This window comes from Oncorhynchus kisutch, linkage group LG11, assembly GCF_002021735.2.
Source record: "Oncorhynchus kisutch isolate 150728-3 linkage group LG11, Okis_V2, whole genome shotgun sequence".
Taxonomy (NCBI): Eukaryota; Metazoa; Chordata; class Actinopteri; order Salmoniformes; family Salmonidae; genus Oncorhynchus; species Oncorhynchus kisutch.
This window is the reverse complement of record NC_034184.2, coordinates 43,431,686-43,575,864: the sequence shown is the minus strand read 5'-3', so window position 1 is coordinate 43,575,864 and position 144,179 is coordinate 43,431,686. Positions and strand designations below refer to the sequence as shown.

Here is a 144,179-nt window from a genome sequence, read left to right as displayed (position 1 = left end):
ACATTGAAAATCGCGGGGACTATTCAATGCTAGTGCAGTACGCCACAGGGTGTTTTTGTGCTGGGCAAGGGCAGTCAAGTCTGGAGTGAACCAAGGGCTATATCTGTTCTTAGTTCATTTTTTTAAAGGGGCATGCTTATTTAAGATGGTGAGGAAAGCAGTTTAAAAGAACAACCAGGCATCCCCCTTCCTGTCACGATCCTCTTCCTGGAAATGACTGGACCAAAGTGCAGCGTGATGAGCGTACATTTCTTTTTATTTTAAATGAATGTCGCCAACAAAACAAGGACACGACCGTGAAGCTTAACTTGGGCAATAGTGGCACTAACAAAGATAACTACCTACAAATGCGAAAGGAAAAAAGGCTGCCTAAGTATGATTCCCAATCAGAGACAACGATAGACAGCTGCCTCTGATTGAGAACCACACCCGGGCCAAACACAAAGAAATAGAAATAAAGGAACTAGAATGCCCACCCTAGTCACACCCTGGCCTAACCAATATAGATAATAAAAGCCTCTCTATGGCCAGGGCGTGACACTTCCAGGATACCCGGGCCAGGTCGATTAGAAAGGCCTGCTTGCAGAAGTGTTTTGAGTGCTTGACAGTGATGAGGGGTGGTGGTTTTACCGCAGACCCATAACGGACGCAGGCAATGAGGCAGTGATCGCTGAGATCCTGGTTGAAAACAGCAGAGGTGTATTTAGAGGGCAAGTTGGTCAGGATGATATCTACAAGGGTGCCCATGTTTGCGGATTTTGGGTTGTACCTGGTTGGTTCCTTGATAATTTGTGTGAGATTAAGGGCATCTAGTTTAGATTGTAGGACGGCCGGGGTGTTAAGCATATCCCAATTTAGGTCACCTAGCAGTTAGAACTCTGACGATAGATGGGGGCCAATCAATTTACATATGGTGTCCAGGGCACAGCTGGGAGCTGAGGGGGGTCTATATAACAAACGGCCATAGTGAGGGACTTATTTCTGGAGAGATGGATCTTTAAAAGTAGAAGCTCTAGCTGTTTGGGCATAGACCTGGATAGTATGACAGATTGCAATTCGGCCCCCTTTAGCAGTTCTGTCTTGACGGAAGATGTTGTAATTGGGGATGGAAATCTCTGAATTTTTGGTGGCATTCCTAAGCCAGGATTCAGACACAGCTAGGACATCAGAGCTGGTAGATTGTGCTAAAGCAGTGAATAAAGCAAACTTATGGAGGAGGCTTCTGATGTTAACATGCATGAACCCAAGGCTTTTACTGTTGCATAAGTCAACAAATGAGAGCGCCTGGGTAATGGGAGTGATGCTGGGGTCTGCAGGGCCTGGGTTATCCTCTACATCACCAGAGGAACAGAGGAGGAGTAGGATGAGGGTACGGCTAAAGGCTATAAGAACTGGTACTCTAGTGCTTTGGGAACAGAGATTAAAAGGAGCAGATTTCTGGGCGTGGTAGGATAGATTCAGGGCATAGAGTACAGACAAGGGTATGGTCGGGTGCGAGTACAGTGGGGGTAAACCTAGGCATTGAGTGACAATGAGAGAGGTCGCATCTCTGGAGGTGCCAGTTAAGCTAGGTGCAGTCTCCGCATGTGTGGGGGTGGGACAAGGGGGCAATCTGAGGCATGTTGAGCAGGACTAGGGGCTCCGCAGTAAAATAAAACAATGAGAGCTGCCCTAACCAACAGTATACAAAGCATATTGACATTAGAGAGAGTTATGAAGCAATCACAGGTGTTGATTGGGAGAGCTAAGACAACAACAGGTGAGACAACAACGGGTAAACAGCTAAGACAACAACAATGGGTAAATGGCAATGAATGGGCAGAGAGGGTAAGTTAGCTACACACAGGGCCTGATAAACAAAATGTAGTACCGTGGTAATGAACAGTCCAGTAGGCATCATCTGTGTGGCCGAGTGATCATTGGGTCCAATGAGCAGCAATAGATGAAACAAGGATGCCGTTCGGTAGCCGACTATTACGCTAGGAGAGCGGGAGACACATCGTTCAGGAAGCTAGCGGGCCGGAGCTAACAGATGGTTCAGGACCACATCCATGACGCAGAGACTGGTTGAGAGCACATCGGCCGAATTACGCCAGCAGATCAGCAGAGCAGTCGTGATGGATCGGCGGGGGCTCCGTGTCGACAAAGGGTCCAGGCCAATTGGCAAGAGATGTATTGTAGAGAGGTATATGTTCAATTGGTCGCATTACCAGAATATAGTTCATTTCCAACCCACCTTCTGATATTCCCAGAATCTCTATGTTAACCAAGGGTTTTGCAAATGTAACTTCAGTAGGGTAGAGGGAGGAAAAAGGGGGGAAGAAGTATTTATGACTGTCATAAACCTACCCCCCAGGCCAACGTCATGACACCCCTGAGGTGCCGTATTGCTATTATAAACTGGTTATCAACGTAAGTTTTGTCATACCTGTGCTATACAGTCTGATATACCATGGCTGTCAGCCAATCAGCATTCAGGGCTCAAACCACCCAGTTTATAATACCTGTTACGGTCTGAAAAAACAAACAAACACATTTTAAAAAACAAACGTTTTTCACAGAGGGTGAGGCAGCAGAGTTTGAACAAGGACAACCATAGAAAGTAATGATGCAGTTCTCCCCATCTCCCATGTACACACAGATCGATTATTCATTGCTTATCAATGGTGAACATAAAGCCTTGGCTGTTGAGAGGATACCTGATGTTTGTGACAAAGCAATTGATCAAACACATCATGGGTCACAAAATCAATTTGATACCCTCCTGTTCGTAGTCACATTATTCAAACTGAGTGGATAACATAGCGGCATGGACAAACACACAAAGAAAACCTCACCCTGTCAATTGAGTCTTATCTTGCTAGTTGTTTTTGCATAAAACATAAACAGCTTAAGAATTCACTGAGGTTGATGTAGATGTGAGTGTAACATAAGGAGGCTCAGGTAATTGATTGATGGTGCTCGCTGTCCATTGTCTGTCATGCATTGCAACTCCCAATAGATTACTCTCCTGCTCTACCTCTCCCTCCCCCTTGTTTCTGTTTGCATCTCTGTATTTCTCTCTACTTCATTTGTTTGAGAGATGAGGTGTATCCAGTGTTGCATTATCGGGTGTTAATTAATGATCCTCTTTGTCGTATCCTCTGCTCCGTCCACAACCACCCACATGTGTGGGCCGCATTAAGTCTCAATGGTGGGCAGCTCACCGTTCCCCCGTGGGGCACCATGGGTACTGGGAGGTGGGGGAGACACACTAAAAGGTTCAGGGAGAATCAAATCAAATACATTTTTAATTGTCACACGTGCCGTGTAGACCTTACCGTGAAATGCTTACTTACAAGCCCTTAACCAACAACACAATTTCAGAAATAGAGCTAAGAAAATAACATACTTACGAAATAAACTAAAGTCAACGTGTGGGGGTACAGGTTAGTCGAGGTAATTTGTTCATGTAGGTAGGGGTAAAATGACTCTGCATAGATGATAAACAGCGTGAAGCAGCAGTGTAAAAATAAAGGGGGGTGTCAATGTAAATAGTCCGGGTGGCAACTTGATTAATTGTTCAGCAGTCTTATGGCTTGGGGTAGAAGCTGTTAAGGAGCCTTTTGGACCTAGACTTGGCGCTCCAGTACCGCTTGCCGTACCTTCTGTAGCGACTTACGGTCGGATGCCGAGCAGTTGCCATACCAGGCGGTGATGCAACCGGTCAGGATGCTCTCGGTGGTGCAGCTGTAGAACTTTGTGAGGATCTCGGGACCCATGTCAAATCTTTACAGTCTCCTGAGGGGGAAAAGGAGTTGTTGTGCCCTCTTCACAACTATCTTGGTGTGTTTGGACCATGTTGGTGATGTGGAGACCAAGGAACTTGAAACTAATGACCCGCTCCACTACAGCCCCGTTGATGTGAATGAGGGCGTGTTTGGCCTTCCGTTTCTTATCGTCCATGATCAGCTCCTTTGTCTTGCTCACATTGAGAGAGAGGTTGTTGTCCTGGCACGACACTGCCAGGTCTCTGACCTCCTAACTATAGGCTGTCTCGTTGTTGTTGGTGATCAGGCCTACCACTGTTGTGTCGTCAGCAAACTTAATGATGGTGTTGGAGTTGTGCTGGCCATGCAGTTGTGGGTGAACAGGGAGTACAAGAGGGGACTAAGCACGCACCCCTGAGAGTCAGTGTGGCAGATGTGTTGCTGCCCACCCTTACCACCTGGGGGCGACCAGTCAGGAAGTCCAGGATCCAGTTGCAGAGGGAGGTGTTTAGTCCCAGGGTCCTTAGCTTAGTGAGGAGCTTTGTGGGCACAATGGTGTTGAACACTGAGCTGTAGTCAAGTAACAGCATTCTCACATAGGTGTTCCTTCTTTCCAGGTGGGAAAGGGCAGTGTGGAGTGCGATTGAGATTGCGTCATCTGTTGGAGCGGTATGCAAATTGGAGTCGGTCTAGGGTTTCTGGGATGATGGTGTTGATGTGAGCCATGGCCAGCCTTTCAAAGCACTTCATGGCTACCGACGTGAGTGCTACGGGGCCGTAGTCATTTAGGCAGGTTAACTTCGCTTTTTTGGGCACAGGTGGTGGTTTGCTTGAAACATGTAGGTATTACAGAGAGAGGTTAAGGTTGAAAAGGTCAGTGAAGACACTTGCCAGTTAGTCTGAGCATGCTCTGAGTACACATCCTGGTAATCCCTCTGGCCATGCGGGATTGTGAATGTTGACCTGTTTAAAGGTCTTGCTCACATCGGCTATGGAGAGCATGATCACACAGTCGTCCGGCACAACTGGTGCTCTCATGTATGCTTCTGTGTAGCTTGCCTCGAAGCGAACTTTAAAAGTATTTAGTTAGTCTGGTAGGCTTCTACCAAGAAAGATTGTCATCTGGAGGTGGCACTCCTAGTGGCCAGGGACTTTAATGCAGGGAAACTTAAATTTGTTTAACCTCATTTCTATCAGCATGGCACATGCAGGAAAAAAAACCTCAAATCTGACCATAATTCTGTTTTTCTTGTTTGCTGATGGCCTTATACAGCTCGTTGAGTACAATCTTTATGCCAGCATCGGTTTGTGGTGGTAAATAGACAGCTACAAAAAATTTACAATCTCTCTTGGTAGATAGTGTGGTCTACAGCTTATCATGTCTTACTCTACCTCAGGCAAGCAATACCTCAAGACTTAGTCTTTGAGCACCAGCTGTTATTGACAAATAGACACCCACCACCACCCCTCATCTAATCAGACGTAGCTGTTCTGTACAGCCGATGCACAGAAAACCCAGCCAACTGTATATTATCCGTGTCGTTGTTCAGCCACGACTGGGTGAAACACAAGATATTCCATTAGTTGGGTTTAGTCTCGAATGGAGATCATCCAGTTTATTCTCCTGTGATTGCACGTTGGTCAATAGAATGGATGGTAGAGGCAGGTTTCCCACTCACTGATGAATTCTCACAAGTCACCCCGATCTCCGCCCCCTGCATTTCCGTCTTTTCTTCACGTGAATGACAGGGATTTGGGCCTGGTCTTGGAGAAGCAGTATATCCTTGGCGTCGGACAAATTAAAGAAAAAATCTTTATCCAGTTCGAGGTGAGTAATTGCTGTTCTGTTATCCAAAAGCTAATTTCGAGATGGAAGCAGCAGCATTATGCACAAAATAACTTGTTAGGGCTAGGGGTTCTGCTGAAAAGGGCGCGAAATTCAAAAATATTTTTTTGAAATATTTAATGTTCATACATTCACAAGTGCAATACACCAAATTAGAGCTTAACTTCTTGGATATAGGGGGCGCTATTTAAATATTTGGATGAAAAACGTTCCCGTTTTAAACAAGATATTTTGTCACGAAAAGATGCTCGACTACGCATATAATTGACAGCTTTGGAAAGAAAACACTCTGACGTTTCCAAAACTGCAAAGATATTGTCTGTGAGTTCCACAGAACTGATGTTACAGAAAAAACCCAGATAAAAATACAATCAGGAAGTGCCGCATTTTTTAAAAACTGCCTCATGGCAATGACTCCTTATATGGCTGTGGAGGAGCTAGGAGTCAGCTTACCTTTTCCACGTTTTCCCCAAGGTGTCTGCAGCATTGTGATGTATTTGTAGGCATATCCTTGAAAGATTGACCATAAGACACTACATCTACCAGGTGGTCGCTTGGTGTCCTCCGTCGCAATTACTGCAGTATTTTTCCGTTTGCCTCGGATGAGAAACCGACTGCCAGGAATGATTTTTCATCGAATAGAATTGTGAAAAACACCTTGAGGATTGATTCTAAACAACGTTTGCCATGTTTCTGTCGATATTATGGAGCTAATTTGGAAAAAAGTTTGGCGTTGTGTTGACTGCATTTTCAGGTTTTTTTCTTAGCCAAACGTGATGAACAAAACGGAGCTATAACTCTCACACAAATAATCTTTTTGGAAAAAATGAACATTTGCTATCTAACTGAGAGTCTCGTCATTGAAAACATCCGAAGTTCTTCAAAGGTCAATTATTTTATTTGAATGCTTTTCTTGTTTTTGTGAAAATGTTGCCTGCTGAATGCTAGGCTTAATGCTATGCTAGGCTATCAATACTCTTACACAAATGCTTGTGTAGCTTTGGTTAAAGCATATTTTGAAAATCTGAGATGACAGTGTTGTTAACAAAAGGCTAAGCTTGTGTTTCAATATATTTATTTCATTTCATTTGCGATTTTCATGAATAGGGAACGTTTCGTTATGGTAATGAGCTTGAGGCTATGATTACGCTCCCGGATATGGGATTGCTCGACGCTAGAGGTTAATCTACCCATCGTGTCCGATTTCAAAAAGACTTTACAGTGAAAGCACACCATATAATTATGTTAGGTCAGAGCCTAGTCACAAAACACATATACAGCCATTTTCCAGCCAAAGAGAGGAGTCACAAAAATCAGAAATAAAATTAATCACTAACCTTTGATGATCTTCATCAGATGACACTCATAGGACTTCATGTTACACAATACATGTATGTTTTGTCGGATAAAGTTCATATTGTTTTCCAAAAATCTCTGTTTAAATTGGCGCTTTATGGTCAGTAATGTTGTGCCTCAAAAACATCCGCCGAATTTTCAGAGAGCCACATCAATATACTTATATAAGGAGAAGTATATCTATAATTCTGTGCATAATAGTTGCATCTTTTATCAAAGTTTATTATGAGTATTTCTGTAACCTTTGATGATCTTCATCAGATGACACTCATAGGACCTCATGTTACACAATACATGTATGATTTGGAGAAGTATATCTATAATTCTGTGCATAATACTTGTATCTTTTATCTAAGTTTATTATGAGTATTTCTGTAACCTTTGATGATCTTCATCAGATGACACTCATAGGACTTCATGTTACACAATACATGTATGTTTTGTCGGATAAAGTTCATATTTATTTCCAAAAATCTCAGTTTACATTGGCGCTTTATGGTCAGTAATGTTGTGCCTCGAAAACATCCGGCAAATGTTCAGAGAGCCACATCAATTTACAGAAATACTCATAATAAACTTTGATAAAAGATACAAGTATTATGCACAGAATTATAGATATACTTCTCCTTAATGCAACCACTGTGTCAGATTTCAAAAAAGCTTTACGGAAAAAGCAAACCATGCAATAATCTGAGTACGGCGCTCAGACACAAAAACAAGCCATGTAGATACCCACCATGTTGTGGAGTCAGTAAAAGTCAGAAATAGTGTTATAAATATTCACTTACCTTTGATGATCTTCATCAGAATGCACTCCCAGGAATCCCAGTTCCACAATAAATGTTTGTTTTGTTCGATAAAGTCTATAATTTATGTCCAAATACCTCCTTTTGTTAGCGTGTTTAGTAAACAAAACCAAACTCACAAGTCCAGGCGGAAGTTCAGACGAAAAGTTCCAAAAGTTATATTACAGTTCGCAGAAACATGTCAAACGATGTATAGAATCAATCTTTAGGATGTTTTTAATATAAATCTTCAATAATGTTCTAACCGAAGAATTCCTTTGTCTTTAGAAATGCAATGGAACGCAGCTACCTCTCTCGTGAGCACGCGTGATCAGCTCATGCCACTCTGGCAGACCCCTTCCTCAATCAGTTCTCATTCTCCCCCACTTCACAGTAGAAGCCTCAAACAAGGTTCTAAAGACTGTTGACATCTAGTGGAAGCCTTAGGAAGTGCAATATGACGCTGTATATTCGATAGGCATTGAGTTGAAAAACTACAAACCTCAGATTTCCCACTTCCTGGTTGGATTTTTCTCAGGTTTTCGCCTGCCATATGAGTTCTGTTATTCTCACAGACATCATTCAAACAGTTTTAGAAACTTCAGAGTTTTTTCTATCCAATAGTAATAATGTGCATGTATTAGCATTTGGGCCTGAGTAGCAGGAAGTTTACTCTGGACACGCTTTTCATCCGAACATGAAAATGCTGCCCCCTATCCCAAACAGGATAACTTGAGTTTGAGTTTGAGTTTATTTTTATTTTTACAGGGACAGTGCACATTAATCAACATTTCAGTAAAAGTGCCGGTTTTAGCCAACCGGCTAATTTTCAACCGCAGTCCCTGGGCAGGTTATTAAAAACAATTACAATATAGACAATAGCAACATAGAACAAGCAAGACATAGCATACAGACAGAGCAACATAGGACAAGCAAGACGTAGCATACAGACAGAGCAGCATAAAACAAAAAGCAGCAAGACAAAATTCATAAAAGCAACAAAGTGTTTCCACACCTCACAAGCTACAGACAACAGACAACATGGAGTGGCAACACACAGCTAGGGACCATGTTCACAAATCTGATTGACCTTTAGCCATGTCTTCAAGCATTTTGTGAAAGTGTGATATGTGGTGCAGTTATGTGTGTCTGATGGCAGTGTATTCCAGACATGGGAAGCTCTCACAGAGAATGCAGATTTACTAAAGGTGCTTTTCCTTAGGGGAACTATACAGTCACCTCTCATGGCAGACCTTGTGGATCTGCTGCCATATGTCTGGGTTTTCTGTTTAACAAAAATATTGAGTGGAGGGGGAGCCAGGCCATTGAGGATCTTGAATACAAGACATGCGTCGGTGTATTGCACAAGATTTTCCCAACTCAAGAGCTCATGCTTTCTAAGGATGTGACAATGATGATGGCTATTGGGCTTCCTATCAAGCACTTTGAGAGCATGTTTGTAGACAGACTGAATAGGTTTTAATGTTGTACAGCAAGCTTGGGCCCAACTAGTCAAGCAGTATGTTAAGTGGGGGAGTATCATAGATTTGAAGTACAGTTTTGCTACCTCTGTAGTCAAACAATTTCGTATAAATCGGAAATTAGCTAGGTTGAATTTGGTTATTTGAATTACCTTTTTCACATGCTTTTTAAAAGAGAGGTTGGAATCAAGTATGATGCCAAGGTACTTAAAATCAGATACCACCTGGAGCTTCTCCCCTGACACATAGACATCTGGCTCAGTAGCATCTGTTGCCCTCTTTGTGAAGAACATGCAAACAGTTTTTTTCACATTGAGATGCAAACACGAGTCACTGAGCCACTTTGTAACCTGGACCATTACAGTAGTGAGTTCTTGTGCAGCTTGTTGTTTGCTTTTTGCATGCACATATATCACTGTATCATCTGCATACATTTGTGGTAGCCATGTTGGTTAAGTGTGCCTTGATTTGTAAATAAATCACAGACAGTATCACAAGCAAAGCACCCCCACACCATCACACCTCCTCCTCCATGATTCATGGTGGGAACCACACATGCGGAGATCATCCGTTCACCTACTCTGCGTCTCACAAAGACACGGCGGTTGGAACCAAAAATATCAAATTTGGACTCATCAGACCAAAGGATAGATTTCCACCGGTCTAATGTCCATTGCTCATGTTGGCTCAAGCAAGCCTCTTCTTATTATTGGTGTCCTTTAGTAAGGGTTTCTTTGCAGCCATTCGACCATGAAGGCCTGATTCACGCAGTCTCCTCTGAACAGTTGATGTTGAGATGTTACTTGAACTATGTGAAGCATTTATTTGGGCTGCAATTTCTGAGGCTGGTAACTCTAATGAACTTATCCTCTGCAGCAAAGGTAACTCTGGGTCTTCCTGTCCTGTGGCGTTCCTTATGAGATCCAGTTTCATCATAGCGCTTGATGGTTTTTGCAACTACACTTGAAGAAACATTCAAAGTTCTTGAAATTTTCCAATTGACTGACCTTCATGTCTTAAAGTAATGAATGACTGTCATTTCTCTTTGCTTATTTGAGCTGTTTTTGCCATAATATGGGCTTGGTCTTTTACCAAATAGGGCTATCTTCTGTATACCACCCCTACCTTGTCACAACACAACTGATTGGCTCAAACACATTAAGAAGGAAAGAAATTCCACAGCTTTTATCAAGGTACACCTGTTAATTGACATGCATTACAGATGACTACCTTATGAAGCGTGTTGACAGAGTGCCAAGAGTGTGCAAAGCGGTCATCAAAGCAAAGGGTGGCTACTTTGAAAAATATAAAATATAAAGTATAGTTTTATTTGTTTAAGACTTTTTTGGTTAGAACATGATTCCACATGTGTTATTTCATATTTTTGATGTCTCCAAAGTTGTGGCAAAATGGCATAAGGACAACAAAGTCAAGGTATTGGAGTGGCCATCACAAAGCCCTGACCTCAATCCTATAGAACAGAATCCTATAGAACTGAAAAAGCATGTGCGAGAAAGGAGGCCTACAAACCTGACTCAGTTACACCAGCTCTGTCAGGAGGAATGGGCCAACATTCACCCAACTTATTGTGGGAACCTTGTGGAAGGCTACCCAAAACATTTGACCCAAGTTAAACAATTTTAAGGCAATGCTACCAAATACTCATTGAGTGTATGTAAACATCTGACCCACTGTGAATGTAATGAAAGAAATAAAAGCTTAAATAAATACATTTCTCTACAATTATTCTGACATTTCACATTCTTAAAGTGAAGTGGTGATCCTAACTGACCTAAAACAGGGAATTTTTACCTGGATTAAATGTCAGGATTTGTGAAAAACTGAGTTTAAATGTATTTGGCTAAGGTGTATGTAAACTTCCGACTTCAACTGTAGGTATTCCTTTTGTCCAGATGGTATAGGGCAGTGTGAAGGCATTACATCATCTGTGGACCTGTTGGGGCAGTATGCAAACTGAAGTGGGTCTAGGGTGGCAGGTAAGGTGGAGGTGATATGATCATTGACTTGCCTCTCAAAGCACATACTGTAAGTGAGTGCTACGGGGCGGTAGTCATTTAGTTCAGTTATCTTTGTCATCTTGGGTACAGGAACAATAGTGGCCATCTTGAAGCATGTGATCCACCTCTTTTTAATAGAGGCCATCAAAACTTTGCTTTCTCACGTAATTGCAAAACATAGCCCATATAGGAACACCTATTTAATTCCATGCATTAACCAGCTATGAGGAGCTGGCTCTCGCTGAGCAACAAGTGATACTATTTCGCTCAAACTCAAAAGCCAGGGCTCTCATGAAGTGTTTGATTTGATTTTGCATTTGCATTGATGTCAGAGTGATTAGAGGGAAAATAGAGCACTGAGTACCAAGCCATTAGCAAGTTTGGCCGGTAACTAATGACAAATCAGCAGCATCATAGTGCAGTTTTGGAGAAGCCTAGTTACTGTGACTAAATGGTCACGTGGAACCAGTTCCTGGTTTGTCCCAGGGATGTTTTTAGGACTTTCTTGGGATGTTGTGTCATGGTCCCCTTAATGTTCTTGGGAAGTTGTACCATTGTCCTCCAGAAGTTTTATTTCATTTTTCATTTTTTTGTTATTAAGGTCATTAATAGCAGCAATCTATCTCACCAAGCAAAGTGAGAACAATAAGAGCACCACATTGAAGCTGCCCAGCAACACCCGGTGTGTAATCATGTTAGACAGTCTCCTGGAGGGGAAGGAGTCTCTCCAAGAAATGGCCACAGTCTGCCGATATGGACAGCCCCATCAAGAGGATCCTCCTGGATTATGTATTTTTGGGAGAGAGTGGTAAGCAAACTTCTGAAACCTATAGCAGGAGCCATTGCGCGGATTGAGGGGGACAATGCCATCCTGTCTGATGTTCAAACTCCGCTTGCAGATGTAAGAGAAGAAATCCATACTGCCCTGCCCACTTCACTGTTGCTCCAAGCAGAGGAAACTGCAGTTCTGAAATACATCAAAAAATGTGAAGACTTTTGCCTGAAGCCCAAGTACGCTGGCAAGAGCATCCTGTCTGGTGCAGAGATCAACAAGGCCTATGGTGTCATCACAACTGTCTCGCCACCTTGGCCTGGATGAGGGCAAGGTTCTTGGCATTCTGACGAAGTACACTTCCAAGCAAGGGCTTTGGGATGGAGATGCAATATGGCAGTCGTGCCAACATATCTCATCAGAGACCTGGTGGAAGGGACTTTGTGGATCTGAGGCTATTTCCCCTGTTGCCTACATCATCTTCCAAATCCCACCAACATCAGCCGCCTCAGAGTGCAACTGGTCCTTGTTTGAGAACACACACACCAAAGCGCGCAACAGGCTGACCAATACAAGTATTGAAAGATTGGTGGCCATCCGGGCAAATTTGAGGCTTTTTGAGCCTGACAACGAGCCATCCCCAACAAGGTTGGAAAGTGACAGTGAAGATGAGGCCTCAGAGTCTGATGTTCAAGAGGTGGACTTTGAGGAGGTCCAGGGAGAAGACATGGAGGCATGAGAGGAAGACAACTAAAGCTTTAGTTTCTAGACTATCATCTTACAGATGTATGTAGAAAATTTTTTGGGGAGATGCGATGGATCATTCAATATTCCCTTTCCTTTGTTGTTCAGTGAAATCATCCCATGTGAAGAGTCAACTCATTTAATTAAAGTTCAATTCGTAACTAAATAGTTTTTTTCTTTTGGAAGCATTTAATCATTTGCAATTATGTCTACTTATGATAAGGTAAAATGTATATGTTTCTGTCTCCATATGATATGGTAAATATATCCAGTGAAGAAAACATCTACATTTAAATGGTGTTAATATTCATTTGCATATATTTCCGTTATATCCCACAGAACGTTTCCCCCTCTGAATATTCCCGAAAATGTGCAACCCTACCCATAACACCACCATATTTTACAGTAGGTATGGGGTTCTTATCTACTTATGCATTCTCAGTTCAACACCAAATTCACCATTTGTGTTCATGGTGAAAGAGCTCTATGTTCATGTAATCGGACCATAGCACTGGTTTCGATCCAAGTGCCAATGCCGTTTACATTTGTTGGATGACATGAAAATTAGGTCTTTAGCCATGCACACAAGTGGTGGGTTTGGGTGTTGAAATGAGAATGCATAAGCAGACAAGAATCCCATACCTACTGTAAAATATGGTGGTGGATCTTTATTTGGAGGGAGGGAGGTAGGGAGGGAATAGAAACAGTAAATACCTGGTTTAAATGGTTTGCTGTAGGATTTATTCACTGCCAATCAGATTGAGTGTGTTGAAACTGTTCACACAATCTGCCTTCAGGCCCTAGGATAACTGAACCCATTTCCGTACGCTCAAAGCAGAATGTTCTGTGCAAAGCCCAGATTTTCAAACATCTGACAGAGAGGGGTGGCAAAAGCAGCTAAGAGACATTAAAACCCTCTCTGGGATAGGCGTCCCACTGGCGGGACAACTTCCGGTGAAACTGGAAACTGGATATTATGGATATTAAACATTTAGGAACATACAAGTGTCTTATATCAGTTAAAAGCTTAAATACTTGTTAATCTAACTGCAGTGTCTGATTTACAATAGGCTTTACAGCGAAAGCATGCCATGCGATTGTTTGAGGATTGGGCCCCACATCTAAATATTTTTCCACCAGCACAGGTTTCATAAATTCACAAATAGCAATTAAATATTCACTTACTTTTTGAAACTCTTCCTCTGATTTGTCATCCAAAGGGTCCCAGCTACAACATGTAGAGTCGTTATGTTAGATAAATTCCTTCTTTTTATCCCAAAAAGTCAATTTAGTTGGCGTCATCGATTTGAGTAATCCACTCGTTCAACAGGAATAGAAAGGAATCCAAAAAGCTACCGCTAAACTTTGTTAAAACAATTCAAAATATGTTTCTATCTAATCCTCAGAATCGCTAAAATGTAATTAAACCATAATATTTCATACGGAAAGAAGTATGTTCAATTGGAAAACAATATTAGCAGGTACACATCGTCTTTGTCGCGCTTGCACAGACTAATTTCCAAGTCTGTGTCCTAGTACTAAAACTCATAATTCTTCCTCGTTTGGGAAGAAACAAGCCTGAAACCTTGAACAAAGACTACTGATATCCAGTGGAAGCCATCGAAATTGCATACTGGGAGCTGGATTTTATTTTGTCCCTATACGTTCTAATGGAAGAGCATGGGCTCTCTCAAAAATAAAATTATGGTTGGTTTTTCTTTCGATTTTCTCCTACCATATCTATTGTGTTATAGTCTCCTAAATTATTTTAACATTTCTACCAACATCAGAGTGTTATCTATCAAATGGTACCAATTATAATCATATCCTGGTTTCAGGGCCTGAGCAACAGGCAGTTCACTTCAGTCAGGTCGGAAATGGAGAGAAATAGACCCTAGCCTGAATGGGATTCTCTGCCTCTAACCCTATTACAGAGCCTGAGTCACTGGCTTACTGGTGCTCTTCCATGCCGTCCCTAGGAGGGGTGCGTCACTTGAGTGGGTTGAGTCACTGACGTGATCTTCCTGTCTGGGTTGGCGCTCCCCCTTGGGTTGTGCCGTGGCGGAGGTCTTTGTGGGCTATACTCGGCCTTGTCTCAGGATGGTAAGTTGGTGGTTGAAGATATCCCTCTAGTGGTGTGGGGCTGTGCTTTGGCAAAGTGGGTGGGTTTATATCCTTCCTGTTTGGCCCTGTCTGGGTGTATCATCGGATGGAGCCACAGTGTCTCCTGACCCCTCCTGTCTCAGCCTCCATTATTTATGCTGCAGTAGTTTATGTGTCTGGGGGCTAGGGTCAGTCTGTTATATCTGGAGTACTTCTCCTGTCTTATCCGGTGTCCTGTGTGAATTTAAGTATGCTCTCTCTAATTCTCTCTTTCTCTCTTTCTTTCTCTCTCTCAGAGGACCTGAGCCCTAGGATCATGACTCAGGACTACCTGGCATGATGACTCCTTGCTGTCCCCAGTCCACCTGGCCGTGCTGCTGCTCCAGTTTCAACTGTTCTGCCTGCGGCTGTGGAACACTGACCTGTTCACCAGACATGCTTACCTGTCCCAGACCTGCTGTTTTCAACTCTCTAGAGACAGCAGGAGTGGTAGAGATACTCTTAATGATCGGCTATGAAAAGCCAACTGACATTTACTCCTGAGGTGCTGACTTGCTGCACCCTCGACAACTACTGTGATTATTATTATTTGACCATGCTGGTCATTTATGAACATTTGAACATCTTGGCCATGTTCTGTTATAATCTCCACCCGGCACAGCCAGAAGAGGACTGGCCACCCCTCATAGCCTGGTTCCTCTCTATGTTTCTTCCTAGGTTTTTGCCTTTTTCTAGGGAGTTTTTCCTAGCCACCGTGCTTCTACACCTGCATTGCTTTCTGTTTGGGGTTTTAGGCTTGGTTTCTGTACAGCACTTTGAGATTTCAGCTGATGTAAGAAGGGCTATATAAATACATTTGATTTAAATACAATTTATAACATCTCTCTTTACTTATTCCCTCCCGCTCCCTCTCTCTTTTTCTGTCTCTATTTATCTCTCTCACATCCACGCTCTCCTCCTCTTCCTCACTCTTTCTCCATCTTACTTTTCTCCTGACAGATTCTGAAGGTCCCCGTACAAGTGTACAAATGATAAATGGATGGCATAGTCTCATGTTTTCAGGCACATTCATTAATGCATGTGCATGTGCTAAAGATCCCATGACACCTGTTGCTAGAAAAGGAGTGTACGGAAGCCCTGAAGCCCAAGGCAGACCACAGTCCTACATACCTACAGGTTATGGGAAATTTGCTCTGTGTATTTCTCAAGGAGAAAGTCTCCACTTCTATGTCAATGATAATATAAACAAAAACACTATAGTAAATACTACGGTAATGTCTGAAATACCACAACAGTAAATACTACAGTATATTACAATAAACAAATACACTACATTAATTACTATAGTATATGCTACAGTTTTCTTTTACTACAGTATTTATACTATAGTTAACTGTAAATAATACAGTATACTACAGTAAATACTACAATATTGTCGGCAAAACACAAAAATGAATACTGTGGTTGTCATACCATAGTATACTACACTATTTTTTCATGTGGGAGAGAATGGGATTCTGTACTATGCATATCAACTCATGCAGTCCAGAGTAAGTGTAAATCCCCTGAACTTTATTCTACCTCATCTTCCAAATGGACAACTACAGTATTCCTGCTGTTAGACAGCAGCTGTTTACCGCCAGTTCAATACAGAAGTTCAATAAGTACCCGTCTCAACCATTCTGAAACACTTCAAGGCCAAAATCAATCAATATAAAAAATAACAGAACTCAAGTTTCTTATCCATGAATGTATTTACTTTAACCTAGGTTATACTCCCACAGAAGTCCTGAAGCAGTGTTTTTGCAGACTGTAATTTAATAGTGGTTTTATTTGAGGGTTTCTCCTTGAGTAAACCTACTAGAGAAATACTAAAAGAGCAAATTTCCCATAACATGTAGGACTGGAGTCCGAACAGATACTGTAATTCAGCACTCAACTATTTTCTATAACATGAACTGAAAATAATGTGGTATATACTTGGCATGTAGGTTTCTAACTTATGGGTGGCACAAATTGGGATATGGGGGAGGGGAATGGGCAGAATATATGCAAATTAATTAGTGTAGTATTTACTATAGAGTTTTTTTGCAGATAATAATTAAGTATTTATTATAGTATTCTACAGCATTCTATAGTAGGTATTATTTTATTTTTTATTTAAACTTTACTTCACTAAGCAAGTCCTTTAAGAACAAATTCTTATTTACAATGACAGCCTACCCCGGCCAAACCCGGACGACGCTGGGCCAATTGTGCGCCGCCCTATGGGACTCCCAAACAAAGCCAGATGTGATACAGCCTGGAATAAACCAGGGACTATAGTGACGGCTCTTGCACTGAGATGCAGTGCCTTAGACCACTGCGCCACTCGGGAGTCCACACGTGATCTAGGGATAGTGTGTAGAATAATATTCTATAGTATACTACAGTTTACTACAGCATTCTATAATCAGTGCTATAGTATTCTATGGAAACTAAAGTATTTTCTTCTGTGGGATATTTATTCTCTCTCTCTCTCTGTGTTTCTATCCTTATGTAGTCGGGTGGTAAAAGCACCTAGCTGTATTTGTTTATTTCCACAAGATGGCACTATCCCTTTTAAGAGATCAATAATTAAAGCGGGGTTTCTGGGATACAGTAGCACATGCACAATGAGATCCTCGTTGGTAGTAGCCGGGCTGCCTGAGAGTGTTTAGTGTCCATCATGGCTTCTCGTGAAATGTATTATTACATATTTACTCTTGATGCAGCTTTATACAATTATGTAAACATGCCTCCTTCGCAATGTTCGCTTTGTAATATTTGTTCAGGATGATCAACTTAGACTGTTGGTGTTTGCAGATTTGTAATTGGGTGGCTAACTACTGCTAGTTACATCCAGTTGCTCCCGGACCACGTTGTGGAGTTTTACAAGATATCATAAAGTGAGAATTACAATTCAAGTTGAATGTTTATTAATAGTGATCTTCCATTTTGAGGGAAACTATTATCGTTGCTGTGATAATGACATTCATAGTGTTTATTGTTTTCCTAATGCTAGGACACGTGATGTTGACCTGTCCGACGTGTGCATCTGTAGTAGCACATGGGCAGTGTTGTAATAATTTATTTGTTTAAAGATTAGATGTACTCTTTCATTTCATGCAAGACTGTAATTTTGACAAGGTTATTGTGAACTATTAACAAGGCTAACTTAGTTTGTGTTATGTTGTGTTTTCTTGTTTTACAGAAATAGGCCTCTGCCATTTTTGTTGTGCACTTTGGCTAGATACACTTTGTTTCGTGATTGGATTCACTGATAAAGTAGTAGGTCTAGAGTTTAGTTGACTCATTGCACTTTTGCTTCTGGTAATTCAAGCGTATTCAGTAAGCAGGTTAGCTGAGACAGTAAAGTAATTCCTTATTATTGTAGTCTATTTAAAATGGATTAAAATAACTTTCCAATGGAATTCTGTTTCCAATACCAGGGACAGTTTTCAGAATAAACAACCCCAAAGATATTTCTGTGTCCTGTGCTGGGTTACGCTTATCACCGTCACTCTGAGGGCTCTATTTTTGGCTAGCATTAAGCAGGGGCTCAGCCTTGGAAACGGCATATGAAAGGTGACAGTCTAGCGAATCCAACAGGTGTGGTTTCATCTTGCTGTGATATTCTCAGACGGATTTCGAGATCTCAACATGAAAAAATACAAAAATGATTTCATAGGATTGAAACGAGACCATTTCCTTTTGGTCACAGATGGATGAAATCCCGGTGTGCTTAAAGCTGAAGTTGCAACGAGTCTGCAGATATTTGAATGGTGTCTTTGCGCCGCTCAGTGGATGTTTAGGTGAAAGGTATCTGTCGTCAGTTATATGAAATGGTGCCAATATTGTACTGTCGCTAAGTATGATCATATGTATTATACAGTCAAGAGAAAGGTGAAATTCTCATAGTTATAATTCGATTTGTACTACATTTAGAAATCATTTGTAATTTCAAGCTCTTTTGCCCACTTCTTGAAATGTTCATAATATTTGTACAATGTACTTGAGCTTGTGTCCTCAAAAGTGAGTACACCCCAGCAATTTATAACTATTTTTTTACCAGAAAGGCCTTTCGAGAATTATACCGAAGTATGTTTATGGCCATGTCATGAAAAATAATAACATTTTGGTTATGTCTATTTAGGCAGCAATATCAATCAATCAAGTGTTTTTTTTTATGTGTGCTAAAGCGGCAAAATAGAAAGGATTCCTCTTTACACGCCAGGAGCGCATTCAGCAGGACAAAACATTTTGGAATGTTCAGACAGTGGAACAAACTTGCCTCTCCGACATGTGGAACAAGGAATCATGTCGGCCTCTATTCACGGCATTTCTATCGGCGATGTTCAACAACGGAACGGAACTGAACCTCTAGACCACCCCAGGCCATGGAGACGTACGTCTTATCATGTCAAACACCTGTTTCTTACTGCCATAGACACATATTACTTATCTGAAGCTATGTGACTGTGTAATGTGGGAACCTATCCTTCTATGAACTGTACTGTATGTACTGTATCAAAACCAACAACTGGTAGAGCAACAGCCATGCATCAAAGCTTTATTACACTTTGTTCCCAGCGGCCAGTTCTGCTCCACTTCATGGCTCTCAACCCTGGCAACTGTGGATGATACATAGCCCAGTCTTGGCTAAACTTAACGCTTTTCAATAAAATATGACCTAATAATTCACTGTGAATTATTCATGGACACTGTTCATAAGATCCCGGGGTTTTCGGTTCGGGCGTGAGCTGCTATTGAAATTCTCTCCATTGTTTTTCTCTCCTTTCCCCCAGACATTGGAAATGTCCATCTATTAGTCAGCGCCCTGCCCGTCCTCTCACCCATGGCCACAATTCATTTCAACATGTTTATAACCTTCTAGCTAGATTCACAGGCCGAGAGAGAAAACAACCTTTCACTTAATGCCAGTTCTATTACTGGGCTGCTGAGAGTATTAAACATTACGTATTGGGCTAATATTCTATCGAAATGCTGGCTGCGCATGTCCACAGAAAAGTGGCAAAGGGCCAGGTATTTGGGTCTGGATCCAATTGGATTCAGATGTATTAATATTATCAAATTCTTCTTTACTGCTTTGAAAATCTTTTTTTTCCCGTGTGTGTGTGTGGGGGAGGGTTCAGTACGATGGGGAAAGCACAGTGTACACAGCATTTGGTTGGTGGGGTTGCTTAGTGATGAATCGTTAGTGGGGATATCTGACAGAGAGGTTGTGTATAATTTGGCCTTCAGAGATAAGTGTGTTCTACTAGTTGGTTGGCTGCAGTCCTTCAAAGAACAGGGTCAGGAACTGAGATTGGTAGCAGTTTAATTGTGCAGTCACACCCCAAACCCAGTGTCTCAGTGGAATATTTTACAGTAATGTAGCCTGCATCCCATGAGTCCAAAAAGCACCAGATTTACAATGTATTTACAATGTATTGATCCAGTCATTCATGTAGCCTCTCCCATCACCTAACATAAAGTGCAAAGCCTTCCAGAAGAACATATCAGACTCAGATTCTCATTATTGCTCCAGCAGTGAAAACTTATGAACAATAAGTTAAACTCTGAAACCGAGGGGATTCAAAGCATCAACACAAAAGTAATAGATGTAATTGAAATGAATTGCTTTGAAGACAGCTGGATGTGCCAATACATAACTGCAAATGAACTCAACTAAGCAGTTATGGCTTCAAAAGTGAGTGGGGGACATGACATGAGCAGCTCAGTAGATACCCCCAAACAGCATGTGTTAGCTTGTCAAGGGCAGACATGCGTCAATGATTCAGAGGAGAAACGGAGCAAACATTTGAAAGCCCACATACAGTAGCAGTTCTCCCCCTAAAACTCTCCACTAGTCCTCCCTCTTGATGGTTCAGTACTGAGACTGCCCAGTGTGGCCAGGAGACCTATTCACTGTTCCCCATCTCTCCCACATGAGCAATGTTTCTGTCTCCTGCCTACTGTATGGAAGAAAGCTCCACTCCATCATTCTCCACTCCATTTTTCATCATTTTCCCCCAGACCCACACGTCAGCTAAAACACAACTGCACACACACACACACACACACACACACACACACGCGCACACTCAGCGGTTGCTGATTGTAGCTTAACTTTGTAGCAGTGCTGCTAACAGTGCATTTCAGATTGATTGTTTCTATGTTGACAGGTGTTGATTAAGGAGTTGGAGCTTATGGTGTGACGATATCGGGTGCTGGGACTACTGAGGTGGAGGCCATCCCACAGTACACAAGTATTAGGCTGTACCAGGTTGGGCTTTACATCACTCTTCAGTTAGTACTGCTGGCATCATGATATCAGAGAGAGCGAGCGAGAGAGATACACTCCCCGGCGGATTGTTAGGTTCTAAACAAACAGAGTAAAAACTCAAACGGATGACTAGGAAAAAGTATGTTTATTCACCCACTGGGTCAAACAGGTGCAAAGACAAAGACATGTTTACACAAGCACATATATTTATACCCTCCTACTAGGCGGAGTCAAGTCCTTGCCCATCTAGACAGCCAATACGTCTCTGTTGCTAAGTCAGGAACTTAATTGGTTTCCTCTTACTGGTGTAGTCATGGCCCTGCCTCAGGCTAGAACCTTCGTGGGTGTGGAAATGTGTGTGGGATAGGACTGTTCCTTCTCACTTCATCTGACCTGACCTCGGGCTGAATTCCTCGCTCCTCCCTAATCCACGGCTGTCCTACTTTATCAGTGACTGAAACCAGACTGTTGCCCTTTGCCTCCCTCCATAGGATCCATGAGATTTAACAGTAACAAATACTCCCTGCCTCCCCCCATTGTCTCACTCAGTTACTTTCTATACACATAGCTATTATCCACCCTCCATTGACCCCAACATATACCTTCATTATACATGCAAAGTAACCAATAAGTTCTAGTATGGCAACATGAATAAGTATATTTCAAGCTAGAATCCAACAGTATGTACGTGTACACATGCTGTTGCATGTATATATTTTATATAAGGTGACAGAACAGAATGTCACTTTATTTGAGGGTATTATCATACAGTACATATCTGATTTGCCATTTAGAAATGAAAACACTTTATAGATCTAGTCCCCCCCCATTTGAAGATGTCATAAGTATTTGGACAAATGTCACTTATAGTGTACGAATAAAGTAGTCAAAGTAGTATTTGGTCCCATTTTCCTAGTCTGCAATGACTACATGCGTGTGACTCTACAAACTGGTTGAATGCATTTGCAATTTGTTTTGGTTGTGTGTTGGGATCCAATAGGAACTGAATGGTGAATGATGACTGGATTTATTTATAAATGTTCAGAAACATCTGATCTACTCACGTTAATCATAATGCAATGATTAAGAAAAATCACGAACGATTCATGAATAAGGTTGAGTGAGAATGTTACAGAGGCTACAAAATGGCCTGCCAACCTCTCACCACAACCAATAAAGCCAGCAGCATACCACCCTGCATACCACACTGCTGGCTTGCTTCTGAAGCTAAGCAGGGTTGGTCCTGGTCAGTCCCTGGATGGGGGACCAGATGCTGCTGGAAGTGGTGTTGGAGGGCCAGTAGGAGGCACTCTTTACTCTTGTCTAAAATAAATATCCCAATGCCCCAGGGCAGTGATTGGGACACTGCCCTGTGTAGGGGGAAGTTAAATGGGTGTCCTTGACTGTCTGAGGTCATTAAAGATCCTATGGCACTTATTGTAAGAGTAGGATTGTTAACCCCGGAGTCATGGCTAAATTCCCAATCTGGCCCTCAAACCATCACAGTCACCTAATAATCCCCAGTTTACAATTGGCTCTTTCATCCCCTGTAACTATTCCCCAGGTTGTTGCTGTAAATGAGAATGTGTTCTCAGTAAAATAACCGATAAATAACGGGGGGTCTTTGTCCGTCTCTAACGTTCTCATTCATGATTATCATGGTCACATTCATGTAAAGGTGTTCACAACCATCTTCTATTCTTACAATAAAAATAACAGAATACCTTCTCCCCCACGCACTTATTATTGGACAAAACATCATCTGAAACACAACCAAATCAAGCTGCAAATGCATCCAACAAGTATGTAGTCATTGTGTGCAAGGAATATGGGACTTTCGACTACTTTAATACACTATGAGTGAAATGTGTCCAAAAACCTATGACATCTACAAAAGGGCGGGGGGCCTAGATATATAAAGTGCTAATTTCTAAACGGTAAATCATATATGTATGAAAATACCCTCAAATAAAAGTTCTATACTGTCACCTCATATGAACATTTTTATCTCAAATCCCAACACCTAGTCAGTCATTTCGTGTTTCACAGGTCCTCGCTCAGTCTCTCACTCAACAGGGTGTGGGATTTATATAAGACCTTAGTCCTATCACAGCCACCTCCATCCATTATGATGAACCACAGGCTTCACTATTTCAGGCCCCTTACAGAAGTGCAGCCTTATTCACTACTGAGGGCTGGTATTAGGGAACAGGACTCCTGTGATGGGGAACGCAGGGAAAGAAAAGAGAACAAAGGAAAGAGAGGGAGAGTAGATGAGAGCAGGCGGGTATGGGGGGAATAATTAGGCCTTGATCTGTGTTACATTGCAGAATTCACACTTAGTTGAGAGAGTTGCGGGATCTTTTTTTAGACTTTAAAACGAGGCCAGAACATACCCTGTGGTCTCCAATAGGAGTCCTCTCAGGCCTAGACTCATCAATGTGTCTGTCTGCTCGTCCACTGTATCAAGATATTGTCAGCGTAATGCCTACTCCATTCTCCTGTGTCCCAAAACAGGATTCTATAAGTATCTCAGTTGGAACGATTTATGCCAAATGATCTGAAGAGAAATGATGAACCTCACCCTAATAGATCCCTAATACTACCAAAGAGAAATTAAATTACCATTCCAGTGGTAGTGGAATCAACAGACACAAAGTTTGACAAAAGCCTTTGTATCTGGAGCAGTTGGGGACAGAGAAATGACTCAGTGGCAGAGAAGGGAAAATGAGAATTGTGGGTGAGAGATAAAGAAAAAGAGTAGTTGGAAGACAGACAGAGGAAGAAAGAGCTGATAGATTGCATCAGAAACGTTTAGGTATCCTATTTAAAAGAAGTATGTGACTAGTTTATTTGATTAGATGCTCTCTTGTCTGCCTAGAGCTGTGCCCGAAAAAGTAGCATGGGATTTCATCTGCCAAATAATCAATATTAACTTAATAGCCTCTTAAATACAGGTAACTGCCAAAATAATGGAAACTTAAATGAGGGATAAAAGAATATTGAAAGCAGGTGCTTCCACACAAGTGTGCCATTATTTTGGCTACCATGACAATGCCCCCCATCCACAAGGCACGAGTGGTCACTGAGTAGTTTGATGAGCATGAAAATGATGTAAAACATATGCAATGGACGTCACAGTCACCGGATCTCGACCCAATTGAACACTTATGGGAGAGTCTAGAGCGGTGCCTGAGACAGCGTTTTTCACCACCGTCAACAAAACACCAAATGATTGAATTTCTCATGAAAGAAAGGTGCCGCATCCCTCTGATAGAGTTCAAGAAACTTGCAGAATCAACGCCAAGGTGCGTTGAAGCTGTTCTGGCTCATGGTGCCCCCAACGTCCGATTAAGACACTTTCTATTGGTGTTTCCTTTATTTTGGCAGTTACCTGTATGAGCCCCAGTCATCATCCCTTGTGATTGACTACAATACAGCAACCATATAGCAGTCCTTTACCACCCCCGTTTGATAGCTTTCACAACTGAATGTCAGCGACACCAAGTTATATTCAGATCTATTTATACTTTTTTGAAGTAATGCTATGGCACCTTGGTATTGCTGATACACTATGGACAATGTCAGTGACAGTTGGTATCTCTGTGAGCCAACTCGTATGCAAAGAGTATGCAAGCATGACTGAAGTCGCTTTGGATAAAAGCGTCTGCTAAATGGCATACAATTTATTACAGCGGAAGAATATTGTAAACTCAACACGTAAAGTGGTGGTCCCATGTTTCATGAGCTGAAATAAAAGGCCCCAGAAATGTTCCATACGCACAAAACGGTTATTTCACTCAAATTTTGTGCAGAAATGTGTTTACATCCCTGTAAATGAGTATTTCTTCTTTGACAAGATAATCCATCCACCTGATGGATTAAACAGCGTGATCATTACACAGGTGCACCATGTGCTGGGGGACAATAAGAGGCCACTTTAAAATGTGCAGTTTTGTCACACAACACCACTGATGTCTCATGTTTTTGTAGGGAGTGTGCAATTGGCATGCTGACTGCAGGAATGCCCACCAGAGCTGTTGCCGGAGAACATCCATTTCTCTACGATAAGCTGCCATCCCAGGCCCACCCATGACTGCACCCCTGTCCAGTCATGGGAAATCCATAGATTAGGGCCTAATGAATTTATTTCAATTGACTGATTTCCTTATATGAACTGTAACTCAGTAAACATTTTGAAATTGTTGCATATTGTGTTTATATTTTTGATCAGTATATGCAGTATATGTAATAGTCACCAGCTGAGAGTCTGCTAACATGTGAAGCTACCTGTTATGTCGGGTTGCAGTTCAGATGGAGCTGGGTTGACAAAATTATTTAACTGGTTCTACTCTAAAAATTCATGGAATTTATAGCCAATCACAACAGACCAGAATCACCTCTTAAGAGTATGAGCTTTTTGAAGTTAATTTGACAATGTGTCAGACTGGCAATTATGGCTGAGGCTGTTAGCACATCAATGTCAAATCAGTTATTATTTTGACATAATAAGTCCTAAAACTGTATTTTCATCTAACGTTCCTTCAAGACTGCATCTAAACTGCGGTGTACTTTGTATCTTTTATATATGACAGCTTGGCTGTTTCTGTTGGGTTTTTGTTGTTGAAAGACTGAGATAGTAACAGTACTTGAGATACAACAGCGTGTGCCAAAGGAATTACTTAATTGCTATCTGTCCTGGAATGAACCGGATAAGCTGGATAAACTTTGATCACAGGTAGGGCCTAAATTGTATTAGATAGCAATTTAAACCTAACTTCCCTGTCGTGGGTTGGAGAACAGGAATAGAAAGGGAAAAAGGACACGGTTGTAATGACACATGTACACATGTACAGTCGCTATTTCATACTGTACGCTGAAGAGATTGGCCTTTACCTAACTTCATCTGAGGAAGAGGATGACCCAGCAGGGACCTACAGCAGCTATGGAGGAAAGACTCAGCTGTCCCATCTGCTTTGAGTTCTTCCAGGACCCAGTGAGTCTGAAATGTCAACACAGCTTCTGCCGCAGCTGCCTGGAAACACCAACAAGGATTCAACAAAAGCAGCGCGAGTGCCCAGTCTGCAGGGGAAGGAATTCCATAGACAATATCCAGCCCGCAATGTCTAATATGAAACTGAGGAACATAGTGGAGGCCTACCTGCAGGGAGAAGAGAAGAAGGGGAGTGGGGGGAGAGCAGTGGGTCTTGTGGTGTGCGCCAGACATAATAAGAAGCTCAGGTTTTTCTGTGAGGAATGTGAGGAACTTGTTTGTGCAGTGTGTGTGGAGACCGAGCGGCATGCCAAGCATAAACACCAGCCAGTGAAGGAGGAAGCGCAATGGCGTAAGGTACTGTGCTATACCTGGAAGACAGATCTACTTGCAGTTTTTGCTCTTGCTAACCGAGTTGCATTTGGTATTAGATAAAAGTACCAGTACAGAATAGCTGAGAAACCAAATCTACCAACCAAAAGTATTTTTGACTTCGATCCATCATTTTTCTACTGTTACCCCTCCCTACTTCTCCACCACTATCCCCACTCTCTTCCATTATCTACCCAGAGGGAAATCACTTCATTGATCTACAACCTTCCTGAAAAACTGGAACTGGACATAAAGCAAGCGAGAGTCACAAGAAAGTGTGCAGCACAATACATCAAGGTATGTCGCTAGCTAAATTCCACAATATTACAAAGATAGGCCTATTACAAAGATGTTACATAGATATTGCATAGGTACATGTCTATCTTACTGTACTGTTCCATTTTCCAGACCCAGGCCCAAACCACAGCAGAACAGATCAAGAGTGAGTTTGCGAACCTCCACCAGTTCCTGAGAGTTGAGGAGGAGGCCAGACTGGCAGCTTTGAAACAGGAGGAAGGGGTGAAGACAGGGTTACTGACCGAGAGGATCGCCCGTCTTGCCAGCAACATGACCTCACTCCCAGGGAGGATCTCAGACATACAGGCCAAGATGAAGACAGATGACATCTCGTTTCTACAGGTCACACTTTATTTTGCATGTCACAACTGTTCAATGTACTGAGGCTGTCTCAATCAAAGATATTATTCTGTACTGAGGCTTTCCCAAACAAATATATTATTCTGTACAGAGGTCCACATGTGTTCTTGTTTCAGATGTACAAGGACTTGAAAGACAGGTATGCAACATTACAATGATCCTCAATAGTCAAGTATCTGATCAGTCACCAACACTATTATCATGCAATGTCTGTACTGTCTGTCATTTCAGGGCCAAGTATACAATGCAGGATCTAGAGCCTGTATCGGGGGCACTGATAGACGTGGCCCAACACTTGGGAAACCTGAGGTTCAAGGTCTGGAAGAAAATGCAAGAGATGGTGCAATACAGTGAGTACAAAGTTTTATAAGCAACTGTCCACGCATTTGAGGTCATTGACTTGCTTCAATGACGCAGAGAAATGATCAGTTACTAAACATTATAGTACAATATCCAGGCTCCAGTGTCAGTCATTCATGCCATGAATCACGACTGAAGTAACAATAAAATGTCACCGTTCTGAGCTAGTCTGATTACTGACAATAAAACTGATGAATGTTCTGATTCCTGAATGACAAACTGCTGACTCATGTTCTGTTCATACAGCCATAACATCCATGTATCTGACCTGGTGTCCAACTAACCTGTCCACTCCCTCTGTCTCAGCCCCTGTGACCCTGGATGTGAATTCAGCCCACCCTGATCTACTGATCTCTGGGGTCCTCCTGGAGGTGAGTGACAGACGATCGTCCCAGCCTGTGCCTGATAACGCGGAGCGATTCGACAGCTCAGTGAGCGTGCTGGGCTCTGAAGGCTTCTACTCAGGCATTCACAGTTGGGAGGTGGAGGTGGGGCCTAAGAAGGCCTGGACCCTGGGAGTGGCCAAAGAGGGTGTGGCCAGGAAGGGCAATGTGATGGTCAGCCCAGAGGGTGGGATCTGGGCGATGGGGCTGTGGAACGGGGAGGAGTATAGCGCTGGAACCTCCCCCCTGGGTACCCCTTTGGTCCTGAGTAGGAAACCCCAGAACGTCAGGGTCAAGTTGGACTATGAGAAAGGAGAGCTGTCCTTCTATGACTCCAGTGACATGTCACTCATCTATATGTTCGAACAGAGGTTCACAGAGAGACTGTTCCCCTACTTCTCTCCCTGCCTTAACTCCGATGGCACTAACCCTGGAGTACTGAGTGTCTGCCCTGAAAAGGTGTTTGTGACTGTGACACCTGCTCACTAAGGATATTTTCTGGTGATACTCACCGAAGTGTCTGTCTTGGTAAAGTCTGTCACAGTGACTCTAGTGGTGACAGTGATGTCTGTGACACCAATGTGTATTCCGAAACTTTGTCTGGGGCACTTTCGTGTAAATGAATTTATTGAGAGAATGTGTCATGAATTCCCTACTTTTTGGTGGTATGTTCAATAAAATTACAGTTTTAGAGTTCCAAAATTAGAGTTCCAAAAGGGTTCCCTTTTTGGTTCCAGGTAAAACTATTTCGGGTTCCATGTAGAACCTTTTGTGGAAAGGGGTTCTTCAAAGGGCTTTCCTATAGGGACAGCTGAAGAACCTTTTTGGTTCTAGATAACACCTTTTTTTGAAGAATGTACAGTTGTGGCCAAAAGTTGAGAATGACACAAATATTAATTTCCACAAAGTTTGCTGCTTCAGTGTCTTTAGATATTTTTGTCAGATGTTACTATGGAATACTGAAGTATAATTACAAGCATTTCATAAGTGTCGAGGTCTTTTATTGTTGATGCAAAGAGTCAATATTTTTTGTGTTGACCCTTCTTTTTCAAGACCTCTGTAATCCGCCCTGGCATGCTGTCAATTAACTTCTGGGCCACATCTTGACTGATGGCAGCCCATTCTTGCATAATCAATGCTTGGAGTTTGTCAGAATTTGTGGGTTTTTGTTTGTCCACCCGTCTCTTGAGGATTGACCACAAGTTCTCAATGGGATTAAGGCCTGGGGAGTTTTCTGGCCATGGCCCCAAAATGTCAATGTTTTGTTCCCAGAGCCACTTAGTTATCACTTTTGCATCATGGCAAGGTGCTCCATCATGCTGGAAAGGGCATTGCTCGTCACCAAACTGTTCCTGGATGGTTGGGAGAAGTTGCTCTCGGAAGATGTGTTGGTACCATTCTTTATTCATGGCTGTGTTCTTAGGCAAAATTGTGAGTGAGCCCACTCCCTTGGCTGAGAAGCAACCCAACACATGAATGGTCTCAGGATGCTTTACTGTTGGCATGACACAGGACTAATGGTAGCGCTCACCTTGTCTTCTCCGGACAAGCTTTTTTCCGGATACCCCAAACAATTGGAACGGGGATTCATCAAAGCAAATGACTACCCCAGTCCTCAGCAGTTCAATCCCTGTACCTTTTGCAGAATATCAGGCTGTCCCTGATGTTTTTCCTGGAGAGAAGTGGCTTTTTTGCTGCCCTTCTTGACACCAGGCCATCCTCCAAAAGTATTCGCCTCACTGTGCATACAGAATGCACTCACACCTGCCTGCTGCCATTCCTGAGCAAGCTCTGTACTAGTGGTGCCCCGATCCCGCAGCTGAATCAACTTTAGGAGATGGTCCTGGCGCTTGCTGGACTTTCTTGGGTGCCCAGAAGCCTTCTTCACAACAATTGAACCGCTCTCCTTGAAGTTCTTGATGATCTGATAAATGGTTGATTTAGGTGCAATCTTACTGGCAGCAATATCCTTGCCTGTGAAGCCCTTTTTGTGCAAAGCAATGATGACGGCACATGTTTCCTTGCAGGTAACCATGTTTGACAGAGGAAGAACAATTGATTCCAAGCACCACCCTCCTTTTGAAGGTTCCAGTCTGTTATTTGAACTCAATCAGCATGACAGAATGATCTCCAGCCTTGTCCTCATCTACACTCACACCTGTGTTAACGAGAGAATCACTGACATGATGTCAGCTGGTCCTTTTGTGGCAGGGCTGAAATGCAGTAGAAATGTTTTTGGGGGATTCAGTTCATTTGCATGTCAAAGAGGGACTTTGCAATTCGTCTGATCACTCTTCGTAACATAACATGGAGTATATGCAAATTGCCATCATACAAACTGAGGCAGCAGACTTCGTGAAATTAATATTTGCGTCATTCTCAAAACTTTTGGCCACGACTGTAGTGTATGATACAGTACATTCAGCAAATGTTCAAACCCCTTGACTTTTTCTACATTTTGCTACGTTACGTCTTTATTCTAAAATGTATGAAAAAAATGTCCTCATCAATCTACACACATACCCCACAATGACAAACAGGTTTTTAGAAAAATCTGAAATACCTTTTTACATAAGTATTCAGACCCTTTGCTATGAGACTCGAAATTGAGCTAAGGTGCATCCTGCTTCCATTGATCATCCTTGAGATGTTTCAACAATTTGATTGGAGCAGCTGTGGTAAATTCTATTGATTGGAAATTATTCTGCAGCACTCCACCAATCAGGCCTTCATGGTACAGTGACCAGACGGAAGGCAGTTCTCAGTAAAATGTACATGATAGCCCACTTGGAGTTTGCCGAAAGGCACCTAAAAGACTCTCAGACCATGAGAAACAAGGTTCTCTGGTCTGATGAAACCAAGATTGAACTCTTTGGCCTGAATACCAAGCGTCATGTCTGGATGAAACCTGGCACCACAGCTACGGTGAAGCATGGTGGTGGCAGCATCAAGCTGTGGGGATGTTTTTCAGCGGCAGTGACTGGGAGACAAGTCAGGATTGAGGGAGAGATGAACGAAGCAGAAGTACACATAGATCCTTGATGAAAACCTTCTCCAGAGCACTCAGGACCTCAGACTGGGGCGAAGGTTCAGGACAACGGCCCTTAGCACACAGCCATGACAACTCAGGAGTGGCTTCGGGACAAGTCTCTGAATGGCCTTGAGTGGCCGAACCACAGCCTGTACTTGAACCCGATTGAACATCTCTGGAGAGACCTGAAAATAGCTGTTTTTCCATTTTAGAATAAGGCTGTAAAGTAGCAAAATGTGGAAAAATCAGGGGGTCTGAAGACTACTTTTATCCAATGTAAAAAACACAATTTCAAATGTTGCTACATAAGACTGAATCGACCAATCGGTCACATATTACAATAAATACTATGGTTAAAATTGGCATGAATAAAAACATGTACCAGTTCCAAATACGCTGACAGCTGCGCCACACAGGTTACAAAAAAGTTGGGAAGACATCTTCGATTGTCCAATCCCATGGCACTTGTCTTATGAACTGATATACAAAACAACGATTGATTCAACAATCCATTTGAAATTATTATACAAAATGTTCTATATTGTAAATCAATGGTCAGTTTATTAGGTACACCACCCAGTTCATGAAATAGGTTCACTCCTACAGACAGTGAGTCACATGGCTATATAAAGCAGGCAGACAGGCGTTGAGGTATTCCGTTACTGTTCGATTGAATGTTAGAATAGGCAAAACGAGTGACCTAAGCTACTTTGAGTGTGATATGATCGTCTGTGCCAGGCACGCCAGTTCCAGTATCTCAGAAACGGCCGGCCTCCTGGGCCTTTCATGCACAACAGTGTCTACGGTTTAACAAGAATGGTGCGACAAACAAAAAAAACATCCAACAGACGACCACACTAGGTTCCACTCCTATCAGCTAAAAACAAGAAGAAGCAGCTCCAGTGGGCACATGATCACCAACTCTGGACAGTTTACTAGGGGAAAAACATTGCCTGGTCTGACTTTCTTGTTGATGGTCAAGATTTGGCGTAAGCAGCATGAGTCGATGGCCCCATCCTGCCTTGGTGTCAACGGTACAGGCTGGTGGTGGTGGTGTACTGGTGTGGGGAATGTTTTCCTGGTACACGTTAGGTCTCTTGATACCAATTGAGGAACGTTTGAATGCCACACCTTGAAGAATCCATTCCCCGAAGAACTCTGTTCAGGAGGCAAAGGGGGGTCCGACCCGGTAATAGATGGGTGTACCTAGTAAACTGACCCCTAACCACTTTACCATGGCGTTCCAAATTAAACATGTTACTTTTAAAACGTTATAAGCATGATGTCTTATTCAGTAATTCACAGTTCAACATGCTCTTCTGTTACTTGCTAGAGAGTACAGCTACAAAAGACAATATACGGAGAATAAACAAAGGGGGTGGATCGGCTGGATCATCTAAATTGAAAAGTTATTGGGAACAGCAGGAATGTGGATGATCCAATAAAATCGGTCTGTTCTGATTAAACAGAACGTTCTGGAATAGGGTGCTGGTATGCAGCTTTTTGATACTGCATTACATGCTGGTCAAACATCTCATTTAAAAATCATGGGCATTAATATGGAGTTGGTCCCCCCTTTGCTGCTAAAACAGCCTCCACTCTTCTTGGAAGGCTTTCCACTAGATGTTGGAATATGAGCTTTAGTGAGGTCAGAAATTCATCCAAAGGTGCCTGAACAATGAAAAACAGCCCCAGACCATTTTTCCTCCACCAAATTAGGGATATTAAGTTTGTGTGCGGCTGCTCGGCCATGGAAACCCATTTCATGAAGCTCCCAACGAACAGTTATTGTGCTGACGTTTCTTCCAGGGGCAGTTTGGAACTCGGTTATGAGTGTTGCAACCAAGGACAGACCATTTTTACGCATTACGCGCTTCAGCACGCTGCAGTCTCATTCTGTGAGCTTGTGTGGCCTACCACTTTGCGGCTGAGCCGTTCTTGCTCCTAGACATTTCCACTTCACAATAACAGCACTTACAGTTGCCCGGGGCTGCTCTAGCAGGGCAGAGATTTGACGAACTGAGTTGTTGAAAAGGTGGCATCCTATGACGGTGCCACATTGAAAGTCACTGAGATCTTCAGTAAGGCCATTCTACTGCCAATGTTTGTCTGTGGAGATTGCTAGGCTGTATGCTCGATTTTATACAGCTGTCAGTAACGGGTGTGGCTAAAATAGCCAAATCCCCGAAGTTGAATGGGGTGTCCACATACTTTTGTGTATATACAGTGCCTTGCGAAAGTATTCGGCCCCCTTGAACTTTGCGACCTTTTGCCACATTTCAGGCTTCAAACATAAAGATATAAAACTGTATTTTTTGTGAAGAATCAACAACAAGTGGGACACAATCATGAAGTGGAACGACATTTACTGGATATTTCAAACTTTTTTAACAAATCAAAAACGGAAAAATTGGGCGTGCAAAATTATTCAGCCCCTTTACTTTCAGTGCAGCAAACTCTCTCCAGAAGTTCAGTGAGGATCTCTGAATGATCCAATGTTGACCTAAATGACTAATGATGATAAATACAATCCACCTGTGTGTAATCAAGTCTCTGTATAAATGCACCTGCACTGTGATAGTCTCAGAGGTCCGTTAAAAGCGCAGAGAGCATCATGAAGAACAAGGAACACACCAGGCAGGTCCGAGATACTGTTGTGAAGAAGTTTAAAGCCGGATTTGGATACAAAAAGATTTCCCAAGCTTTAAACATCCCAAGGAGCACTGTGCAAGCGATAATATTGAAATGGAAGGAGTATCAGACCACTGCAAATCTACCAAGACCTGGCCGTCCCTCTAAACTTTCAGCTCATACAAGGAGAAGACTGATCAGAGATGCAGCCAAGAGGCCCATGATCACTCTGGATGAACTGCAGAGATCTACAGCTGAGGTGGGAGACTCTGTCCATAGGACAACAATCAGTCGTATATTGCACAAATCTGGCCTTTATGGAAGAGTGGCAAGAAGAAAGCCATTTCTTAAAGATATCCATAAAAAGTGTTGTTTAAAGTTTGCCACAAGCCACCTGGGAGACACACCAAATATGTGGAAGAAGGTGCTCTGGTCAGATGAAACCAAAATTGAACTTTTTGGCAACAATGCAAAACGTTATGTTTGGCGTAAAAGCAACACAGCTCATCACCCTGAACACACCATCCCCACTGTCAAACATGGTGGTGGCAGCATCATGGTTTGGGCCTGCTTTTCTTCAGCAGGGACAGGGAAGATGGTTAAAATTGATGGGAAGATGGATGGAGCCAAATACAGGACCATTCTGGAAGAAAACCTGATGGAGTCTGCAAAAGACCTGAGACTGGGACGGAGATTTGTCTTCCAACAAGACAATGATCCAAAACATAAAGCAAAATCTACAATGGAATGGTTCAAAAATAAACATATCCAGGTGTTAGAATGGCCAAGTCAAAGTCCAGACCTCAATCCAATCGAGAATCTGTGGAAAGAACTGAAAACTGCTGTTCACAAATGCTCTCCATCCAACCTCACTGAGCTCGAGCTGTTTTGCAAGGAGGAATGGGAAAAAATGTCAGTCTCTCGATGTGCAAAACTGATAGAGACATACCCCAAGCGACTTACAGCTGTAATCACAGCAAAAGGTGGCGCTACAAAGTATTAACTTAAGGGGGCTGAATAATTTTGCACGCCCAATTTTTCAGTTTTTGATTTGTTAAAAAAGTTTGAAATATCCAATAAATGTCGTTCCACTTCATGATTGTGTCCCACTTGTTGTTGATTCTTCACAAAAAATACAGTTTTATATCTTTATGTTTGAAGCCTGAAATGTGGCAAAAGGACGCAAAGTTCAAGGGGGCCGAATACTTTCGCAAGGCACTGTATATATATATATATATATATATATACACATATATATAGTTTTTGAACTGAAACTGTTTTTAAGTTAGCATAAAAACAAAAAATAGAAAAACTATAAATACATTTCCACAAAAGTTAAATTTCAATCGGAGTTATTTGGATATGCCAATGCTCTTGGACCATTACAGCTACAAACACCAAACCAATATTGACACACAAACTGACTCAACTTAGCTTGTAAAAAGATTGTTGATAGCGTTTGTACTTTTGGAGCTCTAACCATTTTCAAAATAAGGAGTATGAACAAGAACGCGCTCAGTTTAAACGTGCAGTGAAGTTCTCTATAGCAACAGCAGATGTCCATAATGCTGTGGATGGTCAAAAAATGATTAGTCTTATTTTAGGATCCATCCAACTACATCAATATCTGTCAGGTGTGTGTAACTATACAGTCTTTCTGTTCAATCAGGAGTCCTTAAACAGTACACTGGCACAACTTGTTCCACAGGCCATGAACCCTTGCAGAGCAGCTGTCTATACCGAGGCTCATGATGGCATCTGAAGATATACTTTATGGTATAGGGCATAGAGAAGACCCATCATAACGGCAAAGGCGTTGGGGACGTACCGCAGCTCTGGGAGGACGATGTGCTAAGATCACTACATCGTAGATGATTTCCTTGAAGAATGCATTGTCTCCACCATTTTCAGTCACGATTAGTATTCTGATGTTATTCTGATGATGATGATGACCCCCTTTGTGGTCTGCTCTTCTGGATCAGTGGTCTACAGGATAACACAAAATAACCAATTACTAATGTACACATAGCCCTGAGTATATTAGTCACAACACTTATCGTGTTAGAATATGCTAAATGAATTACCAATGTGGAGATGAAATGTATTCACTTATGAATTACCTTACGTATTGGACAGCAAGCAAAGAGTGTGAGATTGCAAAATCAGGCCTGTGTGTGCCCAAAGAGAAAACCAAGGACTTATAGAAGTTACACAAAAACCTGACAGATCTTGATGAAGTTGGATGGATCCTCCCCCAGGAAGTGTGGAAGGCCAAGTTAAACAGCAGCTCTTCTATTCTGGTTGGAGCTCTGAAATGATGAAAGAGAGGGTGTTGTGAGAGAGAGGGTGTTAGTGAGGGAGACAGCATGAGAGAGAGAAAAAGTGTGTGTGTATTAGCGAGAGAGATAGTGTGAGAGAGAGAGGGAGAGGGGTTGGGGGGTAGAGAGACACTTGTGTTCTGATCAAGAGAACGTATAAGACTATGATGTTCGGCCATTGTTGGAGCCCGTGCTCTGCACAACTCCAGGAAATCTGGGCTTGTCCTGCGAGGAAGGATTTATTGAGGTCAGCGGAGACAAGATGGTTGAATTCTGCATTGCCATTTATAGAGCAAAATATGAAGAAATAGTTATCATACTATATATGCAACAAACTGTACACATTGTTGGGAAGGGATTGTAATGCTACAACCCGTTTGAAAAGGGGGACACTCGTCTACCTTTCTCTCTGTAAACAAAGCTGGCCATCTGGTTTTCACATCAGATGCAAGTGGCTCATCCTGAATGATGTCCTTTCTCAGTAGGGCAAACATGTTTCCCATCAGCACTTCATCCGCTTTGTCTTTTTCACCTCTTAGCAAACTGTTTCTCCTCTTCTAGAGTGTTTCTTGTTTTTGCTTGAGGAACATCTGGACAGAAATTCACCTCTGATCGCTTGTTTATTAAAAAAAAAAAAAAAACGTTATTTTGTCTTTGCCATCAACCCTTGACCTCTTGTTACAATTCACCGTAAGCTCAGGACATCCTGTTATGTGCAACTTCTGACAATAGTTCCCATATTGAAGTTCAGGCTGAATTTCCAGGCAGACCATCCGCATAATGGTCCTGGCTTTTTCAGGCATGGGTGTTTCTCCACCAGAGCTTTGGCAACACCTTCGACTTCTATTTGTGATGGGAATGGGTTGACGTCAAACATAACACCTGCTACTTTGTCAAGAATTTCTGTCTTCCTATTCTTGGAGACTGGCAAAAGGGATCCACTCCATAATCCTAATTTCCATGTCTGAGCTTCAATTCAACATCATCGTTAAAGGTGGGGTAGATACATGGCTCAGGCCACTGCTGTGCACGGTAGGAAGGTGAGAGAGAGTCTGATAACAACTAAATACTGCCAGTGTCCAAAGTGCCGCTGTCTGAAAGCTCAGAGTCAGGTGGCGTCTTGAGCATTACCTTCAGGGTTGCTCATTTTCAAATAATGGATCTTCGAAATTAAAGTACGACGTCACCTTCCAAATCGAGCTTGCTCTTCAGTATTGACTGCAGTTCTTCCACAGTCTCTGGCAGACTTTCAATGGTAACTCTCCTGATGCCATCAATCGCAAGTTTGACTCGAAGCAACATGATTGACTTCAAAATATAATTAATTCATGTAATCACATTATAACAGAAAGACACAGAAATGGAATGAAAGAGAGAGGGTTAGGGTTAGAGAGAGAGCCTGGGAGAGTGATAGGGAGTGAGAGAGAGATAAACAGATACAGATTACACACATGAATACATTGGATGGATCCTGCACCAGGAATTGTGGACAGCCGAGTAAAACAGCAGCTCTTCTATTCTGGTTAGAAGTGAGAAAGACGGCGAGAGAGAGCGCGAAGATGAGAGAGATAGTGTGTATTAGTGCGAGAGAGTGACTATGTGAGAGAGTGTGTATGTTTGAGGAGAGAGGGAAAGAGTGAGAGAAGCACTTACTTTTGGATCAAAAGCGCATCTTCTCCACCATCTACAGTCCTGATTAGTACACCGATGTTCAACCCCCTTTGTGTTCTGCTCTCCTGGGTCAGTGGGCTACAGCGTAACACAAAAATAACCAATTACTAATGTACACATAGCCCTGAGTGGATTAGTTCCAATACATGTGGTATTGTTAGAATAAGCTAAATTATTTACCAATGTTGACATAAAGCTTATTCACTTATGAGAGGGAATAATCAGGGCTGTGTGTGCCTAAACAGAAAACTGATAACGTAAAGTAGTTACACACACACCTGACAGATCTTGATGAAGTTGGATGGATCCTCCCTCAGGAAGTATGGAAGGCCGAGCAAAACAGCAGCTCTTCTATTCTGGTTGGAGGTCTGCAACGATGAGAGAGACCGGGAGAAGAAAGGATTTCAGGAGGTCAGCGGAGACGAGACAGTTGAATTCTGCATTGGCCTTTATCGTGCAAAAGATGAACGTTTAAGCTAGAGATGCTATTTTCCGCATCTATGGCGGAAGGTGGCCGAGCTACAGCGGTGTTTGTCAGACCATGAGACATCCCGAAAACGTCTGTAGCGTCCGAACGGTTTGCCCTACAAAACTAATATGACCACTCTATGGAGAGATGAGACTCTCACAAACACGATGGTGTTCTCCCCACAAGTGCCACGGGAATCGTCTGAAGGTAACCCATACAAATGAATGGAAGTATGTAGGTAGTTTTGTGCCAACAAAAAAAGGGGTTAATAGTAGTACGAGTAGTCCTTGTGAATAAATTATATGTTTGTATTATACCTGGCCTGTTTGTTCCTATGCCCCACTTTTAACGAACCTATGTGAGTTTTAGATTAGTCCCGAGGATTTCACCTCATGTATAAAAAAAGGTGGCGCAGTATCAGCTAAAGGAAAGGTTATTTATGTCCACGTTATAAATGCACAAGGGCCAATTGTACACTGCAGTATCCAAAGCCTGTATTAGGGGCACTGATAGACGTGGCCCAACCTGAGGTTCAAGATATGAGAGAAGGTGAAATACAGTGAGTACAAGACCAGAGCAAATTTATCATTAACAGATCAATAGACATTTTTCGAGTACCACACTTTAAAATGTCAATTGTATAGCATACCTGTGTTTGTGTTTCCATCCAGCCCCAGTGACTCTGAACCTCAACACTGCGTCCTGATGGCTCTCTCTCTTTCAAACGGGTTCTGGTCCCATGGCCCTGAGGGATGGGGGCCAGTACAGCACCTGTACCATGTCCTGGACCCGCCTCACTCTGAAGAGGACACTCAGGAGGGGGAGCGTGTGTCTGGACTATGACGTGGGAGAGGTGAACTTCTACAACCCCATAAAATCTATACATTCAATGACATATTTAAAGAGCCATTGTTGCCCTAGTTCTATCCCTGTGTGAGTGGTCACAATACTGAGCTGCTGAAGATATGCCCTACCAAAGGGTCAGTGGAAGGGAAAAGCAAGTCAGTTGCCCATCTGCATGCTTTCAACTGAAATGTGTCTTCCGCATTTAACCCAACCCTCCCTGAATCAGAGAAGTGCCCCGGGAACAGTTGTTGTTGGGGGTTAACTGCCTTGCTCAAGGGCAGAACGGGCAGATTTTTTCACCTGGCTGGCTCTGGGATTCGAACCAGCGAACTTTCGGTTACTGGCCCAAGACACTTAACCGCTAGGCTACCTGCCACCCCTTAGTTAATGCTGTGGGTGATGAGTTTTCGTAGATTACCACTGGTTATTCTATCGAATGCTAATGTATTACTAATATCCATACAGTATGTCCTACAATGTATGATCAACAGTTATAAATAGTTATATTCATGATCTATACGTAGTTAATGTTAGTTCACCATAGTTATGAACAAAGTGTTGCTTGTCAACAATGAGCTAGGCCAACCAACAGTGGTGAAGTCTTATTATAGTGCTCCAAGCCTCCAACGGATAATGCAACAGTCATGTGATGAAATAAGACACCATGTCCTTACATGGAACACATTTTAGACACCATTCTTTAATCCTGAAATCTACCCCCCCTTATCCAACCCTTGACATACAATGTGTGTCCGCCGCATCTGTTTGAGTGCATGTGACTGCGCGGGTGTATGTGTTCCTGTCTTGAGCACATGACACAGTATAAAAGCAGGGGTGCTCTCGACCTGTCATAGACTTCCAACCTCAAGACTTCTCTATTGCTAAGAGAACTCCTCTGCTGAGAGCAACAATGAGAGCCTACCTGGTCCTGCTTCTGCTGCTCCCTCTGTGCACAGGTAAGTCACACTTACTTCACTTGGCTAGTGCTTCTAAGTTCCTTGCGGAACATAGGTCATTGCTGAGCTGCTTCCAACCATTTCTGTCCTTTGCCAGTTGTTATTGTTGCCATATCAGTGGCTCAGTCTTAATTTCTTGCTCTGTGAAGATGCAGGTGGAGGTGTAGATGAAAGTGGTCATGGGCCTTTCTCTCTTGCGTTTAACTTGTGGGCGAAAGGTAAGAGTCTAGTTTGGTGATGCACGTTTCTTCTTAGTGTAGCCTAACCAGTGTGACCTAACCAGCACCACTTCCTCCTCTTCATTTGTGCTTCAATAGGTACTTGTTTTGTGATCTCCCACAGTCAGATGTTTCTGATGGTATATGTCCAATGAATTCCAAGTAAGCGTCTGAGACATTGGTTGATGAATGTTTGTACTTTTTAACAGAGCATGCTGCTGGTGGTTCTCCATGTCTTAGACCCGTTAAGGAAGATGGCCTTCACATTGATTAGAAATCTCAGTCTTTGGTTTAGCTTTTATGCTGTTCTGGCTTTACCGATTCCTGCTTTCACATTCTTCATCAGTTGATGTTGATTTGAAGTCCGATCTAAGCTTATGTTGCTTGCAAGAGGCGAGACTTGTCTTGCATTTTTGTGTGTTTGTGAGACAGTGGAGCAAGGTCATCCGCAAAGTCCAGATCTTCCGGTTCACTGTGTGCCTGTTGTTTCTTGAATGATCTGGTAAGCATGCCTGTCGGACCTGCAGTGCCTTCAGAAAGTATTCATACCCCTTGACTTATTTCACATTTTGTTGTTACAGTCTGAATTCAAAATGGACTATATATATTTTTTCACACATCTACACGATACCCCATAATGAAATGGTACTTAAATATATATATTTTTTTTAAATGCAAATTTACTGAAAATGAAATACAGAAATGTCTCATTTACATACATTTTGACATCCGAGTCAATACGTTCAAATACCTTTGTCCGCGATTACAGCTGTGAGATTTTCTCAGTAAATCTTTGCATACCTGGATTGTACATTATTTGCATTTAAAAATTCTTCAAACGCTGGTCAAGTTGGTTGTTGGTCATTACTAGACGGCCATTTTCAAGTCTTACCATAGATTTTCAAGACAATTTAAGTAAAAACTGTAACAACGTCACCGAGGAACCATTGGTCTCATGTTGAAATCGCTGAGCGGTTTCCTTCCTCTCCGGCAACTGAGTTGCCTGTATCTTTGTTGTGACTGAATGTATTGATACACCATCCAAAGTGTAAATAATAACTTTAAAAAAATACAATAAAAAGATCTAATCTTTTATTTAACACAATGCTCAAAGGGATATTTGATGTCTAGGTGCCCTTCTTTGCTAGGTATTGGAAAACCTCCCTGACCATTGTGATTGAATCGGTGGTTCAAATTCACTGCTCGACTGAGGGATCTTACAGATAATTGTATATGTAGGGTACAGAGAGGAGGTAGTCATCATTCAAAATTCATGTTAAACTCTATTATTGCGCACAGAATAAGTCCATGCTATTTATTATGTGACTTGTTAAATACATTTTATTACTCCTGAACTTATATAGGATGATGTGATTGAACACTTTCCCTGATGTTGACCAACATTACCCTGAGGTAGTTTTTACACTCCCTTAGATCTCCTTTCTTGGGTATTTTGAGGTCAAACACACGACCCAAAAACTCACGTACACACAGCAGCTCGCACACACAAATGTAAGTACAGCGCACGCACACTCACATTACTGAATTCCTGCTCTGCATCATTCATAACAGTGCTGGCATGAGATTGTAATACTTTCTCAGATCAAATTCAAGTCCTTATCAAATCAAATCAAATTTATTTATATAGCCCTTCGTACATCAGCTGATATCTCAAAGTGCTGTACAGAAACCCAGCCTAAAACCCCAAACAGCAAGCAATGCAGGTGTAGAAGCACGGTGGCTAGGAAAAACTCCCTAGAAAGGCCAATACCTAGGAAGAAACCTAGAGAGGAACCAGGCTATGTGGGGTGGCCAGTCCTCTTCTGGCTGTGCCGGGTGGCGATTATAACAGAACATGGCCAAGATGTTCAAATGTTCATAAATGACCAGCATGGTCGAATAATAATAAGGCAGAACAGTTGAAACTGGAGCAGCAGCACAGTCAGGTGGAAGTTGAAACTGGAGCAGCAGCATGGCCAGGTGGACTGGGGACAGCAAGGAGTCATCATGTAGGTTGTGACGTAACCATGTCTCTTGTGATCTTTGAACCAGCCTAAACGTACTGTATTCACTAATGAGAATGAACTCTGAACATCTCTTCCTTCCCTTGCCATAGCGGACTACAACATTGAGTGTTACGGTGAGGACTTCCTGATGCTGAGGAACCAGCTCCTACAGTGCTCAAGCAAAACACAGCAGGCCTGCTACATCAGGAGTGAGTATCACCACTGTAGTCCTTCATTTGGCCCTGCAATACCAGGGCTGTGTCTGAAAATGTTACTAGCTGTCACACCTTCATCTTTGTTTGCTCAATTCCTCATCCCTCTCTCCCATAAACTCATTGGAGTTTTTGAGAGGGAGGCAAGGAATTGAGGAAACAAGAACAGAGGAGGCAAGGATTTAACAGCTAGTGACATTTCAGAAACAGCCCAGGACTGAGCAATATTACTTGTTACAGGCAAGGCTGACTCTTTTGATCAATTGATGACAATAAATGTAAGATATGCCCATCATGCTATTGGCTTGCATAATACAACAGAGTAAACACACCATCTGGACCTTCAAAAGGGTAACTAATAGCATGGACTTTTGATCAAACAAAATCAGCGACATAATAATGAATGATTGAATTGGGGATATGAAAACATGAGTGAATAAATATTTAAAGCTGCAATATGGAACTTTTTGGGCGACCCGATCAAAATCACATAGAAATGTTCCTTGTGCGCTACTTCTATGCTTCCCGTTCTTAGGTTTCGTTTTTGCGTCTTTTACTTACTTTCGGTTTTGTCCACTAGCTTCAAACAGCTGAAAGAAAATCCTGGTTTTGTTGATCATGGAAAATATATTTCACAGCAGTTTGAATGGTACAATGATTCTCTACACTATACTTGCTTGTTTTGTCACACACAAAAATTAGGTTGAACCATTAGAATTTTAGCAACCAGGGAAGGGGGGAGCGATTTCTGCATAGTGCACCTTTAACCTAACATTAAGTCTTATTGAATCAAACTGTGTTTGTGATAATAAAGTCCTTGATCCTACTAAGTCTTCTGATTTAAAGGTTCAATGCAGCCATTTTTGTCTCAATGTCAAATTATTTCTGGGTAACAATTAAAATGTTCAAAAATAAACAAAAATAGCTTCTTACCAAAGAGCAATTTCCCAAGGAAGAATTTTGCTAATACTGTCTGGGAGTGGTCTGAGAAGGGAAGGGGAACATTTTAAACTAGCTGTTAATGGCAGAGAGGTTTGGTCTATTAACTAATTTACTGCCTGGTGATGACAAGCCAAAACGCCATCCAACCAAAATCGGCTGACATTTCAAACAGCTCTTACACTAAAAGGGCATCATCACAGTATTATTCTAACCTCAGTGTGGAAACATGCAGTATATATAAAACACAGGAGGAAAATCACATTTTTGACTGCACTGGGCCTTTAAGGCCATGATCCTGCTGCATATTCTGATAAAATCATTGATCCTACTGCATCTTTTTATGTTCTGGGTCTCCTCTACAGGTTCTGGGGAGAAGGGCTGTGCTAGGCTTGAGTTCTGTTCTCGACCGGGCTGGACGTGTTGCTATCAGGACCGCTGCAATGTCTAGAACTGACTCCAGGGGCCAATAACTCCACGGGCAGGCAGAGGAAGGAGAGCAAGACAGATGGAGAAAGGATCTGTGAAATCAGCCGACAGTAACCTGAGGGCTTGTGGTCCGATCTGCTGTTTAGCATTTGGTGACTCATTAATGTTTTCGTAAAAAAGTGCAATATACACAACTTCGATGATGTAAAGTCACATGAAATAAAGTCAGAGGACAGTTTTTAATCCACTAATCTCGGGTCTGAAATGCGGTTGTGAAAGGAGTCATTTCATCAGTGTTTTACTATGTAGGCACACACAGTCACTTTATTCATGAGGTGTCATTTTTATTTATTTTTTACCTTTATTTTACTAGGCAAGTCAGTTAAGAACAAATTCTTATTTTCAATGACGGCCTAGGAACAGTGGGTTAACTGCCTGTTCAAGGGCAGAACGACAGATTTTGTACCTTGTCAGCTCGGGGATTTGAACTTGCAACCTTTCGGTTACTAGTCCAATGCTCTAACCACTAGGCTACACTGCTAAGCCATTCTTGCAAATGCGTTGTTCTGAATCAAGATGCTAAAAATGGGACATCCTTCCCTCCACTGCGGTAGACAAGCAGTCTTTGCTCCTCCGTGTGGGCTGCCTGGCAGTCTGTGGGTCTGTTTATCTAAGTGTCAGTCAGCAAGAACCTCCTGACATATTAAATCAGCATGGCACTAGTCCTCGGTTTACCCACACAGTCGAATACCACAGCCAGAAACCTCTGTTCACTGTAAGGACCAAACTATAGACAGACACATCCAGAATCAACTAGGGAAGACAGTGAGATGAATAACCTCTTCACTATACAGACATAAACACAGATACGCATGCATGCATACACACACACACACACACACACACACACACACCAGGATAGGTATCATAGGGTTCAGATCGATTACAGAACACCAGACAAACAAGCTCAGGGACGGAGAGCTGTTTGAGGAAGGATTCAACTTTAACTTTGTCAAACTCAGATGATAGTGACGAAAGTGACTAAATTAAATGAGTATACTGGAATTATTTACTGTAGTTACACCCTTTTATAACACAAAACATTCAGACCAAGATCAACATAGAAAATACTCAAACATAAAAGCTTTTCTTTTTTTGAGATGTTTATTTCCATTTATTTTTATTTTTAAATCTTCAGTATTTTTCTGTCTATTGACAGGAATGCATGAGAGACAGATTGGCTCAAACATTGTCATGTGAAACATTTGTCAGTCATATCTTACCAACATTATATCATTTCAACATTGTCATTATCAGTATCACCATCATCATGGGTGGTGATGACCGTTTATTCTGAATATCACAAAAGGTTGCACCTGTCCTTGCCCTCCCTCAACCCAAAGACTTGATAATCAGAGTGGGCACACATATATGCCCACTCAATTTTCCCTAGGACGATTGGCATGGGTGTGCCAGCCATTTTGCAGAGGAGCTTTGGGGGAAGACACCCCCCCAGGACACTTCGACATACATTCACAGGGATGAGGTTTCAGACCAGTCAAGGAGTTTTGTGTTTAAACTCGCTTCCCTTTGTGTGTTTTGGATACTAGCCCATCTAACTTGAAAACATGATTCTGTACAAGCCCTTCAGAAACATTCCCCTCAAAAGATGGATTGGTTGAATAGACATAAATGAACCGCTCGGTCTCTCAAAAATATCAGATCCTTGTCAGGGCCCAGTACATAGGATGCCCTGGTGTCCACATCTCCCACACCGTACTAACCCTCCCTACCTTAAAAGAAAATATTTCCCTCCCCTTAACCAACATAGGCAAAACTCACCTCACCCCCCACTCCCCTCACTATGGCAAGGAAATTCGTCAGCGCAACATTCAAGGGACATATCTGATGTAGGACTCTGATTGGCAGACCACTACCGAGCCTAAATGGGGTGAGATGAGTTGGCCATTAATATCCTTGAACAACAAGAGGAGCGACATCCCCAGATAGACTGCGGGTGGAGGCACTCTCAAAGCCAGTTCACTGTCCCACCATAACACCTGCCAGGGGAAGAAGAGCACATTTGGGACCATAGTTTATGAGGACTCAAAGAGCTATTATTCCACACTGTACTGCATATGTATGTACATGCTTGGCCTGTGGGTGAGCTGCAGTGTGCCTCCTAGTGGTGAAAGAAAGCACTGAGTAATGGTTCAGTGGATCTACAGGAAGCTGCCAAAATAATGGAAACACTTGAGTAAATGAGGGATACAAAATATATTGAAAGCAGGTACTTCCACACAGGTGTGTTTCCTGAGTTAATTAAGCAATTAACATATACTTAGGGTAACGTATAATTTTGTCCATTATCTTGACTACCATGGCTATGCCCCCCCATAGGATGACAATGCCCCCTTCCACAGGGCACAAGGGGTCACTAAATGGTTTGATGAGCACGAAAACAATGCAAATCCTGTGCCATGGCCGTCTCATTCCCCAGATCTCAACCCAATTGATTCTGGAGCGCGAGCCTGAGACAGCGTTTTCCACCGCCGTCATCAACAAAAAACTACAAATGAAGGCAATTCTCGTGGAAGAATGGTGTTGCATCCCTCCAGTAGAGTTCCAGACACTTGTAGAATCTATGCCAAGGTGCATTGAAGCTGTTCTGGCTCGTGGTGGCCCAAAACCCTATTAAGACACTTTATGTTGGCGTTTCCTTTATTTTGGCAGTTACCTGTATAATCTCAAAATGAATAAACCAGACACACACACACAGGCATACCATTATATACATAAAGTAGCCACACCTGAATGTACAAAATGGACAATTATTGGATGGGAAGATCTAGCAAGACCACATGGTGCCCTGAAAACAGGTGTTTTAGCGTTCTGGAGAGACTCCAGATATCCTACGGCACGTGTCAACCTCCTTCCACTGAGAGCCGAGTGTGTGGGTTTTCGCTCAGCCATTTTACTTGATTGGTGAATTAAGGTCGCTGACTACCCGTAAGGAACCCCCCGTCACCTGGTTGTCTAGGTCATAATTGAAAGGAAAAAACAAAAACCAGCAGACACTAGGCCCTCCATGGAATGAGTCATTCACCCCTGTCCTAGGGTACGAGTCATTCACCCCTGTCCTAGGGTACGAGTCATTCACCCCTGTCCTAGGGTACGAGTCATTCACCCCTGTCCTAGGGTACGAGTCATTCACCCCTGTCCTAGGGTACGAGTCATTCTCCCCTGTCCTAGGGTATGAGTCATACATTGATACCTGTCATTGTAGGAGGCGTATTCTGAGGTCATGAGATATTGTACGGGGTTAAACAAGTGTGTTCACGTTCTATGCACTCAGAAGCAGAGCATTCTGGGAAGGCAATCCCATGTTCACTACAACTACAGAACCACATGACAAAAACTACAGGACAAAATCTACCTACATTAAAGCATTCCCTGTTGCACAAGCTGTTGATTTGCGAAAAACACACACCAAAAAAAAACAGACAATTATATTATAAAAAGAGAAAGAGTTGGAAGTCAGCTGGACCAGCTGGAAGTCTACATCTTTGAGGACAACGTTAGAAAACATTTGTATAACACTGATACAACCATGCCCTCATGCAGTCTTTCACTAGGATTACCAATATCTTTACCTCCTCACTACAACCCTGTCAATGCCACCTACCAATCTTACCACACCGTCACTGACATGCACTTTACTTACAGTCCCTCACTCATCTCTCACCAACAGAGGATATATATATAAAAAAAGATGAATCTACACCACGTGCCTTTTACACAGTCCTCGCTCTTCTTTCTGATAATGACAAACCTGGAAAAATACTTCCATCATTCAATCCTGTATAACTAGCTAAACCTTTACTGTGCATTGCAGCACATACACATTAGTACATATCCTTTCCACCTTTCTTCAGTCTTCCTTGCCATAGAAAGCATTGGACCATCTCTCCCTAGTCATAGACAGGCATAAAAAAAAAAAAAAACACTCTCTCTCCATTCCCAGCTGAAAAACAGAAGAGCCTTTCTCTCTCTCCTTCCCCTCTATGCCATGTCTGTGGAAATGTACCAGCGCATTCCCACCGAGGGGATAAAGATAAGACTGTGTAGAAGAGAAGAGTCTCTCTCGCTCTCTGTTGGCTGTGTATTCCTGTGAGCGTGATCCTGTCCTGAGTTGCTGCAGAATGGGGGGGGGGGGGGGGGGGGGGGGGGGGAGCTGGACAAACCCTCCTCCGGAATGACACGTGTAAACGGCAGCTCGCACACACATAAGACTTTTAAAAAAATCTTAAAAACATCTCAGTCCATAGAGCAGAGAAGGAACACTCCCCAGAACGAGCTTTTAAAAAGGTCTAAATCCTAAATAAAAATGAAAAGAAACGCTAAAAAAATGGTAGCACGTTTAAGGTAGGGGCGAGCAGGTGAGAGAGTCACCTGGGTACGTGTGTCGCTGGTGGTTCAGTGTGGTCATAATGTCCATGAGCCACAGGATATCCTATGGACCATTATTCATCAGAGTCCTTTTTGGCCTTTACAGCAAGGCTGGATGGATGAGTTTCCTGCAGGGACTCTTACCAGAGAGAACAGCTTATTGCCATGAAGCAGTCTGCAGGCGCGCGCGCACACACACCTGATTGAAAGTCCAGAATGATGGAGTGTGTGTGCTATTAGCTGCATGCGTATAACTGGTTGTGTGTGGTCTCACAGTATGCTATGGTGTGTTATTGCAGGTTGTTGCATTATTGAGCTAGGATTAGGTTTAAGTTTCTATGGTAACATAGCCTAAAGACTATATGATGAGTATTGACAAAGGGCTGGACTGGGGAGTGAGCATTAGCCAGGGGTACCTGCCTAGCATTAGCTAGGCTCAGGGAAGAGGCACTAGGCTCTTGTAGCATAATATACTTGTGTATAAAGACATAAGTAATACTTGGTATCAAGTACTATATGAGTATCTATGATAGCAACATTACAATGATATTTGAACTGTGTAAATGATCCTGCATCTGTTTGGCTGATCAAGGAGTGATGTTGGAGTGTGATTTTGTGTGTCTTTGTGTATTAGTGCTAGTGTTTGCACGTCTGTGTGCTTGTGTGTCCCTCTCTCACAGAGCTTTCATCTGCAGACTTGACTTAACCGTACGACCCAGAACAACCACAACATTCTCTCCTCACACAAGGCCGAGTCACAGCGAAAAGAAAAAAAATCTGCCACTAATATCACTGCTTGTCTCACTTACACCCTCCATTCTTATCCAATTAACACAGACGTCAAACAAAACAAAAAGAAGAGCATGAAAAGAAACTAAAAAGAAAAACAAAGGAAACCTGAACAGCAAATATTGAACCCTGCTGCGCTTCTCCTGAGAAACGCAGTGACATCGAGGTGCCTCCAGGGGGGAGTGCTGAGCAGGAGAGCGCACTAGGCTGCATCACAAGTGACGCTCTTTACGAGGGTGGGGTGAAAGGGCGGCCCTCGTCGCTAGGAGTGGCCGTGTCATCGCTGGGGTCCAGGCTGTCCTTGGGGCTCAGCGTGCTGTGGGAGGGGGGTGGGGTAGACTCTGAGTGGGGTGGGGTCATCCCGGATGAGGGAGGGGTTTCAGGGGAGCTCTCCTGCCGTCCATTGGTCGTGGGCTTGGTGGGTGGTGGGGGAGGCGTGACGATGGCCGTATCCCCGCAGGGCACCGCTGGGGGGTCAGAGGTCAGGTCGAGGACGCAGGGCGGAGTTTGGGTTGCGATTGGTGTCACGGCCGGCTCGGTGGGGGTGGGCGTCAGGGGCACCGCTGGGATGGTGACGCGGGGGTTGGAGTTATGCAGGAGCCCCTCCCCCAGAGAGAGGGAAGAGTCGCTGGGGACCAATGAGGGGGTCTTCTCCACCAGACGCCACTGCATGACACTGGTATCTTTCCCGCCCGTGGACACCAAGTGACTGTCGTTGTGCATGAAGGTCACATTAGTCACGTGACTGCTGTGGGCGCTATATTTGTGGCTCGGTGCCTGCGGAGGAAGGAGACGCATGTCAGCACATTATATTATGATTTGAAGAAAATATTACAGTATGTTATAGTATATACAGTCTACGCTTAGTACAGGGATGGTAGCACTGAACAGTGTTCAGTAAGTGGCTGGTGCCCAGGGGCAGGGCTGGCTTACCTTGGGTCTGGCACAGGGGTACTGGAAGAGGTGCACTTTGCAGAAGTCATCAGCCAGAGCGATCACCTTCCTGTTGTGGGATCTGATCAGGGCGTTGATGTCTGTGCCATCGGAACCCTCAGGCCACACTCCTGGAAGACACAAACACACACACATTGGTGGTTTTGCCCCACTATCACAGTTAAAATATGGAGTCCGAGCAGTGAACCTGTGTGTACTTTCCATATGTGCGTGTACACGAAGTCATGTCAAAAGCATACCACCAGGGGGCAAACAAACACTGTAAGAGAGACTTCATACACCTCTCCATGCACTCTAACATGCTCAATACACTCCCTATCCTACTTTCCCTCTCTCACGGGTCTGTACAAAAACATATGCATGCACATATAGAAATAGTGATCACTTCACACACACGTATGCAATCTCTATTCTCAGGGGTCCTATCAGTTACAGCCAGTGGCGTCAGTTCAGCTAAACCTAGGGTATGGCAAAGTGGGGTGTGTGGAAACACCCCACCCCCCAAAGCAGGTGGAGTGAAACACTGTTCACACTTCCCAATCCAAAACCAAGATAAAAAGAAAGATGAAGTAATCAACAACCAAAAAAGAAGCTTAAAATAACATTGCAGACAATAATGACTTCGCAGACATCATATTGGACAAAAATAAGTGATAAATGTACAGTATACTCAAAATGTGTTGCAAGTAAGAAAAAGCTATAATTTATTAAACTAACGGGATATGTATGTGTGAGATATTCAGTAATTATACACTACCGGTCAAAAGTTTTGGAACACCTACTCTTTCAAGGGTTTTTCTTCATTTTTACTTTTTTTTTTTTAAATATATTGTTTAATTGTAGAATAATACTGAAGACATATGGAAGCATCCAGTAACCAAAAGTGTTAATCAAATCAAAATATATTTTATATTTGAGATTCTTCAAATAGCCACTCTTTGCCATGATGACAGCTTTTCACACTCTTGGCATTCTCTCAACCAGCTTCATCTGGAATGCTTTCCAACAGTGTTGAAGGAGTTCCCACATACGCTGAGCACTTGTTGGCTCATATTCCTTCACTCTGCGGTCCAACTCATCCCAAACCATCTCAATTTGGTTGAGGTCAGGGGATTGTGGAGGCTAGGTCATCTGATGCAGCACTCCATCACTCTAATTCTTGGTAAAATAGCCATTACACAGCCTGGAGGTGTGTTGGGTCATTGTCCTGTTGAAAAACAAATAGTCCCACTAAGCCCAAACCAGATGGGATGGTGTATCGCTGCAGAATGCTGCGGTAGCCATACTGGTTAAGTGTGCCTTGATTTCTAAATGAATCACAGACAGTGTCACCAGCAAAGCACCACCACACCACAACACCTCCTCCATGCTTTACAGCGGGAAATACACATGCAGAGATCATCCGTTCACCCACACCGCATTGACTGACCTTCATGTCTTAAAGTAATGATGAACTGTCGTTCCTCTTTGTTTATTTGAGCTGTTCTTGCCATAATATGGACTTGTTTTTTTTACCAAATAGGACTATCTTCTGTATACCATCGCGACCTTGTCACAACACAACTGATTGGCTCAGATGCATTAAGGAAAGAAATTCCACAAATTAACAAGGCACATCTGTTAATTCAAATGCATTCCAGGTGACGACCTCATGAAGCTGGTTGAGAGAATGCCAAGAGTGTGCAAAGTAGTCATCAAGGCAAAGGGAGGCTATTTGAAGAATCTCAAATGTTATATTTGGAACATTTTGATTTATTTAACACTTTTTTGGTTACTACATGATTCCATATGTGTTATTTCATTTCTACAATGTAGAAAATAGTAAAAAAGAAAAACTCTTGAATGAGTAGGTGTTCTAAAACCTTTTACCGGTAGTGTATGTGGGGATTTTAATACGGTGACGGAACCGAATGATCGAGTATCAGACAATTTCGTACATTTAAATATTAACTGGAACAGTCTCTTGAACAAAACTTTTTATGAAGTGATATCTGATTAATTATACGGTGGTGAACCTGACCCGTGCAGAAACGAAACACTGTATTTGAAAAAATATACTCTGTGTACAACTGTCAGAAAGAGTGCGTACTGTAGTAAAGTGGATTTGTTTTGTCAAGAAGTAAATTGTCTCCTATGCCTAATTGTCATGAAGAGAGTTTTAGTATTTCACCCCTTTCAGTGAAATACTACAGAACTAAAAAAATATTGGGTTTGATGTCCTGTCTTCAGAAAGTATTCACACCCCTTTAAGTTTTCCACTTGTGTTACAAAGTGGGATTAAACAATTTTTTTGGTCAACGATCTACACAAAATACTTTGTAATGCCAAATTGGAAGAAAAATGTGAACATTTGTAAAAGTAAGTAAGTAAATAAATAAAACACTAAAATATCTTCATTAGATAAGTATTCAACCCTCTGAGTCAATACATGTTAGAATGGCCTTTGGCAGAGATTACAGCTGTGAGTCTTTCTGGGTAAGTCTCTATGAGCTTTGCACATCTGGATTGTTTCCCTAAAAAAACTCTAGGTCTTGCAGATGAAAGAATACCCATAACATGATGCAGCCACCACCACGATTGAAAATATGAAGAGTGATACTCAGTGATGTGCTGGATTTGCCCCAAACTTAACGCTTTGTATTCAGGACATAAAGGTTATATATTTGCCACATTCTTTGCAGTTTTATTTTAGTTCCTTATTGTAAACAGGATGCATGTTTTGGAATATTATTTTTCATTATGTACAGGCTTCTTTCTTTTCCACTCTGTCAATTAGGTTAGTATTGTGGAGTAAATGCAATGTTGTTGTATATCTCCTATCACAGCCATCAAACTGTTTTGAAGTCACCATTAACCTCATGGTGAAATTCCTGAGCAGTTTCCTTCCTTTCCGGCAACTGAGGTAGGAAGGAAGCCTGTATCCTTTCAGTGACTGGGTGTATTGATACATTATCCAAAGTGTAATTAATACATTCACAATGCTCAAAAGGGATATTCAATGTCTGCTTTATTTTTATTCATCTACCAATAGGTGCCCTTCTTTGCGGGGCATTGGAAAACCTCCCTGGTCTTCGCGGTTGAATCTGTGTTTCAAATTAAGGACCTGGATATTCAATGTCTGCTTTATTTTTATTCATCTACCAATAGGTGCCCTTCTTTGCGGGGCATTGGAAAACCTCCCTGGTCTTCGCGGTTGAATCTGTGTTTCAAATTAAGGACCTTACAGATAATTGTACACACACACACTATATATATATATATATATATATATATCTATAGAGAGAGATATATATATATATAGTATATAGTGTGTCAAAAATTATCTGTATATATATATATATATATATATATATATATATATATCTCATGTGGGTGAACACTCCTTCAAATTAGTGTTTCAGCCATATGTTACTGACAGGCTATTTCAGCCACATGTTGCTGACAGGTGTATAAAATTGACTCCCTTTCTTGCTTCTCCTCCATTTAAGAAATTAATTTGCTCAAAACTGTTCAACTATTGTCTTTCTCTCAGAGTTAACTAATCACCAGATTTTATGCACTGCAGTGCTAGCTAGCTGTAGCTTATGTTTTCAGTACTAGATTCATTGTCTGATCCTTTGATTGGGTGGACAAGATGTCAGTTAATGCTGCAAGAGCTCTGATAGGTTGGAGGATGTCCTCCGGAAGTTGTCATAATTCCTGTGTTAGTCTACGAAAGGGGGTGAGAACCATAAGCCTCCTAGGTTTTGTATTGAAGTCAATGTACCCAGACGGGGACGGAAACTAGCTGTCCACCGGCTACACCATGGTGCTGCTAAGGCTACTGTAGACCTGTGTTTTAATCAGTTATTTGGTGATGTGAATATATCTAGTATAGTTTGATCTAAAAAGGATAACTTTAATGTTTTACAATTTTTTATGAAATATATTGAGGAGAATGGTCCTCCCCTTCCTCTGAGGGGCCTCCACTGGATCAATTGTAAATTGGCACTCCACATGAAAAAGGTTGCCGACCCCCTGCTATAGGCTATTTAAAGCCACATTTGTTGAATGGCGCATACAGTGTATTATGACAGTGTCATCGTCTCGTGCCCTTCCCACCACCATTGTCTCGTTGTGATGCATTCAGAGATGTTCCTCATAATGTGTGTGCCCAGCTCATTTTTGCATTTGCCTTTCTGCATTATTCGCCAGGGAAGGGGGAAAAAAAATCTGTGAATATTGAAGCATTGTATCAACAAGGTGGCTCTGAGAATATTGAAACATTGCATTAACGAACGAGGCGTCTCGGGGGCTACTGAACCATTTGGTATCAACAAGGCGGCTCCGAGAATATTGATATTGCAACATAGTAGCCAACCACAAGGTAGCTCGTGCAAATTTTTCCCTGAGACAGCTTGTCTCTGTCTTATTATTGTGTTGCCTACGCAGCAGTTGCACCATTTGGGTGCCTGTTAATTTAAAAAAAAGAAGCCCTTTATCCACACTATAGCTATATAACTTAGCAACATTTAATGATGTTTGGCCAGCAAAAGTTGACCTGTTAGAATATTACAGCAGAGGCAGGTAGGCTAACGGGTAGGGATTAGGGATGCAGGCAAAGAATGATGAAGTAGGCCAACGGCAAGAAGCTAAAAAAAAAAAGTTAGCCCAACTAAGTAAACAAATTATTTGCATTATCTCAATTATTATTCTGTGACAGCATAAAAATGCACATTTGCTATAGCCTACAATTGTTATTGGCTTTAAAGCCAAAATCAGGACATATAAATAGCAAGTATTCAGTCGTGTTTATTTTCATACCAATAAGCCTACATGAAACCAAAATTACACTAGCCTATTGGGCGAATTCAGGAAAATAACAATTACATTCACAACCTATATTTTAAAAGCAATTAACAGCTTTTGGTTTGGAATGGTCAGCAAAAAGGAGGGCTCCCCACCTCCCAATTCCCAATTCAATTAACCCCTGGATATCAGATTACAACAATGCTTGTTACCTACTATAATTTTGGGGCCTAATCATTACACCCCTGGTTGTAGCCTCAGACAATCTACTGGCTGAGAACTGTGAAATCTGAAAGTCAAGAGTTAACTATATTTCCAGCCCCATAAAGAACTGAAATATGTGGAGTGGGGGGCTAATGTGGGGCTATTATTCTGAGCCCAAGTCCCTCCGAAAGAGAGAAAGAAAAAACTGGGGGGGGGGGGGGGTAGTGGGTGAGAGAGTGAGTGAGTGAGTGAGTGAGTGAGTGAGCGAGAGAGAGGGAGAGAGAGAGAGAGATGGACAGTGAAAGAGTGATGGACAGAGAGAAAAAAAAAAAGAGAAATAAAGAAAGAACGAGAGAGATACCACATAACACACCATGCTGCAGTGGGACAAAACCAGTAGTGAAAAGCACAACAGGGACAATTCTGGTAGCAGAACGAGAGTTGGAATGGAAGGACATTAAATTCCTATTATTCAAATTAGAGCTCTTGATTTCCTTTCAATGCTACAAACTTGGGTACGACAAGAAAGAGAGAATGAATGAAGGGAGAGAAAATAAAACCGGGGCAATGGGCAGAACGTCTAAGAGTGCGTGCGATAAGTTGCTGATGTGCAAACTCCCAAACCACACTCTGTTCAGTAGTAGGACTCATAGAAACATAAATTGCAGCCACACAACCACAGAAGCTTATAAACTCACACCAGTGAAAGTAAAAACACACAAACACAGACACAGAAATCTAGCATGGCACAGCCAAGAACCGTGCCAACGTGTTTGAGGATGAATCACGCCGAACAGAAGAACCAATCCCACACCATATCCATATAACCTAGGTACTGACCGAAGACATGGTAGCCCAGCACACAGGTGTAGGTGGCCCAGTCAATGTCCTTACACTCAGAACGGTTACGGATGTACTTGCAGCCATTTGGAATGTCCCCTGCAAAAAAGGATAGAACCAAGTCAGGGCATAGTTTAAGGGGATACTACACAACAGAAGTGTAATGCAAAAAGGTATGAGCTATACTGTACGTTGGTTTAGCCCGATTATTTAAAAAAAGTTTATTACATTTTTGGGGGGGATAAATAGTCCTTCATAGATCAATAACATAGCATGAGGCTCCATCAATGAAGCTGTAGTCTCACTGAAGCATGACAATCATTTGAAGGCGTCTCTACTCACAGTAGAGGATCTCATAGTCTCCTGAGTTGGACATGATGAACTTGTTGTCGGGGGACCAGTCAAGATGTGTGATGTAGCTGGAATGTCCCTGTTAACCACAGAGTGAGAAAGTTTGATACATGATTTAGAGAGATGAAACAGTTAAATTGTCTATTTTTTGTTGTTGTTGTATTTTACCCACTTTTGTGATATCCAATTGCGACCCAATTTCAAACTCGTCTTATCGCTGCAACTCCCCAACAGGCAAAGGCCGAGTCAAAGAGGCAAAGGTCGAGTCACTCGTCCTCCAAAACATGACCCGCCTAACCGCGCTCTTAACACCTGCCTGCTTAAGCCGGAAGCCAGCTGCACCAATGTCTCGGAGGAAACACTGTTCAACTGATGACCTAAGTCAGCCCGCAGGTGCCCGGCCCGCCACATGGAGTCACTAGAGCACAATGAGTCAAGTAAAGCCCCCCCCCCCCGGCCAAACCCTCCGCTAACCTGGACGGCGCTGGGCCAATTATGCTCTGACCCTGTCACGGCCAGTTGTGACACAGCCTGGGATCGAACCCATGTCTGTGGTGACGCCTCAAGCACCCCAATGTAGTGCCTTAGACCCGCTGCACCACTCGGGAGGCCCTAGTTAATGGTATTTTAATGGAGCTAGGGACATATACAGCAAGTATAGTACAGCTGACTTAGTTTTGCACATCATTTCATGTGACATTTTGGCCTTTATAAAAGTTGGAGCGAACTCCAGTCTTCCACCTCAGCCCATAGGAGTAGACACTGTGTGTGTGTGTGTGTGTGTGTGTGTGTGTGTGTGTGTGTGTGTGTGTGTGTGTGTGTGTGTGTGTGTGTGTACATGTCTGTCTGTCCTCCCCCTCACTCAGGGTCAGGGAGGAAATCTCTGTTAGACTATCTTGGCACTTGGTTTGATTTCCTTCAAGTCTGCAGGCTTTCCTCCAACACAAAGACCCATACACACATGCAAGCATACACATGCATGCAAACGCACACACTTTTACACACAGGAATGTCACTGACATCCTGCCAAGCTAGACACTCCACAGCTGCTGACCTCACTTTCTCACACAAACATATACAAATCTGAATTCCATACTGAATGACGCGCGCACACACACACACACAAAGTTTATGTATTTTATCTGTTTATGCATTTCCTTATTTATACGTAGAAACCTGTAGTTATTTATTTGAAAAACAGGACATACATATTTACGCGTCACTAAAAATCCCCATAAACAGTTATACACAGAAAGTACAAAACATTAGGACCAGGTGAATCCAGGTGAAAGCTATGATCCCTTATTGATGTCACTTGTTAAATCCATTTCAAATCAGTGTAGATGAAGGGGAGGAGACAGGTTAAAGGAAGATTTTTAAGCCTCGAGACAATTTAGACATGGATTGTGTTGTGTGTGCCATTCAGAGGGTGAATGGGCAAGACCAAATATTTAAGTGCCTTTGAACGGGGTATGGTAGTAGGTGCCGGGCGCACAGGTTTGTGTCAAGAACTGCAATGCTGCTGGGTTTTTCACGCTTAACAGTTTCCCGTGTGTATCAGAATGGTCCACCACCCAAAGGACATCCAGCCAACTTGACATAACTGTGAGAAGCACTGGAGTTAACATGGGCCAGCATCCCTGTGGAACACTTTTGACACCTTGTAGAGTCCATGACCTGACTAATTGAGGCTGTTCTGAAGGCAAAAATATTAGGAAGGTGGTCTTAATATTTTGTACACTCAGTTAATATCAGTGCGTCTCACTGCTTTACAGTGGAGCTGTGCTCACAGACAAGGGCCCAGTCATTTGCCAACGCCTATAAACGCCTCAAACCAACCTTCCCACAATGTCTTTCTCCCCTCTGGAGCCCTGGGTCTTTTTTACATTATCAACACGTCAAATGAGAACCTTGCTTTAATACTCTCTCACGCAATCCCAAGCTTATTTTTCAGAAAATCTCAAACGTGACTGCTATGCACTTAAGTCTGTGATATGGTATTAAAAACAAACAAACACACAAAGCACTATACCACACGCACTACTGTGGCTCCAAGGCTATGCACGGTAGGTTGCCTGGGGGCTTAACCTTGGACCAAGACCATAGTGGTCAAGCAGCAGAAGCAATGACCGTGACCACAACCTGAGCAGCATGGTACTGACCATTGGCATCCATCACACAGATGACCATGAGCCCACAGGGATGGAGGGAAGAGAGAGATAAAATGGGTGTGATGTATGAAAAAGAGACTACATGAATGAGAGGGACATGAAAGAGAGGGAGAAGAGGAAAACAAGGGACAAAGAAAGAGGCCGGACCAATGTGTGCGTGACAGAGCGACGTACATATAGAGTGAGAGAGAGTGAGAGAGAACATGGGATATAAAAGAGAAATAGAGACAGCAGACTGAGCAGCAGCCAAGTGGAGGCCAGAGAAGGTTTAAAACAACAGTGGAGTGATTCACACTGGCCCTGTGGGGTCCAGACCACTGTAGCGTAGACTAGGGCTGGGCAGTATACAGTATTTTATGATATACCGGTATTGATGCAGGGACCGGTTTGGGTTTTTACTTTACCTTCTATACCGGAATTTGAATGTTTGGTTTGTTAAACGTGATACACCATGTGTAATGTCCATTTTTATAATTGTTTACTCCGCTACTTGCGTCATCTCTCTCCGCTCTTTCTCTCTGCGCCACCTTCCACACAGACCTAGCCACACCCCCTGTCACAACCATGAGACACTTGCGTTCAGTCTGCATGGTCAATGCAGCACATGCAACAATCTTCCATGTTGCTTCTTAATATATATCCACTAGCGTTCTATATTAGTTTGTGTTTCTTACATCTGCAAACAGCTAGTTTGTCTTTGCTTAGAAAGTTGCCCTACATCTTGTGACACTAAATTGTTAGCCACTAATGCCAAATCTAGCTAGCTAATACATTTACTGAGTAATAAATGTTGCAAAGCAAGAATATGTTAGCTACATGACGTAGCTAAGAGAAAACATGCAATGTAGCCAAAGCTTATAGGGTCCCCTTTTTATTTTTTTATTTCACCTTTATTTAACCAGGTAGGCTAGTTGAGAACAAGTTCTCATTTGCAACTGCGACCTGGCCAAGATAAAGCATAGCAGTGTGAACAGACAACACAGAGTTACACATGGAGTAAACAATTAACAAGTCAATAACACAGTAGAAAAAAGGGGGGAGTCTATATACAATGTGTGCAAAAGGCATGAGGAGGAAGGCGAATGATTAAAATTTTGCAGATTAACACTGGAGTGATAAATGATCAGATGGTCATGTACCGGTAGAGATATTGGTTTGCAAAAGAGCAGAAAAGTAAATAAATAAAAACAGTATGGGGATGAGGTAGGTGAAAATGGGTGGGCTATTTACCAATAGACTATGTACAGCTGCAGCGATCGGTTAGCTGCTCAGATAGCTGATGTTTATAGTTGGTGAGGGAGATAAAAGTCTCCAACTTCAGCGATTTTTGCAATTCGTTCCAGTCACAGGCAGCAGAGTACTGGAACGAAAGGCGGCCAAATGAGCTGTTGGCTTTAGGGATGATCAGTGAGATACACCTGCTGGAGCGCGTGCTACGGATGGGTGTTGCCATCGTGACCAGTGAACTGAGATAAGGCGGAGCTTTACCTAGCATGGACTTGTAGATGACCTGGAGCCAGTGGGTCTGGCGACGAATATGTAGCGGGGGCCAGCCGACTAGAGCATACAAGTCGCAGTGGTGGGTGGTATAAGGTGCTTTAGTGACAAAACGGATGGCACTGTGATAGACTGCATCCAGTTTGCTGAGTAGTGTTGGAAGCCATTTTGTAGATGACATCGCCGAAGTCGAGGATCGGTAGGATAGTCAGTTTTACTAGGGTAAGCTTGGCGGCGTGAGTGAAGGAGGCTTTGTTGCGGAATAGAAAGCCGACTCTTGATTTGATTTTCGATTGGAGATGTTTGATATGAGTCTGGAAGGAGAGTTTGCAGTCTAGCCAGACACCTAGGTACTTATAGATGTCCACATAATCAAGGTCGGAACCATCCAGGGTGGTGATGCTAGTCGGGCATGCGGGTGCAGGCAGAGATAGGTTGAAAAGCATGCATTTGGTTTTACTAGCGTTTAAGAGCAGTTGGAGGCCACGGAAGGAGTGTTGTATGGCATTGAAGCTCGTTTGGAGGTTAGATAGCACAGTGTCCAATGACGGGCCGAAAGTATATAGAATGGTGTCGTCTGCGTAGAGGTGGATCAGGGAATCGCCCGCAGCAAGAGCAACATCATTGATATATACAGAGAAAAGAGTCGGCCCGAGAATTGAACCCTGTGGCACCCCCATAGAGACTGCCAGAGGACCGGACAGCATGCCCTCCGATTTGACACACTGAACTCTGTCTGCAAAGTAATTGGTGAACCAGGCAAGGCAGTCATCCGAAAAACCAAGGCTACTGAGTCTGCCGATAAGAATATGGTGATTGACAGAGTCGAACGCCTTGGCAAGGTCGATGACGACGGCTGCACAGTACTGTCTTTTATCGATGGCGGTTATGATATCGTTTAGTACCTTGAGTGTGGCTGAGGTGCACCCGTGACCGGCTCGGAAACCAGATTGCACAGTGGAGAAGGTACGGTGGGATTCGAGATGGTCAGTGACCTGTTTGTTGATTTGGCTTTCGAAGACCTTAGATAGGCAGGGCAGGATGGATATAGGTCTGTAACAGACAATGGCGGCGGATAGTTTCAGAAATAGAGGGTCCAGATTGTCAAGCCCAGCTGATTTGTACGGGTCCAGGTTTTGCAGCTCTTTCAGAACATCTGCTATCTGGATTTGGGTAAAGGAGAACCTGGAGAGGCTTGGGCGAGGAGCTGCGGGGGGGGCGGAGCTGTTGGCCGAGGTTGGAGTAGCCAGGCGGAAGGCATGGCCAGCCGTTGAGAAATACTTATTGAAGTTTTCGATAATCATGGATTTATCGGTGGTGACCGTGTTACCTAGCCTCAGTGCAGTGGGCAGCTGGGAGGAGGTGCTCTTGTTCTCCATGGACTTCACAGTGTCCCAGAACTTTTTGGAGTTGGAGCTACAGGATGCAAACTTCTGCCTGAAGAAGCTGGCCTTAGCTTTCCTGACTGACTGCGTGTATTGGTTCCTGACTTCCCTGAACAGTTGCATATCGCGGGGACTATTCGATGCTATTGCAGTCCGCCACAGGATGTTTTTGTGCTGGTCGAGGGCAGTCAGGTCTGGAGTGAACCAAGGGCTGTATCTGTTCTTAGTTCTGCATTTTTTGAACGGAGCATGCTTATCTAAAATGGTGAGGAAGTTACTTTTAAAGAATGACCAGGCATCCTCAACTGACGGGATGAGGTCAATGTCCTTCCAGGATACCCGGGCCAGGTCGATTAGAAAGGCCTGCTCACAGAAGTGTTTTAGGGATCCCTAGGAAACACTTATCAACACTTTAGTTACTTCCTTGTCACAATAACTCCTCCCTGGCATTTTAATTTGTTGTCATCTCAAACACTGTATTCAAAGTTCCCACTAATATATTCTAACTATATAATTAGAATAGTCATTCTATTTCCATGTTTCCAACAGTTTTGCTCTAATTCGCAAGTCAAATTGCAATTGCAACATTTGGTTAAAAATAAGTCCTAGATTATATCGTGCAGCCCTACGTGGCAGTGTGGAAATTATCACAATTGAGCAGTGGTGTAAAGTACTTAAGTAAAAAATACTTTCAAGTACTACTTAAATCGTTTTTTTGGTATCAGTACTTTGCTATTTTTTATTTTTGACAACTTTTACTTCACTACATTCCTAAAGAAAATACTGTACTTTTAACTTCATACATTTTCCCTGACACCTAAAGTACTAGTTACATTTTGAATGCTTTAGCAGGATAGGAAAATGGTCCAATTCACAAACTTGTCAAGAGAACATCCCTGGTCATCTACTGCCTCTGATCTGGAGGACTCACTAAACACAAATGCTTTGTTTGTAAAAATATATCTGAGTGTTGTAGTGTGCCCCTGGCTATCGTTAAAAAATAAAATAAAAAACGAAAATGGTGCCATCTGGTTTGCTTAATATAAGGAATTTGAAATAATTTTAACAATTACATTTGCTTTTGATACTTAAGTATATTTTAAACAAAATACTTTTACTCAAGTAGTATTTTACTGGGTGACTTTCACTTTTACTCAAGTAATTTTCTATTAACTTATCTTTACTTTTACTCAAGTATGACAATTGGGTACTTATGCCACCACTGCAATTGAGTGCAGGAAATGCAGAAATGATACAAGTGCTAAATGTGTTTAGGTTGAAGTTGAATTGAACAGTATTCAAAAACGAAGAATACCATTCAAAAATACCATTCAATTAAAATAAAAAAAATACTGTGGTATAATATTTTGGCCATATCGCCCAGCCCTGGCGTAGACCTAATGGGATCACAACCTAGTCTACTGGTCATGATCTGTATACCTTCACCTCTAACCTGCTGGATTTAAACCCATCACTATACGTATATACAGGTAACTGCCAAAATAAAGGAAACACCAACATAAAGAGTCTTAATAGGGTGTTGGGCCAATACGAGCCAGAACAGCTTCAACTCTATTGGATGGATGAGACACCATTCTCCATGAGAAACTCTAGAATTGTGTGTTTTGTTGATGGTGGTGGAAAACACTGCCTCAGGCGCCACTACAGAATCTCCCATAAGTGTTTAATTGGGTTGAAATCTGGCGACTGAGACGGCCATGGCATATGGTTTACATCCTTTTCATGCTCATCATACCACTCAGTGAACACTCGTGCCCTGTGGATCTGGGGCACGGATTGTCGACTTATGGGGACATTGCCATGTAGCTAAAATAATGGCATGCCCAGCATTTTTATATATGATGGGATGTTAATTGCTTAATTAACTCAGGAACCACACTTGTGTGGAAGCACCTGCGTTCAATATACTTTGTATCCCTCATTTACTCATGTGTCTCCATTATTTTGGCAGTTACCCAACAGTCCCCATCTGAACTGACTTTCTCTCGCTCTCGCGCTCGCTCTCCTGTTGCTTCTTCTGTTATTATATTATTATAATATTATATAATATAATAATATATAATTATATTATACTGTGAAAGCACTGATCCTATCCATCTCTCCAGCTGCAGGGAGACGTCACTCCCTAGGGCCCCACACACACACACACACACACTAATCACTTCAAACACACAAACTAATGGTGATGTACTCACAATGCACTTCCCGTATCTGGTGTACTTGCGTCCTTTGTCCGACACGGTGTAGAGGTAAATGAAGTTGTCATGTGATCCCACTGCCAGCAGGGTGCCATCTGAAGGGTGGATCAGGTAAATTATCCACCATATTTTATTCTCCTCCCTAACCGTTTATTGGTTTAACAATTCTCCCATCAAATCCAAGTCTACGGTTAGGATAGGGTGTAAGACAAGCGCCACCCACCTACGGAGAAGCGTATGACTGACAGCTGCTCATTGCCGTCTGTATGAATGGCCACCAGGTCTCTGGTCTCCGCATCGAGAGCGTACCACCTGGGACACGGGGGGAAGAGAACATCGCTGAGAATTTAGAAGAATGGACTATTCCCATACAGGCGTGAGCGATAAGAGATGGGATTAATAGCCATTGCTGTGCTTCAGAGTTCGAGATAGGGTTAAGCTGAACTTACTTTCCTGAGTGAGTACCGATGGCCACAACAGCACCACTAGGGTGGAAGTCTGCACAGTGTCCATGCTCCTGAGAGAAAGAAACAGCAAGAGGGAAGGGAGAGACGCAATTCAAACATACAAGTCATTTTTTGAGTAAGGCCTGAATCCTAACTCGAAATGTGTTTGCATGCCTTGATCTCAATAAAAAAAAAAAAAAAAAACTTGCAGCAACATTTCAATTACGTCTGTGAATAAAAACTCTAAAAAAGGGCAGTGAATGAGCGCGTATTCTTAATCTGCAGTATAGAATAGTTCCGACAGGGAGGTATATTAGTTCTTACATCCAGCAGCCTGGTCCATTCTAAGCAGTGGTCCACAGAGTTCCACAGGCACACCTGCCTGTCCTGGGCACAGGTGAGAAACAGGTCCTTGAAGGGGTGAGAGGCCAGCCCCCACAGCTCGTCTGTGTGACCCTAGGGGCGATAGGTCAGAGGTTGGGGATAAAAAGCGGATATGTAGTCACTTTATCCAACGTGACGACACACTTGAGTAGTTAACACGACTTGCAGAGTAGTTAACACATATTCTGTATGTCGCCCGTGTTACTGTATGGGAGAATCAAAATCCACAGTATTATGTTCCAAACAACTAAGCCATTGGAAACACACCACCACTAACGCTCTAATGACCTCCTTCACATGGGAATAGTGTGCCTCAAAGAGGGGGCAGACGAGGGGAGAAGGGGGTGGGCTCAGTTGGGTGCCCTCAAAAGAGGAGATAAATATCTCTGCCAAGCCTGTTTATACAGAGTTGAAATCGCTGGAAAATGTATGCAGAGTTTTACCACGCAGCTCTCTGGAAAATAGCAGCGTCTCCATCGCTCTGCTCTTCCACACAGAGAAGAAACGATTGGGAAAGCAGCTAGTGAGGCGGCCGACACTGGCATCCCTACAACAGAGCTGCCATAGCAAAGGCCCTGCAGTCCTCAATTGGCTTTAGTTCTCACACCCTGGATGTTTTACACACCTGGAGTACGTAGTGCTGGCAGTCAGCTAGTCAGCAGTGAGAGAGAAATAGAAAGCGAGAAATATAAACTTCTCTCACCTGGACTTCCACCTGGAAGCCGTCATTAAACGTCCCCCTCAGGACGAAGTTACGCGACGTGCCCACCAAAAGCTGCTCGCCCTTGCCCTCAGCCACAGCACGAATGGTTCCATATTGATCAGGGACCTGCAGGGAACACAGCTACATTGAGATGTACGTTCATATTCATCATACTGAACATGGGACATATTTACGTTCGTATGTTTGCGCATAAACCACGGCGCATTGGTGTGGAACGTGTCTGTGTTGCATTCTGCACGGCCGAGACGGCACCTCTATTTCCCTCTCTGGGTTGAGGCCGTGGTCCCACAGGATGATCTTGTGGTCCTTGCCCCCTCCGGTCAGCAGGGTCCCGTTCCTCATCTGACACAGAGTGAACACACTGCCATCATGGGCCTTGATCTGACGACTGATCTGGTACGCACCTACAGGGAGGGGGGAGGCAGAATGACAGACAGACAGAGAGGGAGGGAGAAGTAAAATTGCGCAGAAGGAAAGAGAGAGAAGGAATGAGAGAGGCTTGTAAAACAGCTCACAGCAGAGATTTCTGGGAATAGGATAGCACAAATAGTTGACATTCGTTAGTGTGGTTTATACACCACGCTACAGGCCAGCTCTTGTTGTTTTCTCAGGGGAGCATTTGAGGGGGGGGGGGGGGGGGAGTGAAAGAGGGTGCGCGCGCGGTTAAGAAGATAGCTGTGGAAGGCATGTTCGAATGAGTGCGAGCACGCACGTCTGAGTGCGCGCGTGGTCTAGGTTTGATGTGTCTACATTCTCTACATTCTGATGATCCCTCCTCCTGTTACAAGACATTCTCTGCTGACAACACAGACAGATGCACAGCGAGGCAGGCCCATTCCTCAAGGCTAGTTACACTGAACCTGAGGCAGTGGAATATTGTGTGGCATTGGGAGGGTGCGTGTAGAATTAACGTGCATCAGATAAGTGTTTCTGTCGGTTTCTGTATCGCTTGTGCTCCCCCACATTGGCATGACCTTCATCCCTGCAGAGCTCAGACAGATGTGGACCCACACACGCGCACACACATACTGTACACGCATCACAGGAGCCCGCTGAAGGGAGAACGGCTCATAATAATGGCCGGAACAGAGCAAACGGAATGGGATCAAAAAACAGTACAAGTTCATGTGTTTGATCCATTTGATACCGTTCCACTGATTCCGCTCCAGCCCTTACCACGAGCCCCGTCCTCCCCAATTAAAAAAGGTGAAACCAAGTTCCTGTGAGACACATGCATTCGCACCGTCTAACCACCGGGGACGCTCAGGTAAACAAAAAGAGATGAACAGTTTTTCTCCATGGCGCCTGGGCCTAGCCCTGCTCATCCAGTTCCCCTGTACGCCACAACCAAAACTATTACTGCTCAAACCTTCCCCCAGCACCCTCCGTCCCCCGGGCACTCTGGCCTGCCAACACACACACCCACTCTCCTTCCCCCGCCACACTTTTCTTTTCCCTTCCGTGTCTCTCCCTCAAAGGCTGCTTTCTTTTCGCCAGTCTCAAACCACCCTCTTCCAGTCGCTCTCCTCTGTGGCTGAGACTCACTGGGAAGGTTTTACTACTTGTGTTACTCATGTACGATAAATGGTCAGACGGTTTTTACCAAAGTGACTAAAGTTTAAAACAAAATATTCAGTAGGCTTTACATGGCTTGCGAGGGAATCAAACCCGCAATCCTGGTGTTGCAAAGCACCGTGCTCCAATCAACCGTGCCATCGGTACTGTATCACTATATGGCCGGGTGTAGGGACTGCCTGCGAGGTTTAAAGTACAGTGTAAGGTATATGAGGTATTGTGTGATAGTGTACCTTTGGATCCCTTTCCCTGGGGCCGGCTCCACTAGGTGGAGGGAGTCCGTTTGTGATGTTCAAGGTACAGTGTAAGCTAGAAGGTGTACGGTGTACCTTTGGGGCCTTTCCCTGGGGCCGGCTCCACTGTGCTCCGGCTCCATATCAACATGACGCCTCCAGAGTCTCCAGTCAGGATGTCTCCGTTGTTGAGGAAGGCCAGACACTGAACAAACTTGGGCTTCTCGTATTTCTGAAATGGGACAGGGAGAGACGGGAGAATGAAATGTCTGTGTAATAATTGTCGTCTGTGTTTAGGGCAGAGAAAGAGACTGTATTCATGTATGGGTAAAGGTATGCATTACATTCTAGCGTCACATTGTTATTTACGTTTTTATGTATGGTCAGCTCCCAGCACAATTGTGTACAACTGCAGGCCGCAATTCGGGGCGGTTCTGCATGTGCTCATTCGGACCCTGAATTGCGGGCTGCCGTTCCACCCTTTTCTCCCAGCACGCATCTCTCTGTCACAGTGTGAAGGGCCGCGCGGTCTAAATAACTAAATTGGCCAGTTCGGCTGTCTGTAAAGAAATGGGCAGGGTGTAGGTTGAATCTACTGCCACGATTGGATTATAACAAGCCCAGCTTCCCATCCCTCCCACACGGCTCCGTTTTCACTCGTCTCATGGCCCATCTCCCCTTCTCTCTACAAACATATTGTGTGAATCAGAATTCGTAATTAGCTAGTCATTGTAGTTCTAGCTATCAATCTAGTTAGTTATATTTTTTGTCAACGTTGCGGAGGCCATATTGTTGATTTTGTCTGTCTATGGGGCGTTGTAGTAGCCTACTTTGTCTGTCCGTCAATATTGCATTGCTGACATCGTCTTTGTCGTTATGTTGTGAGCTAAGCACATATGTTTGCTTGCTATAATTTATTTTATTTTTACAGAGCGACAGATCAGCTTGGCTCAAGTGGATCTTATTAAGTATTTTGAGTAGTTTTTAAGAACTGGACAAGTGGAAAAATGTCCTCACCCCGAAGATGCCCTGCTTGCGTGCCAGCGAGGTGCCAGCCCAGGTCCAAAAGAAGATGTGTGACTTGCCACAGGTTACTATGGTGTTGGCATCAGTAGGGTGGAACTCCACCGCAAGGACCACCTCATTTGTAGACTAGAGGAGGTGAAACAGTCAAAAACAAAATCTATTTCAGAACCAAATCAAATGCTTTACGTATTTTAGGCAGAATTGCACAGCATAAAAACACCCCAGGTTTCCCTGACCTTGATTTCAGCAATTTTGGATTTCTTCTGCCAGTCCCAGACAGTCAACATGTGGTCGTTACAATCATCAATCACCGCCAGGTGTGTACCGGAGTCCTGTAGGAGAAAGACAGGGTATGTCACGTCAGCAAAGCTTGTATGAAACACAGATCCTATTGTCTGCAATGCAGTTAACATGGCATAACATAGTAATATAATTCCAGTTTAGGCCTACATATTCACAGATACATACTGTATGTAAATGAGAGGGCATGGAAATCTAAAGATGAATCCACATGTTGCAAAATGGCCATAAAGCAGGCAGGACTAAACAATACTCTTTTAAGTGGTTAGCCATCGAGTAGATTTGGCATAATGGTATCGACAACAGCATAAGATAACCTTCATTCAAGCTTTACCATTATTTGATAGGGAAAATCCACTGCTTAGTTAGACCTTTGATCACATAAGGGGATAATGAATCACTTAGAATGGGTAATTGTGTTTGTTTGTATGGAAAATGGGTCACGGTGTGTTTGTCGGTTTGCGTCTGAAGGGAGCCAGACATTAAAAGCTGTGTTCCGGAATGTGCAAACTGAGGACAAAGAGAGAATAGGAACATTAAACTACTGATTAGAGAACCTATTGATGTATTCAAGACTGCAATAACACCAGTCTGGCCAACTAGCCTGATTATGAAAAGGCTCAGTCCAGAAACACACAGCACCTAGAACCCCAGAACTGAGTAGAACCTCTAATCTAGATCCACTGGCTGTGATGGGAGTGTGTGATCTATCAGATGCGTTGTGATATGGACCCTTCCCAGACAGAATGGGGTTTCATTTAATGTACTACACCAGTTCCCACAAATCGCATAATGACTAACACTTCCTGGATTATACCATTAGAGGTGCTACGGGTACCCACCGCCTTGGAGAAGGCCAGGGAGCCCACCCCTCTCTCAAACGTGCCCAGGCCGATGACCTGCAGGGTGGACAGGCTCACAGAGTCCCACACCCTCACGTGGGGCTGCAGCGGCTAAAGAGGGAGAAGAGGAGATTCACATGATTTAACAAGCCATCACTGTAGCCAAACTGTAGCCATTTGCAGTATACTCTTTTCACAGCATCCTTTCCTTGTTTCCTTCCCTTCCCTTCACAAATCACTGGTAGGTGAGGAGGAGAAGAGAACCCCAAAAAAATTTGTTGATAAAAGGACTGGACAGATTCCCACCCAAATTGCTTTTCATCTATCACATCCTCTAAGATCAGTGGTCATGATGGAATGGGGGAAGGAGGTGAGGAAAGGAAAACTTTAAAGAAAGACTTTAACAAAGTAGTCAGTGAGTGAGTGGTGCGGGATCCAGGCTGGCTGACAGGCAGGATACTCTTCTACAGAGTCGTTCCAGGAAGGTTAGAGGCAGTTTGGCATGTTTAGACCCAGAGAGCTTAAATATAATTAGTTGCATGAGCGCACTGATTGTTGGTGTGGTTGAGTAAATATGGAGCACCTGTGTCTGGGTCTGCGCCTGTCAAAGACGTGAGTGGGCCTGATTGTGCAAAACGCGAGCAGAAATACTATAACCGTACACAAGAAGAGACCTAGTGCAAACAAGGATTATGCTGTTCAACACAACCACAGGTGTCTCGCCGTATTCAGCGGGCTGGAATAAGACTACTAAACTCACTTGGAAAAACCCATGGCGTTACATAGGTGACATTTGAGCCCTGTGACTTGCCCATTGTGTGTGTGTGTGTGTGTGTGTGTAGGAAAGAAAACAGCATCTGTGCTCTTAAATCCGGATGAACAAACATGAAATGTACATGAACAAAGAAATATCCCACATGCGAACATACCATTAAAGGATTTAGCTAGCAAGAAGTCAGGGGGTTAGTAATGGGTGAGGTGGTGGGAGTGTGACTCACCCGGCCGTCCTTGTCCACTCCCGCAATCTGTCCCGTGGCAATGCGGATCTTATCGGGGTGAACGGCAAGGCTAGTGAGTTAAACGGAGAGCGAGACAGAGAGAGAGTGAGAGAGCAAGAGAAAATCATAGACGGATAGAAATGAGAGACAAAAACATGAATAGATTGTCAAACCAATAACATTTTTTATTTTATTTTTTATGTCGTAAACAACCTCCCTATTGAAAACCCCTACAGTCAAAAACAATCTGTCGTAATGAGAGGAGTATTTCAGGTGTAAAATTAAGTTGAGAGGGAGCTGCTAGACTGACCCGTGGGCCTGTCTGGCCCACAGCCTGATGTGAGGAAGTGAGGCTTTTCGTTTCAAACAAAGGCAGTTTTGAGTCAGGGTTCTGCCAGCACAAGGACTAATTTGTCTCTTCCACCCGGACAGAAGACGTGTATATCTAATTTGCATAGTCTTTATCTTAAGAGGCCTCTGAGAGGATGGAACCTGGAGACACTTAAGCTGAACCATTGTGTCTGTGACAACTATTTGCTTAATCTACATTAAAAAGGTTTTGTGATGAAGTGTTTGTACATTATTCAGACCCTGGGGGACACGTTGTTGTATCATCTGAATCTAGTGTATCTACTGTATGCAGAATACACAGCCCGTGATGGTGTGTATAAGCTACTGTAGGAATTCATTACCTGATACTACACAACGAAGGCTGACCAATACTACCAGCTCACCATTTGACACAGTCAGTGTGGCCAAGGTAGTGGCGCTGTGTTCTCTCCTCGTAGTTGAAGAGCACGACCACGGAGGCTATGAAGTATACACTCTCCCCTGTAGGGAGCAGGTACACGTTGGCTCTGCAGTCTCTCCCCCTGTAGCCATACCTGACATAAGGACTCAAGGAACCACAACAGTATTCTCCTTTCCATCATCTGCCATGTGAAAACAACTGGACAGGTTGAAAGTGAAGACCCATAAGGCCTCCACCTTTTTGCTTTGGACATCTGTCTCCGAGCCCAGAGACCCACAGACAGACAAGAGGGAGTGACCGAAGGCCAGGGACACACGGAGTAACAGAGTGTTTGGGACCAGGCACCGCCAAGAAGAAAGGATACACCCACTCCAGTTTGAGTTTCTCAGGAGGCAGCTCTGTGCGCACGTCCTCATAGTTCTCCACGTCCGCGGGGATGAACATAGTGATGGGGCGACCTCGCATGAACATCTTGATGTAATCTCCCTCTGCGAAGGAGACGGACAAAACATTTTTTTTTTTATAGCAAGCTATATCACGATCGCCATTTTGACTCGCTACATAGAGAGGAATTCTGGTAACACTAAACCCGTGCTTTTGCAAACACATTCAACATACAGTATTAGCACAGGTATAAGTATAAGCAGGTATAAGTAATTTCAAATACTATTTGAAAGTATTCAGGCAGGCTAGAGAAAACACTCAAAGAAGCAGGCCTGAGTAGTGGTGGATCATGTTTCCCCTTAACAGAAAACCCTGTTACGGTAAAGCATTAAAAATGACTGTGGGTCAGACAAATACCTCTTGTTTAATAATGGTTCATATAGAGGCATGAGTCAGAGAGCGTAAGTGAGAGTGCATGACATGACTTTAGTCCACGAACCCAAAGATATCTGCAGCGTGACTGCTCAACACCCTCCGCACCGTCACACACAACCACTTAGTGTGACGACACTTTTAATGTTTTTAATTTTTTTAAATATAAACCTACAAAAGCCTTGAAAACCCTAACGAGTTCAGTTAGTGTGCTGCACGTGCTTTCCACTCATCCAGGGATGAGATACTGCATAGACCGAGATAGATATACAGATAGAGGGCGAGTCAGACAGAGAGAAGCGTCGGATGCCGTGCAGTGGAGCAAAGCAGCGAGTCAGCAACCCCAAACTCAGCTGGAATAAGAAAACGTGATGGGGGGATAGAAAAAAGAAAAGATGGGGGAAAAGAGAGCAAAAGGAGGGGGGTGAGGGCTGGGGGGGTAGATTAGTGGTAGACAGGGATCAGTGGAATGTGTGTGTTTCTACTCTCCTAGTGAGAGAGGACGAAAGGGAGATGGTTGGACAAGGGGCCAAACTTCACCATTGCTCACAAAATAGAGCGAGGGCTTTCTTCCAGTTTTCCCAGATTTAGGAGGAACATACAGTAGTCTCAAACTGAAGGGCCAGAATTCATCCCAGGACCTACCTAGTTATTACTAGTCAGAATGTACTGGTATCACTAAAGGCCAACACACTGCCTTGGACACTGTAATACGTTTAGCCATTGTCTGCAGTATTCTTCCTAACTAATCCATTCCCCCACTGCACAGTGCATTCGTAAAGTATTCAGACCCCTTCACTTTTTCCACATTACGTTACAGCTTTATTACTCTAAAATTAATTCAATTGTTTTTTCCCCCTCAATCTACACACAAATCCCCATAACCCCATAATGACAAAGCAAAAACAGGTATTCAGACACTTTATTTTGTTGAAGCACCTTTGGCAGCGATTACAGTCTCGAGTCTACTTGGGTATGACGCTACAAGCTTGGCACACCTGTATTTGGGGAGATTCTCCCATTCTTCACTGCAAATCCTCTCAAGCTCTGTCAGGTTGGATGGGGAGCGTCACTGATCAGCTATTTTCATGTGTCTCCAGAGGTGTTCGATCGGTTTCAAGTCCGGGCTCTGGCTGGGCCACTCAAGGACATTCAAAGACTTGTCCCGAAGCCACTCCTGCGTTGCATCTACCGTCGCCCTGTCATGTGCATTTTACTGAGGAGTGGCTTCTGTCTGGCCACTCTACTATAAAAGGCCTGATTTGTGGAGTGCTGCAAAGATGGTTGTCCTTTTGGAAGGTTCTCCCATCCCCGCAGAGGAGCTCTGTCAGAGTGACCATCGGGTTCTTGGTCATATGCCTGACCAAGGCCTTTCTCTCCCGATTGCTCAGTTTGGCCGGGTGGCCAAAGGAAGGGACTCTTCTAGGAAGAGTCTTGGGGGTTCTAAACTTCTTCCATTTAAGAATGATGGAGGCCACTGTGTTCTTGGGGACCTTCAATACTGCATAAATATTTTGGTACCCTTCCCCAGATCTGTGCCCCGATAGTCCTGTCTCGGAGCTCTACAGCCAATTCATTCGACCTCATGGCTTGGTTTTTGATCTGACATGCACTGTCAACTGTGGAACCTTATATAGACAGGTGTGTGCCTTTCCAAATCATGTCCAATGAACTGAATTTACCACAAGTGGACTACAATCAAGTTGCAGAAACATCAAGGATGATAAATGGAAGCAGGATGCACCGGCTTTGTCATTATGGGGTATTGTGTCTAGATTGATGAGGAAAATGTTTATTTAATCCATTTTCAGAATAAGGCTGTAACGTTACACAACGGGGAAAAAGTCAAGGGGCCTGAATACTCTCCAGATGTACTGTGTCTGTGGTCAATAATGCCAGGAAATGGCTGAATTCGTTGGAACTAGCTGAATTCCAGTCCAAAGTGTGTCTGTGGACACAACCACCTTCCTCACATGACCAGAAGCAACCTGCCTGAGCAAGAGTGGGACACTTTTAACCAGACGACACTCCGCTAAGTGGCAAAGGCGGGGCAGGGCATACTGGCACAGCTATGCCCTTTATGTCGGGCATCGCCTGATGACAATAAATGGAGGAGGGTGAGAAAGTAGAGGGAGGGGGGGATTGAGAGAGAGAGAGAGAGAGAAGAGATTATGTCTGTGTTTGACATGATAAAGAGAATGTCAGAGTTAGATAGACAAGCCAAAAAGCAGAGAGGGTGGGGCAAGCGCTCATCCCAAGGCTGGCAGCTCTCCTCGCTATCTGACAACTTACCTGCTTGGCTGTTTTTCTCACGGGTTGACATTTTGGCTGGTCATGAGACAGAAACAATGTCACTCACACACAACGATAGTACACAGGGGAGAAGAGCTAGAATGATCTGAAGACAGCAACGATGAGTAGTTGGGTCTACACAATAGGATGAAGGACTATGTGGAAGGAAAGGGGACATGTTTGGAAGGAACAACAAGACGCTAAGGCTTTGAAATACAGCTCTTCTCTTACCTAAAAAAGCTACTCTCAAACCTACACAGTACAGCGTTTTCATAAGCCCAACGAGAGCACACTTTAGGGCTATATTGCATCCTATTGTACCGCTGAATTAATAAACGATCTGGTTGTAAACAGATGTGCCAATTGTGTCGGTATACCGCAGTACACACAGTGGGGAGAGCAAGTATTTTATACACGGACGATTTTGCAGGTTTTCCTACTTACAAAGCATGTAGAGGTCTGTAATTTTTATCATAGGTACACTTCAACTGTGAGAGTCGGAATCTAAAACAAAAATCCAGAAAATCACATTGTATGATTTTTCAGTAATTAATTTGCATTTTATTGCATTACATAAGTATTTGATCACCTACCAACCAGTAAGAATTCCGGCTCTCACAGACCTGCTAGTTTTTTAAAGAAGCCCTCCTGTTCTCCACTCATTACCTGTATTAACTGCACCTGTTTGAACTCGTTACCTGTATAAAAGACACCTGTCCACACACTCAATCAAACAGACTCCAACCTCTCCACAATGGCCAAGACCAGAGAGGGTGTAATGACATCAGGGATAACATTGTAGACCTGCACAAGGCTGGGATGGGCTACAGGACAATAGGCAAGCAGCTCGGTGAGAAGGCAACAACTGTTGCCGCAATTATTAGAAAATGGAAGAAGTTCAAGATGACGGTCAATCACCCTCGGTCTGGGACTCCATGCAAGATCTCACCTCGTGGGGTGATGAGGAAGGTGAGGGATCAGCCCAGAACTACACGGCAGGACCTGGTCAATGACCTGAAGAGAGCTGGGACCACAGTCTCAAAGAAAACCATTAGTAACACACTACGCCGTCGTGGATTAAAATCCTGCAGCGCACGCAAGGTCCCCCTGCTCAAGCCAGCGCATGTCCAGGCCCGTCTGAAGTTTGCCAATGACCATCTGGATGATCCAGAGAAGGAATGGGAGAAGGTCATGTGGTCTGATGAGACAAAAATAGAGCTTTTTGGTCTAAACTCCACTCGCCGTGTTTGGAGGAAGAAGAAGGATGAGTACAACCCCAAGAACACCATCCCAACCGTGAAGCATGGAGGTGGAAACATCATTCTTTGGGGATGCTTTTCTGCAAAGGGGAAAGGACGACTGCACCGTATTGAGGGGAGGATGGATGGGGCCATGTATCAGGAGATCTTGGCAAACAACCTCCTTCCCTCAGTAAGAGCATTGAAGATGGGTCGTGGCTGGGTCTTCCAGCATGACAACGACCCGAAACACACAGCCAGGTCAACTAAGGATTGGCTCCGTAAGAAGCATCTCAAGGTCCTGGAGTGGCCTAGCCAGTCTCCAGACCTAAACCCAATTGAAAATCTTTGGAGGGAGCTGAAAGTCTGTATTGCCCAGCGACAGCCCCGAAACCTGAAGGATCTGGAGAAGGTCTGTATGGAGGAGAGGGTCAAAATCCCTGCTGTAGTGTGTGCAAACCTGGTCAAGAACTACAGGAAACGTATGATCTCTGTAATTGCCAAAAAAGGTTTCTGCACCAAATATTAAGTTCTGCTTTTCTGATGTATCAAATACTTATATCATGCAATAAAATGAAAATTAATTATTTAAAAATCATACAATGTGATTTTCTGGATTTTTGTTTTAGATTCCATCTCTCACAGTTGAAGTGTACCTATGGTATACATTACAGACCTCTACATGCTTTGTAAGTAGGAAAACCTGCAATATCGACGTATCAAATACTTGTTCTCCCCACTGTAGCTCTAGCGGTTCCATTACGCGGCGGGGGATGACGAACTTAGAAGAGAGAGTATATTCACCTTGGCTGATCACTGGGTCTTTATGCCTGGACGAGAATGGAGAAATAACAATAAAGGTCAGACTGTGACTTGAGACTACAAAACAAGTAAAGGTTATCTGACAGCTGGGCCAATTTAACAGCGTTCTCTATTAGGGAAGGACTTTGGATGAACACAATATAGGGAATTAAGGGGCGATTCTTGGATGATATTACACTATCTGAAAAGGTACTCTCAAGCTAATGAATACCCCATAAACGAAATGCAGGCCAATCTCACCTCTTAGTACAAAACATAGACCGGAATTCAATTATTGTGCATCACCGTCCTTGCATTACACTTTCACACCTATGTTTACATCAGATTTGTGAAGCGCGTCCCATCAGCCACTCACTTGTCTGCGTTCTTCACCACCTTGGCCAGCAGTTTGGAGGTGGAAGCAGCCTTCACCAGCTTGTTCCTGCTCTCCTCACCACTCTCCCAGGTACTACTCTGTGAACGCTCCATTCCCGTGCCTCGCTTCGCACTGTGACCCCTACACACACACACAGAGGGTACAGGGTGCACACAAAAAAAAGGTTTGTTTTATACCACAGAGACGGATAGAGAGGGGAAGAGAGAAAGACCGTTGGCTAGACAGAAAGAAAGCTGGAGTATGGATGAGTGCCATGGTGAGTTTCTTGAATTTGTTAAATTAGCAGAACTGTAAAAAAGTGCATTAAAGTGTGCAACTGTGAACTACATTTTTTGGTTTGTTGCAGTTTTATGCCATATACATTAAAAGTACAGCCCAGAGCCTGAACCTGACCAGGCCACCAAGTGAACTGACAAGGAAAAGAAAAACTCTGTACCTTTAATGCACTTAATTCAAATGGAATTATTTCACTCATGGTACACATCTTTTTAGGGTTAATCTGGACCTGAAACAGATGTGCACAAATGCAGAGATACAGATGCCTCAGGAGGTACCCAGGTGAGTAGCAGGCAACCCTCAGGGGTAGAATCGATACCTGCTGATGTAGCCGGGCACACAGGGGAAAGCCCACCCCAGTCACAGGTTAGTACACACAGGCTGGCAGAACAAGTCAAACCCCTCCCCAGGCTTCAGCAGACAGAGGTGGTCAGTGAGTTTGGCTGTAAGAATCACACTGCAAGTAAAGTGAAGAATGGAAGGTTTGGAGAATGGCTAGAGCAGAGAGAGAACAGCAAGAGAGAGAGAGAACAGCAAGAGAGAGAGAGAGAGAAGGGATTGTGAGAGAAAGAGCATGAGCGTGAAGAACATGCCGTTTTGTTCTACCTCCAGGGGGCCATAGTGACACTGAGGGGGCAGATAGGACTGGGGCTGAATGTTGGGGGAGCGGTGGTGGTTCAACAATGTTACACTGCTTCATTTACAGAGTCTGTACTCTCTCCTTATCTACTGTACGGTGAGGGAGAGACAGGGACAGGAAGGGAAAGACATCCAGACATCCTCTGCTTATTCTAACTGCCTGCATGGAATTTGGCGGGAAAATAACAACCTAGCCCGAACAGAATTTCTCCATAACACTACGACACGCACGCACGCAGTACTGGTACAGTATCATTGCTCTACAGCAGATATGTAACGTACACTGAGTGTAGAAAACATTAAGAACACCTGCCCTTTCCATGACACAGACGGACCAGGCAAATCCAGGTGAAAGCTACGATCCCTTATTGATGTCACTTGCTAAATGAACTTCAAATCAGTGTAGATGAAGGGCAGGGGACAGGTTAAAGGAAGATATTTAAGCCTTAAGACAATTGAGACATGGGTTGTGTACGTTTGTACGTACACAACCCTAGGAGCCAGGGACACCAGTTTGAGTGTGTGAAGATCTGCAATGCTGCTGGGTTTTTCACACTCAACAGTTTCCCGCACGTATCAAGAATGGTCCACCACCCAAAGGACATCCAGCCAACTTGACGCAACTGTGGGAAGCATTGGAGTCAACATGGGCCAGAATTCCTGTGGAACGCTTTCGAAACCTTGTAGAGTCCATGACCCGACGAATGTAGGCTGTTCTGAGGCCAAAAGGGGGTGCAAATCAGTATTAGGGAGGTGTTCTTAATGTTTTGTACACTCTGTGTCTGTTGGTTAAAAGCCCTGAATGGTACACTCACATCTTCAAAAATAGGAACAGAAGCCCACTTGATACTTCCAATCCAACCAGAGGATTGAATAGCATGGGAAAGGACCATTTAAGAGGTAAATATCACCCTATAATACTCATCCCCAGAAAGAGCCCCGACTGTGCACTGCGCTGCTTAGAAGCCTGGCCCATTTCAGATTGGGACACACACACACTTGCCAGCGGATGAGTTTTCCGAGCTAACGTTCCTGGCACAGCAGCGGCCCTGACTAATATCCTGTCACTTGCCCAGTCTAATGGGCAACGATGGGTTCACGGGTACTCTTTGTGAAACTTAATTGGTTCTCAATGTTTCTGAGAATAATTTCTATTGATCTGTGTTATGGGTAATGAGTGCGAAGGCAGTGCTTCGATTAGTGAGAGCAGTCGGTCTGGAGCGTGTGTGTTGGCGTGTGTGTGAGAGTCTAGGGCTGGTGTGTGTGTGTGTGTGTATGCATCCGAGTGGGTGTCCTGAATGGTACGAAGCACAGCTAGTACATGACAGATAGGGCCTCTCCTATTCCTAATGGAGAGAGGGCTCAAACTGTTGCAGATGAGTGCAGAAGGGTCAAATGCTAACCATTCCTACTAGTCTAAAAGAGAAGTGATGCAGTTTGAGAAGCTAAGGTCTGCAGTGGCGGAGTCTCTACAGGGAACGATAGCTGAAAGTACAGGTGAGAGACAGAGAAGAGAGAGAATAGGTTAATAACCAAAATGGGTTCAAAAATGAAAGCGATCTAAAGAAGCATGCCAACCAGTCAAAGGGTAAAAGCTAAAGTCATGAGCATTCAGAGTGTCGGAGGGCATTGCGTTGGTAAGGTGGGGGGTGGGCAATCGACGATCAAAGTGCGCATCTTAGGAACCTTTTGGCTGGGGAGGTGCCCTTGCTCTCCGGGGCCTGCCTTTGGGACTGAGGGGGGTGGGGTGAGGGGGGGTGGCTGGAGACGGAGGGGGACGGAGAGGGCTGTACGGGGCTGGCAGAGGAGGGTTTATCGTTAGCCTGGTTGGGCTGGGAGGGCCCCTCCTCCTTCTCCTTGATGCCCTCCATCTGAGGCTTGTCCTTTTTCCTCTCCGCTGTCTGACCGCTGTGGAGACAACCAGGGGGTCAACCAGAGGATAACCAAACAGCGGAACACAACCAGTGGCGACATGGGGACACAACCAGTGGAGACATGGGGACACAACCAGTGGAGACATGGGGACACAACCAGTGGAGACATGGGGACACAACCAGTGGCGACATGGGGACACAACCAGTGGCGACATGGGGACACAACCAGTGGCGACATGGGGACACAACCAGTGGAGACATGGGGACACAACCAGTGGAGACATGGGGACACAACCAGTGGAGACATGGGGACACAACCAGTGGAGACATGGGGACACAACCAGTGGAGACATGGGGACACAACCAGTGGCGACATGGGAACACAACCAGTGGAGACATGGGGACACAACCAGTGGAGACATGGGGACACAACCAGTGGAGACATGGGAACACAACCAGTGGAGACATGGGAACACAACAGGTGGAGACATGGGTACACAAACAGGTGGGATATATATAGGAGGACAAATAGTGACAAATAACGAAACACAGGTGTATACCAGGACACCGTTGACGGTAAAATGATCCTAGATCTGGGCAACTTCTACCCTCAGCCTTCACTACTGGGAGAGCTGCAAAGCCTCAACTTCCTGCATAGGCAGTGAATAGCTGAGGTCAGTATATTTGATTAATATCTAGTTACTCATCAAGGACGTGCTCAGCAATGCTTAGCCATAGGCTTAGCTACATGCTGTGACCGGTACTCCATCACTACGTCATTGTCCTGAAAGTACCAGGGAAGTGTATAGGCTTTATTCTGCTGAATTACTGCAAGATGCAAGGGAGAAAGTTAAACACGTGATCAACATTCAACAGTTTCTTTTCTGGGAGGAATTAATGTGGCGTTTCAAAGCAACAAAAAAATATCAATACAGGCTCTGCAACAATGGCTGCCCATCTGATACAAGCAGGTCTAGAGTTGTGCAATGGTGTGTGTGTAGCATATGTAGCTTTGTATGCGTGTGTGTAGCGTATGTAACTTTACGAGTGTGTAGTACCTCTTGGCAGCTGAGGAGAAGGTATCCTTCCTGGTGACGGAAACTGTGGAGCTGTCTCGGTCTCTGTGGCTGGGCTTGCGGCTGCTGGAGCTGCCGTTGGCGATGCAGGACATAGAGTAGGCCTCGCGCATGGGAGTCTGGCCTACAATGGGCAGGAGAGAGCACAGTCAGAGGGGACAGTAAAACCTATGCAGTATATACAAGTAACTGCCAAAACACTTGAGCAAATGAAGGATGCAAAGTATATTGAAGGCAGGTGCTTCCAACACAGGTGTGGTTCCTGAGATGATTAACCTTGTATCATGCTTAGGGTCTGGATTTTTAAAAAATGCCCAGTTGCCCATTATTTTGGCTACCGAGGCTAGAAGATCTCAGTGACTTTGAAAGAGGGTCTCAAAGGAGCATTGGGGGTTTAAATGGTGTGTGTGTCTCTCTCTCCGTCACCAGATCTCAACCCAATACTGGATAGGCGCCCGAGACAGTGTTTTCCACCACCATCAACAAAACACCAAATGATGGAATTTCTTGTGGAAGAACAGTGTCACATCCCTCCAATAGAGTTCCAGGCACTTGTAGAATCTATGCCAAGGAGCATTGAAGTGGTTCAGGCGGCTCGTTGGCCCAACATCCTATTATTAAGACACTTTATGTTGGCGTTTCCTTTATTTTGGCTGTTACCTGTACATCAGGATACAATGGGAGGAAAGTTGATGTATAAGACCGAGAGAAAGAGAGCGAGACAGCGAGAGAGAAAGAGCACGTGAGAGAGAGAAGGAGACACTGTCTACTAGGGCTGACCCCAATTAGTCGACTGGTCAATAGGCTGTTGGTCGACCAAGATTTATTTTAGTCGAGGAGTAGCAAATACATGATTTATTTATTTTTTAACGGCACACTGTCTGATTCACACCCATGTCAGTGAACTAATCCATTGCAGAGGCTGATACTAATCCATTGCGGGGCCACGTGCATGGCACAGTCCAAGAAGGGGAGTGTGGCTAAAAGGCACGTCTCTCTCCAGAACGTTCTCCCTCTCTCCCCCGCCAATTTGTGCACATTCATTGTTTCATAACTCCATTGTGTGAATTGTTTGCCTTGATTGTTAGTGTATATCAAGTCCCCATGCATCACCAGTAGTAGCCTACATTTACCGTTCATTCCTATCATTTCTACAATGTTTGTTTGGTTGTGGTTACTTCTGTTCATCCATTCACTATATTATTATTTCAGTCTTTTTACCGTTCTCATTGGCAGAGTGGTCATCGTTGTTTGCAGAGTTTGGATTTATTTTGTTCCATTTACGAGTTTTGTCAATTTGGTCAGTCTTCTGTTTGGGGCACTACTGTCAATGTTGAGTAAGGATATGCACCTGATTACGCATAGAATTCAGACTATAGGCTACCTGGCCTATAGGGGATCTGATGGTATTTCTGATAGGCTTAACCACTAATGACCTGTGGAGCTTTTCAAAGTAATATTTTCTTCACCTCAAACAGTAAGCAAACAAAGTCTGTTTTCAGTAACCCTTTCAGCGTGAAAGGGAAAAACGGTCATGTTCCGATCCAGTGGAAACGTCATAAAATGAGTCTACCTGATGAGCTCATCCCTTTTGTGCTATATTTTATACAACGTTGCAAGTTTGCTAGTGTGAGCTTCCTCTGGACCCAAGTTGATACAATGTTTCAAGTTCGCTGCAGACAGGCCATGTGCAGCCAATGCGATTAATAGGATATGTTCTACCTGCAGACTGCAATGTTTTTATTTGTTGGAGGCTATTCTTACTTAGTTGGCAATAGAAGTTACTTCTTTAGGTTTGTATAATTTTCATTTAGATTTGGATTAACCACATGACAATGACTTTGCGATACGAAGACGTTATTATAAATTAAATGAAACTGTTAAATGAAAATGTGCATATGAAGACCATAACAGGCACGCAGATTGGTAGAAATAGTAAGATAAAAAATTGGGCGTTCCGCATGAGAAAGGTTGCCGACTCCTCGGGTAACCTATTCCCGGAAGCTTCAGGAGAGAAACTGTCTACAGCCGTATATAGGGATTAAAGGGAGGGGGGGGGGAGTGGTTTAACAACGGAGTATGAGATGATGACTGCTCAACAGACATGGTTGAAGAGTCTAATCCATGAGAGAACAAAGGAAAGATTAGGGAAAGCAGATGTAAAAAGCATAACAAACATCCTTCCTCCCAATGAAGCTTCTATGCCACTTCTGTAAAAGGCATAGACACAACGGTAGCGTTTGCCAGCCGAGAACACTTAGCACCTCTGAACAAAGTGGCGGACGTCATTTGCAAGCCAATTCTACATGTAGAAACGACCCAAAAATGTCAGCAGTCAGACGCCGACGGGTGGTCCCCAAAACATACCGCACCGAAGGAACGGACAGACACACAGCGTCACTCGGTGAGACGCGTTTCCTCTCTACGATGTGTGGGGGGCAGGGTAATGTTTGGGGGCACGTGGCGCCCCAGTGAAAGCCTGATTCCGTGCCAGTGGCACAAGGCCCAGTTTCACGGCCCATTACCCCCCCAAGCACAAACAGACACAGCATGGTGGAAGAGGTGGCCTCCCTACCCCATCCACCAGCCCCCACCACCTCCCTCCTCTCACCAGTCTCCCCCCCCCCCCCTCAACATCAAGACAAAAGACAGCCTGAGTGTGTTTGAGGAAAGACTGGAAATGCTGGTACACAAGGCCAGAGGAAGAGTCAACGAGTATAATGAGTGGTCAACCAAAATCAATCCCGTTCTAGAGACTTCAGAAAGTATTCACACCCCTTTCTGAAACCATGTTTTCACTGTGTTATTATGGGGTATTTTGTGAATAATCTATTTAATCCATTTTAAATTCAGGCTGCAACACGACAAAAACGTGGAATAAGGAAAGGGGTACGAATACATTCTGACGGCACTGCATATCAATAATGACTGATGCCTTGCGAGAGGGAGGGTCTTCATCCATCAACCTGGCTTCCTGATCTCATAAACCTATTTATCTCTCCCATCGAAGCCATGTGATTGACAGGTTTGTGTGTCTGTGTGTGCGCGTGTGCACACATGCCTAGATGCATGCATAGGTCTGTAGAACTGGAGGATAGCCCCAAGCCAGAGTGTGTGTGTGTGTGTGTGTGTCTGCAGTGTTCATAGTGTCACAATTCGTATGCCTTCATATGCCTTGGCTTCATCATTCATGATAATACATTATTTGGAAAAGAGAAAGATTTGGGGGAAAAGGGTGGAAAGAACAAGGGCTGGAAAGATAAAGATAGGGGGCTGGAAAATGAGAAAGGTTTATAAAAATGACAATGAGAGAAAGGGATACAGTGCCGGCCAATAATGCAAGTGATAGAGGGGAAAGAAAGACTGAACGAGAGAGGAAGATATTTCTGGGTCTTGAATAAGTTAAGTAGGAAGGGGCCGTGTGCCTGTGTGTGTGTGTGCCTGTGCCTGTGTGTGTGTGCCTGTGTGTGTGTGTGTGTGTGTGTGTGTGTGTGGGGCAGTGGAGGTTTGCATACTCTGAAGAGTTGGCTTTGAAGTCAGAGCATGGGTGTCTGCAGAGAAACTAAACTGAACCATGTGATTTCCTTTGCTTCCTGTCTGCTTCAGTCCCAGATTACTGCCTACGCACCGAAAGAGCAGCACAACAGAGTTAAAGCACAGAAAGCTCTTCCACTGTACGTGCCAAACTGCCAATGCCATAACACATCAACTCCATAACCCCTAAATAACATCAGTCAATGTCAATGTGCCAGGAGTGCTGACAAACTCACTAGAGTAGTACTCGCAAGCACACACAGCAAGGGGTTGCCAGGGGTCGCCGTTATGGCGATGGACGGTATTAAGTAAGAGAGTGACGTCATAATGAGATTTTTAAAAAGGTGAGCGGAAGAATGGAGAGCTGACCGGAACGAGGGATCAGAGGGGGCTGGAGGGAGGAGTGACAGATGATGGACGGAGGGATAGGGGTGTAGAGGGACGTGGCACTAAAGAGCTAAGCAAGGGTGACACCGGGCGAGTGCAGTCACACAATACAGTAACTCCTATCCTGCCATTCATATGCAGTAAGGGTCCTGTTCCAATACTTTTCAAGTGCAGCCTTATTTCCTTGGAGGAACTGTAATCTGACATGACTGGAAAAGTGAAAGCATTGAGATGGAAACTTTGCTCTCACTCTATACATGTTGGATCAGTGGTTACCTCAGGAAAGGAAGGAAGGACGCATAAAAAAATAAAAAAAGTATTCTAACGGGGCCAGGATCTTTCTTTATCTAGGACCCATGCATGGTTTCCCAGCCAAGACACTACCCTGAGAGACACATCCACATGATCATATACAGTAATTGGTTCCATTGGAGAAAGTAAAATATCAGGAAAAGGCTGCAGAGTCGCCATACACACAGATAATGTTCCACTTTCCACAATTAGGCCCCCCTGATCACACACACACACACACAAAATAGAGGGTCTTATTGTGTGCAGATAGACAGGACTGAAGTTAGTTAGCCAGGCTATAGGTGAGTGAGTGGTGGTTATTACTGAAGCCCGATTACAGAACCCAGATACTCCCCAATGACCATGGGCACGACACACATTCTCTGTCTGTGTCGCTCCTCTGTGTCTCAGCGTCTCTCTCTGTGTCTCTCTCTCAATGCAATATCCTTCTCTCCCTTTCTGTCTTTAAAATGGAGCTCAATCACCTTCTTTCTTGCTCTCTTTCCCTCTTTGAGAGCTGGGAATTCCCTTCCCCTCCTCTCTGTCCTACTGCTGGCTGGGTATATCAGCCTCCACTTTATCACTGAGCTTAGAGAGAGGAATGGCTATGGCACGGTGTTCATGTGTCAACCAGAGGTTGGGTTATCGTGTGGGAGAAAATGGAGCAGAGTACATTTGTCATTGAGAATATAGTGTTAGATTGTGATTATATGGGATGTGTAATCATATGTTGCTGTGTGTATGTGTGAGAGGCTAATAAAAGCCAGGGGTCAAGGTTGGAGTGGCTCCATCCTGAACTTCCTTAACCTAAACAAGTGGAGGAATACAGGACAACACTCTCTTCCACAACTACGACCTGGTGAAGAAATGCAAGGGAGAAGAGAGGGGCTGAAGGAGCCACTGGGAAAGTGGAGATGAATGGAATGTCCATTGCTGGAAGGAAGTTATGGTAAATGGAACAGAAGCTAGTGCAGATGGATTTGACAGTGCATGACCAGCTTATGGTGGGGAGAAGGTGCTTATAAAAAACTGTCCTTTGCAGGTATTGAGAAACTATCCATGGAGATTTCTGAGGGTTTACAAAAACCTGCAGACTGCAGATATAATCATCATTTCATATAATCATGAGAGTGCCTCAGATGGTGACAGTGACGACAGAGACAGTTCAGGGGTGACTCACTACCTTTGGTGCTAGTCTGTTTCTTGGCGGTGGTGGCCGTGTCCTCGGAGAGCGCCAGGCGTCGCAGAACGTCGGCCAGCGCCGCCTTCATCACGGTGATCTCATCCTCTTGCTGCTGGACACGCAGCTCCAAAGACGACAGACGGTCCTGCACGTCAGACGCACTCGCCGCTGAGATACTGTCATCTACAGAGAGGAGACGGGGGTTAGATACGGTAGACAACACACGTTCAGACATCCACCCACACAAACATTTTGGCCTTACCCATATTTGTGATCATTGTTGAATGGCCCCCTGCGTCGTACCATCGCAAATATGTGATTGGAACGGTAGCAACAGAACGTGTGATGCAACAAACAGATTGCGCTGACAAAAAAATTAAGTTAGCGACCCAACAGCTAGACTTCAAAATGTACCACTTCTCTGGTGAGGGCAAGGGAGAAATGTAATGTTGTTTAGAAAAGAGATGTGTGTCAGCTAAGCTAACAGCAGCTACATTTAAAAAAATGTTTGTTTATGTTTGACAAGCAAAAACTCCCTCATCACAGCATTTCATTCACTATAAAACAAAAATAAACAGTCAGTCAAATATGGCTGCGCACATTGCGAGAAAAATATGAACTTAGTTTGGCTACTTTTCAGCAATCTTCAATGTACGTGTTACAGTGTATACAAGAACAGGAGCACATGGCTTGACAAGTCATTTACAGTTTTTGACAAATCACAAAGCAAATGAAATGTTATCACCTCACAGATCATCACCCCAAATACAAGCCTACTGCCTACTCTAGCCATAGCGTGAAAGCTAAACAGGGTTGCCAGATTCAGGTGACCCCATTTTAGGGGGGATTGTGGGAGGGGTTCATTTAATTTGTGGGGGATTTCAAGTCTATGGGGGGGTAGAAAAGGGGGACGGTATCATTGGGGTATATGATACAGGAAATATTACTATGATGAGGGATTTATCAATAAATGGGGGGCAAACACAGAAGTTTCTAAGCTAAATAAAAACAAAACTACTGGAAAGGGGGTCTGAGCTGGCAACCCTGAGTAACGATAGTTCAATCGAAGTCAGTCGAGTGAACTGACTTATATCCCTTCACCTCATTTTGATATAACATCTTTGGTCTGACAGACATTTACGTGTCAACAAACATGGAGCCACACATATCTGGCATTTAACTTAGCATTAGCTCATCATAATCAGTACAACCATCCAAAAACTATTTTACACACATCATACGTGTCCATTACAATATATGCAAGAATCAGAAAGATTTATTTGTCACCAGTACTTGAAAACATGAGAATAAAACATTAAATACTTATGCTCTATACTATAAAGATAACGTAATAAGGCACTTACTTTGATAGTAATAATAACTTTGGACATGTACTTTGGACATGTACTTTGGACATGGTGTACGTTTCTAAGGAAAACAACAATGAAGGCAATGTGTGTGCCAGCCAGAAAATGTGCCAGGGGGGAAAAGTTTGTAAGTTATTTTCTGACTGGAGATGCGCAAATGTTCGCATACTTGATCTGGGGAAACACTGGGGAAGTGCTTAGGCTCTAGTTGAAAAGAGAAGTTTGTCCTTCTCTGTAAAGCCTCAAACATGTATTGTCCACAACTGTGAAACGGGCTATTTCTATGTGAATTTATGAGGAAGCGCAACACACCTCAATTCAGACAGTTAGAAAATAAAACTTGCAAAAAATTTAAATTACATTAACAAGCTGAAACAGTCTATAGATAATTAGCAGGCAGCGTGGCTTGGTTTGAGGGCAGCGTGGGTTAACTGTCCTGCTGCATAACAATCACATTTTGAAACCGTGAGTGCATAATTATTATATATTTTATCATCAATCACTCTGGGGCGACCGAGATATTTGGAACTCATGCATGAAAAGACTCCATAATGTTTAATCTGTAGGTGCTACAATGCAAACAATTGTGTCATATGAAGTTAGCGCTTGCTCGGTAATGAGTAGTTTATGAATATTGAAAATACAAAAAACATTTGATTTGCAAAATTGTTCAATATATTATTGAACATAAAAATACTCAACGGGCATATCATAGTTCCAGAGTTGGATTTCTGCTTATCTGTAAAGGCGTACTTGTTGCACCTGGTGAATTCCCTAAGGCCCCACTGTGAAAAAATATGGGAGAAAAAGAGTGGAAAACACAGGCATGAGGGCTTGAAAGCTGCTGAGGATGATAACTGACTCTATAGCCACTCCTATCCATCATATCTTTAATCTGAGCCAAAATAAAAGTGTTTGTGCAGGGAAGCCAGGCATTCCGCTACCCAAGAGTGGTAAAGTGGCCTTTAGTGGTTCTAACAGCAGCCGTATCAGCTTGCTGCCAGCTCTTAGTAAACAGTTGTAAAAAATGGTTTTTGACTAAATACAGTCCTATTTCTTTGTAAACAAATTAACAACAGACTTCCAGCATGCTTATAGAGAAGGGCACTCAACATGTACTGTACTGACACAAATGACTAAGAAATGACTAAGAAATAATACGATGATTGGGAGCAGTACAGTTAGATTTCAGTGCAGCCTTTGATATTATTGACCATAACCTGTTGTTGAGAAAACGTATGTTTTATGGCTTTTCAACCACTGCCATATCATGGAATCAGAGCCCTCTCTAAAAGAACTCAGAGGGTTTTCTTTAATGGAAGCTTCTCTAATGTCAAACATGTAAAGTGTGGTGTACCGCAGGGCAGCACTCTAGGCCTGCTTCGCTTTTCTATTTTTACAAAGGACCTGCCAAGGGCATGTGTGTCCATATATGCTGATGATTCAACCATTTACATGTCAGCAACCACAGCTAATGAAGTCACTGAAACCCTTAAGAGTTGCAGTCAGTTTTGGAATGTGTGGCCAGTAGTAAACTGGTCTTGAATATCTCTAAAACTAAGAGCATTGTGTTTGGTACAAATCTTTCCCTAAGTTCTAGACCTCAGCTGAATCAGGTAATGAATGGTGTGGCTGTTGAGCAATTTGAGGAGACTAAATTACTTGGTGTAACTTTAGATTGTAAACTGTCATGGTCAAAACAAAGATCCAATGGTTGTAAAGATGGGGAGAAGTTTGTCTGTAGTAAAGAGATGCTCTACTTTTTTGACACCACAATCTAAAAAAAATTCCTGCAGGCTCTAGTTTTATCTTATCTTGATTATTGTCCAGTCATATGGTCAAGTGCTGCAAAGAAAGAAAGACCTAGTTAAGCTGCAGCTGGCCCAGAACAGACCAGCACGTCTTGCTCTTCATTGTAATCTGAGGGCTAATATTAGCTTAAGTGCTAGATCAAGCCTGTTAACAGCAGTAGAGACAATTCCTTCCTGAATTAAGATCCCTGCGGTCTAATATTTGTTTTGTGCACGCTGCAAACTGTGTTTTGAGACACTTGCATAACTGTATGAGCTGGGTTTTCTGTCTTCGTAGCATTTGTTAGCATTCTGACATTTTATGTTTGAACAACAACAACAAAAGGTATCCCTTGTGTGCACTGCTGGTAATACCGTATATCACAGGATGGCACAGGCATGGTATGAAGGTATGCCATGCCTCTACAATATAAATACAGGGAAAGTTAATCTGCTCAGTATTTGTGAGAAGTGGGTTTCAGGCTCAGGGCTGCTGCCAAACCGAGCTGTGGTTTAGGTCCTGATTTCTGGACAGAATTGGGGTAATTTGCAGTGAAGACAGTGAGAGGGCCTCATCTCTAAGGCTAGCCTGTTAAAGGGGTGCTGATGAACCCTCCTCTCTACTCAGAAGGAATTTGAACTACCTCACCAACACAAAAAAAAAACACTCTGCAGACACAGTCACAATTTAAAAGTGCTAAAGAGAAAACATCTACAGTTTATTTATTTATTTTTGTCATAAAAGTCTAGAGCAAAGTATTAACAAGTTAAACAATGAGAAGACTTAACCCCGAACTCAAAAACTGGATTCAACGATGGTAAACAATAAAAGCTCATCCAAAGGCCAAACCATTTCTACAATGTTTGTGATGCTAACAGATCAAGCTAACCTTTAATATAAGCACAAAGAGTAGTTTCTGGCCAATAAAGGTAATTTTAAACAAGGATTTAAGAATGTGCACAGAATGCTAGTAATATGGCACACACACATACATGCCTGCACACGCACGCACATACGTACACACGAATGAGCGCAGACCGAGTGAGCAGAGGTAGTGGGCAGTTACCGTGCCCTAGATGGCTGGGCAGCAGCAGAAAACAGTGGCAGGGAGAGAGAGAGAGAAAGAAAGAGAGAGTGATCGAGTGAGTAAGTGTATTTATACTGTACATTTGCTCATTTAGCTATTTTCTATATTGTATTTAATGTATGTAACTGTGTCAATGTACTTGGCGAATAAACGTGATTCTGAAAAAAAGAGTGAGTTATAGAACCCATTGCCCTTTATGGTTGTGAGGTCTGGGGTTCGCTCACCAACCAAGAAATCACAAAATGGGACAAACATCAAATAGAGACTCTGCATGCAGAATTCCGCTAAAATATGCTTTGTATACAACATAAAACACCAAATAATGTATGCAGAGCAGAATTAGGTCGATACCCGCTAATTATCAAAATCAAGAAAAGAGCAGTTAAATTCTACAACCACCTAAAAGGAAGCGATTCCCAAACCTTCCAAAACAACAGAGATTAACCTGGAGAAGAGTCCCCTAAACAAGCTGATCCTGGGGCTCTGTTCACAAACACAGACTCCACAGAGCCCCAGGACAGCAACACAATTAAATCCAACCAAATCGTGAGAAAAAAAAAGATAATTACTTGACATATTGGAAAGAATTAACAAAACTAGAATTCTACTTGGCCCTAAACAGAGAGTACACAGTAGCAGAATACCTGAAAACTGACTGACCCAAACTTAAGGAAAGCTTTGACTATATACAGACTCAGTGAGCATAGCCTTGCTATTGAGAAAGGCTGCCTTAGGCAGACCTGGCTCTCTAGAGAATACACAGCCATATACCAATCTACTCTTACATGGAATGTAAATCAAACACATAGCCATCAAACAGACTAAGACAAGGCCAGGGAAAATAGCTTAAGCCTTAGTACAAAGCTATCAACCAGACCACTATCACAGACACACGGAGACCAGCAGAGAGCTGAGGTACTCAATCCGAAACAGAGACCAATCAAATAAAATTGTTAGTAGTCACATGCTTCATAAAACAACAGGTGTAGACTAACAGTAAAAATGCTCACTCAGTGAGAGGAGAGCTAAGAGGGTCTGAGAGAACTACGGTGCTGAGACTACTCATCTTGTCTGATAGGGAGGCCACAGACACACACACGCCCACAGACTCACGCTTATCCACACAGCTGTGATAAGAGCTCAGTGGGTGAATCCTGGGCACGGAGGAGCAGTCTTTTCTTTCTTGCTCTCCATCAGTCTATATTGTCCTGTACTGTTAAAACATGTGCCCCCTCTCCTTGCAGGGTGAAAGGCTTTGACCTCATTATTGGACATAGACAAATTATAGACTCTGGATAGACGAACTATCTGAATCCCTGCTTAGATGTGATACAGGGCTGAATCAAGCAGCCAGAGGGTGTGAAATTCAGTGGGAGTGTAGGCTACAGCGTAAACTCACTGAAGACTCTATTCTCTAGCCTTCCTTTGATACTGACTTTGATGTGAAACAATAGCAAGTACTACAGCACTGAGCTGGTGGCACACAACACACAAACATGGACAGGGAACAACCCCCCCCCCCCCCCCCCACACACAGACACAAACTCGCCACACACATCAATCAAATATATATACTTACCGAGACTCTGCTGTCCATCACTGCCATCTTGTTAATAACAAAACACCACAGTTACAACAACAGTTTTACTACATATCTTTACAGATCAGAGATAAAAATACACTGAAATGCAAAAGTGTTGACTGCAGGTAATTTCCTTAATAGCTACAAATATTTTTTTTAATATATATTAAACGTCAAAATAAATAGTTAACAGTATTAAAAACTTTTCCATGGCCATTACCAAATACCCCGGCATACCCCCCAAGCCTACAATCTACTATGACAACTTTCAAGAGTCAGTTGAAAGCCGTCCCACAGTTTGGGAACCACTGACCTATACTGAACAAAAATATGAAATGCAACATGTAAAGTGTTGGTCCCATGTTTCATTGGCTAAAATAAAATATCCCAAAAATGTAGCATACGCACAAAAAGCTTATTTTGAGCACAAATTTGTTTAAATCCCCATTAGTGAGCTTTTTTTTGTTGCCAAGAGTATCCATCCGCCTGACAGGTGTGGCATATCAAGAAGCTGATTAAACAGCATGATCATTACACAGGTGAACCTTGTGTTGGGAAAAATAAAAGGACACTCTTAAATGTGAAGTTGTGTCACACAACACCACAGATGTCTCAAGTTGAGGGAGCATGCAACTGGCATGCTGACTGCAGGAATGTCCACCAGAGATGTGGAGAATTTAATGTTCATTTCTCTAGCATAAGCTGCCTCCAAAGTCGTTTTAGAGAATTTGGCAGTACGTCCAACCGGCATCACAACCGCAGACCACGTGTAACCATGCCAGCCCAGGACCTCCACGTCCGGCTTCTTCACCTGCGGAATTGTCTGAGACCAGCCACACGGACAGCTGATGAAACTGAGGAGTATTTGGGTCTGTAATAAAGCCCTTTAGAGCTGAAAAAAAATATCTGATTGGCTGGGCCTGGCTCCCCAGTGGGTGGGCCTAATTCCTCCCCTGCCCACCCATTGCTGTGTCCCTGCTCAGTCATGTGAAATCCATAGATTGGTGCCTAATGAATTTATTTTAATTGACTGATTTACTGTAACCCAGTAAAATCATTGAAATTGTTGCACGTTACGTTTATATTTTTGTTCAGTAGTTTTTATTTAGAACAAAAAAATCTGTTAGCCTTCCAGTACCCTTCACATGTGTAGCTTGTTGTTTTTGTTGGCCAATCAAAGCGGCAAAGAAGTGTAGGAAGTGGAGTGAGATTTCGAAAACTTGCGAAATGAGTATGCTCCAAATGAGCATCCAACAGGTAGGCTGTTGTTTTTCTCTGAATGGGGTTTGGTAGAGGGCGCAGCATGTAGCTGTTTAGCTTAGCTACAGCTAGCTTGGCTACTCCAATCAAGACGGGCCCTTTTAAATGGGATGATAAATAACATTGTGGCTGCTACAAGTTAGCTAGGTCTTGGCTGTAGCCGAGTTGCCTTGGCTAACGTTACTGCGTCTCTCACGGTCCCATCTCACACTGGCCTCTCCCTCGCGCAGCAGTGCTCAGGTTAAAAACGTACATTTAAAATAGAAACGCATATGTATTAAGAAAATCCAGATATCCGATAAAAGTTCATGATACTTTTGACGTTTATATATTTTTATATTCATAAATATTGTTATTGAAATAAAAATACTACTCATATTATAGAGCAAATGGTAGCGCGTAATATGACACCAATTGTTGCTTTGTAGCACCTACAGATGAAACATTATGTCGCCTTAAAGGAGGCCTGGGTAAACCCAAAATGTGAGAAATATGCCAACTTTGAGCAATTATTTCTCAATTATGCTTTTAGATACAAAATGTCAAATATGTCAACAAATCTTTCTTCCAACGGAACATTTAAATGGATTACATTTTCATGAAATTCCCAAAATCATAGTTCTATGAAATTCCCAAAATCAACTTCTATTGTCCTGGTTTTGTATGGAATACATTTGCAGTCATGGCCTCTGCTCTCTCCCAGCCCAGGTTACTGTCCTATCAGTGTTTGACAGACATTTGCTACTGGAGGACTCTCTCCTCCTCCTCCTTCCATCTCTTCATCCCACTCCTTCACATACTGTAGGTTTTAATGAAGGAGGGACAGCCATGCTGGATTTACATATTCACATGTCATTCGTTGTGCTTCTGTCCCCTGAGGTATATCTCCATGTATAGACACACACACACAGTATGCTAGATAGTGTCAGAGATCACTCGGGACTCAGTATGTTTTAACCATGCCTTCAGGTCATCTCATTGGACACGCTGGGACAGAGAGATTAAGGAGGGGCAGTAGGAGAACGTGGGAAAGCAGTGTGCACCTATGTGCTGATTCATGATGCCAGCCTCAGGCAATAGATAGTATTACAGTAAGCTAAAAGAAATAATACATATGCACAAACGCAGACAAGCTACCGCGCACACACACACACACACACACACACACACACACTTCAGTATGAGTTTTTAGCTTTCATAATGACGTGGGAGCACAGCCATGCATTGACAAGGTCACTCTCCTCATCTTACTCTCTCGCACCATCACTCTCCATCCCTCTCTTTATTGGAATCTGTCCTTTCCTTCTTTAAACCTCGCCACATGCTCTCTCATACTTCTGCTGCTTGGAGGGAATCCATTGACATACACTCAGTGGCCAGTTTATTAGGTACACCACCGGTTCATGAAAATGGTTTGCTCCTACAGACAGTGCGTCACATGGTCCTGGTCACGGATGGGCTATTGCAGATGACCACATCGGGTTCCACTCCTATCAGCTAAAAACAAGAAGCGGCTTGAGTGGGCACATGATCCCCAACACTGGACAATTGAGGAGTGGAGAATTATTTGTATTTTTTTTATTCTCCCCCCCCAATTTCTGTTGCGTCATGCTGCTGACAGAGTCAGGATTTGGCGTAAGCAGTATGAGTCCATGGCCCCAACCTGCCTGGTGTCAACGGCAAAGGCTGGTGGCTTAATGGTGTGGGGAATCTCATCCTGGCCCATGTCAGGTCCCTTGATACCAATTGACCAAAGTGTTCATGCCCCGAAGAATTCAGGCAGTTCTGGAGGCAAGAGGGTCAGACCCGGTATTCTCGACCCCTCCCGTCTCAGCCTCCAGTAATTATGCTGCAATACTTTGTGTCGGGGGGGCTACGGTCAGTCTGCTTTATCTGGAGTATTTCTCCTGTCTTATTCGGTGTCCTATGAGAATTTAATTATGCTTCCTCTGCCTCTCTTCTCTTGGAGGAACTGAGCCCTAGGACCATGCCCCCCCCCTTTTACACTGTTGCTACTTGGTTGTTATCGTCAATGCATAGTCACTTTAATAACTCCACCTACATGTACAAATTACCCCAACTAACCGGTGCCCCCGCACATTGACTCTGTACCGGTACCCCCCTGTATATAGTCTCACTATTGTTATTTTATTGCTGCTCTTTAAATTACTTGTCACTTTTATTTCTTATTCTTATCTGTATTTTAAACTGCATTATTGGTTAGGGGCCCGTAAGTAAGCATTTCACTGTAAGGTCTCCACCTGTTGATTTCGGCGCATGTGACTAATACAATTTGATTCGACACCTCAAGTCCTCAACTGGCAGCTTCATTAAATAGTACCCGCAAAACACCAGTCTCAACATCAACAGCGAAAAGGCAACTCCGGGATGCTGGCCTTCTATGCAGAGTTGGAAAGAAAAAGCCATATCTCAGACAGGCCAATAAAAAATAAAAGATTAAGATGGGCAAAAGAACACAGACACTGGACAGAGGAACTCTGCCTAGAAGGCCAGCATCCCTGCGTTGCCTCTTCACTGTTGACATTGAGACTGGTGTTTTGCGGGTACTATTTAATGAAGCTGCCAGATGAGGACTTGTGAGGCGTCTGTTTCTCCAACTTGACATTCTAATGTACTTGTCCTCTTGATCAGTTGTGCACCGGGGCCTCCCACTCTTTCTATTCTGGTTAGGGCCAGTTTGCGCTGTTCTGTGAAGGGAGTAGTACACAGCGTTGTATGAGATCTTCAGTTTCTTGGTAATTTCTCACATGGAATAGCCTTCATTTCTCAGAACAAGAATAGACTGACGAGCTTCAGAAGAAAGTTATTTGTTTCTGGCCATTTTGAGCCTGTAATCGAACCCACAAATGCTGATGCTCCAGATACTCAGCTCAGCTTAAAGAAGGCTAGTTGTATTGCTTCTTTAAATCAGCACAACAGTTTTCAGCTGTGCTAACATAATTGCAAAAGGGTTTTCTAATGATCAATTAGCCTTTTAAAATGATGAACTTGGATTAACCAACACAACTTGCCATTGGAACACGAGTGATGGTTGCTTATAATGGGCCTCTGTAGATATAAAAATATTTTTAAAATATAACCCGTTTCCAGCTACAATAGTCATTTAGAACATTAACAATGGCTACACTGTATTTCTGATCAATTTGATGTTATTTTAACGTAAATTTTTTGTTGTTGCTTTTCTATCAAAAACAAGGGCATTTCTAAGTGATCCCAAAGTTTTGAATGGTAGTGTATGTCTGCCTATAATTATGCATGTGTAAATCTGTGTGTATGATAGTGAGAGCGGAAAAGATAGAAATAAAGATTAGATCTGTAATCGTTGACTTTGTTTTCTCATTCATGCTCCTGCCTCTCACTCAACACCATTTTGACTTATGTTTTTCTTTCATTTGAGGAGGGTGTGTACTTTGAAGAAAGGCGGCATGGTACGACGAGGCCCTTGAACGTCGGTGAGAAGTGAGGGAGGGAAAAAGAAAAGGGAGGGACAGCATTTGCCAAATTAAGTGTTGTAATAAGTAATAAGAAGACAGAATACCAACTGGCCTAATAACCTCTCCCACAGCCCTAAGAGTGCCTCCTCACCACACACACACACACAGTATAGAAATTACTCATATCAACTGTTATAAACTGGGTGGTTTGAGTTTATAATAGCAATAACGTACCTCAAGGGGTTTGTAGTATATGGCCAATATACCATGGCTAAGGGCTGTATCCAGGCACTCTGCGTTGCGTCATGCATAAGAACAGCCCTTAGCCTTAGCATATTGGCCATATACACCACACCTCCTCAAGCATTACTGCTTAAATATAAACTGTTGAACATTGTTACATATTACACACACAAACATACTAGTTACTCATTGACCAGCAGTGCATGGACTGGTGCAGTACTGCGTGGCTGTGGCCATGTTCGTTCAAGCACAAAGCCAGGAATTAGTAACACCTTAACCGGCTCCCAGAACCACCCACCCCAGCCCTGCAGGCCTACTGAGACCATGAACTTATGGACACACCGCTATGATCTATGATACTCCCCTCCTTCTCTCTACCTAACTCTGTCTCACTCCATCTACAGCCTGAGCCATTACATTTTTTTATTTATCTCTTCTGTCTCTCTCCACCTCATGTCATGCCCAGTGCCACGCCCAGTTCGCCACGGAGTGTGTTGTTGACTAAATGCGTTTTACTAGCCTGAGTTATACTCTACACCACCATTAATTTTTTACATTGTGAATATTGCAAAAACCCAAATGGGAAAAAAAAATGGGTGAATTGTGTAGGCTTACCTTGGCCTGACGTTTTTTAATAGCCGTGACCAAATACTTATTTTCCACCATAATTTGCAAATAAATTCATTAAAAATCCTACAATGTGATTTTCTGGATTTTTCTCTCTCTCATAGTTGAAGTGTACCTATGATGAAAAATACAGGCCTCGCATCTTTTTAAGTGGGAGAACTTGCACAATTGGTGGCTGACCAAATACTTTTTTGCACCACTGTAGGTCCTGGATGGCAGGAAGCTTGGCCCCAGTGATGAACAGGGCCGTTCTCACAACCCTCTGTAGCGCCTTACGGTCAGATGCCGAGCAGTTGCCATACCAGGCGGGGATGCAACCGTTCAGGATGCTCTCAATGGTGCAGCTGTAGAACCTTTTGAGGATCTGGGGGCCCATGCCCAATCTTTTCAGTCTCCTGAGGAGGAAAAGGTTTTGTTGTGCCCTCTTCATGACTGTCTTGGTGTGTTTGGACCATGATAGTTCGTTGGTGATGTGGACACCAAGGAACTTGAAACTCTCGACCCGCTCCACTACAGCCCCGTCTATGTTAATTGGGGCCTGTTCAGCCTGCCTTTTCCTGTAGTCCACGATCATCTCCTTTGTCTTGCTCACATTGAGGGAGAGGTTGTTGTCCTGGCACCACACTGCCAGTTCTCTGACCTCCTCCCTATAGGCCGTCTCATCATTGTCGGTGATCAGGCCTACCACTGTTGCGTCATCAGCAAACTTAATGGTGTTGGAGTCGTGTTTGGCCATGCAGTCGTGGGTGAACAGGGAATACAGGAGGGAATACAGGAGGGGACTAAGTACACACCCCTGAGGGGCCCCTTAAGGATCAGCGTGGCAGATGTATTGTTGCCTACTCTTACCACCTGGGGGTGGCCCGTCAGGAACTCCAGGATCCAGTTGCAGGGGGAGGCGTTTAGTCCCAGAGTCCATAGCTTAGTGATGAGCTACGTGGGCACTATAGTGTTGAACGCAGAACTATAGTCGATGAACAGCATTCTCACATAGGTGTTCCTTTTGTCCAACAAAGAGCTGCAGTTAGTTTCAGAAAGGGTGGCAAGGAATAAGTTAGTCCTAAATATAAAAAACTAAAAGCACTCTATTTGGAACAATTCATTCACTAAACCCTGAACTTCAACTAAATATTGTAATGAATAATATGGAAATTTAGCAAGTTTAGGTGACTAAACTGTGACTAAACTGCTTGGAATAATCCTGGATTGTAAATTGTCATAGTCAAAACATGTTGATACAACAGCAGCTAAGATGGGGAGAAGTCTGTCCACAATAAAGACCTGCTCTGCCTTCTAAACAACACTGTTAACAAGGCAGGTCCTACAGGCCCTAGTTTTGCTGCACCTGGACTACCGTTCAGTCGTGTGGTCAGGTGCCACAAAGAGTGATTTAGGAAAATGACAATTGGCTGAGAACAGGGCAGCACGGCTGGCCCTTAAATGTACACTGAGAGCTAACATTAACAATATGCATGTCAATCTCTCATAGCTCAAAGTGGAGGAGGCATTGACTTCATCACTACTTGTTTTTGTAAGAAGTGGTGAGAAGCTGAATGCACCGAACGGTAGGGCTGGGCAATATGGCAAATAAATTATCACGATATCTATATATTTTTTCCATTCAATAACGATAATTACCACGATATTAATCAAATAATGTTTAAAAAGGTGCATATCTGCTTCAAACTCAAGAATGCCTGAACAAACCGTGGTTAGAGAGTTGGGCCAGTAAACGAAAGGTTGCTAGATTGAATCCCCGAGCTGACAAGGTAAAAATCTGTTGTTCTACCCCTGAACAAGGCAGTTAACCCACTGTTCCCCGATAGACTGTCATTGTAAATAAGTTGTTCTTAACTGACTTGCCTAGTTAAATAAAGGTGACTTTTTTATTATTATGTGAACTACACATAAAATTATACTTGAAGGAAAATTGTTTCATGTTTGCAGCCAGGGAGCACTTACCTGGGGTCAATTAAATCGATAAGCCTCTTGAAACCTTCCTTTTCGACTGTGCTAATTGGTAGCATGTCCTTAGCAATGCAATGCAATGCAATGCATAATAGAATTTGTGATGTCTTTGTCTTTTTGATGTTTGCTTGTAGGACATAAACGCTGTCAGTGTTGACTGCTTCGGGCAAACATCCCTAGATTGGCTGGTGCTTGAGGGGCGTTGATCAATACCGTGGCGCAAACTCAAAACTTCCTGCATGTTCCAAACAGTGACTTTGCTTCAGATGTTGAATAAGGTTTGTCATATTACCAGACTTTGTAGCCACCTGTCTACGGCACAATTTGCACCGAACGTTGCTCTCCTCTTTGTCTGACTTTTTAGCAATCATTTATTTGGAAGCTGCTCCTTCTCCATGGCGATCACTGCGACTGTTTTCTTCTACATCACTCATTTTTCGTGGTTAATAGTGGCTACTCCATCACTTGAGGTGCTAAGTGATTTTTAGTGGGCGTATACCTCTCCACGTGCATATTGTCACTTCTCCTCACATTCCTGCTGTCGTCACAGAGGTGAAATGGACTGCTGTACCTAATTATTCTATATCGACATTATCAAAAATGAATCTAAACGTTTTGATATCGTTATTGAGGGAAGTAATTACCTCAATAATTATTGATATTGATTTATCGACCAGCCCTACCAAACGGTCCGCTTAAACCACTGGCGCACAGCTCAGACACCCAAGCATACCCCACAAGACATGTCACCAGGTCTTTTCACAATCCCCAAGTCCAGTACAGACTATGGGAGGCGCACAGTACTACATAGAGCCATGACTACATGGAACTCTATTCCACATCAGGTAATTGATGCAAGCAGTAGAATCAGATTATTTATTTTTTTACATAAAAATACACCTTTTGGAACAACGGGTACTGTGAAGAGAGACACGGGTACAGACGCACGCACATTGTAATTACGTTGTTTTACATTTTGTATTTCTAGATATGTAGTGGTGTAATAATGTTATGTACTGTTTATCTTTTGTTTTGTGTGTGCTATAAGTGTCTTAATGTGTTCGAAACCCCAGGAAGTGTAGCTGCTGCCTTGATAGCAGCTAATGGGGATCCTTAATAAATACAAATACACTCAATCCATCCGCCTCTCTCACTCTTCTCGCTGATACAAATCCTCCCTGCTATAAAAAGACGGACATCTAGACAGCTTTACTGTCTCAGTCCTCTCCTCAGACCAATCAGCAGCAGTCTCAATGGGGTGAGCTCTCTGAATGAACAGTGAATGGCTTGGAGAAAAAGGTCATAACGATCCACACACAGACAATAAAAAGAGTGCAGAGGTAATTGTGTGGGCCCGAGTCTATGGATAAAAAAGTAAATGAGCGGCCACACACAGACACACAACACACACATTTTCCTACTTCTATAGTTTGACTACAGACCCACCACAGGATATGACCAACGCACGCTTAGAAAGTATTCTACGTTAGAACCACTTGCATGCCATTTCTGGTAAACCACACAGACACTATTGTATTGCAGAAGACAGATTCTGGAGCTAAGCCACCTCAAGTGCGTAGCTGGGGGGAAACCCCATAGAGCACACACACGCGTCAATGAGCCTCCACATGGAGCTCGCGCTCCACTAACCTCCGAGCTTTGATTCTTTTACTCTGTCTGGGAACAGTAACAAAAGCAATACTACAGCAAAGCAGGGCAATGAAGGCAATTGTAGTACGGTTACAGAACAGTAGATTACCGGCGCAGTGGTTGTTCAGCACCGCGTTGGTGGTCGTAGAGTTGCATGCTGGGGCCACAGACACCGAGCCCTCCTCCATTCTCCTCTCGCTGCACACACACCTCTTTGGCAAGATCCAGGCAGCTTCCTCCTTTTTTTACTGTCTGAGAGTGTGAGTGAGTTTGCTGGCTTCACCGATAGAAGTCTGCTGTGTGTGTGTGACTGTATATACACACACACACACGTGAGTGAGTGAGTGATAGAATATTCCTCGTCTTAGGCAGTCCAGTTTTTCCTCGCTCTCGCTTTCTTGAGTCTATTTCCTTTGTTACTTTTTTTTAAATATCCGGTACTAGTCTTCCTTGACAGCAGGCAGAATGATTCTTGGTTGTCTGTGTGCAGAGAGAATGCTTTTTGTCTCCCACTCGTTCTCTCTCGTCTGGGTCTGCTGTCTCCCCGACATGCGCTAACACACAGTGCCACCGATGCACGCTCACACAAAGCCCAGAGTGAATGAGCAAGAGAGTGAGGCAGGAGGAGATAAAGACTTTAAAAAGAAAACCTTGGCTGGCTCAGGGAGTGGCTAAAGCCGAGCTGCTGCTGTTGGCTCACAGATTTTTTACCTCTGGAGTGCTGACAGCAAAACAGCTCCTGAAAATCAAGAAAGCAAGAGAGAGAGAGAGAACAAGGGAGAAATACAGGGAGGAGGGTAGACCTCGTAGTGGTGTCAAATTCCCCCTCCCCCAGGAGCCTTGCAGGAGTCCCTATACCCTACTCCCTTCCCCCTCTCCCTGCTTACCTATCCTCTCACAGACTACTTTCACACACCTCTCACCATCACAGCAGTCACCTTACAGGACTGACAGTCTTATACGTCATCATACCCACTTAACCTACCGTCTGACAAGAACCGTACCACCCTAATCACTATGCCACCTTTAGAACTTGGCAATTCAACAAATGAATTCCTAGATCTTATTCACGTAAAGATTATAACATCACCCTAGAATTACAATGATATGATGTGAATGTTCCTTGAGATGATGTAAAATAACATTTTAAACTCAATGATCAAAACCTGGTCTGGTCGAAATGAAACCCACTGTTCCTCACGTGAATGCAGGAGCACAGCCAGGCTACGGGATCTGAGTGGGAAGCAGAGAGCACTATGATAGAAACCCATTCAGTGCGTTCCTGTCTATTTTTCACTAAGAATGTATCAAAGTTTGGGTGGAACAGAGTGCATCATATGTGTGTGTGTGTGTGTGTGTGTGTATGTATATATTATATATATATATATACACGTACACGTGAACATACACGTGAACATGGTAAAGAAGGTTCTTCAGAATGCTTATATATATATATATATATATATATATATATATATATATATATATATATATATATATATATATATATATATATATATATAAGCATTCTGAAGAACCTTCTTTACCATGTTCACGTGTATGTGGGTCTTTAAGACCGCACATGTGTGCATAGCCTAACTCCTGCTAGCTACGTAGAACACAGTTGAAACTGAACCTCAGCCCTGTGCCTTAGTGGGCCAGCATTCAAAAACAACACAGGCAGGGTTTTGTAAATTTGAGGCTCGGAGGGAGAGCGGGTCCCAGCCGATGGCGGCATTCAAACCAGAGTGAACCATTTAACTCTCCACTGCTTGTGAATGGGGCACTGTCGCAGGGCACAGCTAGAAAAGGCAGAGAGTGAGGACAGAGAGAACAGAAAGAGGGAGATAAGAGAAAAAGGGAGTGAGCGAGAAAGAAATAGAAAAATGTAAGAGAGAATTCTTTCAAGATAGCACTCTGACAAGTTGGAAGGAGAAAAAAAAAACTGGAAAGGGGACTGGTGACTAGCCTGGAGGAAAAGGAGAAAACAGAAAAGGGAAGACATTCCCACAATATATTTCTATAATGGGCTCTGCAATGACTCATGGTATGGACAAGGATGGGGTTCTCTCACAAGATGGATGAATAGAACAGGTGAAAGGAGGAGGGGCAGCGGTGTGAAAGGTGAGATGGCCAACTGTGACACTGCAGTTGTCCTCTTAGAGAAGTAATGAGCTTTTAACACTTGACTGTAGGGTTGAGCAGTATCCAGATTTTCAGAACCATCATAACCTCCTCTCACCCTTGAATTTACGTTATTGCCGGTTTAGTACACAAATGGGCGCAACAAAAAATGTTTTTTTAAACCCATTGGGCATCTATTACCAGAATGCTAACAAAATTAGCACAAGTAATAGCACATGTGCACGGAGGCTGAAGGCTAAATACGCTAAAAAGTGCAAATAAAAATAAAATAAATTGCAAACAAACAAACAAAATCCAGCTCATAAAGTTATATAGGTAGGAGCTACAGAATGTCATTTTTGGTGAGTTTATACTTACAAGTGAATGTGAACAAGAGGCACTTAGCAAATTAGCAATGTTTTGACGCATGCAGTACTGGCTCTCCAGCACCTGTCTCCGTGTGGAGTCTGGAGTTGCTAGGGCAACGAGCCTGCCTGCTCTAAGGAGGGAGGAGCAGTGAACGGAGTAGAGACAAAAACGCAAGGAAATGAAGATAGCACTGGCAGCTGTGCAAATAACTCATCCAAATAGCTTTGCCTACTCAAACGCAGAAGAAATGTAACAATATGATGCCCCATCACCTTATTAATTCAGCAACTTAGATAGAAAGTTAAACTAGAGTTCGTGTTAACGCATCATTTTCAGACAGGAAGAAAATAAAATCAAATATCTTGCTGCGTTTCGTAAAAACAGATCTAAAATGATTCTTATTGTAATTCCTGCTCAGCGTCAGACTAATTTTGTGCTTCAGTTGCACTTCTAAACTCGGATGAGAATTCAGGATTGGGCATTCTATCAGCAGAGTGCTGCAACTGATTTTTATTTTTTTCTCTCGGAAAAGCCATTCTCCAATAAAATGCAAAACCAACTTTAAGCAAGACATCAGGAACTGTAGCTGGCTACATTCTTTCTATGATAGGCCTAAACATGAGAAATTATGTCTATGTGCCATTTTTGCAAAAAATACCACTTTTTCATTGTTTCATTTCATTGTTTTTTTAAATTCCTTTACTAGCTAAATGTGTTGCACTCATCTATTTTCTGTGATGGAAATCTATAGTTGCACATCCCTGACCACTCTATTGAAGCAACAAAAAAAAACACCTGACTTTCAATATAAAATGCACCCCTTGTTAATACACAGCTACACTCAACTGCTCCTGCTTTCTCTTGTTGTGCTATTTAGAAAAGGGGACTGGCTCAACTGTGCTGGGGAAGTAAGGTTTATAATGTAAAATAATGTGACAGTTGAAATAGGAATGGGATCGGATAAAAAAAAAAAAAATATCAACACATATTAAAATGTATTGGAAAAACTTGAAAATAAATCATTTGAACAGTATTGATGCTATTGAAAAACCATCCTGTGGCCATTTCCAAATACCCCAGTATACCGCCCAAGCCTAACATACTGACCAGACCGGACACGTCGCGTGCGTCGCAAAAGAAATTTTGAAATCCATGTTATTCAATTATTTCACCCACACTGCTCGCCTGCGCCAACGAGCGTCTGTGACGCCAAGGGCTAAAATAGAACTCCTTTCCATTTCTGATTCAGATAGCATTGAAAGTCCTGCCTCTCCCATCTCCTCATTGGTTATACCCACATGGGTGATTGAAAGACAATGTTTTGCCGGTTGTCGTGGTAAAAGTGTAGATGTCAATCACCATAATCCCCAAACTTAACTGCTACCATGGTTATACATTCCATATTTCTTCTGTAAGCATAATTTCAATGTAGTCCCATCCATAAGCCAATTCCAATGAGTGTAAGGGGTTAGCAAGTGGATTATTTTGCTCTTTACTCAGTCGGATAGGCCTCCTCTTGATCAAAAGCCTGTGAATTGTCTGATCAACGTGCTTCAACACCTGCATTGCTTGCTGTTTGGGGTTTTAGGCTGGGTTTCTGTACAGCACTTTGAGATATCCGCTGATGTACGAAGGGCTATATAAATACATTTGATTTGATCAACCAATCTTATTTTGTTTCACTGAATCTACGTATATTTGGTTAATTGGTCTCTCGCTGGGAACATAAGTGGGTGTTAGGCCTATAGCTCATCTATTTGTTTGCGTATCTACCACTGATAAGAAACATTTAGCATGCAATAATGTAGCCTAAATCAAGTGTAGGGCTACTATTTTGCTCGATCGCATATAGGCAACCCTAAAAGCCTGCAGAGGTTATGAAATATAAACACGAGCGAGACTCGCATGCTTTTGAAAATATAAACTCAGCAAAAAAAGAAACATCCCTTTTCAGGACCCTGTCTTTCAAAGATAATTCATAAAAATCCAAATAACTTCACAGATCTTCATTGTAAAGGGTTTAAACACCGTTTCCCATGCTTGGTCAATGAACCATAAACAATTAATGAACATGCACCTGTGGAACGGTAGTTAAGCAATTAAGGTTACAGTTATAAAAACTTAGGACACTAAAGAGGCCTTTCTACAGACTCTGAAAAACACCAAAGGAAGGTTGCCCAGGGTCCCTGCTCATCTGCATGAACGTGCCTTAGGCATGCTGCAAGGAAGCACGAGGACTGCAGATGTGGCCAGGGCAATAAATTGCAATGTCCGTACTGTGAGACGCCTAAGTCAGTGCTACAGGGAGACGGACAGCTGATCGTCCTCGCAGTGGCAGACCATGTGTAACAAGACCTGCACAGGATCGGTACATCCGAACATCACACCTGCTGGACAGGTACAGGATGGAAACAACAACTGCCCGAGTTACACCAGGAACGCACAATCCCTTCATCAGCGCTCAGACTGTCCGCAAGCAGGTTGCGTAGGCAGGTTTTTTTGTGCCGTTTCAAAAGATGTGGGGGGGTTGCATGGAGACATATTGACAGAATGTATTATATATTAAACTATGTACTTCTTGCAGGGTTTTTTCTTATTTTGATTGGCAATCTACGGGTAGGTTTTATAATCGTATAATATGAAATAGATTATGTACATGTAACCCCCTCAAAACAAACAAAAAATCTAAATTGGCTACAAAAAAAAGTATGGGCTTGGGCTTTCAAAATATCACTTTTTTTTTTATATTATGACAGCCATTCCACACGTTGAGGGGGAAAAACATAAGCTAATGCTTTTGCTGTTCATTAGGCCTACTCATCTTGTTGGCTGACGAAAAGTAAATGTGGACAGTTCTTCCAGTATCTTCAATATGCACCTCAGAATTGGAAAAGGACATGCACAGTTACGTCCCCAATGTGTCTGTCTTCACTTGTAGCCTGTGAGAAAGACCTGATCACATGACAGAGCCATGTGAGAGGCGCTTCGGATTGCGCAGCACACTCAGGGAGAAGGGCACAACGCAGCACTCCGGGCCACAAAAAGTATGGATTTTTTTAGGGTGCATGACAACCACAAAGGGGATGCCACCTTGAAATTGGAGGCATTATCAAGTGCTTGTCAAATTGGGAATGAGAGACTATTGCAGTGCGTACAGCCTGAGCAAAAAAACAAAGCAGAGCTCATGCCTTTCAAGCAACCTTTTTCAAATCATCATTAGTCTCATTATTCAGCCTTACAATGTATTAAAAATCAAAACATATAGCCCAACGTTTGTAGAACAACTAAAGTTACATTAATAACTAAATTAAGCACATAGGAGTACCTATTTCTTTGTTAACCCCTAAACACTGAATAGCAGCATGTGCGCACTCCCTCACATCGTTTGGAGAAAATATTTATAGTTTATTCAATTGTATTCTTCATACTATAAAATAATGCCACGGAATTATAAGCAAATGTTGTCTGGCCTGTAGCCCACAGGACAACTCAGTATGCTATCCTGGTCTTCTGACAGACTACATTTTCTTCATATCATGCTTCTTAAGACCCGTCTAAATTCAATAATGGATTTATTGTGAAGGTGTTGGCTAAATTACATGGATTTCTTACTTTTTAAAATGGCTTGTAGGCTGTGTGTGGAAGCCAGGAGACGCTGAATGTGTTTACGTTATTTAAACTTCAAATACCGTGAGACCGACAGTTATTTGCTTGACAATAACCAGCTGACGGAATTTCGTGACCACCACAGCCCTAGTGGTGCCAGTTTCACCATCTCACACCCACACTGCATTATAAGCTACGAGGCCAGAGCACAGGGCCTTGGTTCAATGAAGTGTCATGGCGCCCTTTCCAGTAAAACACTCTAGCCCAGAGAAGGAAGGCCCTGGCCTGGAGTCACGACACTAACGTTTTTTCCACTACCCCATGGATAAAGACCTGTATACTACCATCTCTGTGTGTGTGAGAGTAAACCTGTTTCTATTTGTCAGCAGCCTATTTGCATACACATATGCATGTTTCAGAGACTGTAACTGTACAGCACTGAAATGAAGTGGAAATTGCATACTAGACAGTGTGAGGGGGAACAAAAGAGAGAGTGATATGAAGGGCTTATGAGACAGACCGGGGGCGGATACATGACGGTTCCCTAGGGAAAGTAACGTGTCAGAGGTTAGAGGTGGCACCCTTCGATTGGGGAATGCCTGCATGAGGATCTGGAAGGAAGGTTGAAGGGAAGAGGAGGAGTGGAAAGAGAGGGGGAATGGGTTTCGGTAACCATAGAGGGATGTGTTGGACAAACTGAGACATGTTCTTAGGAGGCCCGCTACACGTGTCTGTCTGTCTCCCAGAGCGCCTCACAATGACAGACAAGTAAAGCAAGTATAGCATTGTAAATTACACACACAGTCGAAGTGCTCTGCTCGGAGAATACGGGCCGGGAACAGAGAAGGGAAGAAAAAAAACGCAAGGATATCAGGATAGTGGCAGCTGTATAAATAACTCACGCAACGGTCTTTGACTTCTCAAACACGGCAGAAAGCTGACACAATAGGATGCCCCAGCACTTGATTAATTCAGCCACTTACTTTGATTAACTAGCAAGCTAAACTTCGGGGTAAGGTTAACTCCGAATTCTGAAAGCAAGCAAATAACTTGCTGCGTTTTGTAAATGCAGACGGAAAATACTTCTGACTGAAATATCTGCTTGGCATCAGACTCATTTTGTGCTTCAGTTGCATTTGTCCAGGAGAATTCACGAACAGGCATTCTATCGGCAGACAGGTGTAGCTACTTTTCTCGGTGTAGCCAGCCAACTTTGCTGCGATAAAATGCAAGATTAACTTTAAGAAAAACATGACGAAATGTAGCTGTCTATATTCTTTCTATGATAAACAGTATAAATACGATGGCACCAGTTGACTGCAGGTATTTATTTTAAAAAGTAGCTACAAATATTAAAATGTACTGAAAAACGCCCAATAAATGTGGCTATTTCCCCCCAAAAACACACACACACACAACCAGTGCCTGCAATTCATGACATGGCACAATTCCACGCACACACACGTGGACACATACACACACTAACAGAGAGAGTATATCAGTAAATCAAAGACACCGCAATGTAATCGTAGTAAGCATAAATAAAATGTTTAAATGTAAACTGTATGTAAGACTGAGGGAGGTCTTTATCAAATCCATTCCTATACCGGTTCTGTTCTGAATATGGGCCTTATTTCAGTCACAGTATAGTTTTAGACCACCCTGCAAATTGCTGACACACACACTCACATGCTCGGTCTGTGCGTCAGTATGCATTAATATATGCACATACGTACAAGAGCAGGTGTGTGTGAGGAAGTAAGACATTGTGTGTGTGTGTGTGTGTGTACAAATTGTTGTGTGTGTGTTTGTGCTTGCAGGGGTTTATTTGTGTGTGTTTCTGGAGGGCCTTGTATTACAGCCTTCTAAAAGCAGCAGGAGCCTGGATCCGGGGCTGTGGTACGACCGAAACGTCACTAACTGACACACTGACAAGCCGACACTTGTCAGTCTGACTGACTGCAGCACGCAGACAACAGCTTTTTCACCTAGTTTAACTACCGGTATCTTGGTCCTTTGTGCTTTTCCGACCCGAGTAATAAAAAAAACAAAAGGAGAAAAATAACAATTACCCTCAAAACCTGGGCAGAGAACGGAAGAGAGAGGCAGGAATCTGGAAGCTGTGTGTTCCTGCTTGCCTCCAATTCCAGGAAAAGCAGCATGGACCTTGGGAACTGGGGGAGGGAGGGAAGGAAGGAGGGAGAGGGGTGGTTGAGGTTGCACGGACGACCGTACATCAGAAAAAGACTGCCTACGACCAGGGCTCCAGAGAGAAAGAGCTCTCTCCCCCCTAGCCTAAAGAGTTGTTTCTGAGTGCTCAGACCTCCAGAACAAAAAAAAACATTCTTTTTTTAAAGAGAATATCTGCAAAAAGCATCAAAACATAATTTAAACGGAATGTAAAAAAGCTATTTCACCTTGCCTATGGCCACAACACCGCCGTGTCACTATATTCTGGTTGAGCAGAGACCAGGACACAGGCATTGTATGTTTTCAAGATCCAAGCTGTAGTTTTTATTTGAAACGTTAAAGCAGACTCACCGCTGCAAAGGATTTGATATAATACAATTTATTCACTTTAGCACAGGTTATATCAGTTCAAGGTCACTGGGACAATGAGATCAGAATGCTAAGAATGAGGTAGACTGAAGCCCTCAAAATCAGCTCTCTACCATTAACTTTAGCACCTTGTATCTCAACACAATATGTTGAGACAAGCTGTCAGTCAGACAGCACTCCAACCAAGGACACTCCACCATCTGCACTCAGCAGGGCTAGGCCAAAAAAAAACTCCACTGTGATTGGATGGGTGACAAGGACACACACACACACACCTCCCCCTTCCTCCACACTGGTCACCTGGTCATAATGTAAATACCTCTCGTCCGTCTTCCAGTTGCCATGGAAAAGTACAAGAGGAAAGTTGGACTGACTGCAGCACAGGACTCCCCCTCCTCTCTCGGTCTCTGAAATATTCCCCATTCTGATTCAGCATCACTGCACTAAGCAGGAAGACAGAACCAGGTCATCACCGCGGGACAGAATGAGGTCATCACTCTGCACCACTCTACCGCAGGGCACCGCCACATGGGGTTCTAACACAGCAAAATCAGTTGTACTAGTGGTGTACTGTGGCCCTGTATCTAGTAGACTGAGACGACTGTATATCCACTTATAGCCCGTTAGTGTTATAGTCACAGACATGGTTGAGGTATCCTCTAAAATTATGGAAACTCAGTGTATTTGGATATAGGCTGTACACAACAAGGGTGGTCAGCTAGGAAGCTCCAATGTTTGCAGAGCTGTGAGAGGGAGGTGTGGTGGTGAGTAGGCAGGAGGCAGGAGGCAGTAACAGTAAAGGTTAGCTGGTCAGGAGCAGAGTGGGGGCTAGGCAGTAGAGGGAAATGCACTACGCAGCACATTCATGATTTGTAGGTGACAAACAGCTAAAAATAAGTGTCTGCAGCACAGAGCAGTCACAGAGACAGGACAGGCAACATAATACTGGGGCACATTGCAACACAGACCTACATACTGAAAATCAAACATATCTAATGAATATACACATGGAGGAATGGAGGAATATTTACACACTCATACCAATTAATGCATTATAGCCCTACTAACAAACATGAATTAATGCAGTATATATATATATATATATGTTTCATGGTAATGAACAAACACATCAACACCCCCCCCCTCACACACACAGTTGGTGTTTAGGCACACAAATACCTTTCCCAAAAACTGTTGCCACAAAGTTGGAAGCACAGAATCCTCTAGAAAGTCTATGTATGCTGTAGCATTAAGCATTCCCTTCACGGGAAGTAAGGGGCCAAGCCCGAACCATGAAAAAAAAAACACCCCCAGACCATTATTCACCCTCCACCAAACTTTACAGTTTGCACTATGTATTGGGGCAGGTAGCGTACTCCTGGCATCCGCCAAACCCAGATTCGTCCGTCGGACTGCCAGAAGGTGAAGCGTGATTCGTGGTCCACAGTCCAATGGCGGCGAACTTTACACCAACCCAGCCAACAATTGGCATGGTGATGTTGAGCTTGTGTGCAGCTGCTCAGGCCATGGAAACCCATTTAGTGAAACTCCCAACTGACAGTTATTTTTTTCAACCTTCATTTAACTAGGCAAGTCAGTTAAGAACAAATTCTTATTTACAATGACAGCCTAGGAACAGTGGGTTAACTGCCTGTTCAGGGGCAGAACGACAGATTTGTACCTTGTCAGCTCGGGGATTTGAACTTGCAACCTTCCGGTTACTAGCCCAACGCTCTAACCACTAGGCTACCCTGCCGCCCCAGGGTAGCCTAGTCTTGTGCTGACGTTGCTTCCAGAGGCAGTTTGGAACTGGGTAGTGAGTATTAAAACTGAGAACAGACGATTTTAACACGCTTCAGCACTCAGCAGTCACATTCTGTGAGCTTGTATGGCCTACCATGTCGTGGTTGAGCCATTGTTGCTCATAGACAGTTCCACTTCACAATAAAATAACTTACAATAAACCGGGGCAGCTTTAGCAGGGCAGAAATGTGGCGAACTGACTCGTTGGAAAGGTGGCTCTTCAGTACGGGCCAATCTACTGGAGATTGCATGGCTGTGAGCTCGATTTTACACACCTGTCAGCAACGGATATGGCTTAAATATCTGAATCCACTAATTTGAAGGGGTGTCCCCATACCTTTGGCCATGTAGTATACCTTACATCACACACCGTTAATCATCCTATAATCAGTCACTCACCAGGCCACCGCGTGGTGCCAGAATGCTCTCTGGTCCATAAAGTGTTGTCAAATCCTGGACAAACGGCATTTAGGAGTGCCCTGCTTTGTTTGGTTACACAGTATTACTGATGGGTGGTTCCATGTCATTTCAGCAAGCCATGAAACCCATCATCTCAGATTGTTCTGAAATGATTGATATAGTTAGAAACAACAGATAAGATTAGCATTATTGCAACATCATGAGAATTTAAGCAAAATAATATCCAATTAAAATAGTACCCAACATCCAATTTGGACCCAACTTAACACATGAGGAATCCAAAGAAATGGTTAAAAGCCACACATGACAAAAATGGCAATTTTTTAAATTAAAGTTCTGGGGGGTAGATCAGTTTTAAAATTGCATGTAGTTTGTGGCTTCTATCAATGTAATTGTCTGCATCATTTCCAATCCACACATATACATACAGTTGAAGTCGGAAGTTTACATACACTTTAGACAAAAAAAAAACAGAGTTTAAATGTTTCACAATTCCTGACATTTAATCCTAGTAAAAATGTCCTGTCTTAGGTCAGTTAGGATCACCACTTTATATTAAGAATGTGAAATGTCAGAAAAATAGTAGAGTGATTTATTTCAGCTTTTATTTATTTCATCACATTCCCAGTGGTTCAGAAGTTTACATACACTCAATTAGTATTTGGTAGCATTGCCATTAAATTGTTTAACTTGGGTCAAATGTTTTGGGTAGACTTCCACAAGCTTCCCACAATACATTGTGATTTGTCTCATTCCTCTTGACAAAGCTGGTATAACTGAGTCAGGTTTGTAGGCCTCCTTGCTCGCACATGCCTTTTCAGTTCTGCCCACAAATGTTCTATGGGATTGAGGTCAGGGCTTTGTGATGGCCACTCCAATACCTTGACTTTGTTGTCCTTAAGCCATTTTGCCACAACCTTGGAAGTATGCCTGGGGTCATTGTCCATTTGGGAGACCCATTTGTGATCAAGCTTTAACTTCTTGACTGACGTTTTGAGATGTTGCTGCAATATATCCATAGAATTTTCCCTCCTCATGATGCCATCTATTTTGTGAAGTGCACCAGTCCCTCCTGCAGCAAAGCACCCCCACAACATAATGCTGCCACCCTCATGCTTCACAGTTGGGATGGTGTTCTTCGGCTTGCAAGCATGCCCCTTTTTCCTCCAAACATAACGATGGTCATTATAGCGAAACAGTTCTAATTTTGTTTCATCAGATCAGAGGACATTTCACCAAAAAAGTATGATCTTTGTCCCCATGTGCAGTTGCAAACCATAGTCAATTTTTTTTAATGCCGGTTTTAGGGCAGTGGCTTCTTCCTTGCGGAGTGGCCTTTCAGATTATGTCAATATAGGACTTGTTTTACTGTGGATATAGATACTTTTGTACCTGTTTTCTCCAGCATCTTCACAAGGTCCTTTGCTGTTGTTCTGGGATTGATTTGCACTTTTCACACCAAAGTACGCTCATCTCTAGGAGACAGAACGCGTCTACTTACTGATCAGTATGACAGCTGCGTGGACCCATGATGTTTATACTTGCGTACTATTGTCTGTACAGATGAACGTGATACCTTCAGGCATTTGGAAATTGCACCCAAGGATGAACCAGACATGTGGAGGTCTACAATTGTTTTTCTGAGGTCTTGACTGATTTCTTTTGATTTTCCCATGATGTCAAGCAAAGAGGCACTGAGTTTGAAGGTAGGCCTTGAAATACATCCATAGGTACACCTCCAATTGACTCAAATTATGTCAATTAGCCTATCAGAAGCTTCTAAAGCCATGACATAATTTTCTGGAATTTTCCAAGCTGTTTAAAGGCACAGTCAACTAAGTGTATGTAAACTTCTGACCCACTGGAATTGTGATACAGTGAATTATAAGTGAAATAATCTGTCTGCAAACAATTGTTGGAAAAATTACTTGTGTCATGCACAAAGTAGATGTCCTAGCTGACTTGCCAAAACTATAGTTTGTTAACAAGACATTTGTGGAGTGGTTGAAAAATGAGTTTAATGACTCCAACCTAAGTGTATGTAAACTTCCGACTTCAACTGTACATACAGTTGAAGAAGTCGACATACATTTAGGTTGGAGTCATTAAAACTTGTTTTTCAACCACTCCACCAATACCAGGTATATCACACTCATTCATTATACACTTCAACAGTTTTTACCACTCCGGTTTCTGGGACATCAATGATTAAACACTAACTATTCAATAGACTAGAAACATGACCGGCTATTTGCTCTGCGACCGGCATAATAATGTAATGAAACAAACAGGGAGCAGGTTTCGAACCCTCAACATTCTAGCCCGAAGTCCAGTACGCTATCGACTGTGCCCAAATGTATTAATTATGGTTGGGGCCGATTGTGGCTAAAAACACTTTATCAATTGGAATCTTTAACTTGGAAAGGGGGAAAAGTAGTATTATTCGTTTTTCACAAGCATTGCAGGATGGGATTTTAGCTGAACAATAGACTATTCAACCTTTAGTAAAGAATTTTTCAGGACTATTTCGAAAAGCAGCAGAGATGCACAATAAATCTCTAAGAAGAGGCTATTCTCCAATGTGTGGATGAAGCTCTTAAATTTGGCAGTGGGGAAAACACGAGATGAACTGCTAAAGACCCGCTAAAGCTAAAGAACACTCTGGAATGTTCACAACCACATGTACTTTGAACTCGCGAAAAGTGGGAGCTGCGGTCAAGAAACACTGGCATGTTTTATCATTGGACACAGTGCAACAATATGATGAAGTGTGAATATTTCTGCCACCCACATAGAGTGAAACAGTTCCATATAAATGACATTATTATGCGCTCCAACACCCATCATCTACATAATTAAATGTCCATGTGGGCTGTGCTATGTAGGTAAAACCTCTCGTTCTCTAAAACAGGGAATCAGTGAACACAAAAGTTCACTTAGCAGAAACGACAGGAATAATCCAGTCGCAGTACATTTTAATGACCTAAAAACATGACATTTCTACCTTTAGATTATGTGGCATAGAGAAAGTTAAGATATCAGACAAGGGAGGTGATATAAATGATACTCTGAGTAAAAAAGGTAATGTTTTGGGATTTTTTCTTACCCTGTACCCAATGATTTATGAAAACTTGTTTGGTAGGTCGATGTCCTCATTGTGGTTTTACAGACGTATTTAATACGTTTTATGTACACACTTTATTTGAATATTTATGAAATGCATATTATTATTATTATTATATTTGGTAGCTCTTATTTGTTTTTCCTTCGCCTCCAACCCCTTTCGATGCATGGACAGATGTGAGTGTGGCTAGGTCTACATAAGGGTGCTAAACACAATCCTGTCTCGGAGCTCTACAAACAATTCCTTCGACCTCATGGCTTGGTTTTTGCTCTGACATGCACTGTCAACTGTGGGTCCTTATATAGACAGGTGTGTGCCTTCCAAAACATGTCCAATCAATAGACTTTACCACAGGTGGACTCCAATCAACTTGTAGAAACATCCCAAGGATGATCAATGGAAAACAGGATGCACCTGAGCTCAGTTGAGTCTCATAGCCAAGGGTCTGAATAGTTACGTAAAATAAAAATATGTATTTTTTATAAATGTGCAAACATTCATAAAAACAAAGTTTTCCCTTTGTCATTATGGGGTAGTGTGTGTAGATTGATGATTATTTGATTTAATCAATTTAAAATAAGGCTGTAACGTAACAAAATGTGTATTTAAAAAGGATCCACCTTCCTTGTGCATCTGTTTGAACAGTTTGCACATTCCATCATGTCAGCAAAAATATATCTAATCGCTTCTTATCTTATCAGGTGAAATGATAAATGGCAAGAAGAAATCAATATTTTAAAATGAATAGATTTGAAAACAAATGTATTCGCGGCTGCTCATTCCAGTGAGAGTAATTGAGCAAATTACACGCATTGGTGCCAATGTTAAGAGTTGCGAAAGTTGATATTTGAAATGATAAGATACTCTTGTACTGTGGTCTATAATTCAACATGTGTTATTGTGGTTGTTGCTAGCGCTATTGATGTAAACATTATTTTCCCCATATATATTTTTGCAGACTCCCTGTAGTACCACCCGACCCATGGTTCAATAACCTCTCTCTAATCCTAGCTCTCTGTGATCTACACAGACACACCCCCCCCCGTCATCAGCATCACATCCCTGCCTAATCCTGATTAGAGATACCCCGCAGAGCCACTATGCGCCCCGCAAAAAACGCAACCTGCCTGCACCCTGCCGCCATCCCGTCCATCCTCTTTCCCGTCAACTCCCCCACCTTCCACTTGGCCTTGCCAGTAACTGAGAGGATCGAAAAATCAAGGCTGTATTAAAAAAGGGGAGACTGGGGAGAGGCATATCCTACCTTTAATTTAATCTTAAGGCTTTTTCTAACTGCTTCAGCAACTGCTAGGACTGGGGAGGAAATATTGTGGCTTTTATAGAGCCAGCTGTCACCTCAGACAGTTCTACCAGGTAGGGGCCACAGTCTTCTACCTATTGGGATATCCATGGCAGGTACAAGCAGGGATCCCATAGCCAGACACATAGTGGGACTCTATGATAATTGGGATGAATAGTGTAGCATGCGTGTGTGTTCGTGCGTGCATGCTCCCCTGAACTGTGGGCAGAAAACAACCAGACACTATTGAAATTTTATTTTTACATTTTTTTTAAATGCTATACTTCCTGGTTCTACATAGCGATCAATTGGAGGATATGCAGTACCACTAATGAGAAATCGCACACACGCACTCTTCATTAGAAAGAAGAAACAGCCAGCAGTCGGTCTCTGGGAAGAGCTCCAAGCCCCCCCCCCCCCCCTCCCCTCCCCCCCGAACACCCTACGTCATGCCTTCATCATCTGTTCATAGTAAGAGTGGAGACATGCTGAAAGACAGGCAGAATCATAGGCTGTGCAGGCCTCCCATTCATCTGTTTACTAACACCCAGCACATGACCATGACGCACGCACGCACAAACACACAACCGCTCTCACAGACAGGATCTTCAAAATATACCCTGCAGATCCATAAAAAAAATTTAATACGCACACAATCAAGTTAGAAAATCCCGCAAAAACATCCCCCTAAACCATGTGGTAGCAGCTCTGTGTTTTTGTAGTGTAGTATTGTCAATGGGTCTGGGGCAACTGGCTGACTGTCTCGCTCTCGCTGTCCATCTGTCTGTCCACACTACTCTCGGTCTCATATAACCACTCCATGCTCAGAATAGGACAGTCCTATTTATTTTTCATTCCAGCGGTAATGTAATACATTGTTATGGAGGTGAAGAAGAAAAAAAAGAAAAAAATGTGGGACGTGACATTCCACATCTGGAACCGCTCTGGAGCACGTGCATCGCTCTCCAGATCTCTGCTCTCCCTCTCAGATCTCTGCTCTCCCGATCTCCCGCTCTCTGCTCTCCAGATCTCTGCTCTCCCTCTCCAGATCTCTGCTCTCCCTCTCCAGATCTCTGCTCTCCCTCTCCAGATCTCTGCTCTCCCTCTCCAGATCTCTGCTCTCCCTCTCCAGATCTCTGCTCTCCCTCTCCAGATCTCTGCTCTCCCTCTCCAGATCTCTGCTCTCCCTCTCCAGATCTCTGCTCTCCCTCTCCAGATCTCTGCTCTCCCTCTCCAGATCTCTGCTCTCCCTCTCCAGATCTCTGCTCTCCCTCTCCAGATCTCTGCTCTCCCTCTCCAGATCTCTGCTCTCCCTCTCCAGATCTCTGCTCTCCCTCTCCAGATCTCTGCTCTCCCTCTCCAGATCTCTGCTCTCCCTCTCCAGATCTCTGCTCTCCCTCTCCAGATCTCTGCTCTCCCTCTCCAGATCTCTGCTCTCCCTCTCCAGATCTCTGCTCTCCCTCTCCAGATCTCTGCTCTCCCTCTCCAGATCTCTGCTCTCCCTCAGGAAGGAATTCTGTAACCTGATCCTCTAGTTGTCTTTAGTGCACTGACCAACCTCACAGGGCCCGGTGGCATACGCATACACACACACACACACACACACACACACACACACACACACACACACAGGGATTCCGTGAGCCCTGACCCACACTCACTCAGAGGGAAAATATCAAACATCACACATGTAAACTATAGGTTCAAAGCACCATACAGACAAGCGTCAACACATATCCCACAAGTTCAGCGCAGTCAAAAACACACAAGCTGCGCTGATTTTGTCCCAAGCCATTTTATCTTACCAGGCAAGTCAGTTAAGAACAAATTCTTATTTTCAATGACGGCCTAGGAACAGTGGGTTAACTGCCTGTTCAGGGGCAGAACGACAGATTTGTACCATGTCAGCTCGGGGGTTTGAACTTGCAACCGTCTGGTTACTAGTCCAACGCTCTAACCACTAGGCTACCCTGCCTCTCTCAACTTTCATTTAATAGCATTACCCCAAACACAACACACTAGTTAACATGTGAATGGGACAGGGGGCAAGGGCGGTGAACACTAGCAGCTGGCTCCTGTGAGTTCTATATTTAAATCTCATTTGACAGTTAGAGTGCTGATTGGGTGCAGAAGGGGATCAGAGGGGCGGCAGGAGCACTCTGAAGCCATCCCAGTGGCCTTTCACAGCCATGCCTACAGGTGCCCTGTTAACTGCCCTGGCCCAGTGGAACTGCCATCCACTCACACCCTGCACATACACATGAATCAACCAACTAACACATCTACTGACTGATGTTCACTACCGAAGTACATGTGTGATGCTGGTCACATATATCAATGACCAAGTCCTCTGACTTCATGAGTATACAGCAAAGGTTATCGACTAAAGTTTGATCCTATTTTGCAGAGGTGTGAATCTCTCATTTATTTGAACAACAATATGACACACTATCGATACCCAGGGCAACGAGACGATACCAGTATCGCGATAGGCTGTAGTATCGTGGCAAGTAAACAGAACATGAAGCGGATTTAAAATTCTTCAGGGAAACAGGCCTAATGTTGGAAACAAACATCATTATGTTGTCATCCTGAGTCACATTTATTTATTTTCAAAGCTATAGGACACCATATTGTACATACACTGCCTAGAAAGTACTCCGAACCCTTGACTTTTTCTACATTGTTAGGTTACAGCCTTAATATAAAATGGATTAAATAAAAACCCTCAATCTACACAAAATAACCCACAATGACAAGGCGAAAACAGGTTCAGAAATGGTTTGGAAATGTATTAAAAATAAAAACAAATAGATATTTACATAAGTATTCAGTCCCTTTACTATGTAACTCGAAATTGAGCTCAGGTGCATCTTGTTTCCGTCGATCAACCTTGAGATGTTTCAACAACTAGATTAGAGACTACCTGTGATAAATTCAATTGATTGGACATGAATTGGAAAGGCGCACACCTGTCTATATAAAAGGTCCCACAGTTGACAGTGCATGTCAGAGCAAAAAACAGGCTATGAGGTCAAAGACATTGTCTGCAGAGCTCCGAGACAGGATTGTGTCGAGGCACAGATCTGGTGAAGGGTACCAAAACACACCTGCAGCATTGAATGTCCCCAAGAACAGTGGTCATCATTCTAAAATGGAAGAAGTTTGGAACCACCAAGACTCTTCCTAGAGCTGGCCGCAGGGCCAAACTGAGCAATCGTGGGAGATGGTCACTCTGAAAGAGCTCCAGAGTTCCTCTGTGGAGATGGGAGAACCTTCCAGTAGGACAACCATCTCCACAGCACTCCACCAATCAGGCCTTTATGGTAGTGGCCAGACAGAAGCCACTCCTCAGTAAAAGGCACATGACAGCCCACTTGGAGTTTATCCAAAAGGCACCTAAAGACTCACACCATGAGAAACAAGATCCTCTGGTCTGATCAAACCAAGATTGAACTATTTTGCCTGAATGCCAAGTGTCACGTCTGGAGGAAACCTGGCACCATTCCTACGGTGAAGCATGGTGGTGGCAGCATTATGCTGTGGGGATGTAGTTCAGTGGCAGGGACTGGGAGACTAGTCAGGATCAAGGCAAAAATGACGAGATCCTCTGATGAAAACCGGCTCCAGAGTGCAAAGGACCTCAGACAGGGGGCGAAGGTTCCCTTTCAAACAGGATAACGACCCGAAGCACACAGCCAGGACAACGCAGGAGTGGCTTCGGGACAAGGATCTGAATGTCCTTGAGTGGCCCAGCCAGAGCCCGGACTCGAACCCGATCGAGCATCTCTGGAAAGACCTGAAAGTAGATGTGCAGCAACGCTCCCCATCCAACTTGACAGAGCTTGAGAGGATCTGCAGAGAAGAATGGGAGAAACTCCACAAATAAAGGTGTGCCAAGCTTGTAGCGTCATACCCAAGAAGACTCAAGGTTGTAATCGCTGCTTCAAAAAAGTACTGAGTAAAGGGTCTGAATACTTACGCAAATGTATATTTAAAAAACATTTTTTTAGAAACTTGCAAAAATGTCTATAAACCAGCTTTTTGCTTTGTAATTATGGGGTATTGTGTGTAGTTTGATGAGGGGAAAAAAACATTTAATCCATTTTAGAATAAAGCTGTAATATAACAAAATGTGGAAAAAGTCAAGGGGTCTGAATACTTTCCAAATGCACTGTACAGCAGGTTTTTAAAAGTACCAAAGACTTTGTTCTGCTTTGCGGTTTCATTTTTGCTATGGAAAGAATATCCCAATGTTGGTATCGTCACAGCCCTAGCAACCACACAGCTGCACCAATATCTATCACTGCAATGCCCCAGCCCTAAAGTTCAGTAGATACCGAACCTGATGCTCTGTCATTAAAAAAAATGTCACTGTACATGTGTGTAATAAAGACCCTTCCTAGGCAGGCAAAAAAATAACAATCCCATAAAGTAGCATTGCATAGAATGTCTGGAAGGGTAAAGCAGATACAAGTTCCTTTACACTGTGTCTGTATATGGCATATGGGGTTCTGTTGCTCATGCCCAGAGGGCAGTGTGTTTAGGAAAATATGAATAAAGATTGATAAGCGATTGCATAATGTGTATATGTAAAGCAATGTGGCCTTACTCAGAGTGAGATAAGGAGAAAGAGACAGCCTTCTCTACTAGGTCCTGCTCTGCCCAAGACCCTGGTGGGCAGTGGACACAAACACCCCCCCCCCCCCAAATGTGTGTGTGAGAGAGAGAAAATCAGCACAGTAAGTGTTGAGGACAGGCGGGCAAAGCCTGCGGGCACTGCAGAGCAGTTATGACTGGGCATGTATTCCTCAGCGTGCCTCATACGCTGTGCGGGCACTCGCTCACATACCCTCCACCACCACCACCTCTGTCGTGGTGCTCCAGGCTAACGTCCTCTAACTTCACTGTACTGCATTGAGTGCATTCAAACATGAAGGATAAGGAGGGAGAGAACTGGGATTCGCTCACACCACACACACACACACACACACACACACACCACATTCAAATGGGAAGGACAAAGACAGAATGACACTACCACCTCTCAATCTATACTTTACTGCGCGCACACACACACACACACACACACACACACACACACACACACACACACACACACACGATGACTCCCACTGCAATAATTGCCTGTGACATCTCCAAGCAACTCAATAAAAAAAAGACATGCATGTGTAGCCCATCAACAGCAAGACTTTAACTGATATTGAGAGCAATTGATGCCATGCATGTTCCATCATCACTGTAATCAAAAATTAACACTGTCGTCAGAAGTCACCTGCAGTAAACTCTGGGAGGTGTTTTGTTGATTATCTTTCCTATGGGGTGTGGATTTTACAAAATGTACAGTATTCTGTAGGGTATTGCATTATTGTTTACATATACAGCACTGCGTCTGAGATTCGTAAAAACGTGATAATAAGGAAGTTGAGCACACACAGTATTTGTGCATATTCTAATCATTTACAGTCCTTGGAGATAGTCACCTACCTGGTATCTAATGAGGAAGTCGAATTCCTTTTGTTAGAACGTCAGTCAGTTAAATTGTATTGTGTAACGGTTACATTAGTACCTTTGGAAGGCCCCCTTCTTGGAGTGCCACTCATCTGACACGTCCCCTCTTCACACACACACACACACACACACACGCACACTCTGCGCGCGTCACAATACGCGGCGCTGGCAATGCTCTCGCACACGACCCTACGCGCACCCGCATTGGCAGACTGACTGGATAAATAAATAATATCTTGCCGAATCTATTCTTCAAACCCACACGTCTTTCAAAAGACTCTCTGCCATAGCAATAGCAGGCAATGGACGTAGAAAAAAACAGATACGCACAACCCAGTGCGTATGAGAGAATAGCATAAGATCAGATGCTTTGTTACAATAGCCTATTGCATGCAGTGTGGTACGTAAAGTGAAGCCTACTTGTGATATCCAGCACAGAAAAACAGAGCTCATAAAATGTGGTGCACTTTGACACATTGGAGCCAACTTGGTGTCAAGGTGATATGTTACAATGTTGACTCGATTGGTTTAATAAATAAGCTAGAGCACTGACACGTGTAGGCCTATACATGGCTGCTATATGAATTGCGATGCTTTTCGCATCGACCACGTCCACCAGTTAGACAGACATATTAATAGGCTAGTATTAGTCTGTAACTTACCCAAACTGCCGGCGAAACCGTCCATTTCTGGGAGAAATAGCCGAGCAGACACCAAAAATATTCCTGTTATGACGGGTCCTATTCAGGGAACAGTGGGAGAATGTCGGACTCTAGACGGGCTATCCAGACAGGCAGGCAAGGCGGAAATTTCTCAAGCCAACTGTTCTCGCAGTGGTCGCGACCTTATCGTAGTAAACTGGGGATCTGTCGAGTCGCAATGAATTCTCAGTCCGGAGCAACACCGTGGTTCTCAGGGCCAGTTGATCACACGCTCTTGCTTGACTCTACGATAGCACACCTCCGCCGGGGGAGGTAGGACAGGCAGAGCTCGGCTTTCGCATTTCCGACTCCGCCCGCTTTGGCACGACTTGCTTCCCTGGAGTGGCTAGTCTGAGCGCGTCTCAATTTGACACAGTTGAGGATCCCTATGTGCTGGCCAATATATACACTACCGTTCAACAGTTTGGGGTCACTTAGAAATGTCCTTGTTTTTTTTGTTGTCATTAAAATAACATCAAATTGATCAGAAGCACAGTGTATACATTGTTAATGTTGTAAATGACTATTGTAGTTGGAAAGTGTTTTTTATGGAATATCTACATAGGCGTACAGAAGCCCATTATCAGCAACCATCACTCATGTGTTCCAATCGCACATTGTGTTAACTAATCCAAGTTTAGCATTTTAAAAGGCTAACTGATCATTATGTTATGTTTGCACAGCTATAAACTGTTGTTCTGGTTAAATAAGAAATAAAACTGGCCTTCTTTAGACTAGTTGAGTATATGGGGCATCAGAATTTGTGACTTCGATTACTGGCTCAAAATGGCCAGAAACAGAGGACATTCTTCTGAAACTCATCAGTCTATTCTTGTTCTGAGAAATGAAGGCTATTCCATGCGGGAAACTGCCAAGAAACTGAAGATCTCTTACAACTCTGTGTACTGAAATTGCAGTCCACCTGAAGTAAATACAATTGATTGATCATGATTGTCCATATAGGGTCCCACAGTTGACAGTGCATGTCAGAGCAAAAACCAAGGCATGAGGTCGAAGGAATTGTCTGTAAAGCTCCAAGACAGGATTGTGTCGAGGCACAGATCTGGGGAAGGGTACCAAAACACTTCTGCAGCATTGAAAGTCCCCAAGAACACTGTGGCCTCCATCATTCTTAAATGGAAGAAGTTTGGAACCCCCAAGGCTCTTCCTAGAGCTGACCGTCCAGCCAAACTGAGCGAATGGGGGTGAAGGGTCTTGGTCAGGGAGGTGACCAAGAACCCGATGGTCACTCTGCTCCAGAGGTACTTTATGGCTAATTCATCCCTACCTCCAGTAGGGAAATACTTCCAAAGGCCTGGGACAAGTTGCCACTCTCCATGTCTGCTAGGGTGGCTTGGTTAGATATGAGGGTCTGTCTTCTGATTGAAGTGCCGCAGTTAGAGTGCCATTCTCTTTCAATGTGTCTGCTAGCTCTTTCCGTGATGTAAACTCATGTATCTAGAGGGAAAGTGCAGCATCTAGGTGTCTAAACAAATCCCGTGCCATTGTTGTGCGAGTTAATGGTGACGGGTCGATTATCAGGCTCCTGTTCATCAAATACCAAGATCTGTCGACCATTAGTGATTCCTCTGTTTGTGACATGGATAAAGTGCCTACATGCTGCAGAATACCAAGCAGCAGTATGCTCTGTATAGAAGAGGTATTCTGGTCTCCAATTAGGGTATGATCAGCAAACAATGTCTCTGGATTTTCCCTCAGCAGCCTTTGTTTGTGATGCTGTTTAGAATGTTCAGAGTTATTTCCCTGCTGGTAGGTCAAAGGTATGGGCCAGGATCCTGCTGGTAGGTCAATGGTATGGGCCAGGATCCTGCTGGTAGGTCAATGGTATGGGCCAGGATCCTGCTGGTAGGTCAATGGTATGGGCCAGGATCCTGCTGGTAGGTCAATGGTTTGGGCCAGGATCCTGCTGGTAGGTCAATGGTATGGGCCAGGATCCTGCTGGTAGGTCAATGGTATGGGCCAGGATCCTGCTGCCGTAGCCATTGTTTCATTTGAGCATTGATGCATGCAACTTTTGAAACAATGCACTTCTTATAACGAGAATGTAAAGCTATTCAATGTGTAATTTAGTGTAACACTGTACACATCAATTACAATGTCTAGACAATCCTACCTCGCCTGTATGTGATTTGTTTGTTTCCTTTTCAATGCCTTGCATTGTCTTTCCTTTAGAAATCCTCCATAATTCCTCCAAAGGAATTCCCTTTTCTGTGGGTTTTATCCCACATTTTTTCTTATTTCTTCTCATTGTCCTTATGTTCTAGTCCCTCAATCCTGCACTTGTTGCTTTTTTAAAACTTATTGCCAGATGATCAAGATGACTTGATAATCTTGAAAGCTAAATATTAGACTATCTAGCTTTCAGAGCCAGGTTGTGATCATCTATCAAAACCAACCAAATCTTCTGAAAGGAGAAACAGACAAACATGGCTACATGAAAGGAGGTGTAAGTCCCCACCTGTGTGGATGCCCACCTGCTTTGAAGAAGGGTCAATTATTGGGAAATGTCCATTGGCAGTGCATTTATTGTGCCCGTTGGCATATTTATTATGTTGACGGAGACAGCACTTATTTTAGCCTACAACAAAAGTTCCAGTTCCAGGCGAGGAATATTTGCAGTTGCAGGACAAACAAAACAAATCAACACCTACCCTAAGTGTTAATTACTCTTACAGGGCACCAGGCTAACATTTCACCCGGTGTCACTGGTGTCACTAGCTTTTGAGGTTGGTTGGTGGCACCAGCGCATGATTTGCTCGGTGAGTTGTCATCTTGCAAAGTGAGTAATAGTGCTTTATTAACCCAATGAGTCCCGTCGTAATGCAGGCGTGATTTAGGACTTCCAACCCGTTTTACACATTGTGTGTTTGAGCTAAAGACTACTGGGTTGCACCATTAGATTAGTCCATTCCTCTGCATCTGTAGATACCATTAGTCTGTGTTATTAATGGGGGCTGAGCTACACAAGAGTCGTTAGAAAGTAAGAGGTCCTTCTCCATAGAAGATCATAGGAAATCCCAGGACAGTGTCTATAATACTGTAATAAGCTCACACAGTTGCTGTCACAAACTCCAAACTCCACACAGTTGTCACTGACTAGTTGGATATTTATTTCCTACTTGAGCAAACCATTTCTGAACTTACAGCATTCATACAAATTCATTTTTATCAGGTTTTTGCTTCGGCTGGCCTAATTTTTTTTATTGACATTTATTAACAAAACTCATGAGCGCAAGTCTTTATGCCAAATGATTTTGTGTTTTACGTGTAGCCCTGATTTTCCTGAAAATAAAATGTTAAAACCCTTCATTGTGATGCTAATTATAAGGGCTGGACATGCAGATAAATTAAAGTCAGATAAATGAAAAGTATCTTTTTTTGCAGATCTCAGGACTGATAGGGTTAAAAAGTATAACAAATAGACTACGGAATTATTCAAGATAAGTTGTTTCATCTAACACGACCATCCAAGCAGGAATGCGCGATTCAATATATTTGGATGGGCATCCTAATTCAGTGATTGTCATGAATTTTGGGTTGACAATTAGACTATAGTTGGGATTTAGGATTAGGATTCCAGAATTATTATCATATTCTTTTCAATAGAGATGAATTGCATACATCTTTATGTGCACGAACTAATATCATAGGCTTATTCATTAGGGGGAAAGTAAGTGGAAACTCAAAACACAAATAACTAGATCGCTATCTCTAAATACAATACCCACTGTTAGTAGCCATGTGTAGGCAACTTCCCATGTGACCTAGGCCTTTGCCCTCAAAATGGCTGGTGCGCAATTTGCGCTCGCGCCACTCAGTATCTCAAAGCCATATCAAATATATTGGTTGTAAAATAGTTGCTATTAAACTGAATATTTAGAGTTGAGAAATACAAACAGTACCTACAGAAAGCTGAGACCCTTCTCTCTTTTGACAGGGATAAGAGTGACAAAGCTTCCAAAGCTGTGTCTTTCCCACAATTGCATTTAGAAATGTTATAAGATCAGAATGCATTCATCTCTTGAGCGCATGGTGGGAGAGGAGAGTGGCTGTGGCTTTGTTCATCACAGCAGCAGGCGCCAGCGAAATCATAGGGGCAGATAAGGTCTGGACATGAGGATAATGCACTTCACTGTTTGACCAAATAATGGTTTTAGCCGGCCCAATGTTGGTGACAATGTAGATTGCGATCTTTCTGCGTTTATAGGCAACCCTTTCCATTTTTTACTATCCATGATCTTGGGTGACATAACTGACGACAGAGTCTGACCAGGTCTCTTTGCTGGTGCAACATTTGCCTTTGAATGTGAGTTTGCCTGACTTCAGCTCAGCCTATCAGAAAACCGGACCGGGCCCATCTTGCTAGGGAGCCGGCTGTTGCCCACATGATTAGCTAATGGCTCATTAAAGATTATTATAAAATAAATTGCTCAAACAAATTTCAAGAAAATATCTTAACAGGCCCATGGGCCGCCGGCCGTATCACCTTTTTCATTGTTTTATTTTTATATATGAATACGTATTTTTGTGTGTGTCAATTTTGACCAGCCCACCTAACAAAACAATTGTCCAGCCCATCTGGCATTTGCCAGAATTGCCAATCCGCCCCTGTCTATAGGGTGCCGTGACACAATGCATGACAGTCTGACAAAAAATAAACTGTGTGGACTGACTGGACTTTTCACAATTGACAATTTGAATCCAAGATCTATGGTTTATTGGTGGTTGTCCTTTCCCAGTAGAACTCGGGTATGACATCACCACCTCTCAGTCTGTGCCAGACACCGACCCGTCTTACCAGAAGACACTCGTTCCATCCCACTGACCAGCTGGAAACCTCAGGAGGTAAGCCCTCATTGACAGAGCCAATCAACCAAATGCCAGAGTATCAAGACCAGTGAGCTTTCTGTAATGGCTGCTCCCCCCTACTGTAGGGATGGTAGGAACTGTGTGTGTGTGCATGTGTGTGTGTGTTTGTGCATGTGTGTGTGTGTGCATGTGCGTGTGAGTGTGAGTGTGAGTGTGAGTGTGTGTGTGTGTGTGTGTGTGTGTGTGTGTGTGTGTGTGTGTGTGTGTGTGTGTGTGTGTGTGTGTGTGTGTGTGTGTGTGTGTGTGTGTGTGTGTGTGTGTGTGTGTGCGTGCGTGTGTGTGTGTGTGTGAGAGAGAGATAAAGAGAGAGAAAGAGAGAGAGATAGAGGTGTCATTGTGAGAAACTGAGTGGGCTAACCCTGGCAGGACAGATGGAAGACTGTTTCCAGGAACAGAACCTTCCTCTCTCCACATGCTCTGTTATGCAGATAGAGGTCATGATGAGTGTGTGTGTGGTTGTTTGTGTGTGGGTGTGGTTGTGTGTGTGTGTGTGTGTGGGGGGGCTTGTATTACTATCCTAGTGTGTCCTAGAAATCCCCCAAAGTCCCCACAAGGATAGTAAAACAAGAACATTTCTCCCTCAAGTCCCCACAAGGACAAAAACATTTTTTTAGGCTTAGTTAGGGTAGGGTTAGGTGTTAAGGTTAAGTTTAGGGTTAGTGTAAGGGTTATGGAAAATAGGATTTTGAATGGAGATAAATTGTAGGTCCCATCAAGGATAGTAAAACAGTAAGGAATCCGGTTGTCACCTTGTATCGCAGTGGAGTAAATTACCCTCAGAAAACACCCTCCCTCTCCCACCCTCTACCCCCTCATCGCCTGTTTCCTGGCAGTGTGTGACCCCACTACACCAGTAAACCCCCCCCACCACCGCACCCCACCCGCCTTGCTCAAACACCCCTACCACAAAGCTCCCCCTTTCTTCTGGTTTTATGAAGGATGGAGGGAGAGAGAGAAGAAAGGACAGGGCCAATCTTTTATCCTCCTTCACGGTCCAGAGGGGATTGAGGCTTGGGGCCTCTGCCTGTGGGTTTATCCAGCAGGGTAAATGATTTTTGAGGATGCTTCGGAGGCAGTCGGGTGATGAGTAATCCCAGAGCGAACCTGGCAGGTTGATGAGTAATCCCAGAGCGAACCTGGCAGGTTGATGAGTAATCCCAGAGCGAACCTGGCAGGTTGATGAGTAATCCCAGAGCGAACCTGGCAGGTTGATGAGTAATCCCAGAGCGAACCTGGCAGGTTGATGAGTAATCCCAGAGCGAACCTGGCAGGTTGATGAGTAATCCCAGAGTGAACCTGGCAGGTTGTGCAGCCAGCTCCTTCACTTTGGCTTGATTGGAACTGACCGGGACCGTGTTTATTGTTTTTATGTTTCCAATGAGTCACTCAATGCATTGTACTACATTTAGCCTGGTTATTTTTGCTGTCTCGTATGTTTTAGAGGCACATTCATAGCAAAAACTACTCCAATGTAGGCTGAACAGTACATTATTTGGACATTTCATTTGATTGAGTCTGTAGCTGCAACTAGTAGACATGCTGAGGCCATAGGCTACGTTTGCACAGGCAGCCCAATTATTGGCAAAAGATCTGTTCTGTTTGTTCAAAAGACCAATTAGTTGAAACATATCATAATTAAACTGCCTGCTGTGTAAACACAGCCCTAGTGGAGGTTTTGAGCCAGAATGGTACATCTCTGAATGTGTCTTCTTGCTGTCGGGCAGATGGGGTTCACCCGGTCTGTGCTCACAGTTTCCTGCTCAGCCAGATGTTTCTGAGAGAGAAAGAGAGAGTGAGAGCGAGAAAGAGAGAGAGAGGGACAGAGAGGGGGGGGTCTGGGTTTCAATTCACACTAGGTGGCTCTACTCTGCTCCACAGGCTATTGTTTTTGGTAATGAGTCAGTAAGTCAATGCAAGTAAGACAATTAAAGTCTATTCCTAATAGATGTTGAATATTGTCTATCTGTATATTATGTGTATGAAAAAGGTTTTTAATGTATATTGGTTAAAGCCTGACAAGAAGATTTCAACGCAATATATTTAGTACTGTTGAGATGTTCTGATAAACTTTTACTTGAACAGTGGCGCACTCTAGTGGTTGTACATGATCATTGCACCTAATGCACTTCCAGCGCTCACAAATATTAGTTTGCTTACTGCGCAGTCTCCTTTAGGCAGAAGGGTTTCTTCCTACATTAACAAGTGCTGTTGCTCTATGTCCGGGATTACCGAGACTACTTACTGTGTGATTTTTTTTTACACCAGCCATTCTAATCCAGCAGGTCCATTGCACATGATCTCAGGTTTATCTTTTATATATGATTTTCACACTTCGCTTTAACCAAGTATATGATTTTATATCATAAGCCCCCCTCCCCATTACCGACTACTATTCGACTACAAGAGTCTTCTTCTGGGAGTGTAGGAATGAATTTTGTGAATCCTCAAAAAATAAACTCATTCCTGCAACATTCCAATCTCATACCTCCCTATACTTACATACCCAGTCCTGATACGTACAATACTTCATTCTATGAGAAAACCAATCTCATACCTCGCTATACTTACATACCCAGTCCTGATATGTGACATACTTCATTCTATGAGAAAACAAATCTCATACCTCCCTATACTTACATATCCAGTCCTGATATGTGCAATACTTCATTCTATGAGAAAACCAATCTCATACCTCCCTATACTTACATATCCAGTCCTGATATGTGCAATACTTCATTCTATGAGAAAACCAATCTCATACCTCCCTATACTTACATACCCAGTCCTGATATGTGCAATACTTCATTCTATGAGAAAACCAATCTCATACCTCCCTATACTTACATATCCAGTCCTGATATGTACAATACTTCATTCTATGAGAAAAACAATCTCATACCTCCCTATACTTACATACCCAGTCCTGATATGTACAATACTTAATTCTACGGGAAGACCAATCTCATACCATGCTGTGACAATGCTACAGTTAATGTACTGTTACCACGGGACAGTTGATTAATTCTTTACCATATTAATAACATCAATAAGGATGATAATGATGATTACCGTGGACATGGCAGCCAGCTGTTGCATTATGCTGAAGGCCTGTTTATGCGGTGGGCCCCTCATTAGCCATGTTTTCATAGCCTCATTATAACGCCATATTTCTTATGCTGTTTGCCCTGGAGTTGGGTTTCTGAGAGATTGTGATCATTTTCCATTCTTCCATAACTCCATGGTGTGTGGGAATGTACAGTAGAGGAGGTACATACAGCACAGCAGGCATCGGACGGGAGGAGGTGGAAGGCGGTGAAGGGACTTTCCTTCTATCCCGATAGATCTCTTGCAAATATGTTTTATTTCTCTCTGGCTCAGGCTCAACCCAGCTAGCACAAAACGTTCTGAGAACCATATGTTTCTTAGAGCTTGGTGAGAGTGTGGTTGTCCTATGGTTATTTTGCATACAACCTTCCCACAACTTTCTGGGACTGGTGCAGGATAGTTGCTCGGTGTGGGAACATTCTCGGCACATTTAAAGGAACTTGACCAAAAAAAGCGTGTTTCATTACTTTATTAACACCACTTTTTCTAAAAGTCTAAACATGGTTACATTTGATTTAAATTTCTAGGAACGTTCTCCAACTGGTTTGACATTGGAAAAGTTCTCAAATAGTTCAGAGAACGTTAAGTAAACAACTCTCTTCTGTGGGAATTTCAGTACTTCACAATAACTTTTCCTACAGGTTTCCTCTGGTTCTATTTCAAGTCACGTTCCGTAAAAAGCACAAGAAACCGACGGTAACATTCAGAGAACGTTCTGAGAATGTTATTTAAACGCAGATACATTCCATTCTCAGCCTCAAAAATACTCCCTCTATCCTCTATGTGTGCTAATTGTGTTCAGGTGTGTTGACCGCTCCCAATAATTGGCCACACTTAAAGAACGCTTGTTTTCTTTCAAATAGGGTATGTTTGAATAGACTAACATGGACAGCTTTGTATGAGTTTTTTTTTTAAACATGACACGCTGGCTCCACCCTGGTGACGCAGTTGGCTAATTCCATTGATAGAGAACAGAAAATCATCGGTTTGAATCTCAATGATGCCATGCCTCAATAAAAAATACATGTGTTTGCATGATTAATGCCTAAGCAAACAAATGTCCTATGTTGATAAAATGCATAGAGCGTGTATGATATACTCTACATTTAACGTCGTTTACAAAGCTCAGGTATTTAGTGTCATTAGAAGTCAGTGTTATTAAAGGTCTTCTTGAATGTTATTAATATAACCTAGAATTTCCGTTCTCAGAAGGTTAATCAAATCTCCCAGGAAAACTTTCGGGGAACCATAGCAAAATGTTCTCAGAACTTCCCTGCAACCTAAACATGTATGTTCCCTGAACAGGCTATATTTTCACTTCCATTCTCAGCGCTTTACTTTTTTTTTTACAGTAAACACATGGCTTCACTCCAAGAACTAATGGGAAACTAAAAACTACGTTCCCACAACTTTCAAGGAACCGAATGTGGTGTCTGGGATATTTACACTAAACATCTAGTGTTGAATCTGCACTGACTTTCGCTGGAGATGGTTTTGTAGATTTAAGTAGATGACAGTTGCCACTGATTGTTGTTATGTGGACTTTCTTCGGTTATTGACTACTGGGTCTATTGTATGGTAACTTACAGGTAAATGCTCTTTTAGGTTTGAGTGTTGGTACTACAGTATGAGCTCAGTATTGGGGTTAGAGTTGAGGCTAGCATGGTGTACCCTTCAGCTTCACACAGAGAGCCCAGGCCCCTGTTAGTAGAGCTGGGAGACCACTGGCCAGGTTTCCTGCTTTCATCACTCTCTTTTCCCACTTTCCACCTCCTCAACTTTCATTAGGGCTAAACAGCCCCATAGTCCCTTTACCCCCCCCCCCCCCGTTCCCCCATCCCAGGCCCCATGGTCTCCCTGTGCCACAATAGCCCCAGTGACCCCCACTCTCCACCAACACCCCCATCTTTATTCTCCCCTCTGTCAGAGAGTGCAGCGAAGGGAAATGCCAGCGTTAAGGCCCACAGAGAGAGCAAAGCGCAACCACTCTCCCAAGTCTCTGTTATTTCACTTTCCCCACAGCCCTCTCTTTCCCCCTTCCTCCTCCTCCTCTCCTCCCCTCCTCCCTCGCTTGAAGGGAGCGAGACGAATGAGCGAGCTACATTAGCGAGACGAGAGATGGACTGTAGATAAACGCAAGCCGGCAGAATGGAGGAGAGGAGGAGAGGAAAGAGCCAGGAGCCTCCTTCACAGCTTAGTATTCTTCAGTCCAATTCTGTTTATGTAGACACTTCACAGGGCTTTTACCACTGCAGGACCATGGTGTAAATGAACGAAGAAGTGCCTGTCTCTATGCACCCTGTGGTCTCAATTTCAATAAATAACAGCATCATTGAAATGTTCAATTACTGCTCTTCACTCACAAGTCCCAGAACATGGCAGACTTTCTGGGGCCCCTTGGCCTTTAGAGGGGTTACAGGAGAGTAGCTCACTATACAGTTAAAGACGGAAGTTTACATACACTTAGGTTGGGTTCATTAAAACAATCCACAAATGTCTTGTTAACAAACTATAGATTTGGCAAGTCGGTTAGGACATCTACTTTGTGCATGACACAAGTAATTTTCCCAACAATCGTTTACAGACAGATAATTTCACTTATAATTCACTGCATCACAGTTCCAGTGGGTCAGAAGTTTACATAAACTAAGTTGACTGTGCCTTTAAACAGCTTGGAAAATTTCAGAAAATTATGTCATGGCTTGAGAAGCTTCTGAAAGGCTAATTGACCTCATTTGAGTCAATTGGAGGTGTACCTATGGATGTATTTCAAGGCCTACCTTCAAACTCAGTACGCTTTTGCACTGAGAAAAAGAAGTCAGCCAAGACCTCAGAAAAATTTGTAGACATCCACAAGTCTGGTTCACCCTTGGGAGCAATTTCCAAATGCCTGAAGGTACCACGTTCATCTGTACAAACAATAGTACGCGAGTATAAACACCATGGGACCACACAGCCGTCATACCGCTCAGGAAGGAGACGCGTTCTGTCTCCAAGAGATTATCGTACTTTGGTGCGAAAAGTGCAAATCAATCCCAGAACAACAGCAAAGGACCTTGTGAAGATGATGGAGGAAACAGGTACAAAAGTATCTATATCCACAGCAAAACGAGTACTATATCGTCATAACCTGAGACGCCGTACAGTAAGGAAGAAGCCACTGCTCCAAAACCGCCATAAAACCGCCAGACTACGGTTTGCAGCTGCACATGGGGACAATGATTTTTGGAGTACTTTTTGGAGAAATGTCCTCTGGTGAAACAAAAGTAGAACTGTTTGGCCATAATGACCATCATTATGTTTGGAGGAAAAAGGGGGATGCTTACAAGCTGAAGAACACCATCGCAATGAGGAAGCAAGGGGGTGGATCATGTTGCGGGGGTGCTTTGCTGCAGGAGAGACTGGTGCACTTCACAAAATAGATGGCATCATGAGGGAGGGAAAATGATGTGATATATTGAATCAACAACTCAAGACATCAGTCAGGAAGTTAAAGCTTGGTCGCAAATGTATCATCCAAATGGACAATGGCCCCAGGCATAAGTTGTGGCAAAATGGCTTCAAACTTCTTATGGCTGGGGGGCGGTATTGAGTAGCTTGGGTGAATAAGGTGCCCAGAGTAAACTGCCTGCTACTCAGGCTCAGAGGCTAAGATATGCATATTATCAGTAGATCTGGATAGAAAACACTCTGAAGTTTCTAAAACTGTTTGAATGATGTCTGTGAGTATAACAGAACTCATATGGCAGGCAAAAATCTGAGGAATAAAATCCAACCAGGAAGTGGGAAATCTGAGGTTTGTAGTTTTTCCACTCTTTGCCTATCCAAGATACAGTGTAAATCTGGTCCGATTGCACTTCCTAAGGCTTCCACTAGATGTCAACAGTCTTTAGAACCTTGTTTCAGGCTTCTACTGTGAAGGGGGAGCGAATGAGAGCTGTTTCAACCAGGTGTCTAGCAGAATGCCATGAGCTGGTCACGCTCGTGATTGTGAGAGCGACTTTTGACTTTTCGTCTGGACCTAGTGCTCGCGCCTCATGAATTTGGATTTGTGAACTAAACGAGCGAACAAAAAGGAGGTATTTGGACATTAATTATGGACTTTATCAAACAAAACAAACATTTATTGTGGAACTGGGATTCCTGGGAGTGCATTCTGATGACGATCATCAGAGGTAAGTGAATATTTATAATGCTATTTCTGACTTCTGTTGACTCCACAACATGGTGGGTATCTGTATGGCTTGTTTTTGTGTCTGAGCGCTTTACTCAGATTATTGCACGGTGTGCTTTTTCCGTAAAGCTTTTTTGAAAGCTGACACAGCGGTTGCTTTAAGGAGAAGTGTATCTATAATTCCGTGCAAAACACTTGTGTCTTTTATCAATGTTTATTATGAGTATTTCGGTAAATTGATGTGGTTCTCTGCAAAATCACCGGATGTTTTAGAAGCAAAACATTACTGAACATAAAGCGCCAATGCAAACTGAGATTTTTATATATAAATATATATAAACAAAACATACATGTATTGTGTAACATGAAGTCCTATGAGTGTCATCTGATGAAGATCATCAAAGGTTAGTGATTAATTTTATCTCTATTTCTGCTTTTTGTGACTCCTCTCTTTGGCTGGAAAAATGGCTGTGTTTTTGTGACTAGGTGCTGACCTAACACAATCGAATGGTATGCTTTCATTTTTTAAATCGGACTCTGTGGTGGGATTAACAACAAGTTCATCTTTAAAATGGTGTATAATACTTGTATGTTTGAGGAATTTTAATTATGAGATTTCTGTTGTTTTGAATTTGGCGGCCTGCACTTTCACTGGCTGTTGTCATATCAATCCCTTTAACGGGATTTCAGCCATAAGAAGTTTTAAGGACAACAAAGTCAAGGTATTGGAGTGGCCATCACAAAGCCCTGACCTCAATCCCATAGAAAATGTGTGGGCAGAACTGAAAAAGCGTGTGCGAGCAAGGAGGCCTACAAACCTGACTCAATTACACCAGCTCTGTCAGGAGGAATGGGCCAAAATTCACCCAACTGATTGTGGGAAGCTTGTGGAAGGCTACCCGAAACGTTTGACCTAAGTTAAACAATTTAAAGGAAATGCTACCAAATACTAATTGAGTGTATGTAAACTTCTGACCCATTGGGAATGTGATGAAAGAAATAAAACCTGAAATAAATCTCTCTCTCTACTATTATTCTGACATTTCACCTTCTTAAAATAAAATGGTGATCCTAACTGACCTAAAACAGGGAATTTTTACTAGGATTAAATGTCAGGAATTGTGAAAAACTGAGTTGAAATGTATTTGGCTAAGGTGTATGTAATCCTCCGACTTCAACTGTATGTATACTGTACATATGTTCACCTATGAGAATAAGATAATAAAAGATCAGTGAGGGAGCACACAGTGGATTACTCTATCAACGGGCATGGATTTTAGGTAATTGATTGAAGGAATTTTGTGCCAGGCAGTGTAAATGTTCCTGTTATCAAGACCACAGCGAGTCAGCAATTTGGAAGACCTGAATCACAGAGGCATTGGCGAGCAATGCTACCATTCTGAGGCTCACCCTGCCTTGTGCGCACATGGCCCTCTCCCTCTTCCTGCCGGCCTGTCTGTCTGACTGACTTGGAGACATTGTCAACCCTCTGGATTACAGCAGAGACCACAGTACACTGGAAGTGCTCCACTTCCCTCTCCATCTGAACAAACACACAGGGTGGGAGAGTGGAGAAGACAAATCCGCGCACACACAGACACACACACACACACACACACACACACACACACACACACACACACACACACACACACACACACACACGCACACACACACACAGGTTTATGCACACACGCGTGCTCATGCGTGTACAACACACACACGCATGCTCCACAGCTCCTTGCTCCTATATATACATTATTCACATAAATATTTATTAAATGCATGTAATGGAACATACCAAAGCTAGGAACCCTTTTTTTTCTCCTCTCCCACTTGATGTGAAAATAACCAGTCCCAGGTGTAGCACAAAGTGTCTCCACTAGATGGCGAGAGGGGACTGTATAGTTAGACATTGCAGGGTGTGTGTGTGTGTGTGTGTGTGTGTGTGTGTCGTGTGTGTGTGTGTGTGTGTGTTGGCTGTGCAAGAGGCTCAGTTCTTTGTCTAAGTTGTGTTTTGGGATCTGCTGCTCTGTATTCTGTTAAGTCCTAATTTCCTCTTAGTGCTGACATACCCCTACCATCCCAGACCTCCACTCACTCCCTCTGGCACAGAGCAACTAGCCAACCATACCTCCACCACCCCCTCTCCCACTCTATATCCAATACCAGCTACCTCTCTCCCTCTCTGTCAACCTCTCTCAAACACACATTCTCATTCTCTCTTCTCTTTCTCTCCATTCCCACGTAAAAAAAACAATACAGTTTACCTTAGAATACTGCACTACTTACTATAGAATTCTATCGTAAACTGTAGTATACCGTAGAATACTATACTACACACTGTAGTATCCCTCTATAGAGTACCACAGTATGACTCATACTACCCATAAAACCTAGTGGTCAAACAGGGAAATGGTTCCAGTAGGGGATTTTAGAAACACTGAAAATAAGGGCTGTGTTTCATGTAGGCTTACCCTGGCATGATGTTTTGATTACTGTGTAAATCTCTCCAGGACAAGGTGCCTTTTATCAATATATTAGCCTGTATTTACACCCCCAAAATTAAATGCTAATTAGCTGCTAATGTGGCTATCATAAATGCCATGATGATCTGGACGAGGCTGCTGAATCGAGGTAAAAGTAAGAGTCTCTATATTAACTATCTAATGTTAGCTAAACGTAGTAATTAAAACATTGCTTACTTTTATTTTAATGGACAATTATGTGAACTGTCTTGCGCAAGTTTAAATTGAACACAATACCTGTTCGCAAAGGTATCAGCTAGAGATGACTTGCAGGAGCTTGCAGGGATTTGTAGTACTTTGAGGCTAATTAGCATTTTCGAATCTGAAAGTAAATATATATATTGATGAAAGTCACCTTGTCCAAGACATAATTACAAGGTTATCAAAACGTCACGCCAGGGTAAGCCTACATGAAACACAGCCCTTATTTGAAGTGTTTCCTAAATCCCCTATGGAAAGAATGAATGATTGAAAAACGATTGGAACCCATTCCCCTGTTTGACTGCTAGGTTTTATGGATATTATGACACCTCCACTGTGGGGCTCTATCGTGTGTAGTACTTACTAAAGAATGTTGTAGTACCCTTAAGCAATAAGGCCCGAGGAGGTGTGGTATATGGCCAATATACCACTGCTAAAAGCTGTTCTTTTTAAGCATGACGCAACGCAAAGTGCCTGGACACAGCCCTAAGCAGTGGTATATTGCCCACATATCATTGCTATTATAAAGTGGTTACCAACGTAATTAGAGCACTAAAAATAAATGTGTTGTCATACCTGTGTTATACAGTCTGATATGCCACGGCTGTCAGCCAATCAGCATTCAGGGCTTGACCCACCCAGTTTATAATGTAGAATACTACAGTAAATACTACTGTATTATCCACACAAAAAGGCACTGTAGTTAATACTACAGTAATGTCCGCAAAAACACTACAGTCTGCAAAAACACTAACTTAAAAAAAAAATCTATAGTAAATATTACAGTATTTCATTTGCAAATACCCTGCCCATTCCCCTCCCCCATATTGTAATTTATGCCACCCATAAATTAGAAACCTACATGGCAAGTATAGACCATATATTGTGTTCTTTATAGGTTATAGAAAAGAGCAGAAGCTCTGAACTATCTGTTTAGACCACAGACCTACCTACCTACAGGTTATATCATTTTGGTGTTTTAGTTATTCTCCAGTACATTTCCTGAAGGAGAAGGCCTCCACTTCTATTTGAAAGATAATGAAACAAAAACACTACAGTAAATTCTACAGTAATGTCAGCAAAAACACTACAGTAAATTTTACAGTAATGTCAGCAAAAACACTACAGTAAATAATATAGTCCGCAAAAACGATATAGTAAATACTACAATTGAGTAGTCTTCAAAAACACTACAGTAAAAATACAGAATACTACAATTCACAAAAACACTACATTAATTACTATAGTATATATTTATTTACTAAAGTATTTATGCTATGCTGTACTGTAATACTACAGTATACTACAATACTACAAGTAAACACTATAGTGATCGCTGCAGTAAAGTCTGCTAAAACACTTCAGTGAATACTATAGTATGTTTTCATGTGGGTTTTCTCTACTTCAGTTGTCATCCCCCCTCAGCCCTCCTCTACCCTGCGCCTGCTCATTCCTCTACTTCAGCCCCCTAACCATCAGTCAAACACGATATGCTAAAATGTGCGAACGGCCCATGCCAACTTTTTATTTTTGTGATAATCTGGAAAATGTACATTTCCACCACAAACATGTCTATATTTTTGATTGTTGTCTAACTGATCCCAGCTGTCTTGTTGAGGAGGCAGGCCCGGTGCAGCACGGCGTTGACAACTGAGTGAATGGAGAAAAATGAATTAGCAGGCCTGTTTATAAGTTAAAGATGTGACCCTACTAACAGAATACAGCCAGAACTCAACCGCAACTTTATGTACAAAAAATTGTGAAATGTGAAGTTTATTTGGACAGGGACAATGTACAATGAAAACATAAATCTCAAAAGTGAGAAGTGATGCGTTGCACCAGATTTAGCTAACAGTTCATTTACGTCTATAGTCCCCCGGCAGGTGAACATATAAACATGAAAACATTATATGCAAAAAGAGAACATACATAAAGTGCATTCGGAAAGTATTCAGACCTCTTCACTTTTTCCACGTTACCTTACATTTCCTTCATCAATCTACACACTATAAATAACCAATGACGCCAAAGCTAAAACAGTTTTTTTGAAATTCAGCAAATTTATACAAAACAGAAATATAACATTTACATAAGCATTCAGACCCTCTCAGTACTTTGTTGAAGCACCTTTGCCAGCGATTACAGCCTCGAGTCTTCTTGGGTATGATGCTACAAACTTGGCACCTCTGTATTTAGGGAGTTTCTCCCATTCTTTTTCTGCAGATCCTCTCAAGCTCTGTCAGGCGGCAATCTCCAGAGATGTTTGATTGGGTTCAAGTCCGGGCTATGGCTGGGCACCTCAAGGACATTCAGAGACTTGTCCCAAAGCTACTCATGTGTTGTCTTGACTGTGTGCTTAAGGTCATTGTCCTGTTGGAAGGTCAACCTTCGCACCAGTATGAGGTCCTGAGCGCTCTGGAGCAGGTTTTTATCAAGGATCTCTATGTTCTTTGCTCTGTTGATCGTCCCTTGATCCTGACTAGTCTCCCAGTCCCTGCTGCTGAAAAACATACCCACAACCTGATGCTGCCACCACCATGCTTCTCCGTGGGGATGGTGCCAGGTTACCTCCAGACGTGACGCTTGGCATTCAGGCCAATGCCAAGCGTCACCTCACTGACCAAGGCCCTTCTCCCTGGATTGCTCAGTTTGGCTGGGCAGCCTGCTGTAGGAAGTCTTGGTGGTTCCAAACTTCTTCCATTTAAGAATGATGGAGGCCACTGTGTTCTTGGGGACCTTCAATGGTGCAAAAATGTTTTGATACCCTTCCCAGATCTGTGCCTCGACACAATCCTGTCTCTGAGCACTACGGACAATTCCTTCGACCTCTGACATTGCTTTTTTGCTCTGACATGCACTCTCAACTATGGGACCTTATACAGACAGGTGTGTGCCTTTCCAAATCATCTCCAATCAATTGAATTTACCACAGGTGTCCTCCAATCAAGTTGTAGAAACATCTCAAGGATGATCAATGGAAACAGGATGCACCTGAGCTCAATTTTGAGTCTCATAGCAAAGGGTCTGAATACTTATGTAAATAAGGTATTTCTGTTTTTTATTTTGTATACATTTGCAAAAAATTCAAAAAACCTGTTTTTGTTCAGTCATTATGGTATATTATTTGTAGATTGATGAGGAAATTTTTTAAAATTTGAATCCATTTTAGAATAAGTTTGTAACGTAACAAAAATGTGGATAAAGTGAAGGGGTCTAAATACTTTCCGAATGCACTGTACATCAGACTTTTAGAAAGCCAGGACATACTTTGCAGAAACGTTTCAAAACTGAGGTCAGTGCATTACACATACAATTTTTTGCATATATTGCTGTTGGACCTGATGAATTTGAGTTGTAAAACAAATAATCAACACGTAGTTAAATCAAAATATTGTACAGAGCCCAGTTATTGAACCTAATGAAATTGCACATGAGTGTGTATTGCTGTGTATTCTGTTGCATATAAAAAAGTCAATGTGACCTTTCAGATAAAATAAAAAAAATCAATGGGAGCGTGTCTGATTGGACTCAATCTTTTTTTTTTCCTTAGACGAGAACGCTTTGAAGCTGCTATGTGCTTTCAGCAAGGAGGGGAGGCCATTCCATTTCATTTAGCTTTGCATTGGAAAGCAGATTGGAAAAACCTGGTGGACCGGTATGAGATGCTGCAGTCCCCGCTGGTAAAGGTTCTTGTGATCCTGCTATTTAGATCAAATGCCTTTAGACGTGTGTTAAGTTACAGTACTGGTACCGTGGGTTGTTCTACTGGTGCAGGTTTGGGTTGGAGAGGTGCCCAGCCAACTGATCATGGAGGAGTTTGAAAGCGTCTGTCTAGTGTAACTGTCAAGATTTCTGATACGCATGCTATGTGTGCGTTTACCACATCATTACATGACCGTTTTTGATCAAGAGACCTTGGCATCACGTTAACCTTCCCTGTGACCCAACACCCCCACCCATACCCCCTCTCCCCCCACCTCCGTCACCCCTCGCTGTAGGATCAAGCACCAGGAAATGAGGAGCGGGCCGCGATGTGTGTGGAGACATGGCCCGGGTGTGGAGGGGCTGCAGGCTGCTTCTGCAGAGTGGTGTGGTGCAGACCCCTCCCCCCTCTACCCCTCCGGACCCCCACCCCACACCCCTCTCTGGACCCCCTGATCAAAGACCCAGCTCACCCCTGGCTGCCGTGACAACGTGCCCACAACGTAAACAGGATGGCCAGTGTACATGAAAACATTGAATCATTTCCCCCGAACAGCCAGTGGGGTGGACACTACTATTAGGCCCAATAGAATCGACAGCTTGTACTCAGAAGTGTTTACAGGTCGTGCATATGTCACTTCCTCTGTGCCGTTGGTTTGATGTAATGAGGGCAATTTCAGCGATGTGATTATTATCATTTAATGAACGTTTGCACTTTATTCACGATACTGTACTTTCACAGGAGATTATTAGTTGTAAAGGGCAAAGCACTGACGTTTATCTAAACCACTCTGTGCTCTACTGTACCCTTTAAAGGGGTAATCAGCAGTTGAAATAATAACAAGGTGGTTTGCCGCCCGTTTCATTAAAAAGCTGAGGGACGGGGCTGGAGAAATGAAACCACTCAAATTCATAGAAAGTGCTATGGATTCGAGGACTGACCATACACGATCCAAAATGATAGTTTTAAGGCTATATGGCATTTGTTTACATTTCCTTTGTTTACAAACATTGGAGCCAAAAAAGATTACGTTTTGGGCTGTGAGGGTTAGTTATATTCTTCAAGACTCAATGGCTAAAATATCATTTATTTATAAGTCCAACAATGGATGTATAAACAGCTGAATGCCCCGTTAAAGTTGAACTCCGTCACAGTCGAAACAGATCCCCCCCCCCAGCCGGCCCCAGGCGCATTTGTTATTGTTTTTATTTGGAGGAACTGAGCATGCAGCATCGTGGTAAAAAATGGTAGTACATACACTGCTGTTCCATCGTGTACAAACTGATTTGGCTTCTCTGCAGTAAATAGGCAGCCTTAAATCACACAATTGTGTGTGGAGATAATGTGCAGCATTGTATCGTGGCATTTGATCAAATTCTCTCTGCTAATTCAGCAAATATACATGAGAAAGCAAACATAGCCACAACTCAAAAGCCAGCGTGACAGCATTTGGTGGGGGTTTCATGGAGCTTGTCCCATGTGGGTGTAAGTGAGACACACACACAAACCCCAGTGTTGAAACCAAATGCACTTGGCTTTGTGAAAATACAATAAACTTTTCCCGGATTGGAACACTTCCACAAGCAGGAAGTGAGCCTGAGCCCAGTGTTTAGGTGTGGAGTCTGGACTGGACCTCAGGCCAGACCCTGTTGTGGAACCCTGACTGACACAGTCAAAAGGCTACGAACAGTCATAAAAGCTTGTGTTGCACCACTTTTGGCCTCGTGTAGTTTTGAATTTTGTACGTTGTTACTCGGCTGTTGAGAGTTCCGTGGGTCTCTGAAATGCAAAGAAACATGACTTTAAATACAATTGAGAGGCCTTAAATTGAAGTAGTCACATGGGTGGAGACGGGTTCATGGAGAGGGGAGGATGGAGTGTGTTTGTTCGAGATGAATAGTTACAAACAAGAGGAACAGAGGATAGACAGAAGGCCACCCAGTGGACAGAAAGGAACAGGAGAAAGAGGAGACAGATGGAGGAAAAGGGGAAACATAATACAGACAAGATATAAAAGCCACTGCTGGACTTGCTACTGGAAACCTCCTCCTGCTGCAGTACAACACTCTGAACTTAGGTTGACTCCACCGCAGTCACAGATTCCACTCTCTTTGCCCTGGAGCAGACCACTCTGTCTCCCCAGACACTGTGCATGGCCCACAGATTGCACCAACCCAAACCTGGAGGGGGAGAAAAGGGGGGGGGGGGTGAAACCAGACATTATTCCAACACTCTCACAACTGTGGTGGATGACGTTGTCTGTCTATGAGAAAAGACAGAGCACAAGATGATTAAATATCTGGGACTGTGTATATGCTTACCAAATATTTCCTCCACATTGCGCCAGGGATATACACAGCATTTGGAAAATATTCAGACCCCTCGACTTTTTCCACATTTTGTTGCGTTACAGCCTCATTCTAAAATTGATTAAATAAAACCTTTTTGAAAAGGTTTTGAGAAAAAAACAGAAATACCTTATTTACATAAGTATTCAGACCCTTTGCTATGAGACTCGAAACTGAGCTCAGATGCATCCTGTTTCCATTGATCATCATTGAGATGTTTCTACAACTTGACTGGAATCCACCTGTGGTAAATTCAATTGATTAGACATGATTTGGAAAGGCACACACCTGTCTATATAAGGTCCCACAGTTGACAGTCCACGTCAGAGCAAAAACCTTGCCATAAGGCCGAACTAATTGTCCGTAGTGCTCAGAGACAGGATTGTGTCGAGGAACAGATCTGGGAAGGGTATCAAAACATTTCTGCAGCATTGATGGTCCCCAAGAACACAATGCCTCCATCATTCTTAAATGGAAGAAGTTTGGAACCACCAAGACTCTTCCTACAGCTGGACGCCTGGTCAAACTGAGCAATCGGGGGAGAAGGGCCTTGGTAAGGGAGGTGAACAAGAACCCAATGGTCACTCTGACAGAGCTCCATTGTTCCTCTGTGGAGATGGAAGAACCTTCCAGAAGGACAACCATCTCTGTAGCACTCCACCAATCAGGCCTTCATGGTAGAGTGGCCAGACGGAAGCCACTTCTCAGTAAAAGGCACGACAGCCCGCTTGGAGTTTGCCAAAAGGCAGCTAAAGGATTCAGACCAGGAGAAACTCTTTGGCCTGAATGCCAAGCATCACGCTTTAGGAAACCTGGCACCATCCCTAAGGTGAATCATGGTGGTGGCAACATCAGAATGGGAGAAACTCCCTAAATACAGGTGTGCCAAGCTTGTAGCGTCATACCCAATATGACTTGAGGCTGCCAAAAGGTGCTTCAACAAAGTACTGGGTCTGAATACTTACATAAAAGTTTATTTTATTTTATAAATTGCTAAAAATTCTAGAAACCTGTTTTTGCTTTGTCATATTGGGGTATTGTGTGTAGATTGATGAAAAAAAAAAGACCTTTTATAATTTTTTTAATAAGGCTGGAACGTAACAAAATGTGGAAAGAGTCAAGGGGTTTGAATAATAATGTGTATGTGTGTGTGTGTCACGAGGTGGAAAGGTGACAAGTTCAAGGTCTGGTATTGAGCAGGCAGGTTGAAGCAGAACACAAAGGACAGTGTAACATTTCTTTTAAGGCATGGTTTTCCCATTGTTCCACTTCAACACATT

General features: G+C 43.2%; 2 protein-coding genes and 1 non-coding gene across 7 annotated transcripts; 1 reads left to right on the top strand and 2 right to left on the bottom strand.

Moving 5' to 3' along the window:
- Window positions 1–16,689: 16,689 nt before the first annotated feature.
- On the bottom strand, window positions 16,690–16,742 carry LOC116376377 (U7 small nuclear RNA). The gene has a single exon (XR_004211789.1). It is a non-coding gene; the product is annotated as a U7 small nuclear RNA (small nuclear RNA).
- A 9,186-nt stretch (window positions 16,743–25,928) lies between these two features.
- On the top strand, window positions 25,929–28,563 carry LOC109898835 (nuclear factor 7, brain-like). Its single transcript, XM_031835156.1, has 6 exons — window positions 25,929–26,511; window positions 26,725–26,823; window positions 26,935–27,165; window positions 27,300–27,322; window positions 27,415–27,533; window positions 27,850–28,563. Exons 1-6 carry the CDS (start codon window positions 26,080–26,082, stop codon window positions 28,413–28,415), a joined length of 1,470 nt encoding a protein of 489 aa, XP_031691016.1. The 5' UTR covers window positions 25,929–26,079; the 3' UTR covers window positions 28,416–28,563.
- Window positions 28,564–44,797: 16,234 nt separating this feature from the next.
- On the bottom strand, window positions 44,798–122,304 carry LOC109899640 (EMAP like 4). Of its 5 annotated transcripts, none has more exons than XM_031835836.1 (24): window positions 121,912–122,304; window positions 85,383–85,565; window positions 79,970–80,111; window positions 78,724–78,945; window positions 76,102–76,242; window positions 75,729–75,754; window positions 73,687–73,722; window positions 70,943–71,066; window positions 70,562–70,711; window positions 69,828–69,897; window positions 68,830–68,940; window positions 67,924–68,019; window positions 67,679–67,813; window positions 66,758–66,893; window positions 65,106–65,257; window positions 64,833–64,958; window positions 64,070–64,201; window positions 63,749–63,816; window positions 63,523–63,611; window positions 63,297–63,394; window positions 56,019–56,106; window positions 55,677–55,775; window positions 49,824–49,954; window positions 44,798–49,667 (listed from the first exon to the last, which is right to left on the bottom strand). In XM_031835836.1, the coding sequence occupies exons 1-24, from the start codon at window positions 121,934–121,936 to the stop codon at window positions 49,119–49,121; spliced, it is 3,129 nt and encodes a 1,042-aa protein (XP_031691696.1). In that variant the 5' UTR covers window positions 121,937–122,304; the 3' UTR covers window positions 44,798–49,118. The 5 variants fall into 5 exon arrangements, with proteins under 5 accessions (XP_031691696.1, XP_031691694.1, XP_020350645.1 ...); XM_031835834.1 differs by lacking the exon at window positions 121,912–122,304 and adding an exon at window positions 100,522–101,002; XM_020495056.2 differs by lacking the exon at window positions 78,724–78,945.
- Window positions 122,305–144,179: the final 21,875 nt, after the last annotated feature.

Bases quoted from the DNA above. Each gene is read 5' to 3' on its own strand.
- LOC109898835 (XM_031835156.1), top strand. From the start codon at position 26,080: ATGACCCAGCAGGGACCTACAGCAGCTATGGAGGAAAGACTCAGCTGT. The intron at 26,512-26,724 runs GTACTGTGCTAT...TTATCTACCCAG, and splicing joins AGGAAGCGCAATGGCGTAAG to AGGGAAATCACTTCATTGAT. The intron at 26,824-26,934 runs GTATGTCGCTAG...TCCATTTTCCAG, and splicing joins GTGCAGCACAATACATCAAG to ACCCAGGCCCAAACCACAGC.
- LOC109899640 (XM_031835834.1), bottom strand. From the start codon at position 100,600: ATGGAGGAGGGCTCGGTGTCTGTGGCCCCAGCATGCAACTCTACGACC. The intron at 85,566-100,521 runs GTAATCTACTGT...TCCTCTCTGTAG, and splicing joins GCTGAACAACCACTGCGCCG to ATGACAGTATCTCAGCGGCG. The intron at 63,817-64,069 runs GTAAGAACTAAT...TCTTTCTCTCAG, and splicing joins AATGGACCAGGCTGCTGGAT to GAGCATGGACACTGTGCAGA.